This window comes from Heterocephalus glaber, unplaced genomic scaffold (genome assembly GCF_053883595.1).
Source record: "Heterocephalus glaber isolate CG9 unplaced genomic scaffold, H.glaber_assembly_v1.0 deba00001141, whole genome shotgun sequence".
Classification (NCBI taxonomy): Eukaryota; Metazoa; Chordata; class Mammalia; order Rodentia; family Bathyergidae; genus Heterocephalus; species Heterocephalus glaber.
The window spans coordinates 479,045-611,400 of record NW_028258201.1 but is presented as its reverse complement, the minus strand read 5'-3'; the positions used below and the strand labels follow the sequence as shown (position 1 = coordinate 611,400).

The 132,356-nt window shown below is 52.3% G+C and overlaps 6 protein-coding genes and 2 long non-coding RNA genes across 15 annotated transcripts; 6 read left to right on the top strand and 2 right to left on the bottom strand.

The window, feature by feature from the left end:
• Window positions 1-5,054: 5,054 nt before the first annotated feature.
• Window positions 5,055-6,391, top strand: LOC147828304 (uncharacterized). The gene is made up of 3 exons (XR_015450985.1): window positions 5,055-5,198; window positions 5,428-5,559; window positions 5,697-6,391. It is a non-coding gene; the product is annotated as an uncharacterized LOC147828304 (long non-coding RNA).
• Window positions 6,392-54,737: 48,346 nt separating this feature from the next.
• LOC101700530 (uncharacterized) lies at window positions 54,738-55,608 on the bottom strand. The gene is made up of 2 exons (XR_205336.3): window positions 54,976-55,608; window positions 54,738-54,893 (listed from the first exon to the last, which is right to left on the bottom strand). It is a non-coding gene; the product is annotated as an uncharacterized LOC101700530 (long non-coding RNA).
• Window positions 55,609-84,147: 28,539 nt separating this feature from the next.
• Window positions 84,148-85,183, top strand: Ier3 (immediate early response 3). The gene is made up of 2 exons (XM_004847061.4): window positions 84,148-84,389; window positions 84,476-85,183. The coding sequence occupies exons 1-2, from the start codon at window positions 84,180-84,182 to the stop codon at window positions 84,728-84,730; spliced, it is 465 nt and encodes a 154-aa protein (XP_004847118.1). The 5' UTR covers window positions 84,148-84,179; the 3' UTR covers window positions 84,731-85,183.
• A 219-nt stretch (window positions 85,184-85,402) lies between these two features.
• Window positions 85,403-95,854, top strand: Flot1 (flotillin 1). 2 transcript variants are annotated; one of them, XM_004847062.3, is made up of 12 exons: window positions 85,403-85,674; window positions 85,754-85,829; window positions 85,902-85,992; window positions 86,184-86,327; window positions 86,442-86,561; window positions 86,646-86,741; window positions 86,926-87,078; window positions 91,003-91,184; window positions 91,266-91,311; window positions 91,686-91,823; window positions 91,957-92,121; window positions 92,522-95,854. In XM_004847062.3, the coding sequence occupies exons 1-12, from the start codon at window positions 85,632-85,634 to the stop codon at window positions 92,549-92,551; spliced, it is 1,284 nt and encodes a 427-aa protein (XP_004847119.1). In that variant the 5' UTR covers window positions 85,403-85,631; the 3' UTR covers window positions 92,552-95,854. The 2 variants fall into 2 exon arrangements, with proteins under 2 accessions (XP_004847119.1, XP_004847120.1); XM_004847063.3 differs by lacking the exon at window positions 85,754-85,829 and having other exon boundaries at window positions 85,429-85,674.
• Tubb (tubulin beta class I) lies at window positions 94,664-97,932 on the bottom strand. The gene is made up of 4 exons (XM_004847066.3): window positions 97,703-97,932; window positions 96,458-96,566; window positions 96,076-96,186; window positions 94,664-95,853 (listed from the first exon to the last, which is right to left on the bottom strand). The coding sequence occupies exons 1-4, from the start codon at window positions 97,757-97,759 to the stop codon at window positions 94,796-94,798; spliced, it is 1,335 nt and encodes a 444-aa protein (XP_004847123.1). The 5' UTR covers window positions 97,760-97,932; the 3' UTR covers window positions 94,664-94,795.
• Window positions 97,933-100,348: 2,416 nt separating this feature from the next.
• On the top strand, window positions 100,349-114,191 carry Mdc1 (mediator of DNA damage checkpoint 1). 5 transcript variants are annotated; one of them, XR_015450980.1, is made up of 15 exons: window positions 100,349-100,500; window positions 103,767-103,905; window positions 104,534-104,914; window positions 104,990-105,062; window positions 105,656-106,953; window positions 107,093-107,155; window positions 107,274-107,366; window positions 108,352-109,089; window positions 109,194-109,237; window positions 109,625-110,917; window positions 110,994-111,113; window positions 111,235-111,404; window positions 111,603-111,728; window positions 111,825-111,935; window positions 112,962-114,191. XR_015450980.1 is itself a non-coding variant. In XM_004847068.3 (15 exons), the coding sequence occupies exons 2-15, from the start codon at window positions 103,770-103,772 to the stop codon at window positions 113,103-113,105; spliced, it is 4,803 nt and encodes a 1,600-aa protein (XP_004847125.1). In that variant the 5' UTR covers window positions 100,349-100,500; window positions 103,767-103,769; the 3' UTR covers window positions 113,106-114,191. The 5 variants fall into 5 exon arrangements, 2 of the variants coding, with proteins under 2 accessions (XP_004847125.1, XP_087066520.1); XR_015450982.1 differs by having other exon boundaries at window positions 110,978-111,113; XR_015450981.1 differs by having other exon boundaries at window positions 110,978-111,113; window positions 111,222-111,404.
• Window positions 114,192-115,211: 1,020 nt separating this feature from the next.
• On the top strand, window positions 115,212-119,916 carry Nrm (nurim). Of its 3 annotated transcripts, none has more exons than XM_004847075.4 (4): window positions 115,212-117,651; window positions 117,928-118,124; window positions 118,687-118,863; window positions 119,130-119,916. In XM_004847075.4, exons 1-4 carry the CDS (start codon window positions 117,519-117,521, stop codon window positions 119,409-119,411), a joined length of 789 nt encoding a protein of 262 aa, XP_004847132.1. In that variant the 5' UTR covers window positions 115,212-117,518; the 3' UTR covers window positions 119,412-119,916. The 3 variants fall into 3 exon arrangements, with proteins under 3 accessions (XP_004847132.1, XP_021115820.1, XP_087066524.1); XM_021260161.2 differs by having other exon boundaries at window positions 117,457-117,651; window positions 118,522-118,863; XM_087210398.1 differs by lacking the exon at window positions 118,687-118,863 and having other exon boundaries at window positions 117,458-117,651.
• Window positions 119,917-120,055: 139 nt separating this feature from the next.
• Window positions 120,056-127,077, top strand: Ppp1r18 (protein phosphatase 1 regulatory subunit 18). Its single transcript, XM_004847073.4, has 3 exons — window positions 120,056-121,986; window positions 125,781-125,997; window positions 126,588-127,077. The coding sequence occupies exons 1-3, from the start codon at window positions 120,445-120,447 to the stop codon at window positions 126,605-126,607; spliced, it is 1,779 nt and encodes a 592-aa protein (XP_004847130.2). The 5' UTR covers window positions 120,056-120,444; the 3' UTR covers window positions 126,608-127,077.
• Window positions 127,078-132,356: the final 5,279 nt, after the last annotated feature.

Sequence of the window (132,356 nt, the reverse complement as noted above, 5' to 3'; positions counted from 1 at the left end):
GGTTGTTGTTAGGGTGCTTTTTGAGACAGGGTCTGATTACGTAGCCCAGTCGCATTATGTACTCCCAACCCTCTTGCCTCAGCTTTCCCAGGGTCCTAGGACTGCAGGTGTGTGCTACCATGCCCAGCTGAGAGCAATCCATTTTTATTGTTCATTATCATCTTCCTAGAAAATCACAGAATATCAACTCAAAAACTTTTAAATTCAGAAGTGTATACTTACACACACACAATGAGCAACAGATTTTTCCCTTTATCAGCAACAGCTCACTGGAAAATATAAAAAATATAAAACATTTTCATTCACAATGTCTATGTATAAAATTCTTGGGAACATACTTCAGAGAAACATTCACATCCAAGGAAAGAAGGTTACAAATGTTTTTGAAGGACGATAAGCCTTACTCAGGTTTTTGAATATGAATCTTTAATATTATAAATAGATCAATTTTCTACAGCATACTTATGAATGCAAGGTAATTCCAATAATAAAAGAATTTTAGTGTAATCAATATTATTTTTTTGGTACCGGGGATCCAACTCAGGTCTTCGCACTTGCGCTGCAGGCGGCGAAACCACTGAGCTAAATCCCTGGACGCTGTAATCAGTTTTAAAGAGATTTTGAAAAATAATGAAGAGAGGGCCGGGGATTTAGCTCAGTGGTTCTGCTGCCTGCCTTGCAGGCACAAGGACCCGAGTTGGATCCCCAGTACCAAAAAAAAAAAGAGTGATGAAGAGATATGAGACCTACTAGATGTTCAAATTTATTATTAAAATCAAGGGCTGCTGGTACAAGAAGAGCAGTATCGCCAGGCATGGTGGTGCAGGCCTGTAATTCCAGCATTCGGGAAGCTGAGGCAGGAGAATTGGTGGGAGTTCGAGGCCAGCCTGAGCTACATGGTGAATTCAAGACCAGTCTGAACTACATGGTGACAGCCTATCTCAAAAAAACAAAACAAAAATTTAAAAAGAAGAGCAGTGTCAGTTCTTGGGGAATACAAAGCCACCAAGTATACATAAGAATTTGGCAGAAGATAAAAACTGAATTTCAAACCAGTGCGGAAAAGAATGCTTCATTACACAAGTGGGATTAGTTCCGTTAGCTAATTATTTGAAAAACAATGAGTACAATTATGTCTGGACTCAAAATCAACTCCATATGAATAGAAATGTGAAGGGATGTACATACAGGAAATGAAAACTATTTGCTTACTGCCTTGGTCTTTGGACTTGTTACATCCCTGAGAGAAAGCAAAGAGTAAAGAAGCTGTGAGAGTTCTATGTTTGCCTCTTGACATATCCATCAACCTCTCTCAGATACTGAAATGTCTATTCCTTTCCAGAATCCTGGGCCTTATTACCTCCATTTTTCAATGTCTGCAATAACTGGAAGTTTGGATCCTATAATTCCTTATTAAGAAGGGGCTGGTAGGGCTGGGGATTTAGCTCAGTGGTTTCACCACCTGCTGTGCAAGCACAAGGACCTGAGTTTGATCCCCGGTACCAAAAAAAAAAAAAAAAAAAACCCAAAAAAGAAGGGGCTGGTTTTGGCTAATTTCTTTCATAATGTATGTTAGTCAACTTTCCATTATTGTGATAAAATAGCCAACGTAATCATCTTAAAAGGAGGAAAGGGGGAAAAAAAAAAGGAGGAAAGGGTTATCTTGGCTCACTTCTTCAGAGGATTCAGTCCACAGTTTCTTGGCTCTGCTCTTTTGGGTCTGTGCTGATGATTTAGGAGAAACATAAGTCCCACCTGTTGATGTCAAATGTGCTGAGTTCGTGGTCTCACGACATCAAAGACTGAAGTCACAAACTAACGGAAGAAGTTCGGAGAGTTTTATTGGAAATAAAGAGAGAAGCATAGCCCCTGGATTTTCAGGATGGGTCTTGAGTGAGAGACACCGACACCCTTTGTCAGGGGTGATTAATACAGCAGAGTCACAAGGTGGCCACAGCACAGGTCAGCCTACGGGATCACAAGGGCAGGAGCATAGCTAATGTTGGTCCAACAGGGAAAGGAGTCATGTGGCAAGGCTACATGGGAAGAACACAGCATTCGGGGAAGGGTCGGGTCCGGACGCCTGGTCACCCTCCTGGGCGTCTGATGCCTGTCTGGACATCCTGGGCCAGGTGGTGCTGATCACAGTAGGCTCTCTGGCTGCTGCTTGTCCCCGAGGGAGGCCTAAAAGCCCGGCCACTGCACCTCCACCTTGCGCCTTCAGCCCCAATCTTGACATCTTCATTTTTTGCGCTGACTTCCTTGAGGACCCAGTCTCTCTCTGACTGTATATCAATTTGTATCAGCTCGGTGGTCTACAATACTGACCCAGCACCTCACCGCGGAGCAGGAGTGGCATTCGAGAGAGGGGGGTGCCAGGGTTCCTGTGTCCCCTCCAACAGCACACCCCCAGGGGCCTGCCTGGCTTCCACTAGGCCCGCCTCAAAGGTAACAGCACCATGGGGTGGGAACTGACCCTTTGACACGCAGAGCCAATCTGCAGCACATGTCCACTGCATACTGATGTGTGGATTCTTAAACCCTTGTGATAAGCGTCTCGAGATATGTCAACCTTTTCCATCTCTCTTCTATTGTATAACATTATATTTTCACATCCCCTTGTACAGTATAACAATTTAACTGCCCTTTGTCCCTGGTACCTAGGCTTCCTTGGAATTTCTTTTTTATTTTTGGTGGGGGACAGGGTCTCACTATGTACCCCAGGTTGGTCTCAGATCTGTGGTGATCCTCCTGCCTCAGCCCCTCAAGTGCTGGGATTGCATGCGTGCGGCCCTCCTCCACCTGGAAGTTCTTGAATAAGCGAGGTCTTTGCTATGCTCAGCAGCCACTTGGCTCAGACTCGGGTTTGTGTCAAGAGGAGGCTCGGTGGGTGTGGTCACCAACGAGGAGACCAACGTGTGAGGAAGGGCTGGCCTCTGAGCCAAGCCCATCCACTGAAGCAGGGACTAGGGGCTGGGTTCAGGGCCTTGGTGGGTGGGCCGGCCCAGCCACGTGCGTAGTGGAAGCTGGGTGCCAGCCTCCTGGTAGAGCTTCCCGGTTGGTGAACGTGGCACTGTGCCGGGAGGGCGACAGGAAAGAGCACAGGCTCGCTCGCATGTGGGGCCCTCCCGGAGCCCGTCCTGTGTCTGCATGTGGCTATCCCTGCGGACTGTGCCCTTTATAACGAAACTGCAGTCCTGGTGCAGCCTTGCCCTGAGTCCTCTAAGTCATCCAGCAAACCCCAAGGGCCGTGGGAAGCCCCAGACCTGCAGCCAGTGGGTCAGAGGCGTGAGGGCCCCAGGACCACCACGCGGGCACAGAGGCGAGGCCAGTCTGAGGAGGCAGTGCCCGCAGCCTGGGCGGGATGCTGAGTGCCCGGCAGAGTCCGGGCCTGGGCCATCGCATTCCTGTCACTTCCTGCTGGGGCGGGCCTTGCTCCCATGTTCCCATGTGGCTGATTTCGGAAAGGTGAGCGAAGGGGAGGGAAGATCTACCCTCACCGATCCCAACGCCTGTGAGTCCCGCTCTAGTTTTCAGAGCCTTACTTTACCCATTCTCTGCCGTGACTCTTGTCTGATTTTCCCAGATTACCCAGGTTTTAGCAAATCACTCCCAGTAGGCATCCAGATATCTCCCCTACTTCGAGGTTGCCTTTCCCCTGAACCCAGCAGTGAACGGATTCTGAGGGACAAATGAGTGGGGCCTACTGCACGAGTGACCGTGGCCACAAAAACCAACACACACTGCTTAGATCCTCTCACCCGGAGAGGACGCTTGACTTTCCTGTTTTTACTTGGCCCCAAGCAAAGCTGATCTTGGCCTAGGCCGCACAGGCTGAGCCTCAGGGGCCCTGCTCTACCCACCCCCCACAGTCTTTTCCTGGTGCTGAGATTCTTGCGTCACTGGGCTCTGTCCCTTCTACCCACTGTTGTTCTTCTCAGCGAGATCACAGCCCCGGGCATCTCAGCAGCCTTTTCCTCGCCTTCTGCAGCTGATTCTCTCGGTGGCTTTAGTTCCCGGCTGGCTTCTTGGAGTCTTAGTGAAGCTCTGACCGTGCCAGGCACCTTCATCAACCACAGTTCACTGCGCTCGCGTGGGAGGAAAGCAATCCTGACCGCCAGCGCTTGGGGTGGTTAACAGCTCACTGTTTTCGTGGGGACGCCCTTGAGCAAGAGCTGCACCTGGAGCTGGGCCTCCCGAGCTGGCTGCAGACCGCCCACGCCCCGCTCCCCAGCTGCATGACAGGGAAGGGGAGGGTCCCGTACCCCGGACACTCACGCCCAGGGGACCCTTCTGGCGGTCACCTGCTGGGCACCATCTGCTCCCGGGGGGCAGAGGGTGGGTGTGGCACTGTTGCTGTCCCACACTCTTCTGTCCACCCGTGTTCAGTGTCTCCACAGCCAACCTGTCCCCTCCCAGGCCCACAGCTCACTGCGGAGAGGTGGAGAAAACTAGACCTTCATGGAGATCCGGTTTTAATCTGGCATAAAGTTTCAAAAGTCTCCGAAGCCCTAAGTGACTCCCTAGCCAGACCCCTGGGTGCGATGTGTTATCAGGCACAACAAACCCTTCGTCACTGCGGGTTATTCTCCGTGCTGGTTGGCTTCATGTGTCACCTAGGCTGACCTAAGGGACGTCCATCCACGGGGCTGGCACGACGCTATTTCTGGATGCGTCTGTGAGGGTGTTTCTTGAAGAGACTGGCAATGGAAAGGTGAAGAAGAGCCGGGTGTGGTGGCGATGCCTGTCATCCCAGCTCTCGGGAGGCTGAGGCAGGAGGATCACTGTCTGCTCGAGGCCAGTCTGAACTGCATAGCAAGACTCTGTCTCAAAAAATAAGCAAACAAATGGGACAGGCGAAGGAGACCCCGGCCTCTGTGGTGAGGGGGGCATCCTGTGAGGGTCCAAGTGGGACAGAGGAGGAAGGGCGCGTCCCCTCTGCACTGGGCCGGCTGCTCCTCCCTCTGCTCTCTGGCCTTCGGGCTTCCTGGTTCCTGGCCTGCCATGCCAGCTGGTGCAGCTCCACTTCCTTCACCACACAGGAGCCACTTCGTAATACACACACACCTGTTGGCCTTGGACCCTGGCACAGCCCTGACTCAGGTCCACCTCCCCCGACAGCCATGCAAACTTCCTGGTACACCTGTGCCTCATGGTGCACACCTTCCCTCACGGTGGCTGGCCCTGCATCTTCCAGGGTTTGTTTCTTTGTTTGTTTTTATGAGACAGGATCTCACTATGTAGCTCAGGCTGACCTTGAACTCACAGTGATCCTCCTGCCTCAGGTTCCTGAGTGAGGCTACGGGCCTGGGCCACCTCACTCGGCTTCCAGGGCACACTTTTGTGTTGCTTTTTCCTTTTTCACTCGGCCCAAGCTTGTTGTGCAGAGCCAGTTTCTCCCTCACTCCTCACTTTTACTTTCTCTAGTAAATGTGGCCACGGCATTTTCAGTTCCTTGTTCGAGATGAGAAGAGCCTGGACTCTAACTACAGAGGGAGAGGCGAGCGGCCCAGAACCCGGCAGCATACAGCTGGCGAGCCACTTTTAGAAGCCTACCCGGTAACACTCCCCTGCAGGGTGTATTTTCCCACTTCTAATTGGGCCACACTCGCCCTGCAGAGCACGTTTCTTTTCCTACCTTTAATAAATGTAAAGCCTCACAGCCTTTTGCTTTTGTTCCGACCAATTCTTTGCAGGACAGAAAAGATCTAGAAGCCACCTCTAGAAGGAGTCTCCAGAATCCAAGAACCTGGTAACAAAACTGCTGTGGAGAATCAGGATTCCGCCTTGTGTTTTTAATTACCGTAGTTTAGTAGAGCCTACTTATTAATTTTTAGAGCCCTTTTAAAATATCATATGTAAAGCAACTTTTTAAAAGCAACTTTTCGATTTCTCAATGAGAAATTCAGTTAATGTCTTTTTCTTCGAGTACCCTGAACTGGAAGTGAGCAGCACCAGTGCTCCTAAGCAGCCTCACACAGAGTTGAACTGGATCACCAAGGTCATAGACGACTGGGCGACTGCCACCGGGTCTGTGGGTAAAATAGGTCACAGCCTCCGGGGGGATCACCGTTAACCGCGGCCCCCCACCAGGGCATGTACCTATAGTCCCAGCTACTCGGGAGGCCGAGCCAGGAGGACTGCAAGTTCGAGGCCAGCCTGGGCAACTTAGTGAGACACTCCCCCTATCTCAAAGACAAAAAAATGTAAGTGTGCAAATATGTTTTTACTTTCTGAAAATGTCAACAAATGTTTCTTAACCAAGATACATCACGTAAAGGTACAAGTTCCCAATGAGAAATGTATCGTATACCTAAAATGTACCAATAAAAGAATTTTTAAAAATAATAAAACAAAACAAAACAAAACAACAAATTTTCTTAGAACCAACATTCACGGTCTCGGGTTTCTGGCTGACAGTTTGAACAACAGCTGCAGAAGATTACGAATCTGCGGCGGTTATCGGAAGCATCTGCCTAGGAATGGGAAGGCTGTGCTCCGGGGTTTGGGGTGGGGTGAACTGACCCCACCGGGCAGTGCCCTGGGGAGCGGAGGGGGGCGGGGGGCAGCCTTCCCCTCGCAGGGTGAGGACGAAGTGGTGGCTCCGCCCGGCTGAGGCCTGGAACCGACGCCGAGACCCTAGGGGCCCTGGGCACGTCCTGCCCGGATCCCAGGTGCAGCGCAGGGGGCCATGGCCTCGCCCCGCCTTCCCCTGTGCCATCTCCGGAGAAGCCGCTACCGCAGCGCGAGGACCTCGGCAGCCTCCCCCGCCCCCGCCCGGCTCCGTCCGCAGAGTTGGAGCCTTGCGCTGGCCGCACAGCCCCGAGGACCCTGACTCGGCCGGTCCCCCACCCCTCCCCAGCACCTCGAATTCTCTGCATTCCAGGGAGGGAGCCAGCTCAACTCCAGCTGCCTCTGAGGAGGGAGCCACATTCCGAGCAAGCCTGGAGCAAGCCACGCCGGGGAGGGAGAAGGGGAAGGAAACGAGAGCAGGCAGGGAGGGAGGCCGAAAGTGACCGCTTGTGCCAGGGAGGAAGCAAACTGGCCTCCCCAGCTTGGCCCACAGGGCGCTGCAGCCTGCGCCCTCCTGCAGCAGGGCTTCCTCCCGCCCTCTCCTCTGCCCTCGGCTTTCCGCTTTTCCCCTCTCCAGCTGCCTCACTTCCATCTCTCCCATCTGGTCTCTTCCTTCGCTGGCTCGTGGGCCCACTTTTGGCTTTACTAGGTTTTGCTAAAAAAAATGTCCTCGGGCTGGACGTGGTGTTGAGGTAGGAGAGAAGAAATAAAGACAGGTGGAGAAAGGAGACGAGGAAAACCAGAATTTTAAAATTGTGCTTTTAAGAAAGACTGCAGCTTCGGGACACAAAAGTTACATAAGCCTTTCTCCCTTTCAGGGAAACTCACTCAAAAAAATTCCTAAGGGTCTTAAGGACACAATAAACCTGTGAATTGGGCGCTGGGGCTGTTCTTTTCACCTGTAAATTACACTTCCTCTCTTGGACCCCACTCTCCAGGAAGCTGCAGTATTAGCCACTGCCATCTCAGCTTCAGACACTTGTAAATCTTGTAAATGGCTTGCATTCTAACTTACCCCCTGCACGGGGAACTCGACAAACAGCAGAAGGACAATTCCTACAGCCCCCATTCTGAAGACACCCCATACCCATACCTGCACCCTGCTCCCCATCACAGGACTCCCTCCACCCCGCGACCCCACTCTGTTTTTCTTGAGCTCATACTTTAAATTTCTGCCTAATAATCCCCTTACGCCTCTTACTGATGCACCCCCAATTTTTTTTCTGTGACAAGAGTCAGTGAACCTGCAACTTAATACCGAATGGGGTAGGTTTAGTAAGCTCCTAGGACCCTGTTTGTGACAGTGGCACACACTTGGAATCCCAGCCACCCAGGAGGCTGAGGCATGAGGATCACTGATATAGGGGGAATAAAAATAACTTCCAACCTGCTAGATGTCAGATATGGCAAGTTCGTGTTCCTCAAAATCAAAGAATGAATTCTAAGGAACAATGGAGGTTAAGAGTAGAAAAAATCTACTGAGAAGGACAGATAACTCCTGAGAGACAGGAGACCAGAAAGTGGGTCCCAACAAGGCCACTTCTCAACGGAAGTTTTATAGAGCAAAATCACGAGGTGGATACAATGTGGCTCAAAACTATGGTCAACCAAAAAGATTGTAAGTACAGCCACTTAGGCAATATTGATCTGGGGGGAAGCAGGTCACACGTGGCAAGGGTACACGGAAAGAACAAATATCTTTTTGGGAAGGGGTGGGTCAGGAGGTCCTGGTCACCCACCAGGGTGACTGACGTCTGTCTGGACTTTATTGGACTGGGTGATACCACTTATGTTATCCCCTGGGGAGGCACGTAGGCCTGGTCATTCCAACCTTATCTTGAGCCCTGGCCCACAACAGACACAACAACACAACGGCCACAGTTGTAAGCTGTTCTCATTCTCTGCACGGACTCCCTCGAGGACCCAGCCCTGTCTGACTGCCTAGGATGTTTCTACCTAACTTAGCTGTCTATAATATTCTCCCCTCTGAAGAGATACCCTAACTACTGTGAGGGGCAAGGGACAATGACCATTCTGGCTACTTCTGAAGGGGGACGTGGTTGTGATCGATAGTCAGATACACAAAAAGGGTCTATCTGAAGGCCCTTGAAAAATGTCAGGCATTCTCATTTTGGGTAGGCGTGTAGCTTTAAGCCTGAAAGAGACAAGGCCAAAGAAACAGTTAAGCATGTATGGGCCAAATAATAAGATCAACAAGACTGCTATGAATATAGCCAACAAATGTTTCCACCAGGAGGAGCCACAAAGAAGATGAGGAGAAGGTCCAGGGAATTTCAGAATCTGACATGGCATTAACCTGTCATTTAATATCTTGAACAGTCATCAAGGTATTAGCAGAAGGAGCAGGAATGTACAGACAACATTCAGCTTTTATAATTACACAAGTACCCCCTTGTGCTGCTGTTAGAATGTCTGATGACATCTGATTTTGAAGGACAGCTTGTCTCATTGATAATTTTACTTCATTTAGGAGAGAGAGACCAGTCGAGGTGTCATTTAAGGCCCATTGAGTCTAGTCAGTCAAGGCCTCGATACATTGCATGACATTCTCTAATCTTAAGGAAGGGACAAAGAAGCCAAATGATCACACCAGTGGAACACACTGTTAGTCTACCAATGTGATAGATGAGGTAAGTTTGCAGGTTGGTCGGTATTTTTGACACTCCTGCCTTGTAACAGTGCAAGTCCCAGCATGCATCTCTGTCCATCCAGGGGGTGGCCAGGACCACACATTGGCTCCACAGGACCAATGGGTGCCACTGGGGGCTTCCCATCTAATTCTAGGGTGATTAAATCAGCTTGTTGCAAACCAGTCTTCGACTTGTGAAGTTATGGTATGTATACACTGTTGGGGGGGGGTCTATCGCAAGTACTTAGTAGAGTTAGGCCAATGAGAATAGGAGAGATTTCTTTGTTCCTAGCATAAGGGGGCCTTTCTACTAAGTTGTCCTATAGTTAGAGTTAATCACATATAATCATCCCATATCTGAAAGAAGCGTCTTGATATCTATGGTTGTTGGCTCTCTGATAAGACCCTTACTCTTACTTAATAGGGGTTCTACTAGAGTCTGTAGAGAGGCCTCAGTGACAGTCTTAGAAAAAATTCAATAATGTCCAGGATCCTTAAGGGTGGCGTTTATAGGCCACTCAGTTACCTTGTGACAGTGGGCTAAACTATGAACCACTGAACTCTTTCGTATCTCATCGGTGTAGTCTTGTAGCATGTCCCAGTCATCCCCTTGAAATAGAATGCCCACCAAGGCAGTCCTGATGTACTTGACAGGGGAGCAGGCCACATATCCAGCAGGATGTTTGTTGTTAACGGTGCTGCATATTCTTGTCCCTACACTAGAAAGGAATTGGACTCTCCTTTAAGTGGTAAAGTGATTAGTAAAAAGGGCAAGAATAACATCTTAGGTTACTTATCTGAAGGCTTGGCCTTTTTGTTGAAGGAGAACTTTAAATCTTCTATGGGTTCAAAGGAGTATTCAGTGGTTGTTTACATTCAGCAACAGCCTCTGGTTCCCAGGGCTTGGGTCGGGTGTGGTGTATCCAGGAGTTCAGGCCTGCTACCATGACAGCTGATGGAGTCCATAGGATCATGGTGTATGGTCGTTCCCTACGCCCAACTTGTGATGAGGTAAGAGACTTTAGCAGTATTAAATCTCCGGGTTGAGATATGGGACTTCCTTTTTGCTAGACTGAGCTTCCAGTAGCTATTGAAGAGTCTGTTGGAATTTAGTCAGTGAAGTGACATCTTTTAGTAAGGCATCTGTTTCTCTATTGAAGAGAAAGCCATTAGTGAGAAGAGGACATCCATTCCAAATGGCATGAGGCCTAGAAGTTCAGATGTATTTCTTATTTTGATAAGAGCTAAGGGTAATAAATAAGTCCCTTTCCTATGAATAACTTTGAGGCCACCTGGTGGGCCTTGACTCTCCCCAAGTGAACAGTTTGGTGTAAAGACCTAATAACTTTCCACTGACTAGTGCCTGGAAGGGATAATTTACCATCATCTGATCGTAACCATCCTGATGGGAGGAACTAAGACCCATGGGAGAAAGCCCACTGGATCTCTGACTGAGAATATTTGGGTCCAGTGTGATCAAGGGGCCCTTCCCAGATCAGGGGGGCTGAAGGGGGGACCCTCAAGCACCTTCTTTTGCAGCTGTATCAGCCAGGTGGTTAACTAGAGATACTTCATCAACTCCTTTGTGGTCCCTCTACAGTGAATTTCTGTCACTTTGGAGAGCATATGGACAGATCATAAAAGTTCATCTATCTCCTTATGATAACTTTATGGGAGATCTATTAGCTGTTAGATAATTCCTTTCTGTTCATCTGCCTGCATGAGCATGCAGCAGTAGGAAAGCATAGTTTGAATCAGTATAAACACTGACTTTCTATCCTTCACTGAGTTGTAAAGCCTTTGTCTGAGCTATGAGGGTTTTTTTTTTTGGTTTTTTTTTTGCAGGGGGGTTGGTACTAGGGATCAAACTCGGGACCTTGCACTTGCAAGGCAGGTGGCAGAATCACTGAGCTAAGTCTCCGGCCCAGAGCTATGAGTTCTGGTAGTTGGGCACTAGTCCCAGGGGCAAGTGAGGAACTCCCAAATGTCTGATGTGCAGTCACTACTGCATACCCTGCCTTTCTTGTCCCATTTTCCAGAAGGAACTGCAGCCACAGAAGCTGGTCAAATCAGGGTCAGTAAGGGGTGTTTCTTTTTATTTTATTTTATTTTTAGTAAGGGGTGTTTCTAACGAGTCTTCTCCGGCTTCACGAGTACAGAGAATCACCTGTTTGCAGTCACATCTTTCAGCCTCAGTTTCCTCCTTTTCTGATAGAAAGGTGGCAGGGATTAAGGAGGAATATGTCTTAATTTGAATGGCTGGTCCTTCTGGAAGTAGAGCTTGATATTTAAGAAGTCAGCTGTTTGATAACCATAGGCTTCCTGCAGAGCACCAATCAGACCCTCGGTTGCCTGCTCAGGGGGTACAGTGAGGGATAAAGAAAGACAGAGACAAATTTGCGGGTACAGGGGGACCAGGAAGTCAGTGCCTCAGAGTGGGCAAAAGACAAGACCTTTTCAGCATGGCCCACTTTTATGAGCTGGTGGAAGCATGAGGGCCGGGTAGTGTACTCTTCCTGGAACAGCGATTGCAGTTAAGACTGAGGTAGTAGAATGAGGAACAGGTTAAACATCTCAGAAGAAGCAAGTTAGGACCCTGCTCCATATCTGGGTACTTTCTTTCTTTGTGCTGTGCTCAGCAGATGTTATCTTGCCTCAGTGGGCGGGGGTGTGGGGGGCTGGTGTGTGTGTGTGTGTGTGTGCTGAATTATATCCCACCCAGCCAGGAAGCCTGCAGCCTTCTGCAAAAACTTCCCTACTCCTGAAGCAAGTCAATGTCTTCTTCATGACTGTGGGGCCTGTACTTTGGCCCCCACCAATCTATAATATCATGGCTGGTCCCCATCACTTCCTTTGGAAGAAAGAAGTCCTGCCACATTGTGAGGTGTATATACAGTGAGGTCTTTGCCTAAAGGGAGCTTGGATGCCTCTGGTACCTGGAGACCTAGGGCAGCCAGGCACATAGCTAGGGCAGCTCTCAGACACACAAGCCATCCTTTTGCACTCTAATCCATGACTCAGATGCCCCATGGACTGGTGAGCAGGTCCTCGATCCTGCGTCTGCACTCCCAAACCACACCTCACCTTGCATTGACATACAGATTGAAATGGTGTCCTACAGAGGGCTCAGTGCTGGGGCATCTAGAGGTGCTTGTTTAAGCTTCTAGAATGCAGTTTGGGAATCAGGTTCCCTGATTAAAGTATCTGCCTTGGGGCTTCTTTATAACCTGATGGATTGTGTAATCTCACCATATCTTGCTATCCAAAAGCTGATAATTCCTAGGAATTCCCTTAGCTATTTTAGGGTCTTGGGCTGTGGGAAGGAAAGTATTTGTTTAATTCTCTCTTCCCCCAGCCTACAGGTTCTCTTAGATATGATAAGGCCCAAGTATTTTACCTTAAGGCTGCAAAGTTGTGCCTTAGACCTAGAAACCTTACAACTTCTGTCTGCTAGAACGTTCAGCAGAGCTTGGTCCCTTGGCAAGAGAGCTCTTCTGAGGGCCACATGACAGTGTATCATCTACATATTACAGGACTGTGACTTGGGAAAATTCAAAACATGCCAGGTTGTGAGAAAGCACTTGCCCCAAAACGTGAGGCTGGGCCAGGGATTTAGCCCAGTGGTGCCACCGCCTGCTTCACAAACACAAGGTCCTGAGTTTGATCCCTGGTACCAAAAAGCAAAACAAAACCAAAAAGAAGAGGACACCTCTGAACCCTTGAGGAACCACAGTCCACATCAGCTGAGAGGCCTGGTTGTTATGATTTTCTTTTTCTTTTTTCTTTCTTTTTTTTTTTTTTTGGTACCAGGGATCGAACTCGGGTCCTTGTGCTTGCACAGCAGGCGGTGAAACCACTGAGCTACATCCCCGGCCCATTGTTATGATTTTCAATGGCAAAAAGAAACTGGGAATTTGTGTGAAAAGGAATACAAAAGGAGGCATCTTTTAAATCTAACACTGAGAACCAGCTGGCATCTTAAGGGTCTGAGAGAGGAGCGTGTACAGGTCAGGCACTACCGGGTGGGTTGGCACTGCTGCCTCATTCACCAGCCTAAGGTCCTGTACCAACCTCCACTCTCCACTGGGTTGTTTGTTGTTTTTTTTTTTTGGTACCAGGGATCGAACTCAGGTCCTTGCACTTGTGCAGCAGTCGGGGAAACCACTCAGCTAAATCCCTGGCCCCTCCACTGGGTTTTGAACTCCCAGGATTGGGGTGTCGCAGGGGCTGTTCCAGGGTATAAGTAAACCTTGTGCCCTTAAGTTGTCAATTAGAGGGAAAAGTCCTTTTTTAACCTCAGGCCTTAGAGGGTATTGTCTCCAGTGAGGAAAAATAATAGGATCTTTGAGCCAGGGATATATTTCATCGATGCCTCTTGTAAATGATCTAAGAAGGCACAGGGGTTCTCATCTTTCTCTTAATGAACAGTTGACAATTTAAAATAATCAAAGGTCTTAGTTTTCATCCTTCTTAGACCTTTAAGAATACACGTCTGAAGGGCCAGGTAGCTCAACGGTGCTGCGCCCACCTTGCAAGCACAAGGTCCTGAGTTCAATCCCTGGTACCACAAAAAAACCACAATACATTCTGTAGCTGTCTCCTATCCCAATCTCCCATCTAGTTGGTCAACCAGTAAGGATCCTGTGTAGGGATTCCTTGGGCTCCAGTAGGAACTGCCTTTTCCCCTGGCTGCCTGTATTCTGGCCTTCTAAGATCAACAATATGAGCCGGGGATTTAGCTCAGTGGTTTCGCTGCCTGCTGCGCAAGCACAAGGACCCGAGTTTGATCCCCGGTACCAAAATAAATAAGTAAATAAAAATAATAAATAAATTTTAAAAATCTAGCTATCTTTATAATAATGGAAATATATAAAAACAATATGATTTTCACCTCCAAATGTAACAGCAGCTGGTAAGGCTGCTTGTCTCTCATTAGAAGTCAGTGCTTGACTTAAGAGTAACATTACATCTTTCCAGTCTTGTTCATAGGTCTGAGAAAGTCCCAAAAGACCTCAATGTACTTATCAGAGTCATCTGAAAACATGCCCAGATCTTGTTTGATCTGTTTGAGGTCCCTGAGAGGAATGGACACATGGACACAGGTAGGACCAGATTCGCCACCCACACCCTGTAAGGGATCCTGTCTTTAAGGGACTTGAACAAAATCAGATAGGGATGGATATAGCTCAGTAGAGGCTTTAATTAAGGTTGGCTTTGAACCCTCACCCTTAGAGTCTGGAGGGCAAAGGAGGGGAACCTCAGGCTCAGTAATAGTAGATGCATCTGATTGTGCCTTAAAGGCCAGAGGTGTCTTTCTTGTGGCTTACATTTACATTTTGAACACAAGTAAGGATTATCTCTTAATGCAAAGAAAGTCTGAACATAAGGTAATTCTGACCATTTTCCCTCTCTCTTACAGTACAATGCTAGTTGTGAAATGGTATCATAATTAATACTTCCCTCTGCATTCTATTTTGCCTCCAGGGGGTAAGCAGGCCATGCACAGGTGCAGAAAAATATTTTTAAAATATTTTTTAAAACTCTTTCTGATAGCTAAATGGACGCATATTGAAGCCATACTCTTAAGTGAAATAAATAGGACACACGTGTAAATACCGAATAGTTTCTCTAGTGTGAGAAACTGAAAGTGTAAACAAGGATTATAAGGATTAATAACTAATAATTGATACTTTGAAATAGGAAAAGGTCCAAAGGGGTAGGGGTGGTGGGAGGAGATGGGGAAAGGAAAGAAGGGAAAGGAAAAATTACGAGAAAAGAAAAAAAAAAGGAAATGAAGTCTATGTAAATAGGGAAGGGTGGAGGGGTGAAGGGCCCACAGGTAATGGGGAAAAAATAAGAACCAAGATTCATCATGTACAGGTACAAGCACGCAATGATAAATGTAAATGTATTGTGTACCTAAAATGTACCAGTAAAAGAATTTAAGCAAAAAAACCCCTCTTTCTGAATATGTGAAAGTCAAACAATTTCCAGTTCTTAAGAATACATTTCAAAGGAGGAAAATTTGACACTGAATTTCCCATCTGTAAAACAAGGTGCAAATAGGTATCCCTTTTAATCCTTACTTGATTTCTATATTCTCTCAAGGCATCCCCCGAGGTGAACTGCACCAGAGCAGTTGGCTGCTATCTGGAGAGTGACCAGAAGATAGGTTAAGTTGGACTAGCCACCCTTACCCACACATGCCTCTACCTTCTCCGGAAACCCATACTCCTAACTTCAGTATGTGTTTCCAAAAGCACAAGCTACAGTTGATTCCAGCTATAACAGTCATGTTTAAACAAGGAAGCATTGGGCTGGGGATTTAGCTCAGTGGTTCCAGTGCCTGCCTTGCAAGCTCAAGGTCCTGAGTTTGATCCCCAGTACCAAAAAAAGAAGGAAGCATTGCTAGCAAAATTAAACCAATAATCAAGAGATTTGAATAGCTGTTTTCAAATCCTTTGAAAGAGAGTGAGGGAAAAAATCAAAGGGCAAATGGAAGTGGCTGGAGAACTTCCCAGCCTGCAAAAGAGATCACCTCCAGAGTTAGATAGATAGAGGCAAGTAATGACTCAGAAAAACCCTAGGGCAAAGGAGTCCCCAAGACATTCGTGCTATCTACCTAATCACCTAAGCAATCTTCCTTACCAGCCAGACAAGGCTAAGTTTTACTCAAATTTTCTATCCCTCTATATCTGCAACACACTCATGAAACTCTCAGGCTAAAACTTGTACTCATCTGTTCAGCAACCACAATTTACACATTAGCAAAAATACTTTTCTCCCCCACACACATAAATGATGAAAACCAGGCTTAGGAGAGGAGATTGGGGATTAGGCGGTTGGGGGTTCTCCCTTAAACTGAATGTGTCTTGGTCCCTTAAATATTGTGCTTTAGGAAATAGCTCCTTCTTGTCTCACCCAGAAGTCAGTTCTTTCCATGGGGTCTCAGGTTCAGTTTCCCGTACCCAGGAGACTATGCCTAGATCACTAAGTGGGAACATTGCTTTTATGTGTGTTCTCCTGGATAGGTGTTGGGGACCAGGCTATGTGAGGAAAATGTTGGGGACCAGGCTACGTGACTTAGGTCCCAGTCTTGAGGCTGATGTGACTTTCTTTAGGAATAGGGAAATTGTGGAAGGCTGCATGCTTCCTAGCTGTATGGGGAAAGCTCATAATCACAGTGCTCCTAAGGAAAGATTACATGGGCTGAGAACAAGGCAAAAAAAAAAAAATGCAGGAATCCAGGTATCAGGAAGGACTTAATCCCCATTATTCTCCTTGTGAGGATTACCTTGTTCCTCATTTTTTATTGCCCTATTCTTAGTACAGTCACTGTTCCAGGTAAAGTACACTACCCCTCCCCCTGCACTTCTTGTTGCTAATAAAAGTGTGTCAACGGCGGAGATTGCCGAGCTTGTCCACTAGAGGCAGGCTCCTCCCAGTCACTGTTATGCCTTGAATATTGTCTCTGTCTCTCTTCATTCCCTATCATCCCCCCTACAGGTCTCAGAGGGTCTGATCATCCCCCAGCAAACAGGCAAATTTCTGGTGTTTCATGTGACCCAGAGATGCAGTATGTGTTCCTCATCTAAGATGATTTCCCTGTCTTTAGCATTAACAAACACTCTTTTTTTTTTTTCTTTTTTGGTACCGGGGATGGAACTCGGGTCCTTGGGCTTGCGCAGCAGGTGGCAAAATCACTGAGCTAAATCCCCGGCCCCAAACACTCATTTTCTATGGGCTCAACTTGAAAGTTGTTAGTTGTTGGATCAGAGGGAAAAGTTGAGACAGTTCTGGGCTCCTCCTTCACTAATCTTTAGCAGAAACATGCCTCCAAAAAAGAAAAGTACAAAGAGACAGGAAAAGATCCGAAATGAGATCAGAAAAACAGTCTTTCTTCTCATGCTCATGGTGAGTTACTGAGACAGTTTGCCCAGAAGTCATCACCTTCAGCCTGGAAAGCCAAGAGTGGGGAATCTGAAGAGCTAAGATTGCCTCTTCACCAGCAGCAGATCCGACCTGAAAGGAAACTGAGGCAGAACAGGCTTGGCACTCCCCTCGATCAGGCCAGACTGTCCCAGTGAAAACTGTCCTCCAAGTCTTATGACTGGCTGCTGGCCTATAACCTTTTAACTGGCAGTTGAGGGTCCTGTGACTCCATAATAGACATGTATATTTCCTAAATGTAAACTAGATTTTATAAAAAGGCCCATTTTGCACTATTCCCTAAATTCGCATTTTGGTTAGTATTAAAGTCCAGTAGAAGGTGATCTAACATTACTTTTCCTTAGCTCTGCTGTCTGAAATAAGACCACAAACCACAACAGTCAAAACAAGTCAAACAGGTCAATCAAGGAACACTAGTAAATTCAACAACTAGTAAGTCCGAATGGAGCCTATACAAAACAGGAATACAAGACCTTGCCTGCAAAAGTAAAATGTCCCATCAAAGAAACATCATAATCTTCCATATTCTCATCTTAAATTCACCATCATTTTAACAAAAAACAATGCATAAAAAGATAGCCTGCACAGCATAGTGTGACCCTGTCTCAACAGTGCAGGGGCTGGCTGGGGTGTGGCTCAGGGGCCAGCGTGTCCCCAGTGTGTGCCCAGCATGTGCAAGGCCCTGGATCCACAACACAGCACAGCAGAAGGGGAGGGGAAGGAGAAAGAGGAGCACTGGTCCTTGGGGCCCTATGGTGGGCCTCTGGTTTAAAGTTGAGGCTTCTTCGCCTCCCTCTACCACCCACTCCACAGATGCCAATCTGCCCATAAAGCCCACTGAGTGAGGTATCTTAGCAGCCATGTGTGATACGGGATTCAAAGCCTGAAGCTAGTCCCTGCTTTGATCATATTTCAATATAATTTTCTTTTATTCCCAGTCATGCACCTTAAGGCCAGGGACATACTCTGAGAACTGTCCTTGGGGGGGCTGCACCATTTTGTGAACATCAGAGAGCATGCTTTGCAATCCTAATGAGGCAGGAGCAGGCCACAACCTGTCAGTCAGAGATCCAGGACACATGTGCCCAAGCCTGCGCCTGGGACCAATCACAAAATGCTATCTTCAGTTTTTCTGGCTCATGAGATCAAGCAGGATTTTAACAGGGCGACCTACCTCTGACGTCATCCTGAGGGGTGGCAAATACAAAAGACTGCGGCCCTTGATCTCCTGGCTGCTTTTTTTTTTTTTTTTTGGCACCGGGGCTCAAACTCGGGTCCTTGCACTTGCACAGCAGGCGGTGAAACCACTGAGCTAAATCCCTGGCCCTTCTTTTCCTATCTTTAATCAATGTAAAACCTCACTACCTTTTACATCTGCCTTGACCAATTCTTTGTTCAGGACAAGAACCTGGAAAGAACCTCTAGAGGGAGCTCACAGCACCTCAGAACTTTGCTAACACTAGCAGTATAGGCTAGTCACTTGATGTGGCTCCTTGATGGAGTCCAAAGATGAGTAAACCAAGATGTTTGAAGCTGCTGCTGGCCTAACCAGTATGTTTTTTAAAAAATTAATACGAGGATACTCTAAAATAACAATTAAAAGAATAGTGTAGTAAATGCATAAATCAGTAACAGTTGTTTATTAGCATACCAAGTATTATATGTTCCACATAATTGTATGTGCTACACTTTTATATGTCTGACAGAGCAGTCAGTTTGAAACAGTTAATTCTGTACAAATAGAGCTCATGGTTTTACAAAAAAAATGAAGAATGAAGTTGTGAAACAAAAGGAGGAAGTTAGGAGAGGTTTTTGTTTTGTTTTGTTTGGTACCGGGGATCAATCTCGGGACCTTGCGCTTGGGCAGCAGGCGCCAGGACCACTGAGCTAAATCCCCAGCAAGGAGAGTTTTATTGGAAATAAGGAGAAGAAAATACAGGCTCCTGGTTTCCCCAGGAGGGGGATTTGAAAAGTGGAAATTCCACAAGGGCCTTTGGTCCAGAATGTTTCATAAGGGGAGCAGGGGAATTGCTCAGTTGTTTAGTGGCCGCCTAAAGTCGTTTAGGTGGCTCTGTGGATTTAAAATGACCAATGGGGAAAAAAATAAATAAATAAAATAAAATGACCAATCAGAACCCAGATTTTCCAATCCAGTTAATCAGTGTGTAGAGTTTAAAAGAAACTGTGATTTTAAAGAAAAGCCAATTATTTTACATTTTAAGGTCCTGGGAACTCAGGCCTTTAATAGGGAGGGGCTGCATCCCATGTTGCAGGAAGTTCTTTCTGGTCCGAAGTCCTAGCTCACTATTCTTGCTTTGATTCTTATCAATATGGCTGATCACTCCACTCTTGCTCAAGCCCTTTCCTTCCTCTTTTTTTTTTTGGTACTGGGGATCAAACTTGGACCTTGCACTTGCCAGGCAGGCGGTGCCACTGAGCTAAGTCCCCAGCCCTCAGGCCCTTTCCTAGCTAGCTGCCTTATTCACAAGCTACCTGAGTTATGTTTTTACACCAGTATCATACAAACAGGTGAGTAATGAACTGTTCCGGGTGTGGGCCACAACTTCTTTGGTCACTAAGTGATAGGAATTTTTCAGCTCTATAGCACCTTCGGGGACCCTATTGTGTACGTGGCTATTGTTGACCTGAATGTCACTGAGCAGTGTATGACTGCACCCGAAATCGTTATGCTGAGGAATTCACAGGCTCACACACCTTGCCAAAGGGCTTTGTCTTCCCAGGGGCTCCTTCAGAAGCAGATCCCAAAATAAAGAGGAGGGTGAGGTTCTGGGAGGGCGGGGCATTTCTGCCGCCTTTCAGAGAAGTTGGAGCAGGGGCTGGGAAGGGCCCGAGGCTAAGGCAGGTGTGTGAATGAGCACCCTAGGCACCCAAAGGACTCGGCAGAGCTTCTGTAGAGAGCATGCATCAGAGTCATCCTGCTCCCAGGGAAGCTGGGGTATCTATGCCCAAAACCCAGGAACGCAGGGGCAGCCCCAGTGTCCCCAGCCTACCCTCCTACGGGTGGTGCTTCAGGGGCCAGAGAAAGCCTTCAGTCTCAGGGTTTTGCAAGAGAACCCGTCACCAGGTTCTGAAGCTCTGGGTGTTATAAGGGAGCTCCTTCTAAAAGTGGCTCATGGGGGCCGGGGATTTAGCTCAGTGGTTTTGCCGGCTGCTGCTCAAGTGCAAGGACCGGAGTTTGATCCCCGGTACCAAAAAAAAAAAAAGTGCCTCACGGAATCAACATTATGGGTTCTGGGTTGCTAACCTCTCCTTCTGGAGTTAGATTTCAGGTTCTTCTCATCTTGAACAAAGACTTGAACAAAATGAGCAAAAACCAGTAGCAAAGTTTATTTGAAAAAGTAAAAGAGTGAAAGCGAAACTAGCTCTGCAGAGCAAGCTTGAGATGAGGAAAAAGCAAGACAAAAGCACACACTGGAGAATACAGGGCAAGCTATCATGAAGGAAGCCATGATAGTGCGCTCTTCCTGGCATCTGTGTCATTTTATGCTGTCCAAATCTCAAGGAAACCTGCAAGAACATCTACATGCAGCCCTGAGAGGCAGTGCTGGGATCCCACTTCTCAGGCTGACATCGGATCCAGGCATCCTATTGAGAGCCTGGTTGAGTTCTCATGAGAAGTCCACATCCAAGGCTTTGGGAAATGTTCTGCACCTCTGTTCAGGATCTTGTAATTAACAGGTCTCCCTAGTTCCCCAGCCAATTTTGCCACACGCTAATCTCCTATCTCAGGAGGACTCCTTCTAGAGATTCCTTCTAGATTCTTCTTGTCCTGAACAAAGAATTAGACAAAACAAGCACAAAAGGCAGCAAGGTTTTATATTTATTAAAGGTGGGAAAGGAACCTGCCCTGCAGAGCAAGTGAGGGCCAATTAAAAGTAGGAAAAGAAGCCCACTCTGCAGGGTGAGAGCCGACCACTGGGAGGAGAGAACTCAGTGGCCATGGAGTTGATGGCCATCATCTTTTGTATCTCCCGCTCCTCAGGAGGTCAGGTATAGGCTGTCCTATCAAAAACCTGCTTGAGTTTTTTTTTTTTCTGGTACCAGGGATCAAACTCAGGACCCTGTGCTTGCCAGGCAGGGATCCCACCACTGAGCTAAATCCCCAGCCTATTGAGTTCTTATGAGAAGAACTGAAGATAGTGTTGTCTGATTGGTCCAGGTACAGGGTTTGGGTGCACGACTCCTGGATCTCCAAGATTGACAGGTCACACCCACTTGCCCAGCCAATTTGCCACACCCTAATCTCCTGCCTCAGAGCCATCTGAACAGCCAATGTCCAGAGGACACAGGGAATGTGCAGATGGCAGTGGCTACAACGCTCACAGTACTACTAGGTTAGGAATGCCTCAAAGCTGCCCTTTCTTAGGAATGTCCTAACTCAGCTTCTGTATTCCCACCCTCTCACCCTGCTTTCTGCCTTCCCCTCCGTGTCTCCAGTGGATCCCACTTCAACTCTAAAAAAACAAACAAAAAAACCCACTGTTCCCTGTTCCCTTTACCCCTCATTTTATTCACAAGAACAGGCTGAGCTTCCCGGATGGACTTCTGTCCTTGACCTCTGCCCACAGCCTTCCCGACACCTGGTTAGAGGTGATCCTGTCACCTTGAAAACCTGGAGAAGTAGAGAAAGTCCATTTTCTCTAAGGGCAGACTTGTGGGAAGTGGCTATGCTGAGGAAACTAATTGCAGAACTAATTTGTGTCTTGTTTTTCCTCACCTAGCCACCTCCGTCCTCCTCAGCACACCACTCCACCTCCAGGGCAGAGAAAGGACTTTGGACTCCCTCTGGCCCGGAAGCCCAAACTCAGAGGTGTTTGCCTGCTGGAGGCTGGAGCTCCTGGAGAGGACTGGTGTGTGAAGGCTAGGTTGGGGTGCTGGGGCATGTCTGGGAGCCCAGGGCCTCTGACGGCAGCTAGGGAGGAAGAGCCCCCTGCACTGGACAGCTGCTGAGGTGGGTGGGCCCCTTGCATGCCTGATCTCCTCCCCAGCTCCACAGCCCGTGGGCAACTTTCAGACTGGCAAAGCCACAAAGGACAGCAGCTACCCCCAGGAAGCTGGGCCCTGGCACCTGGACTCCAGAGGCTGCAACACCCCTGTGCCCAGCACATGGGCACACAGAGGAGCCCACGCCTTTGAGAGACTCTGGGGCCTCCATGAGCTCACAGACTCCAAGTGGGCTGGAGTGGAAAAGAGCTCCTGGGAGATCCCAGACCATACGGCCACCCTTGCCCTGAAGGTGGAAGGACACAGGAGCCTGGCTCTATGGACAAAGCAGAGAAATAAACACCGACTTTGTTTAAGCTGTTTTGTTCCGTTTTCTGTTTCATACAGCCTTCTCATGGATGTCCAGTTTGACATCATGATTGGTGGGCAGAATTTATAGATGGTTTTTTCCATTTGCTCCTTTTTTCCCTCAGTACTAGAGACTGAACCCAGGGCACTGAGCTACATCCCTAGTTCCCCTCCCCTTTTCTCCTTTTTTCCTTCTTTTCTCCTTTCCTTCCTTCCTTCCTTCTTTTCCTCCTTTCTTCTTAAATTTTGAGACAGGGCCCCACTAAGCCACTAAGTTGCCCAGCCTTGTGATTCTCCTGCCTCAGCCTCCCAGACTGTAGGATAATAGGCATGGACCACACCTGGCTTCTCTTCTTGTTCTTTTTGTTCTTACAAAGCCTCTAATCCCTTCATGGGAGCCGACCTTCAGGACTCCATCTAAATCCTAATTACTCCCCCAAAACCCCACCTCTAAGTGCCATTAACATAGGGTTTGAATGTGTCCCCCAAATGTTTGTTAGACACCTAACTCCCAAAATCATATATTAATATCCAGAGGTAGTGCTTTTCTGCTTAGCTTGCTTAAGCTCACTGCAAGATGCCCGGCTCCTGAAGGCTCTCAACCTTCCCAGCTTGCAGAACTGTAAGAAATAAATTCCTTCTTTTAAAATAAATTAGGGCTGGGGATTTAGCTCAGTGGTTCCGCCGCCTGCCTTGAAAGCACAAGGTCCTGAGTTTGATCCCCAGTACCAAAAAAATAAATAAAATAAATTAGCCAGTTTGTGATATTTAGTGATAGCAGCAGAAAATGGACTAAGACCCCTTTGCATATTCTGCTTTATTTTGTTTTTGTTTTGTTGAAACAGGGTCTTGCTATGAAGTCCAGGCTGGCCATGAACTCATTATGTACCCCAGGCTGGCCTTGAACTCACAGAAATCCTCCTGCCTCAGCCTCCCTAGTGCTAGGATTACAGGTGTGCGCCACCATGCCCAGCCCACTGTATATTCTACACAGCATGACAGACAGCTGCTGGGGGAGGAACTGCCCGAAGCAGGATTTGATGAAGAGCTTTGCTTCTTCTTTTACTCTTTGAACTTTTGTTCAGGAAGGCTCAGGCTTTCTGGGGACAAAGTACTTTTTAAGGTCTGGGGGTTTAGCTCAGTGGTTCTGCGGCATGCCTCACAAGCACAAGGTCCCAAGTTCGATCCCCGGTACCAAAAAAAAAAAACTTTTAAAATTAAATATTAAATAAATACAAAAGAATAATAGGGGCTGGGATTTAGCTCAGTGGCACTGTGCCTGCCTCATAAGTGCAAGGTCCTGAGTTTGATCCCTCATACCAAAAAAAAAAAAAAGAATATTAGTGACAGAAACAAAGAATAATGATACAAATAATGGCCACATGAGTTTTTTAAATCTGAGGCCAGTCCATCTAAATCAACTCAAGCTATCAAGGCAACTAATTTTTTTAGAAAAACCAATAATAGACCATGGTTACTGAACCTGCCAACCCCCACCCTGATCTTTATATCCACAATGATAATGAAGGAAGGGTAAAGATGCCCACACATGGTGCAAACTGGGAGCTCAGCAAGGCATTTGGCCTGCGAGAAATGGGAGAGTTAGTTAAGTGTGGGCAAGTTTAACGCATGCAAATCCGTCTCTGTGGGCAAGGACCGAAGTGTGACACCCTGCACACAGCCGAGGGACCTGACCATCCCCCGAGGCCCTGGAGGAGGCACCTCAGCTCAGCAGAGCAGATCCTGAGGTCCCACCCATCCTGGGGGGCTGGAGGTGGGCTGGGCCTCTGCTCCCCCAAGCCTCAGGCCCTGCGTGGGGCCCTCCTAATGCTGCCTGGGGCCTCCCCACAGCCTGACTGGCCAGAGCATTCCAGAAGCTTCCCTCACACTTCCACCACCTTCTGGGGACACCCAGACTCTGCTGCGGCTTGCAGAGTGCCACATCCACAGGGCTCTGAACCTCACAGGTCCACTGGGCTCCTGGCGGATGCCCAGGGGACAGGAGGTGGCGCCTGGGCTGGAAACAGGGTCAGCATCACCTCCACCCATGTGTCCTGACAGAGCAGCCCCAGTGGCAAAGAATCTGTGGCTACTTCTAATCTCCCGTGCGACTGCAATTGGTCCCCTTCCGCCGGGGGCTGCCAGGCGAGGCGAGGGCCACCCCTACAACAGCATCTAGGAAACAAGGTGGCCGTGGGGAACACGCAAGAAAACCCACACCCGATGGTCACGGCCCCCAGTTGGCACGAGCAGCCCAGGCCTTGCTGCTCACCTCCACTGCTGCTGCTCATGCTCCAGAGTCCAGCTGGACTTCCGAGGGGGCAGCAAATGGGGCTGTGTGCTAGCGAGCTTCCCATCACTACAGCAAATACCTGAGATAACTAAGTTATACGGAGAGAAGGTTGACGCTCCCGTCCACGACGGATTGGCCCTGTTGCTTTGGGGCTGCGGTGAGACAGCACAGCACAGTGGGAGCGTGAGGCGGAACAAACCCACTGTGCCACAGCCAAGGGGCGAAGACAAACAGAAGGGACCAGAGCTCCACCGCCCCCTTCCAGGGCAGGTGCCCAGTGGCCTAGAACTTCGCACCAGATCCCGCTCGCCAGGGTCCCATCACCTTGGGGAGACACTTCTCCAAACAACAGTACCACGTGCCAGCCAGGGTGCTCCAGAGAAACAACCCAGGGAGGGTGGAGAAGGGAGGAAGCAGAGGAGAAGAAGGGAAAAGGAGGAGGACGGAAGGGAAAGAAGAGAAAGAGGAAATGGGCTTTTACCATCAAGTCCCACAATGGGCCATGTGCAAGCCAGGGACACAGGAAGTCGGCGGTGCACTCTGCGAAGGGGGAGCAGGCGGTGACAATCTCAGTCCACCGGCAGGAAGAGGAGAAAGGGGAAGGCAGGTGATCCGGCCAGCAGGAAGTTAGGAGAAGAGGCAGCAGGTCGCTCCTTCTCTGCCCTTTCTTTCCCTTCAGGGCCCAACAGGTGAGGGGATGCAGACACACACTGGGAAGGGCGATCTGGTTCACTACACCCAGACTCACACGCTGATCTCACCCAGAAACGTCCTCAGACCCACACCCGGGAAGGTTTCTCAGGGCCAGGGATCGAAGCCTCATGTGTGCTGGGTGAGCACTTTACCTGAGACGAGCCCAGCAGAGAGGCGCCTACCCAGGCAGCTGCTGTGCCATCAGAGCGCCGCAGGAGCCAGCCTCACCATCCACTCCATCTCAGGCTTAGCAGCAGTGAAAACGGGTGCCAGGCGCCAGGGCCTCTTGCGCTGTCAGGTGCACAGGCCCAGCTCTCCCCATTCTCCTGGCGGTGGCTGCGAGGTTCCCGGGTGGGGCAGAGTGTCCTTGTGTCCCCAGGGTGCTCCACGCGGGGGCAGCTCCGATCCCAGGAGTCCCAGGGCCCTGTGGACACTGTCCAAGGTCAGCAGCAACCAGAACCACACAGGGCTTCCCACTTGGGGCTGCAGGGCCCCGGGCCAAGACAAAGTCCGGCCGAACCCACGACCTGTCTGCTGCGCTCGCCACCTGGCCAGGGCCCAGCCCTGCGCGCTCTCTACCCACAGATGTGTGTGCTGCTACCACATCTTTCCGCACTACGGCACTTTCTGTCCCGGCCGAGGAAGTTGCTGTTCACCCCACTTCTCCTGAACACTTGGCCTCCACCATGAATCCTGTCAGGGTCAGGGTTTGAAACAGGAGCCCCAAGAGGCCGCTTTGCTCTGCTGCCTGCAGAATGTGGTGGAGATCGGAAGAGGAGGGGGAGAACCTGGAGAGGAAAGTCAGAACACACAGTAAAAACGTGGTGCGCAAGGGTAGTCATTCCAGAAACATGCTCGTACTCCAAAGCACTTGCATATCAAGGCAAATTTCCCATAAATAATGGAAACTCACATGATTCATTCTGCAACCCAAAAATATTCATATAAAATGAGATTAATACTGTAATATAATGCAAAGTAATAAAGAAATACAAAATATAAAGAAAAATAAATTCACTTGCCCTTACCTTTGAAAACCTTCCCGGCTGTTGTGAGGGAGACCAGAAGAGGCGGGCTACTGTGCAGGACGACTTCCACCAGCACTAACGGAGTCACTGCTGTCTGCTGGCTCACTGGACGCTTTCTTTTCACGCAGCTGTAACAAGGAACCTGTCCAATGACACTGGCTTCTGCCCCCTTTTGAGGATTTTGAGGAATTGTGACATTGCATTGTTGTTGATCAGTCATCACATGCTACAGCCTTATTCAGGTGGTGTTGCTCTATAAATTTTGCACTTTCCCACATTTTACACATCTCCCTCATCTCCTGTGAAGCGAAGGATTCCTCTGCCTATCTGCCCTCCTCTGCAGACAAGATCTCCTCCACACCTCTTGCTGTCAGGAGACGATCACCCACAATCCCAGTGAGAGAGAGGAAAAAACCATTGGCTCAGCTGTGATCCTGTGACGTTTGGTACTACTCATATTGCAAGGCATTGCTCACTTATCAAGTTAAATTGATTACAAATGTTTGCTCATCTTGCAAACACTCACAGAATAAGTTATTCACAATCCACGGTTTTACTGTGTTTCAAACTACCATCCTTTCACACTTACACCCAAGAGGGTTTGGTGATTTTGCGGGGGGTGAGGGGTGCCGGGGATCTAACTCGGGTCCTTGGGCTTGCAAGGCAGGCGGCAGAACCACTGAGCTAAATCCCCGGCCCCCAAAAGGGTTTGAACCAAGCCATTTCTGCCCTTCCTCGAAGGCATTTGACACTGACTTATCGATACCCTTAACTAGTTCCTGCCGAGGGCTTTCATGCTCTAAAGCCCAGAGCTCAGGGAAGGGCGTCTGCTCTGCGGTGTCCCTGGCTCCTTCTGTACGATGCTCTCTCCAGTAGGGCCGATTCCTCGAAGCCCCTCGGCCCAGCCCCAAGGTCTCCCTTGGAGCTGGGACCCTCCATGGGGCAGCTTTTGTCCTCCTGGCTTTGCCATCCTTCCTCCCCCATTCCAGGAACACCCTCCCCCTCCCCCGCGCACCCTTCCCATCCCCGGCCCGGGCCAGACCGGTGGGGAACCCTCCCTCCCAAGCGCCTGGGCGCCCTGGGCAGAGAGGGCGGGGGGGGGGGGCCTTGGAGGAGTGGGAGGAGCCCGCTGCACACAGAGCCCCGCCCAGCCGCGGGAGGGTCAAGCGTCCCCAAAGGACAAGCCCGGGCCTGGGCCTCGGGCACCTGAGGGTGCCCCTTCCCCAGTCCGCCCCCAGCGCTCCCGCCTCGGAGGAGCCTGGACCACGTCGGCTGTCACTGAACGGCACGGGCCTTGGGGACCGCACAGATCCCACAGGGACGAGACCAGGGCGCCCCCAACAAAACAGTCACACTTCTGGCTGCGCCTCGGCCGCCAGTAGCACTTTCCTCTTCCGCAGTCCCGTACCCGCCTTGGGGCGCCGACTGCAGCCACTGCTGGGGCGACTCCCTGGGCCGAGGCGCCCGCCGCCCCTCGCTCCTCCCCGCACGTGCCCGGGGTGCTGTGACGTCAGTAGCTCTGACCACGGACAGCAGGAGCTCGGCGGCTCAGCACGCGTCGCCCGGGCCGGCTGGGCTCCTGGCTTCTCTGTCTGCAATGACAGCGGGTCCCGGAGGAACTGCCCTTGGGACAAACTCGCTAGGTGCGGGGGGTACCTCGGCCCGCGGGTGGCCGCCCAAGGAGCCAGGAGGAGCTGGGCGCTGGGCGCGGGCGCTGCACATCATCACCCTCAGCCACCACCAGAAATACTCAATGGAACACTCCAGAAACAAACAGCCCATAAGTTTTAAATAACGGTATTACAGTCCATTGTGGCGCACGCCTGCAATCCCAGTATTCTGAGAGGCTGAGGCAGGAGGATGTCAAGTTTGAGACCAGCCTGGGCAACCAAGGGGGACCCAGTCTCCGAGAAGGCAGGAAGGGAGGAGGGAGGAAAAGATCCCTGGTTTACCAAAGAAAGAAAAAAAGGTTAGGGGTACAAGAGTTAGGGGTAAATGTACATTTTTAAGTTTTATGCTTCCATATTTTCAAACTAAATTTATAAAGGGATTACGTACCTTACAGAACTGAATTTACGGAACAATCGCGTCCCGCCTTGGGCTCCCGTGAGTCTGCGCAGTAGCTAGGAGTCCCGCGAAAAACGGCGCCTTCGTCTGTCCGCAGAGTGCGCCGCGTGCGCATGCTCGGTGCCTTCCCGCCGGCCGCAGCGGGTCACGTGTGAGGAGCCTCTCCCGGAGCCCCGGCTCTGCGCAGAGAAGCCAGGGCCCCGTCGCGGCTCCTGGTGGGGAGCGGAGCCCCGCGCGGCTCCGAGGCTGCTGCTCTGCTCCGGCCTGCTCTCGTTCCTTCACCGGAACTTCCTTCTCCTGGGTCCAAGGAGGCCTGGCCGGCCTTGGGGCTCAGACCAGCCCGGCCCACATCCTCCCTTCGCCCTGGGCCGCGTCCTTCGCCCCCGAAATCCGCTCATTGCTCCCACTCGCCGGCCACTGCCTTCAGCCATCCGTCATCCTCGCTGAGAGGCTTGCCACACACACGCCACGCACACGCCGTCACACAGCTACCACGCACCATCACACGTGCAGCACGTGTCACACCCACAGGCTGCCCACGCCAGCAGCCCTGCACGCGCACGCACACAGCACACAACCTGAGCTCGCCCACCCGGCCGCGCAGCGCCTCCTCTGGGTCGCAGGCACGCTCAGCTCAGACCTCCTGCTCCACACGAGGCTGTGTTTACTCTGCCTTCAGCGCCATTTCCTTAGATCCTCAAGGTCCTGACCCACCAGTGAGCGACTGACAGTTTTGCCATGTGGCTCCCATTAGGGTCCCATTACTTTCTTTTCTCAGCAAACCCTGGGTGTTGGCCTTTCCATAAGAAGAGGGCCGGGGTGTTATCACAAAGGGCTGCAGCTCTGACTCATTCTTCACCATCAGCGGTTTTGACCGAATTCTGTCACTGAGCTGTGTCTTCATCCACAGCCGTGGGCAGAGGGTGCAATGATAAACGAAGACAAAGACAAGCTCACTCTTCTCTCAGTTCCGGGTGGGGCGCTTGTGTGTGCATGCGTGCGTGCGTGTGCGTGCGTGTGAAGGAAGGCACTGTGGATTGAAGCCAGGGTCTTCACACTGAGCTGCAGCCCCAGCTCTATTTTTAATTTCAAGACAGGGTCTCGCTGAGTCACCAAGCTGCCCAGGCTGGGCTCAAACTTGTGACCCTCCTGCCTCAGCCTCCCAGAGGGCTGGGATTTTATACACAGGCAGGAAGGGCCCATTGCTGGAATTTTAAGGTTCAGAAAAGGGTTAGTCTGCGCTTGGATGTCCAGAAAACCGCACTGAAATGTCAATTTAGAACAACATGTGGAATGTGCTGCCTCTGGGGGCATTTTCTGCATTTTTGACTAGATTTCTTTTGTTTTCTGTTTCCGCAGGGCCACCTTTTTGTAAACTCGTTACGCCATCTGGTGGCCAGATAAACCAGAAGCATGCAATTACAACGGTACCGGGCTCAGCCGGAGTTCGCGTGTTTAGCCACGGTGCCTGTGTTCTTCACAGGGCCCTTCCCATCCCCTCCGTCTGCTCCCCGCCTCTCATTCACACATTCGCTGCTGCGTGAGGAGCCGAGGCGATGAACTGATGGTGTCCGGATCGCCTTCCCTGGCTCACTCTCCTAATGTCCTGGAGCGAATGGAGAGCTGGGCATAGGTACGATGAGGAGAAACTGGAGCCAGACCTGACGGGCTCCCCGGCCAGTTTTCCTCCGTCCTCCTGTCCAACCCTTGCGTCCCGCCTTACACATCACCCGGCGCGGATGCCTGGCATATGTGCAGATGGCATGGTTTCAGGAAATAGCACTTATTGGAGACCAAAGTTAATGCACAAAATCCATCTCAACAGACCAAACAGATTCCCGCAGGTGGATGTGAGTCTCCTATCTCCTGTCTTCTTCCACTCACCCCGTCCCTTTGTTCCAGGCCAAATCCAGCGGGCACTGTTGGGTTCCAGCAGGACTGATCTCTGTCTGCCTCTGTCCTTCTCCGTCTCAACACCCTTGCTCTCCACAATGACTTCCCTGACCTCCTCCATCCTCTCCAGCAGCTTCCTGTCTCCTCTGCTGCATCTGGTGCTGGTATCCAGTTGGCTGTTGGACATGTCCATCCTGAGACCACCAGGACGGTGCCCTCTGGTTCCTCCCTCCCACGTGTCCCCGCCCTGCATGCAGATGTGAGGGCGAGGGCCCCGGAACCTCCTCGGGGAGTCCCTGTCCTGCCGCCAGCTGCCCGCACCTGTCATGCACCCCGCTCACCTCGCCAGGGCTCTGCACATGGGCACTGCCATCCCCGGTGTATAAATAGCAGCTGCGGGCGCCCAGGGGAAAAATGCAGTCACCATGCTCACACCCAGGACAGGTGTGAGCCTCTGACTCAGGGCCCCCGGGAAGAGTCACCGGAGCTTCCTCGTTACGGTGAGGGGGCAGTGGTGCTACTCTCCAGCTTGTTCTTTCCTGGAGAGCTCCCTGAGCAGGTGGGTTCCCACCACACCTTTCATTTCCAGGCCTGTGCCTGGGCAGCAAAGGCCTACGTAGAAGGCATTTTTTAAGGAAGTGTTTCATTTGAACGGTTTATGTCTGCCCTCCCTTCCTGAACTGGAATTTCCAGTTGAATTAAATTATTACTAGTAATTGTCAACCGAGCAGAATGTGCCAGGAGCAGAACTGAGCACAGGACAGGCCCCGCCTGAGGGAGACCAAAGGCAATGCCAGCTCGTGCTAGTTTGCTGATGCTCACAAAAGCCACAGCAGCCCAGTGCTGTGGGTTGCAGGGACGGAGATGTCTGTCAGGGTACTCTCATAAAGGCTTTCAAGACAACCTAAAGGATAGATCAGATTTCAAAAGTGAGCACAAGAGAGAAACAGAGTTGGCTTTTTTTGGTACCGGGGATCGAACTCGGGACCTTGTGCTTTCGAGGCAGGCACCGAACCACTGAGCTAAATCCCCAGCCACAAGAGAGAAATAAGCAAGAAATAACGATGACATACAAGAAACAGCATGAGAATCGGGTGTGGTGGCACACACCTGTAATCCCAGCAGTAGGGAGGCTGAGGCAGGAGAATTGCTGCAAGTTTGAGGCCAGCCTGGGCTACATAGTGAATTCACCGCCAGCCTGAACTACATAGTGAGAGACTGTTTCCAAAAAACCAAAAAAACAGAGCAAACAAAGTCAATAATAGGCTGTTGGAAGAACATCTTAAGAGAATTACAAAAAAAGAAAAAGAAAAATAGAAAATTTTTCTCAGAGCCAAGGCCAGATACTGAAGCTATGGAAATACCCTGGATGATTAGAGAGTGGCAAAGTCAAAGGAGAAAGATTATTAAAATAAAATCAAGGGCCGGGGATTAGCTCAGTGGTTCCAGTGCCTGCCTCGAAAACGCAAGGTCCCGAGTTCAATCTCTGGTACCAAAATAATAATAATAATAATAATAATACCATTGCCGGGCATAGTGCCTCACGCCTGTAATCCCAACACTCTGGGAGGCTGAGGCAGGAGGATTGAAGGTTCAAACTCAGCCTGGGAAACTTAGCAACTTAGTGAGACCATGTCTCAAAATAAAAAATAAAAATAAAATAAGGAGGGGATGGTTTAGTGTAAAGGCCCTGGGTTCAATGTCCAGCACTGCAAAAATGAAATAAAATAGTGTTAATAAAAGTAGGTAGGAGGGCCCGGGGATTTAGCTCACTGGTTCCACCGCCTGCCTCGAAAGCACAAGGTCCTCAGTTCGATCCCTGGTACCAAAAAAAAAAAAAAAAGTAGGTAGGAAAGGCTGAATTTCTCTTTTTTAACCCTTTGCAGGCCTGAGCTTGGACTGAATATCATTTGGGACTCCCTTCAGCCCTCGCAGCAGGAGCCATGTCCTCCTCTAGCCAGACCCCCAAGGAGAAAAGCCTCAGGAAGGGGTGACTGGGGCTTCATCTTAGTTAGGCAGATGAGTTCCTAACTCTGCCTGAGTGGGTTCTGCCCACCAATCCAGTTGTAACTGAGCCTGAACACTCTGGGCTTCGTTCTTCAATGAAGGAAGTAAAGATCCAGGAGGGCAGGCAGTTCTGGGCTGGCATCTTCCTGATGTGAGCTTGGCAGCAAAGCCTCCGGGTACTTTGGGACTCCTGAGACTCTGGAGAGGAATTAGGGTTGCCACTCACAGTTAGGCTTGCTAATGGGCTAAGGGCTTCAATCACATTATGCTGCTAAATAGTTAAAATTCCCCGTTTTATAGAAGAGGAAGTCAGAGCTCAGCTTTGCTGTGCCAAGTTCCATTATCCAGAGCAGCATGGGATGCATTTGGTTCCCCAGGGGCCCAAGGGAGGGGCGACGTGGACGTCTCTCACACCTGTCCACTGAGAAGCCACTCAGGGAAACGAACTGTTAGACAGGGACAGGGTGAGCCACACCACATGGTCCAGCCACATCACTCCAACCAACCGGCCCTGACTGGCCACGGGCAAGGCCAACGCCCCGGGACAGAAGCTAAATAAGCCCCAGAGTCAGCAGCCTCAGGGAGAAGTAACAGATGGGCCAGCAGCTCTAGCCCCAAGAAAAGCCCTGGCTGTTGTAAACTGCAACAACAGTGTGGAGTTTTAGTTCAAGAGTGACTCTTTCACGGCAGGCTAGAGTCGGAGAAGAAATTCAGTGCCTCTCCTGCCATGTTGCCGGAGTTGAATCAGGTGCCACCGTGGGAAAGGGCCAGTCGTTTAAGACGGAGCCACAGAACAGCTTCACTCCAGGGTCTCCAGTGTTACCTCGCCACACTGACTGAGTGAGATACAGCCACAGGAGACAGGTGCAGAGGTATAGGCTGGACACAAAACCCCGAGGAGTCAAGCTCAGGTGGGGAGGGACACAGGGCCTCGCTCTCCTTGCAAATGTGGCTTTCAGAAGTGACTGTATCCGAAAGTGCTGGCATTGAGTACAGCAGTTTGCTCAAATCCCTGCCCCCCTCCCTACATCTAGCAGAGACCAGTGGTCTGATTATTTTTCTCAATTACCAGCATAAGTAAGAACATGCCTCAGTGTGGACAGTTGCCACAGTCTGGGGCTTATGGACAGAGAGGCCCCGAAGGTGGAGAAAACCACGATTAGCTGGAGTCCAAGACTGCAGATCCTGGGAAGACACCACTTATTCAAAAATACAGAGCTTTTTTTTTGTTGTTTTTTTGGTATTTGAGTTTTTTTCTTTTTTGTTCTCTCTCTCTCTCTCTTTTGTTTCTTATTTTTTTCCTTTAAATGCATCAAACACCAGCCCACTCAACTTCATAAGACAAACACTGCCTGGCCGGGGATTTAGCTCAGTGGTTCTGGCGCCTGCCTTGCAAGCTCAAGGTCCCGAGTTCGATCCCCAGTGCCAAAAAAAAAAAAAAAAAAAAGACAAACACTGCCAGACATAAATGATCATATAAACATCAATATAATTATAATGGGGAACCACAATACCCCACTATCAAAAATGCACAGATAGGGCCAGGGATTTAGCTCAGTGGTTTTGCCACCTGCTGTGCAAGCACAAGGACCTGAGTTCAATCTCCAGTACCAAAAAAAAAAGGCCTTTTCATTGTAAAAATACACAGATCAACTACAGAACAAAAAAATCAAAGAAATATCAGAGTTGCACCAAACCTTTGAACAAATGAATTTAATGCTATTATAGAAAGCTAAGTTGATTAGATATCTTGTAGGCAGACAGGGCTGCCCCTCCAGGAGTCAATATGAGAGACAATCCAGATACACTGACTGAAGTTCAGCATTATAAAAAGAAAAAAGGGCTGGAGATTTAGCTCAGTGGTTCTGCTGCCTGCCTCGAAAGCACAAGGTCCCAAGTTTGATTCCTGGTACTAAAAAAATTCTTTTTAATAAATAAAAAAATAAAAAGAGAAAAAGTGCTACACTCACGTACCTCCCCTAGAGAAAAACAGCAGTGATTGATATTCTAAATAGGCATCAATCATCTTGGGCAGGGACCAAAACCTTCCTAGCCCATTCCTTCCGGGGAAGTCCTGGTTCCTTCCATATATGCTTGCTACATGACTGGTGGCTTCCCCATTTGATTGCCATTCAATCAATATTACCTAGGTGACTATACTTTTTGTAATCTTATTGTCCCGAGTTCAATCCCTGGTACCAAAAAGAAAAAAAAAAAACTCTGAACAAAATAGGTATAGAGGAACCTTACCTCAATCTTACAAAAGCTATTTTTGATAAAGCTACTGCCAATATTATATTAAATGGGGGAACTGAAAGCTTTCTCTTTAAAATCAGGATCAAGACAAAGATGTCCACTATCACCACTCACTGTTCAATACAGCACTCAAAATATTAGCCAGAGCAATCAGGCAAGAGAAAGAAATAAGAGGGATACATATAGGGAAAGAAGTCAAATAATAATTATTTCCTGATGACATGATCCTCTACATAGAAGACCTGAAAAATTCCACCAAAAGACTTCTAGAATTAATAACCAAATTCAGTAGTATAGCAGGATACCAAAATCAACCCACAAAAATCAATAGTGTTCCCATACACCAACCAGGAACTCACCAAGATGGAAATTAGGCAAACAGTATGACTCACAATAGCGTCAAGAAGAATTAAATACTTAGGAATTAACCTAACAAGGAAGCAAAAAACTTCTACAATGAAAACTGTAGTATCTGAAAAGGAGCTCGAAGGGACGTCGGAAAGTGGAAAGATCTTCCCTGTCCAGGAAAGGCAGAGCCAAGGCAGCCAAAGAGGCCACACCTCCAAACTAATGTGCAGACTTAATGCAATCCAATCAACATACAATTAGCACTGCTCACAGAACTAGAGAAAACAACCCTAAAACCTGCATGGAATCAGAAGTGACTTAGAATAGCAAATGCAATCCCAGGCAATAAGGGCAAAGTAAGAGGTGTCCCAAAGCCCAGATTTCAAATGACATCACAAAGCTACAGTGATTTTTGACCTTAATTTTTTTTCTTTCTTTTGGTACCAGAGATCGAACTCAGGACCTTGCACTACAAGGCAGGCACAGTGCCGCTGAGCTAAAACCCCCAGCAACAGTGATTTTTTAAAAAACAGAAGCATGGTACCGGCGCAAAAACAGACAGTGTGGACCCATGGAACAGAACAAAGGAAGCAAAAACAACCCCAGGGACACTCAGCTGCCTGATCTTTGACAAAGGGGCCAACACATCTGCTGGCAGGAGGATAGCCTCTTTAATAAAGGGTTCTAGGAAAACTGGCTATGCACATGCAGAAGATTGAGTCTAGACCCGTATCTCTTGCCATGCACTAAAATAAAACCAAAATGGACCAAAGATCTAAACGTTAAAACAGAAACAATGTGATGGAAGATAAAATAGGAGGTAAAACTCTTGAAGACATAGGCAGAGGCAAGGACTTTCTGAACAGAACACCAGTTATATAAGAAATAACACCAAGAATCAACAAATGGGATCATATCACATTTTAAAACTTCTACACAGCAAAGGAAACCACCTACAGAGTGAAGAGGCAGCCTGTAGAATGGGAAAACATTTTTGCCAGCTACTCCTCAGACAGAGGACTAATATCTAGAATTTATAACGAACTAAAAAAGATTAGACCCTCCAAAATAAAAGACTCCCTCAAAAAATGGGCATCTGAAATGAATAGATGCATCTCAGAAGAAGTATAGAAGGACAACAAATACATAAAAAAATGTTCAACATCTCTGGCCATTAGAGAAATGCAAATTACATCACCTAGATTCCATCTTACTCCAGAAAGAATGGTCATCATCAAGAAATTAACCAGTACCAAATGCTGGTGAGGCTGTGGGGGAAAGGAACCGTTCTCCGCTGTTGGTGGGAGTATAAATTGGTACTCCCACCATGGAATCAATATGGAGATTCCTCAAAAAATAAAAACAGAAATTCCATTCAACTCCATTCATTCCCCTTCTAGGTATCTTCCTAAAAGAGTTAAAAACATCATGCTACATGGGCCAGGGATTTAGCTCAATGGTTCCACTGCCTGCCTTGCAAGCGCAAGGACCCGAGTTCAATCCCTGGTACAAAAAAAAAATCAAAAAAACACATCATTCTACAGTGATACATGCACATGTATGTTTATAGCAGCACAGTTCATAATAGCTAAATCTTGGAAGTGGCCCTCTATGTTCATCAACAGATGAATAGATAAAGAAAATGTTTACACACAGTGGAGTACTACTCTGCCACAAAGAAGGATAAGTAAGTCATTTGTAGGAAAATGGATGCACCTTGAGACCATAATGTTAAGGAAACTAAATCAGACACACAAGTTTAAGTATTACATGGTTTCTCTTATACAAGAAACCCAAAATATAAGTAAAGAGCAAAATAAAAGATAGATAGTAGGAAATAAGGAGGTTCAAACAAACCACACAGAGAAACGCCAGCTAAGCTTGTATCTGCTTCGCATAATGAGCTCACACCTGTCCTGCTGCACCTGGACCACGGCTGCAGCTCCATCCCCAGGCCCCGGCCACGTCCTGCTTCCCTTTGGTCCAGCAGAGCTGCGCTGGCTGCCTGGGGGTTCTCTGGGCAGCTGGGCTGGCAGTGCCTCGCCCCCAGCGCTGTACTGAGGAGGCCCAGGGTGTGACTGGAACAGACGCCTCCCTCAGGCCTGGGAACAAAGCCTGAGAGGGTGACTCCTGTGGGCAGACGGCAGCCCCAGCCAGGTGCCTGCCAGGGAGCTGGGGCTCCAGCCCACAGGCCGCCCCTCTGGGGCGCACAGGGAAGACGCCCCACTCTCTGCGGCCAGGTTCCCTCCGTTGGGGCCAACCTCAGCCTTGGGAAGTCGAGGAGGGATGAGGCAGTGCCCCTCTTGCCCTTTTTGTTCGGTGTGGGCACAAGTCCATGCGCACACACCCACACACGCGCACACGCGCACACGCACACAGAGTTGGGAGCCTGGTGGGCAGAACTGCAGCCACTGAATGTCCCGGCGGGGACAGTGACATCTAGAAAGAGGACAGTTGGCTCAGGGCAGGTACTGCTCACTGTTCCTAGAATTATATGCAGTGACACCTTGGAAAGCCAACAAATAAACAGTAACTGTGGGGTGAAGTAATCAGAGCTTGGCAGAGCCCACGGAAGCTCATGCTGCTCCCAGGAGTACACAGGAGGACTGCAGGGGCAACTCGGAGGCCCAGCACCCCTTCTCCTACCCTTTCTAGCAGAATCTGATTCTGTCTGGGTTTGCAAAGTTTAGAAACAAGTTTTCCCTTGAAGCCCACGCGCTAGCAGAAGTCTCGTGACAGAGCCAGTCAGGCAGACGTTGCCCGAGTCTCCGAAATGGCACTTCCAGGACCCTCAGCTGGCCTGGCCTTGGTTTGCCTGTTGCCCACCCACTGCATCCTGCCTGAGGGAAGCACAGCCCCCCCCCCCCACGGCATCTGTCCATGTACTCCGCAGCTACATGCCAGGCCTGGCTGCAGGTCAGGAGACTTAACATGAAGAATCCATAAAAGTCCTTAGAAGCCAATACAGATAGGCCGGTGTGGGCCGAGAGTGGAGGAAGCGCTCCTGTCCTGACACCCAGGACAGTCCGCCCAGGCCGGCTCAGGGAGGCAGGGACCCGGGCCTTGCAGGCAGCCACTTTGATCAGCTGCAGGGAGACCTGGTCCGTCCAGGCAGGAAGTTCACACGCAGTTTTCTACCAGCAGGTGGGGACCCGGAGGAAGCCCAGGGGGCAGGGGAGTGGAGGGAAACAGAAACGTGAGCAAGAGGAGAGAGGGGCTGAGGCAGACTCAGCCGCGCAGAAGCAGGCTGAGCAACGATGGCGGCTCTGGGGTCACTTCTGCACCGGGCAGAATCTCAAACCCTGGTTGAAGACAGAGGGTCCAAGCACCCAACACTGCAGCGCTATTACACCACGAGGACCCCGGTTCCAACCTTCAGGCTTATCTTTAGACTTACTTTAAATGCAGAATTAAACCCCAATTTGTTTTTTGTTGTTTTCTCGTTCTTGTTTGCAATACTGGGGATTGAATCCAGGGCCCTTGCACTGAGCTACATCCCCAGCCCTTTTTATTATTTACTTTGAGACAGGGTCTTGCTAAACTGCCCTGACTGGACTGGAACTTGCGACTCTCCTGCTTCAGCCTCCCAGAATGCTAGAATTACAGTATGTGCCACTGAACCCAGCTGTTTCGTTTTGTTCTGATGTGGGATCTATGTCCCACAGTCTGGCCTTGCACTCCTGCCCTGGAGTGATCACCCTAGCTGGGTGTTATGGCTTGTGCTTAGGTGTCTTTTAAAAGTCTTTTTTTTTTTTTGGTACCGGGGATCGAACTTGGGTCCTTGCGCTTGTGCAGCAGGCGGCAAAACCACTGAGCTAAATCCCCGGCCCTTAAAATCTTAAGTAGTCATAAGTGAGGCTTTTTTTTGGTACCGGGGATGGAACTCGGTTCCTTGCGCTTGCAAGGTGGGCGGAGAAACCACTGAGCTAAGCACCCCCCCCCCCCGCAGGTGTTATATTTTTAAGTAGTTAAGATAAAGGGAGCAACAAGACCTCTGTTATGGTTTCCTGTTTTTGTTGTCTTTGTCTATAATAAACTGGTCTGTGTGTGTGTGTGTGTGAGATGCCCCTCTGTTACATGTCCCTCTGTCTTGCCCAGCCAACTATAGACTAAAATCTCTATAAAGTACAAGCCAAATAACCGTTTTTTTCCTTAACTTGTGGGTGCAGGGTATTTTGTCTCAGCAACCAGAGAAGTAATTAAGACAGGATTAGGTACCAGGGAAGTGGGGCCCTTGCTGTGACTACCTGACTCATGGTTCAGGGGCCTCTGGAGCTGGCTGGTGGGGAGGGGAAGGGCTGGGAAGGTTTGAAGATGCCGGCCTAAAAGGCAGAGCTGGGGCGCCTTAGGGGCTCTGTGTGGGAGTCTGCTCTGAACTCCAGAGCCCAGAAGGCTGATGGAAACCCAGCCGGTGAAGACCAGGCTTGGGAGGTTTCTGCTGGGAAGGAGGACCCCATCGGCTGCTGCACAACAGACAGTGCGTGTGACGGCTTTGCAGAACTTTGTCTGCATTCTGCTCGTGTCCAGATGATAGAGGGGAAGAGATGTAACTCCCAAACCTGCTAGCTATCGGAAACACCAGTTCGTGTTCTCTAAAGTCAAAGAATGAATTCTAGGAACAACGGAGGTTAAGAGTAGGAAAAATTTATTGAGGAAGAAAGCTGCTGTCTAAGAGAGACAGAAGGGGGACCGGAAAGTGGGTTGCCCACCCACCCTGCTTCTCAAAGGTGCTTTTGGGGACAAAGACACAAGGTGAGGCGGGTTCAAGGTGGGACAAAACTGTCCTCAATTGGTAAAACTGCAGGTACAGCCGCTTAGGTAATACTAATTAAATAGGGATCCAATGGGGAAGCAAGCCACGAAGCAAGCGTACAAGGAATGAGCAAGGATTTTCGGTGGTGCTAAGGAGTGGGCTAGGGATCCTTCTTGGAAGACCTTGGTCCCCCACACAGGTGGTTGATACCTATTTAGAATATCAATCACTGCTATTTATTCTACGTGGGTGTGGTGGTTTCTCTCCTTTTACAAGGCGGGCCTTCAGTGAGCATTTCTTGATTGTCCTCCATGTTGGTGCCTCCAGAGCCAGCTCTAACTGCCTACAAGATACCTAATTATTTATCTAATTAATTTCTAATTAACCTAGCTACAATACAGAGACTGCCAGAGATTGAGATTAAGTGTGATGAGCTAATTAATTTGGCAGAAGAAATTTCAAGGCAATCTAATGTTGAGGCTTTAACATGGCTGCTGTTGGGGGCTTTTAGCCAGATTTATGTTGAGAATCAAGAGCACAGAGCCCGGCAGAATGATTCAAAATGTTGTGAGTTTAGCCAAAAAAGAAGCTCCAGTAATGCTGTAGCCTTCAAAGGTAGGACAAGAGAAACTGGTTACTAAAAAGACAAGCAAAGACTAGCAAGGAGGGCCGGGGATTTATCTCCAACCTGAAATCGAGAGCAGCCGGGTCCTCCCAACCGGAAACAGAGAGAGAGAGAGGGGAGAGAGGGGGAGAGGGGGAGGGGGGGGAGGGGGGGAGAGGGGGAGAGGGGGAGAGGGGGAGAGGGGGAGGGGGGGGAGGGAGGGGAGGGGGAGGGGGAGAGGGGGAGGGAGAGAGAGGGGGAGGAGAGAGGGGGGGAGGGGGGAGGGGGGGAGGGGGGGGAGGGAGAGAGAGGGGGAGGGGAGGGAGAGAGAGGGGGAGAGAGAGAGAGAATCCACAGAAACCGAGCTGCGCCTTCTGCCGAAGACCCCCTCCGCCGGGGCAGAGCTCCTCCCCACCGCCAGGAAAACACTGCCGCGTCAGAGTCCCGGACGCAAAACAGCCAGTAAAGTGGACCCAAATGCCGGGCGCTAGGCAGGTGCTGACAGTGATCCGTGTCCAGTTTTGTCCAAGCCAGCAAAAGAACATGTCCAGGAAAAGCCAAGCTGAAGGGGAAGGGTGGGAGAGAGGAGCTTGCAATATCAAACTTGGGACTCTGTATGGAACAAAGCCGAGCATGGGGGTGCGCACCTGTAATCCCAGCACTCCAGAAGCTGAGCCAGGATCGCCACAAGTTCCGGGCCAGCCTGGGATATGCAATGAGCTGAAGGCCAGAAGAAAGGGAAGGAGAGGGAAGAGGAGAAGAAAATGTATAAGGGAAACTACTACCACACAGAAAGTGAAAGGGCAAATGGCTACCATACCACGGACAAATGATCAACATCCCTAATATACAAAGAGCTTTTCAAACTAAAGGGAGAAGAACCAACGGAATTTTATTTTTCTGTTTTGGCATGGGTCTTGCTATGTAGCCCAGGCTGGCCTAGAACTTGAGGCGGTCCTCCTGCCTCAGCCTCCCAAGTGCTGGGACTACAGGCCTGCGCCACCAAGCCCAGCACCAATTTCATTGACTTATCCGTCCGTCCGTTCGTTCATTCATTCATTTATTTATTTTGGTATGAGGATTGAACTCAGGACCTCACACTTGCCAGGCAGGCACAGTACGGCTGAGCTACATTCCTGGTCCTTGATTTTAAAAATTGGAGAAGAGGGCCAGGGATTTAGCTCAGTGGTTTCACCGCCTGCTGCACAAGCGCAAGGACCTGAGTTCGATCCCCGGTACCAAAATAAAAAAATAATGAAATGAAAATTGGAGAAGAGACATGAAAAAACAGTTCATAGAAAAAGAAATGTAAAAAATCTAAAGAAGTGTTCAGACTTGCTTCCCACAAAAAAAATGCCAAGCCATACTAAGGGAGCACGTTTTACCCATCAGATTGGCAAAAATCGGTATTTTTGTCAGTGCACTTGTTGGCAAACCTGGAGGAAGCAGAGGCCGGAGTGCTGTAGCCGAGGTGACCCCCTGGAGGGCAGCCAGGGGCAATGTTCAGCCAAGTTACTCACTCACTTCCTCTTTGGACTGGCAATACCACTTCCAGGATCTGTTCCCAAAAAGTCACTGGCAAAATGTGAAAAAGTATTTGCATACAATCTATTGTGTCCCTGTTTGTAACACCAAAGACTAGAAAGAACCCAACTACCTAACAAGGGGAAGCTGGTTCGATTACATCCAAAGTACTATGGAGTGTAAGAAAGGGAGAAAGAACTTCTGTATGCTTCCCTGGAGTGAACCCCTGCCTGTGTTGTTAAAGAAAGTAAGGTGGGCTGGAGCAGTGCCACAGGCCTGTGGTCTCAGCCACTCTGGAGGCTGAGGCAGGAGGATTGCTCGAGTCCAGTTTGAGGCTAGCCTGGGCTACACACCAAGACCCTATCTCTACATAAACTAACTAAATCTTTCTAAAGACCAGAAAAGTAGCCGCTGCGGTGGTGCATCCCTGTAAGTCCAACAGACTGAGGCTGAGGCAGGAGGGTCACAAGTTCGAGTCTCACCTGGGTAACTTGCCAGCCCCTAAAGTATGTATGATTATGAAGGGATAAAGCAAATGTTGATGTCTTGGGACCTGGGCTACCTGGCTGAGAGAACAGATGAGGTTATATGAAGCTATGTAAAATCACCGAGAGTGGGCAGGTGTGGTGGCACACGCCTGTTAGCCCAGCACTTGGGAGGCTGAAGCAGGAGGATCTCTGTGAGTTCAAGGCCATCCTGGACTGCAGAGTGAGACCCTGTCTCAAAAACAAAACAAAAACAAAAACAATGGGTAACACCCTCCCCTTCTACCTTCTTCCTGTTTGAGACACCTGGCAGTTATATGTAGTACCTACGGTTCTGCAGCATGTAGCAAAGATGCCGTCTTTAACAGTCTTTTTCTTTTCTTTTCTTTTTCGAAGGTTGAGAATGTTTATTTCCATTCCCAAAGGCAGCACAGCCCTGCACACAGCAGTCCCACAGGGCAAGGAGGGATGGCAGCGTCAGACGACGCCAGGCCCTGTGCCAGCAGGAGGCTCAGGCCAGGGGCGGAAGAGGCGTAGGTGAGGTTGGCAAAAGCTCCAGCGCCCTGGGCAGGAGGAACAGAGAGAGGTACAGGGGGCAGCCGCCACAGAGGGTGGGCTGTGACTGCCGCTGAGCAGTGGGCAGAGCGCGGTGGTGCCAGTCCCAGAGCCGTGTGGCGTGGGCTCTGCAGCCCCAGGACATACTTTTCCCTCGATTTCTTCAGATGCTCCTCATCCGGGTTCCGCATGAGCTCAGTGTCCGAGAGGTAGACAAGGATGCGGAAGGAACAGGCCGGCCTGTCCCAGGCCGCGGTGCCGTCCTCGGTATTCTCCGTCAGCCGCTGCTTGCTGGCATCGGGGACAGCGCTGGAGCGGCTGTGTTCCGTGCCGTGCTCTGCACTGGCTGAGGCCTGCTGAGGCCCCAGCCGAGCCGCTCCCCTCAGACGCGCATCTCATTCCGGGCTTCAATGTGCACGAGGCTCCCTGCGTTCTCGCCATCGATGCTTGGCACCCAATCGCCCACCCCTACGCCAGCCTGCAAGGCTCCCCTCCAGCAGTGAGCTGCTTTTCCCTGCCGGGCGATGCTCGGCAGCAGGCTCCAAGGAGCCACCCGTGCTCTGGCCTCTTTGTTTGGTACCGGGGTGGAACTCAGGACCTTGAGCTTGCCAGGCAGCCGCGGTGCCACTGAGCTGCATCACCAGCCCAGGACACTGCTGTCTTTGCAGAAGATGCCAAGCTTCTCCCATCCCAGTGGCTTTGGCAATGGCCCCGCCACCCGCAGGCCAGCGATGACCGGGATCTTTCTTTGGGGAACTACAGCCAGCCACACATGAGCGGGACGCACCCCTAAGCCAAGGCTTGTTCTGCTTCTTACAGTTGTAACGATCCGGGAGCGCGACTGAGATTTGGGGAGCTGATTTGCAAGAAGTCGGATGGAACTGGTGGGGACAGCAACTGCATTTGCTCCACTGTTTCCTAGCCAGGCTCAGGCCTTAAGACTCCAGAAACGGGAGAGGACAGTGCCAACAGACACACTCAAACAGCGGTTAACTGACATCGGAACTTCGCCTGGTACCGAGCAGGTCTACATTACCCGGGGTCAGTGAGGTCACAGCGGCCACATGGCTTCACTGCTGCCCTGGAAACACACGGCACCTTCAAACCTGAGGGCTCTGATTGCCCCGACTGTGCCCAAAGCCCCAGGCAGGGACAGCACCTTTGCCCGGCACAGGCATGAACAGGGCTGTCCACAGGGCATGGCGGGACTTCGACCCAGAGCACCCCACCCCCAGCAGCTGTGTCTCCCAGGGGACAATCCTATGGCCCAGAACCCATGGGAAACAACATAAAAAAGTTTCTTGGTGAAAACTGCCCCAGAGAAAGCCACTTCGGACCCTGGGTAAGGAGTACAGAGCACAAAGCCGTCTGGGAGAGCAACGGCCCTTCACGGGTGCAAACAGGGGCTTTGCCCAGTGTTTCGCTCTCGGTGGTGGCTCCGTCCTGTGAATCCCCTAGAACTGCAGGGATCTGGAAAGAGATTTGAGAAACCGTTTCAGGAAATGTTTCCTACCAACTCAAACTGTGCACACTGTAAGATAGGAAACTTAAGTGAAAGCAGGAACAGCGGTTAACTTGCGGTAAGAGAATGCAAACAGGAAGCAGCAGCTTCAACAAAAACAGACTTGAGAAAGGCTCAGGAAACCTGGAGAAAATCTGGAAAAGCCCAAAAAAGCTGGAGACTTATGTTTCACTGCCCTGAAATTTACCAAGATTTCGGGTGCTTTTGTACAGGGTAAGCAGGGGTCAGCTCTTCCTGCACACGTGGGCAGTGGACGAGCCCACATCAACCTCCCTTCCTGTCGGGATCCACTGTCCAAAGTGGTACAGACCCCAGGAGCTAGAGCCTCGGACCTTCCTGGAACTAGGTGCTTTGCCGGCCAGGTGCCGGGGCGAACACCTGCAGCCCTAGCAACTCGGGAGGCTGAGGCAGGAAGACCACAAGCTCGAGGCCAGACCCTATCTCAAGATAAACAAGGGCCCGGGAGGTGGCCTAGAGGCGGAGCACTTGCCTGGCACATGTGAGACCCTGAGTTCAAGCCCACACCATTAACAATATAAACAGTGCTGACGTGGGGCACGAGGCAGTGGGGCCCGGCACAGCATGCCAAGCGCAGAGCTCCTCCGAGTGCCAAGGCCGAGCAGGCTTCTTGGCCTGAGACTCTGCAGGTGCCATTTGGTGCCAAGTACATGAGTCTCCCCCTCTGACTGGACTTACTATGTTACTCTTGCTAAATGACAGTCACATGGCTGGGGATAATGTAGCTCGGTGCTGTGCCTACCTGGCAAGCGCAAGGTCCTGAGTTCAATTCCTGGTACGCAGGTTGGGGGGGAGTAAATGACATCCACATTTAGCTGGGCGTGGTGGCACACGCCTGTAATCCCAGCATTTGGGAGGCTGAGGCAGGAGGATCATGTGAGTTCAAGGCCCGCCTGGGCTGCATGGGGAGACTTGTCTCAAAAAAACAATAATAATAATAATAATAATAATAATAATAGGGCCGGGGATTTAGCTCAGTAGCACTGTGCCTGCCTTGCAAGCACAAGGTCCTGAGTTCAATCCCTGGTACCAAAAAAGACATTGTCTTCGATCTTCACAATGCAGGGAAATGGAATTCACAGAGAACAGAGAAGGGGCGATTCACTCGCACTGCCAGACTGGGCCTTTCAGGCCCAAGTGGACGGGATCTGTGACACTGGGAAGCTCCTCCGCTGGCCTCCTCGCCTGCTCTGCTCACCACACCGCCCCTGCGCACTCACCCACGCACGCGGTGCCCGGCCTGTTCAGCCCTTGTCCTTTCAGCTAACGCACAGTGCCTGCTCCGTGCCAGCCGCGGCCCCCGGGAGCCGGGCAGCCACTGCCCACGCTCCTGGTGCTGCTCTGGCTTGGGGCCCCTGCCACCCGCCTGGGGACGGAGCCCAGCGCAGGAGCGACGCCGGCCTTGGCTGCTGCTCAGTGGGCAACTGCTGTCAGCTCAGCGGCCCCACGCCTCCCTCTCCTCACCACCCTGGGTGCCACAGCCCGGCCTCTGCTCCTGCTCAGCCGGGTCTCCCGCAGCGTCCGGGAAACTTAGTGCCTGCTGGGAGAATACTGCTGTGAATGACAGGGGCAGGTGGCGGGGGCTGGGCACGGCCAGCGTCCAGCTGACGACCCCTTCCCGGCCGCCCGGCGAGCGCGCACCCCGCGCGCCCCAGCCTCCCGCTCAGCCCCTCCTTCTGCACAGGGCTGCGGCTCGGCTCGGCCCCCTGGGGCTGAGGCGGTGCCCGCAGGCGGAGGCCCCGGCTGTCCCCCTGGGCATCCCGAGGGTCACAGCAGCCTCTCGGCTTTGTCCTGGCTTTGTCCTGGGCGCAGCCATGCGTTCCGGGCTCCTCAGTCACAGAGCCCACAATACCGGGACGGACGACCACACCCGGTCCGGCCTCCGTGCTGGGGGAGTTACCCGGAGACCCGCGACGGGACAAGGTCACGCACCTAGGGAGGTGACAGAGGCACCAGCCAGGCGACGGAGGCAGGCGGAGGCAGAGGCCAGGAACTCAGCAGCCCCCGAGCTGGCGGGGCGGGGCTCCCGGGTCCCGCCCCCCTCCGTGCCAGGCCCCCAGGCCCCTGCGGGTCGTCTCCCCTCCCCTCGGCCTCCTCGGCCACAGCTCGGAGGGAATCCCGCTCCGCTCCGCGGCTCCGTCCCCGCTGCCTGGCGTCCCGGTCCGAGGGCACAGGGAACCCTCCGGGACAGCCAGGCCCGGCGCCCACACAGACAGCAAGCACAGCAGAGCCAAGCTCCAGCTCCGCACTGCACAGCCCTATCAGCCAGATGGCAGCGCGGTGCTGAGGAGAAGCCCCTCACATTCCTGTGCCCGACCCGCCCGAGTTCGGGCCGCGAGTCCAAGCAGCCCTTAAACAGGTGGGTCGGTAAACAAGGGACGTCCGTTCTCCAAGCAGGCACTTAGTAAATGTTCTTTTAGCTCCCCACTGTCCTTTTCCTGTGGCTCAGATCGTCTGCCAGAGGTCCAACAGGGAGAGTCCAAACTGAGCGTGGCCAAGTCAAACCGGCTCACCCCAGTCTCTGCTTGGCTGCGGCTCCCTCGTAAGAGCACAGCCCCTGTCTCCCTTCTAGGTCGCCCCTTGCCCTCATCCCAAGAGCTGGATTCACCACAAATTTCTACAGCTGAGCTGTGTGCCGTGGTGCACACCTGTCATTGCAGCACTGTTGGAGGCTGAAGCAGGAGGGTCTCAAGTTCCAGCCCAGAGCCTGGGCAACTCAGTGACTTAGCAAGACCCTTTCTCAAAATACAATAAGTAAACAAAGGGCTGGGGATTTAGCTCACTGGTTCCGCCACCTGCCTTGAAAGCGCAAGGTTCCAAGTTTGATCCCCAGTACCAAAAAAAAAGTAAATAAATAAAAAGGGCTGGGGACCCCTTCGTGCAAAGGCCCTGGGTTCAATCTCCAGTACCACAAAAGGGAATAGGCTAAAGCTGGGGCTTATGGGGTTTATGAAGCATGGCCCTGTGATGGCCAGCTATGTGCAGAGTCGGAGACCATGGTCCTCAGAGCCAGAACAAGGTGCAGGGCTTCCCAAGCCGCCTTGGGCAGCACACAGTCCATAAAGCTTTCTGAACCTCCCAAATGCCTCCCACATCAAAGCAGCCCTGCCCCAGGCCGCACCTTAAACGGTTACACAAGCGCTCATGAGGATTTATGGCAGGACTGCAGCAGGGGCGCCTGCCAGATCTTGAGAGGAACTTTACAGACCCACCATAGAAGGAAGTGGAATCTTTGTCTCCGGGCTTGGGGAGGAGGAGCTGCAGGCGGAGGGGACAGGAGGCTCCCTGGGTGTGAGAGGCTGTTTGTTCACGCTTGAGGGAGTCCGGCCACAGCTCAGGGAAAAGTTGGCAAGGGGAACAGAGAACTCTGGTTTCCTGTGGCAAAGAGCTTTTGGTAAAGTTTCAGGAACTTAGAAGTCTAAAAACTTTCCGTTAGCTGTGAAAAGATCTGGGTTGGAACCATGGCATTGTTTAGCTCTGGAAGGCCCTCCAAGGCTCGTGTGTCCAAGGCTGGGCCCCAGGGCAGCAGTGTCCAGAGTTGGGGCTGAGAAGGGGACTGAGCCAGGAGGGCTGTGACTCCAGCCGTGGCTAACCCATGATGGCTCCTCACTAGATGACGTTAGCAGGAGGTGACGGGGACAGGAAGGAAGGCCTAGTCGAAGGCAGTAGGTCATGGAGCTGTGAGCTTGGGGAATGAATCTTGTCTCCAGGGCCCCCCCGTCTCTCTCTGGCCCCCTTCATGGCTCTGTGCCCTTGTGCCATGACTGTTCTTGCCTCACCGTGGGCCTAAAAGCAATGGAGCTGGTGACCATGGACCAAACCCTCCGAAACCATGAGCCAAGGTAGACCTTTCCTCCTTTAAGTTGTTTTTCTTAGGTGTTTTGTCACAGTGATGGAACACTGACCAATACAAATCATATGTGGCCATTTTCCAGCTCGTTGATCCAGGCAAGTCTTTGAACCACTCTGAGTCTCAGTTCCTGAAATCTTCATTCGAGCAACCTACAGTTACTGGGCATCTTGTATGTGTTTATCATGGAGCTAAATGAACCCTCAGAGACAATGGTAAATAAACCCAGGCATGAGCCGGGGATTTAGCTCAGTGGTTCCAGCACCTGCCTTGCAAGTGCAAGGTCCCAAGTTTGAACCCTGGTACCAAAAAACCCCCCAAAACCCAGGCACAGGCCCTTTTACAGAATTTACAATTTACTCTGTGAAAAGGAACACCAATGCTGAGACAACTGGATACCCACATGCATAAGAAGAATGTTAGACCCCATCTCACACCAGAGACCTAAATGACTAAAAATGCATTAAAGGCCAGGTGGTTCACGGCCAGCCTGAACTCATAGTGAGACCCTATCTCAAAAAAATCAAAATGTAGCAAAGACCTAACTGAGCTAAAACTATTAAATTTTAGAAGACAGGGGCAGGGATTTAGCTCAGTAGTTCTGCTGCCTGCCTCGAAAACACAAAGATCTGAGTTTGATCCCTGGTACCAAAAAAAAAAAAAGAAGAAAAGGTAGGTATAAATCTTTGTGATCTTGAATTAGGCAATGGCTTCTCAGCTATGATATCAAATACATAATCAACAAAATAAAAAAATTTGTGGATCAGTTAGGAGTCTGTATTTAGAATTTATAAAGAATTCTTACAACTCAATAATATAAAGGTAGAAGCCGGGCATGGTGCACACACATGTAATCCCAGCACTTAGGAGCCTGAGGCAGGAGGATCACCATGAGTTCCAGGCCAGCCTAGGCTACACAGCAAGACCCTGTCTCAAAAAACCAAAACCAACCAAACAAACAAAAAACTCCAAAAAGTACAAAGGCAAATGAATCCATACTAAAATAGGCAAAGAATTTGAATAAACGTTTCTCCAAAGATATGCAAATGGACAATAACATGAAAAGATGCCGGACAGCACTAACCCTCAGGGAGCGCACACACACACACACATCCAGGCCTCAGGGAGCTGCCCTTCCTACCCACTCAGATGCCCAGAATGAGGAAGACTCCCAGGCAGATGTGTGCCAGGAATGCTGAGGCAGGAAGGTAGGAAGTTCAAACTCAGCCTGGGCAATTTAGTGACTAAGATTCTGTCTCAAAGAGTTAAAAAGGGCTGGGATGTGGTTCAGCACGATGCCCTGGGTTCACTTCTCAGTACCAAAATAAACAGATCATGGTGACAGTTGCACTACTATATAAGTAAAATAAAAAACCTTCCATTGCTGACTTTAAAAGAATGAATTGCAGCTGGGCACGAGGCACACACCTGTAATCCCAGCACTCTGGGAAGCTGAGGCAGGAAGTTCAAGCCCAGCCTGGGTAACCTAGTGACTTGGTGAGACCCCATCCCGAACACAGGTCAAAAGGCCTGGGGATACAGCTCAGCGTGAGGCCTGGGTTCAGTCCCGGGAACTGTGAGCGAGCACTGGCACTGTGGTGCACACCTGCAATCCTAGCTGCCCGGGGGGCCTGGGGGGAGCATCCAAGTCCAGGGCCAGTCTGGGCAACAGCAGGACCGCTCCCGAAAGCAAACACCAGAAACTGTAAAGAAGTGGCTTATGTCCCAACGAAGCTGTCCTTTTTTTTTTTTTTGTACCGGAGATCAAACTCAGGTCCTCCCGCTTGCATAGCAGGTGATGAAACCACTGAGCTAAATCCCCGGCCCTGCTGTCATTTAAAAAGCAGGAATAAAGTAGATGTTTGTACACCCACACTCATAGCAGCATTTTTAAAATTTTTATTTATTTATCTATTTTTTGAGGTAAGGACTTGGTATGTGGCCCCGGATGGCCACAAATTCACGACAGTCCTCCTGCCACAGCCTCTGGAGTGCTGGGATCGAGGACAGGTGACACCACGTCCGGCTTCAGCACCATTTCCACAGTTGCTAAAAGGTGGAAGTGGTCTGTGTCCATCAGTAGACGAATGGGTAAACAAAAGGGCACACACGCGCACGCGCACACACTGGACATCATTCAGCCTGAGGAGGGGGGATCCGGACACCCACTAGTGTAGATACGATGTGAAAGCAGTATTTTAAGTGAAATGAAATCTCTTCACACAAGGCATGGACTGATGTGATCCACCTGAGCGTCATGTCGTTAGATTCCTGAGGGACAGGGAGTGGAGCAGTGGCTGCAAGCTGAGACCCTGACAAGGAGGTGTCATTCCTACTGCCCAGAGTGAGCTGGGGAAGAAGAGGAAACTCACAGGGCGGACACAACAATATGGACAAACTTGATGCCACTTAATTTTTGGGGGGCGGGGGGGTACCAGGGATCGAACTTGGGACCTTGCGCCTGCAAGACAGGTGGCAGAACTGCTGAGCTAAATCCCCAGCCGATGCCACTTGATATTAAAAGGGCCGAGCATGGAGACACACTCAGGAGCACTTGGGAGGCTGAGGCAGGAGGATCGACGTCCTCCTGAGTTCAAAGCCAGCCTGAACTACAAAGTGAGACCCTGTCTCAAAAAAACAAAAACAACAACAAAAAGGTTAAAATGTAAATCTTACATATACTTTATCACAGTTTTTTTTAAAGATAGGTTCTTACTGCACAGGGTCCTTGTAACCACATTTATAAACCAGGCTGACAGGGATGGGGATAGGGCTGGAGAGTGAACCGAAAACTGTCTACTTCACTTCATTTAACTCCTGTTTAGGTTCCCCCCCCTTTTTAAATAGTGCTGGGGATTGAACCCAGGGCCTTCACACTGAGCTCCATCCCCAGCCTCTTTTTTTTTTTTTTTTGGTACCGGGGATTGAACTCAGGACCTTGCGCTTTTGAGGCAGGTGCCGGAACCGAGCCTCCCTTTTTATGACTTTATTTTGAGATGAGGTTCTGCTAAGTCTCTAAGTGGCCCAGGCTGAGCTGGAATTTGAGAGGCTGCTGTCTCAGCCTCCCAGAGTGCCAGGATTACAGGCATGCGCCCCCCACCACCCGGCTCTGGCTGGTGTACTTCTGTAATTCAGAAAACTGAAGGTGCGGAAGGAAGCTGGTTATGTTCCTGTGCACTGTTTTGTTTAGGATTCAGAATCCACAAGCCAGGGATTTAGCTCAGTGGTTCCAGTGCCTGCCTTGGAAGTGCAAGGTCCCAAGTTCAATCCCCAGCACCAGAAAGATTCAGCATCCACAGGAAAGTGTAGGAGGGTTAGGACTGCATCCTGTTCGTGGTCTGTGTGTAACCGTTGGTGTTTGCATCATCACGTGGATCTTTTTCCACTTTTCTAAGCTTTGCTAGCCTTTCCTCCCATCCACCCTCACTTATCTCAAGCCTTTGTCAGTCACCAAATCTGCAGCCTCCAGGTCTGATCATCAGATCCTCCCTTCTTGCCCGAGTCCCCAGCCCCAGCCAGAGGCTCTGGCTCACCCTACCCCAGGCCCCAGACTCCTCTTGTGCATTTTTACCTGATTCCCTACACTGAGATCTTCCCTGAAATCTGACTACTCAGTTCCTCTCCTCAAAGCTTTCCAGGAGGCCGGCTGGCTCAGAGCCCGGCCGGAAGTCAGCTTCCTGGGCGGCCTGGCCAGGACCCAGACAGCTGACGTCACTGGGCCGGGCCGGTGGAACCCATTGCCCAACAGTAGGAAATCGATGCCAACCACACATTCTCTTCCCTCTCACTGGGCTCAAAGACATTTCCCACACAGAGGCAGCTGACAGTGAGAAGCACCCTGGCCTCCAACCCGCGCAGCCTGTATGTGAGGCCATCAGCCTGCTGACCACACGGCCGAGCCCTAGGCTCCGAGTCAGAGACCTGAGTCTGAGCAGGAGCCCTGCTGCCGCCTGGGTTCTGACCTCTGACAAACCCCCGGGTTTCTTTGGGAAACTTTGAAAACTGAATAATAATACTGACCTCACAGACGCTGTTATTGTGTGTGCTGCACCCACAGACTCCGTTATTGAAAGACTGGGGTGAGGTCATCCATGTGAAAGGTTCCAGGAGCCTGAAGCAGACGTGATGCAAATTCCGCCCGGAGGAGCCCCGAGGAGAGAGCCCCATCCTGGGCAACAGAGCAGACAGTGGCTGCAGGCGGAGGTGGCTCTGCCCATGTCCAGCCCTACGGCTGGGAGGCCTGACATAGCCTCTGTGTGCCCAGCTGCCCCATGGTCAAGATGGGTGATGAAAATACTGGGGTCTTGCCTGGCGTGGTGGTGCACACCTGTAATCCCAGCACTCGGGAGGCTGAGGCAGGAGGATCACTGAGAGTTGAGGACAGCCTGGGCTACATAGTGAGACCCTGTCTCAAAAAAATCCAAAAGAGGGGAGGTGCTGGGAAGAGTAGAGTGCCAGCCTAAATGTTCAAGCCCCTGGGATCAATCTCTAACACCACAAAAAAACAAAAAAAAACAAACCCTGTGCTCAAAAGGATAACAGGCTTTTCAATAAATAGTGCTGGGAAAACTTGGTATCGACATGCAGAAGAATGAAACTAGACACTTCTTCCTCACCAGTTAAAAAACCCCACTGAAAATTAGACTAAAGATTTAAACATAAGCCATGAAACTAATAGAAGAAAACACATGGTAAACTTTCAAAAAAAAAGCCTTTCAGGATATTAGAATGGGGAAGGAGTTTTTGGACAAGATGCCAAAAGCAAAAATAGACAAATGGGGTGACAGCGAATTAAAAATCTTCTGCACAGCAAGGGAAACAATTCAGAGTGCCAAGACAACCTACAGAGAGGAAGAAAATATATGCAACCTACACACCTGACAAGGAGTTAATATCCAAAATATATAAGGAACTCGACTGCAAAATCAAAAATGAAACAAAACAGCCTGATTTAAAAATGGGCACCACCACTATGTAGACATTTCTCACATGGTGAACAGGTCCATGAAAATATGCTCAGCATCATTAATCGTCAGGAAAATGCTAATCCACACCACAGCGAAGCACCCCTCACCTCAGTAAGAATGTCTGTAATCGGAAGAGGACTCAAGCTAACAAGTTCTGGGGCAGATGTGCAGGGAGAAGGAAGCTTGAACACTGTTGGTGGGCACATAAGCTTGTACAGTCACTTTGGAATACGGTACGAAAGTTCCTCCAATAAATTAAAAATAGAAAGCCGGGCATGGTGCCACATGCCTGTAACCCCAGCACTTGGAAGGCTGAAGCATTAGGGGCAAGAGTTCAAGGCCAGCCTCGGCTCCATACTGAGACTCTGGAGAGAAAGAAAGGAAGAAAGAAAGATCCCCCAGCTGCCTCAAAAGCGCAAGGTCCCGAGTTCAATCCCCAGTACCAAAAGAGAGAGAGAGAGAGAGAGAGAGAAAGAAAGAAAGAAAGAAAGAAAGAAAGAAGAAAGAGAGAGAGAGAGAAAGGAAGGAAGGAAGGAAGAAAGGAAGGAAGGAAGGAAGAAAAAGAAAAGAAAGACTATAGGAGACATCTCTACCCAGTACTAGTGAGCATGAGTGGCATATGCTTCTTGTCTTCTATAATTCGGCTATATTGTTTTATATCAGGAGTCAGATCGAAGCCCTGCATGACTCAAACGGGCAGGTCAGCCAGCAGAGTTGGGCCAGTATTGCTGCTTTGCTAATGGCTGTCGCCGAGGCCTAACTCCTGGTCTATGAAGAAGCAGGGCCCTGCTGAATTACGTGCAGCTGAGGTCAGCGGGATCCCAGTTAAAATCCTTTCCCTGGAATTACCGCTTCTCACTGACCTTGTGGGTTGCTTGCTAACTGTGCCTGGTCCCAGTGCAGGTTTCTTCTATCCCAGCAAGATAAGCAGTGCTGACTCCCGGACAGCCCTGCCTGGCGCCATCGTGCCGGGTGTTTGGCAGTTACTCACTAGATGACTTCAAAGCTCCCTGGCTCCCTATTGCTTCTCACGATTGCATTCAATAAATACTGGACATGCTTGGGGCTTCTGTCTTTGTTGCCACCAGCAACATCGACCAGGACCCAAGACTCAGCTTCATGATGTCTTGTTCTGTTCTGTCTATTCTTTAACCTTTCACTGGTGCTGTGGTGGCTCACAGGAGGCTGGGACCTGCTGCAGGGCTCTCCAGTCACGTCCACTTCCCCGGATCCTTATAAAAGAGAAAAAGAGAGGATGAGACAGACAGAATGGGGGAGGGAAGGAGAGAGAGAGAAAGAGAGAAAGAAAAGAGAAAGTAAAATTACAGCCACTATATGATCCAGCAATCCTGCTACTGGGTGTATATTCAAAATAAATAAAATCAGTATATGGAAGAGAAATCTGTATTCCTGCGTTTATTTTGCACTACTAAGAGTAACCAAGAAATAGAAATAAATCAAGTGTCCACCGACTGAAGCATGGAGAAAGGAAACACGGTGCTCTGCCCCACGGAAACTCTTCAGGCATTAAAAAGGGTGGAATCCTGTCACGAGAGACACGAAACTGAGGTCACGATGTGAGGTCAGTCAGCCAGACACACACAGACAGGTACTGCATCAGCTCACCTGAGTGGAACCTGAAGCCATTGCTCTGACAGATGCGATGCCCACCAGCAGCTGGTGTCACGGGGCAGGGGGTGATTGCTGGCTACTAACATTCTGGTGCGTTTCTGCTCAGGGAGGTGACGACAGACAACAGTTACTGTGTATCGCAAAAAGCAAGAAGAAAGGACTTTTTTCATTGTACGGGGATGAACCCAGGGCCTTCACACTGAGCAGCTTCGTCCTCAGCCTTTTTTATTGTTTACCCTGAAATAAGGTCTTGCTAAATCGCTGAGCTGCCCAGGCTGGACTCATGATCCTCCTGTCTCAGCCTCCCAGAGGAATGGGATTACAGGCATGTGCCACCGTGCCCAGCAGGAGAGAACGCGTTTGAGTGTCTTAGGAAAAGACAAAGCCAGGAGGGGAGGCGTCTGGGCAGCTGCCTGTAACCTCAGCACTCTGGGAAGCTGAGACGCGAAGATCAAGGGTCGCAGCCTAGCAATTCGGGGAAACCCTATTTCAAAAAATAAAAAAGGCTGGGGATGTCGCTCAATCCCTGGTGCTGCAGGGCACGCGGGCGGAGACCCACACAATACCCATGGCACAGGCCTGAGGGGAGGGGAGAGAGTCGCCGCAAGTGGAGCGCATAAAACAATGTCACCCACCAAGTGTGGCAGGAACGTGCTCCCCGCGGCCACCTGGTCCGCTCTGCAGGCCGCGGGCGGCTGGGCGCTCAGCCCATTCGCGGGCCCCACGCCCAGGGACTCGGCCCCGCCCCGCCCACAGGCAGGCAGCGCAGCTCTGCGGAAACCGAACAAGGGATCGATCCCTGCTGAACAGCCCCGCCCCGTGCTGGCCACGGCCCACGGAGGGCCGAGTCTCCCCCCGCCTCGCCTCCCCCCGCCCGCCGACGCCCAGCGCGGACTCGGCCACCAGAGCCCTGGACCCCGCGGGGCCGGGCTCCCTTCTCCTCTCATAATTCCCTGCGGGCGCCCGGTCACTGCCCAGGGCAGACGGATGAAAGCCCGGAAGTGGGCGGCCGGAAGTGCTGATGGCCAAGCTTGTTCGTTCCCCTGGGACCAGGGATACTATCAGAGTGGGGTTTCGATTTGGCCCAGGTGGAGGTTTGCTTGTCGGTTTGTTTTTTGTTTTGAGGTAATGGGGTTCAAGTCCAGAGCTTTCACCCTGAGCTACATCCCCAGCCTTCTTTATTTTTATTTTGAGTCAGGGTCTCACTAAATTGCTAAGTTGCCCAGGCTGGGCTCAAGCCTGCGATTCTGCTGCCTCAGCCTCCTAGGGTGCCAAGATCACCCTGGCTGGCCGGTCGGTGAGACCTTAGGGTCTGCCTGTGCCCCACGTCCCGGGTCCTCCTCTCTCTTTATCCCCGTCTCTCTTCCTGGTCGGGTCACATCTCCATGCCCTCTGTTCTTTGTGTCCTTGTACCCTTCATCTTTCTTTGATGCTTGTGAATGTTCTCTTACATCTCAGCCAGAGTCCTGGGCTGGCAAGAGAATCCCTGAGCCCGTGGTGCCTCAGAAAGAAAGGAGGAGAGTTGTAAAGAAAGGAAATCAAGCCTTGTCATGTACCAAGAAGTCCCGTACACTTTCTTCCATTTAATCTTGGTAATAAATCTGTAATGTGGGCTCTCACCCAAACAGGACACGTTAGGCTTCAGCAACAAAAAGTCCCCAGACCTCCTGTGGCAAAAGTCTACTTACAGCTCTTGCACATACCCAGGCTGGTGGAGGCTCTCCCTGATGTCACTGTCCTGACTCCAGCACAGGGCTGGCAGTGTCTACTATCTAAAAATACCACCAGCTGCCATGGTAGGATGAAGAAAGAAGGTGGAAAGCACAGAGTACTCATAAGACTTCCATATAGAAGGACACGGTTGGTTGGTTAGTTGGTTGGTTTTTTGTTGTTGTTTTTTTTGGTACTGGGGATCAAACATGGGTCCTTGAGCTTGCACAGCAGGTGGCAAAACCGCTGAGGTAAATCCCTGGCCCTGGTTGGTTGTTTTTTTGAGACAGAGTCTTGAAATGTAGTTCAAGCTGCTCTTGAACTCACTGTGTAGTCCAGGCTGCCCTCAAACTCACAGTAATCCTCCTGCCTCAGCCTCCCAAGTACTGGGGACATGTTTTAATTGGCCATAAGTCACAGCCATACCTGGGTTAATTGGTAAGAGTTAAATGGAATGGCAAAGTATTATTTTCCCTGTACCTAAAAAGAGAGAGGTATTCAAATACTTGTGGATGGGCCTGAATAAAAAATAATAATAATAAATAATAATAATAATATCATCATCATCATTTTATGTTGTTTTGAGATGGTGACTCACAATGTGCCCCAGGCTGATCTTGAACTCATGGGCTCAAGAGATCCTCCTGCACCAGCCTCCCACGTAGCTGGGATGACAGTCACACTACTATGCCCAGCTCACAGTGAATATTATTGTTTTGTTTTGGGTTTTTTTAGTACTGGGGATCGAACTCAGGACCTTGTGCTTTTGAGACAGGCAGCTGAACCACTGAGCTAAATCCCCAGCCCAAATGTTACTGTTTTCACTTTACAGATGCTGTGACTGAGTCTCAAGATGTTTATATGGTTTTGTCACAAACACACAGTAAATACCAGGTAAAGGGCTGAGCACCTGTCTTCTGATTGGTAACTGTGCCCCCTGCCCACCTCACTGGGCTCTTAGGTTACAGGGCCTCTTCTGCCATTTCCTGACAACTTGCTGGAGCCTCTGTGGGGCGTGGTGTGCTGGCCACCAGGAAGCAAGTGGACCAGAAGTCCAGCTTTGCTCAGTGTCTGTATCTAGTAGGGGACATCAGAACCCCCTCCAACATCTGGGTGTGTGCTCTTCTCCAACATAGTCTTCAAAACATTAGCCAGAGCACTCAGGCAAGGGAAAGAAATGAAAGGGATATAGACAGGAAAGGAAAAAGTCAATTACCATTATTTGCAGATGGCATAATCTTCTACATGGAAGACCAAAAAATTCCACCAAAAGATTCTTAGAATTAATAATCAAATTCAGAGTACCAAAAATATAAAAAATTTAAAAATAATCAAATTCAGAATATATCAGAATTGGGCCAGGGATTTAGCTAAATGGTACTCCCACATGCCTCACAAGTACAAGGTCCTGAGTTCGATCCCCAGTACCAAAAAAAATTTTTTTAAATGCATCCAGAATACAAAATAAACACACAAAAATCAGTGGCATTTCTCTACACCAATAATGAACCCACCGAGAAAGAAATTAGGAGAACAATACCATTGTTACAGTAGCATCAAGAAAAATTTAATATTTAGGAAGTGATCTAAAGATGAAAGAACTCTACAATGAAAACTACAGTACTCTGAAAAAGGAAATTGAAGAGGATACCAGAAAATAGAAAACTGTCCTCTTTTCCTGAATAGGCAGAGCCCATATGGTCAAATGTCCACATTTCCAAAACTGATATACAGATTTAACACAATCCCAATAAAAATTCCAACAGCATATTTCACACAACTCCAGAAAACAATCCTTAAATTTATATGGACCAAAAGAGACCCAAAATAGGAAAAGCAACCCTAGGAAACAAGAGCAAAGCAGGAGGCATCACAATCCTAGATTTCAAGTTATATTATAAAGCTACAGTTATAAATAAATAAATCAAAAACAGCAGGATGCTATTGGCACAAAAACAGATGCGCGGATCTGTGGAACAGAATAGAGGATACAGAAACAACCCCAAGCACATTCAGCTCTCTGATCTTTAACAAAGGGGCCAAAAACACACACTGGAGGAAAGATAGCCTTTTACTAGATGGTGCTAGGAGAACTGGCTATGAAGTTTGAACTAGGCCAGGGAATTAGCTCAGTGGCACCTCCCCTGCCTTGCAAGCTCAAGGTCCTGAGTTTGATCGCTGGTACCAGGAAAAAAAAGATTGAACCTAGCTAGACCCATATCTATCACCATGCACTGAACTGAAATCAAAATGGATTAAACATCTAAATATTAAAATGGAAGCACTTAATTTGCTGGAAGATAGAATAAGTAAAATTCTTGAAGACATAGGCATGGGCAAGGATATTCTGAAAACCCTAACTACTCAAGAAATAACATCAAGTATCAACAAATGAGATCACACTAAATTAAAAAGCTTCTGTACAGGAAAGGAAATTAACAGAGTGAAGAGACAGACTACAGAATGGAAAAAGATTTCACCAGCTATACCTTGGACAGAGGACTAATACCTAGAATCCATAAAGAACTCAAAAAAATTAGAACCCCTTTAAATAAGACCTGATCAAAAACTTGGCAACTGAATGAATAGTCACTTCTCAGAAGAAGGACAAACAGCCAATAAATACATGAAAAACTGTTTACTATGGCTGGCCATTAGAGAAATGCAAATTAAAACAGCACTGAGATTCTGTCTTACTCTAGAAAGAGTGATTATTATTATCAAGAAATCAGATAACAAATGCTGGTGAGGCTGGGAAGGGAGGAACCCTCCTACACTGTTGGTGAGAGTGTAAACTAATAGAACCATTATGGAAATCAGTATTGAGAACCCTTAGAAAACTAAAACTAGAAATTCCATTCAACCATTCAACCCAGATATGTCCCTTCTAGGTATCTTCCCAAAAGAGTTAAAAGTCATCATATTGCAGAGATCCATGTATTCCCATGTTTATAGCAGCATAATTCATAATAGCTAAATCTTGGAAGCTGCCTATATGTCCATCAATAAATGAATGGATAAAGAAAATGTGATCTTTATATACAATGGAATATTACTCTGCCATAAAGAAGGATACACTTGAGTTACTTGTAGGAGAATGGATGCACCTTGAGACCATAGCATTAAGTGAAATAAACCAGACATGCAAGCTTAAATATCTCATGGTTTCTCTTATATGAGAAACCTAAAATATAAATAAGGAGGAAAATAAAAGATAGATAATGGGAAATAGGGAGATAGATCCTTTGCAAATGGAAAGGGGACCAGGGGATTGAGGGAGGAGGGAAGACAGGGATTTGAAAAAGAATTGAGATGTGTTACTCCTCACAAGGAATGTGGTCATCACATATTGGAAACATGCACCAATACAAAATAATAATGGAAGGAAAACAAACGGGTGTGGTGGTGCATGACTGTAATCCCAGTACTGGGGAGGCTGAGGCAGGAGGATCACCAGGAGTCCAAAGGCAGCCTGGGCTCCACAGTGAAACCCTGTTTAAAAAAAAAAAAAAAAATTTCCTCCCAGAGATGAGAATGCTTCCAACTCCAAAGATAAAGCAGACAGGCCCTAAAACTCGGAACACAATCATTGAGATCTCCTGGCAAAACCAGTCTGGTCACAGAAGTCAAAACAGCAGGGATGGGGTAGGAAAGGGCCCCCAGAGTGACCAGAAAGAGGAAGCCCTGTCCTGGGGATGGTGGTGACACGGACAACAACACAAAGGCTTACCCAGCCATACCTATATGCCTGGCTGTGCTTCACTTACATCTCAATAATGATAGTAATAGTAAAGAAAACTTCCTCCTCAAAATAAAAACATTGCCGTCCAGGAGATGCTGTTAGGCGAAGGAAGAGAAGTGGAGGAAGCACTTGCAAACCACATATGCAACACAGGATGTGCATCCAGATGCGGAAACCACTCTCAAGACCCAGCAGCAAGAAAGCACACAGCCTGATTTAAAATAGGCTTAAGCCAGGCATGGTGGTGTGTGCCTGTGGTCCCAGCTACTTGGGAGGCTGAGGCAGGAGGGCTGCTTGAGCCCAGGAATTGGAAACCACTCAAAAAAAGGCAAAAGAATAGACACTTTACCGAAGAGGATCTAAGAAAGACAAGTATGTACATAAAAAGATGCCGGACATTTTTAGCCATCAGGAAATGCATGTTAAAACCACGGTGAATTGCCACAACAGATGTAAGATGGGCACAACAAAAAAACACCCAGAACCAGCAGGCGCTCTGAAGATTAGAGCAACTGAAGCCCGAAGCTGCTGGTGGGGACAAAGCAGTACAGTTTCTGCCACCGTAGCTGGGTTTGCTTTGTTTTGTGGTACTGGGCATGGAACCCAAGGCCTTCACCCAGAGCTACACCCCAGCCCTTCTTTTACATTTTGAGACAGAGCCTCGCTGAACTGCTGAAGTTGTCTGGCTGGACTCACTCTTGGAATCCCCCTGCCTCAGCCACCCAGAGTGCTGGGATTACAGGTCTGTACGCCAGGCACCTCAGCATACGCTTCCTAGACTCAGTACCTGAGCCATCAAATTAAAGGAGGCGAGTTTATTTGGAGCCACCTCTTAGTCACAGTTGGCTGAGAAATTGCTGATGTCCCGATGACTGGAGCAGAAAGGGGGCGGGGAGCCCCAGGGCCATGGTCCCTCCAGGCCGCTCCTCTAGCCACTCACTTCCAAAGGCCTGGCCTGCCACAGCTCCGCATAAACCACAGCAAGGACCTAGCAACCCTATACAGTTACCCGAGAGAAATAAATGTGTTCGTGTGAAAACCTGAACCCTAAGTGTTCATAGCAGCTTGTGGCTAATTGCCAAAAAGTGGGTTACAGTGAAGAGTGGATAGCTTGGCCTGTCGATGCCATGAGGTGCGACCCATCTTAGAGAGAACCCCAGGTCACTGACCAGCGCAGCCAGGCTCAGGTCACACTGAGGACTCCATTCACGTGGGTGGGCTTGGCGGGACAAGGCCTCGAGCTCCCACTGCCCTGCTGCCTCGGCCTCCGGCATGCTGGGATCGCGGCTGTGCCACCCGGCCCGGCCTAAAACACATTCAAACAGAAACTCCAACCCTTCACGCAGCTCAGAGAACCAGAGGGGCCGGGCAGCCTGGTCACCCGCTGCCTCCGGGAAAGCAGCGTCCAGCTGTCCTCGGGTCCAAGGATTCAGCAATCAGCTGAGTTTACTGTTGCTGACATTTGAATTTTTAAAGTACATTTTATCCTACAAAAGACATCTGTTCAATGTTTAAGAACAAAAAAACTGAGTCAAAAAACCCCAGCAACGCAGGGCTGGCCCTGGTCCCCAGGACGCGACGCTCGGCCGCCCCGGGCCTGAGCTGGGCCTCGCAGCCCCAACTCCCGGTCAGCGGGCCGCGCCTCGGCCGTCCCGACCCCGCTGCCCACCACTTGGGCAGAGCCGGCTGCGGTCCTCTGGCCTCCGGGTGCCGAGGCCCCAGTCTCGGGCGCCTGCTGCCCCCAGGGCCCCTCGCCGGCTCCCGAAGCTAGAGCCGCCGCTCCAGGCCCGGCAACTGCGCGGAGGAGACCGACTCTCCGGGATTCTCAGCAGGCTGCCCGTGATTAGATCCCGTCCACGTGGCCAGGTGGTGGGTTCGCGCCCGCGGACCTCACCTGTCACCTGCGCCCAGGGGCCCCGCCTCGCTCCCGCAGGCCAAGTGAGGGGAGCACCGCCCCTGCGCGCCCGGCTTACCAGCTCCCTCTCTGCCCCTGTACTCCGGAGACTTCCGTGCCCGCACCCTGGAGACCCCGGGCCAAGGCTGGGGTGCAGCTCAGGGGCCGGCGGGAGCCAGGCCCGGAAGAGCCCCGCGCTGCAGAAACCAAAGCAAGACCGGGACGCAGTGCGGCTGCCGGTCCTCTGCCCCCACCCGGAGCCGCCTGCCCTGCGGCCGGGAGAAGTCCGGGTTCGGCCGCGGCCTCCTCCGCCGGTAAAAGAGCAGGTGGAGGGGAGGCTGCTTCCCGGGAGAGCCCGAGCCCCTTCGGGCGCAGAGAGGAGCCAGGGCCAAGGCCAGGCCTGTGGGGAGCACAGCACCAGGAAGCCCTTCTTGGCCGGGGGGGACGGGCCCTTTCCCGAGAGGCCTCAGGGTGGAGGGGACGTGAGGGAAGGAACGCAGGGTTCGTCTGAGAGAGTTCTGCCCAAACTGGACAGCAAAATACGTGTGCTGCCCCGGAGACCAAGGAGAGCAGAACACAGACCAGATGGAAACTACCCAGTGGCTACCGAGAAAAGCTAATAGTAGCTGGGCGTGGGGGCCAACGCCTGTGATCCCAGCACTTGGGAGGCTGAGGCAGGAGGATCGCCACGAGTTCAAGGCCAGCCTGGGCTGCACGGGGAGACCGAATACAAAAGCAAAGAAAACAAGAGGGAGGAGGAAGGGTCCCCTGGGAACAAGGTCAGCAACTCACATCGGCCGGGCCGTCGGCTCTGTCTCCCTCAGAAACTGACATGAAGCAGACTTGACAGTGTCAGCCGGGGGGCTGGGGCATAGCTCAGTGGTACAGCACTTGCCTGGCATTTGTGAGGCCTTGAGTTTTATCAGGAGGAGGAGGAGGAGGAAGAGAAGAGGAAAGAGGGGGAGGAAGGGCAGGGAGAGGAGAAAGAGGGAGGGAAGGAAGGAAGGAGGGATCCAAACACAAAGGTATCATAATGGAGGTGGAGGGTACTGGGACGGAGGAGGAAGCCAAGCTTATGCTTACCAGGCAAGGGAGAACCATGTCCGTTTGCTGTAGGAAATCTGGACTGGGAAAGACAAACCCGCTCAAAAGACATGGAGGAAAGCTTTATTGACTGGCCGGCCCAGTGGAGCTGGGTGCTCCGTAAAGACTTGGGCCCTGGAATAAAAGAATGGGGGAGTTTTATGCAGTAGTTTAAGTTGGGGTGGGCTTGGGATGGGCAATATCATACCTGTCTTGAGGTTGGGGCTTTATTTAGGATCAGGATTTTCACATAGCAGAACGCGACAGGATACACGTTGTGAACATTGAGGCTAACGGGATACATTTTCCAGGCTAACAGAGAGGACATAGCAAGATATACATTGTGGAAAAAAATATACATTGCGAACATCGAGGCTAACAGGATACATTTTCAAGGCTACTAGAGAGGATATAGCAGAATACATATTCTGAACACTAAAGCTAACAGGATATACATATATATTCGTGGTGGCTTACACTGTGATTATATAAAGTATCACTCACTGGGATGGGTTGTGGACCTGCCTGTTTCTGGGTAAAAAGGAACAAAACAAGGGCCTGTGAGAATTCTCAAGGCTTGAAGGCCTAAAAGTTTAAAACTTCATTACATTGAGAAATGACTTCAGGCAAGGTGTGGTTTGCTCCTGCCTGTCTTTGCAGCTACTCAGGAGGCTGAAGCAGGAGGATTGCTAGTTTGGGGCCAGCCTGGGCAGTTTAGCGAGGCCTTGTCTTGAAACAAGAAAGGGGTAAGGAGCTGGCTATATAGCTCAGTGGTGCCTAGCAAGGCCCTGGGCTCGACTTCCCAGTACTGGAATGAGCCCCCAAAGGAGCTCAGTGGGTCCACTCGCAAAGAAGGTGAAGGGGTTGGATACAGGTCAAAAAGGAGGAAGTTCTCCAATAACGCAGGAATCCGGTTCTGGTTCCTGGTGCACACGGGAGGCTCAGTCCCCTCAGGACTCAGTTCTCAAGGCGCAGGTGGCCATCAGCGAGGCCATGTGGCATCTGGGTCTGAGTCGAAGGTAGACAGAACCTTATCTGCTTGCTCCGTGGCTGCACAGCCTTTTCCTGACAGAAACAGTAGGCGCGCTGGCTGGGAGAGGCCTGGAGAGCGGTGTGCTGTGCACTGGACTGCGCCCTAAGCGCTTCCGCTGAAGCCCTTGCCCAGCGAGGCTGGGTGTGGAGAAGGGGTCCTGATGCGGGGCTGGGTCAGACTCTGGGAGCAAGAAGGGGACCTTCCTCCCGCTCACCCAGAGCCCTGTGAGCAGCCAGGAGACACGACCCGGGACAAATCCCACCTTCCAGCCTCCAGGAGCCAGAGAAGTATATTTCTGCTGTGAAGCCATCCATTCTGCGCTATCTGGTTATGTGTCCTGAGCAGACAAATACACCATTGTAAGAATTGTGTTTCGGACCAGGGATTTAGCTCAGTGGCACTGCGCCTGCCTCAAAAGCACAAGGTCCTAAGTTCTATCCCCAGTACCAAAAAAATAAAAGATTTGTGTTTTGTTTCTTTCTGCAGTACTGGGGACTAAACTCAGGGACTTGGCACTGAGCTACATCCCCGGCCCTTTGTTTTATGTTTTATTGTTTTGAGAGGGGGTCTTCCTCTGTCACTAGCTCACATTTGCAATCCTTCTGTCTCAGCCTCCCAGAGTGCTGGAATCACAGGCGTGCATCACCACCTCCAGCATGGATTATTGCAGAAGGCCTGAAGGGAACCCACTGCGGGTTAGGCCAGGGCAAGATGAGCTCGCGCATCAGCAGAGGCTCCCTCTGGCTGCAGTGGAGAAGGGATGGAAGCCGAGCAAGACCAGAAGCGGGGCGGTGAGGTGGAAAGGCTGGGCACCCAGCCTGGAGGTGGGCGGCTTGGAGCGTGGCGACGTAGAGGGGAGGAAACTGGGAGAGCATTAGAAGGCCAAGTCGAAGGGGTAGCAGCATTGGCAGAGGGGAGAGGAAGACTCCAGAGGCCCGGAGGTCGGAACAGAAGCTTGGGAGCCTGCGGATGAGGGTCCAAACGTCAGCGCCGCCATGAACTACCGTGGGCTTTGGCCAAGCCCTTTCACCACCTCTAACTGCTGCAGTGGCCTCCTCTTTACTGGAACGGATGGGCCCATGTTCATTAAACTGATGGCCTTAAGCCCCGGAGAGCCCAGGCCCGAGGTCGCCATAGGAAGGCATCTCGCCGCGTCTTGAGGTGGGCTTTCTGCCCCCAGCACCCTCGGTGGTGCTAGTGCCATAGCTGTCACCAGGCTGGGTCCCTGAGGGCCCAAGGCTGACAGAACCGAAACCACCCTTTTCAGACAAGTTTGCAGGTTCCCTGACTCTTGCTGTAGAAAAAGAACTTCCAGATGCATCTGTAAAAGAGACAGGAGAAGGTTTATCAGAGACAGACACAGGGCAGTCTTGAAGGGTAGAGCACAGGGGTGCGGAGAATGGGGTGCCCTTCAGGCAGGAGTAGGGAGCCTCCCACTGGGCCACCTGAGGATGTCTGGTCCCTCAGGGCCCAGGCTGGGCGGCCTCCAGAGGCAGGAAGAAAAGCGTGCCTTGAAACTGCAGTTTTTCTTAAAAGTACAACCTTAAGAACCTTGATCTTCATGTCTCCTTTCTACTTTTTATTTCTCTTGTGCTCTCTCAAGAACACACCAGAAGGGGCCGGGGACTTAGCTCAGCGGTTCTGCTGCCTGCCTCGCAAGTGCAAGGTCCCGAGTTTGGTCCCTGTACCAAAAAGAAAAAGAGCACACCAGAAGGCCCATCCCAGAGCCCATCCCAAGCCAAGTAGCTAAGACAGAGGTCGCACCAAGGACACAAACGGTGACTTACTTCTGGCGGTGGGATGCGCTGCAGGGAGAACTGGGGTTGTGGGCATCACAGGAGACCAGCGTGGGGCGGAGGGCAGGCATCTCTGAGGACCTTGAGCATGAAGACTGAGCTGGTTTCCTCACAGAGCCTTGGGGAGCAGCAGGAGAGGGCGCCTCGGAGGCCTGGCAGGGCCGCCTGTCCTCAAGGAAGTCTCCGGAAAGCCGGGCCGCGGAAGGACGGGTGCTCCTTCTTTCGTTTTTGTTTTTTTGTTTTTTTGGTACCGGGGATTGAACTTGGGACCTTGTGCTTTCGAGGCAGCCACCAGAACCACTGAGCTGAACCCCCAGCCCAGGACGGGTGCTCTTGTATCTCTTTGCATACAGTTTCCATTTTGCAAATTTTCCACAAGTATTTTTAACCATTGGAAAGGGGGAAAGCATTATTAGTTTAAACAAAATAATAAAGGATGTGGGCACAGAAGGTGTCCTGGGGAGAGGGCACATTCCAGAGGGGCGGTGAGTAATCCTGTGTGGTGGGGCAGGGACAAAGCAGCAGGGTGACTCATGCACGACACAGTTGAGGCCCAGCACCGAGGCCCATAAAGAATTCAGAGAAATGCACACTTTCAGAGAGGGAGGATAGGAGGAAGCCAGAGACCAAGGACCAGCTAAGGAGCTCCTGCTTCACCCAGGTGTGGTGGCACACACCTGTGGTCCCAGCATGAGGAAGGCTGAGGCAGGAGGATCACTGAGTTCGAGGCCAGCCTGGGACACATAGTGATGCCCTGTCCTTCCCCAAAAGTCCTTGTAGGACCTGGATGGTTACTTTCCAGACACCAAGTGGCTAAAAAGCCCGTGCTTCCTGCTCCCACAACTGAAGTGGAAACTGTGGTTTCCAGGCCCTTCCAAGACGGTAATCTCAAACTCAGCCTTTGGCGAGGGACAGTTCTAAAGAGATAAAGTCAAAGATGGGCTGCCGGGTTCCATGGCCAGGGCCCAGGGACAGGCAGTTTGGCAATTTGAGGCCTGATGCAAGGGTGAGATCTGGCCCCCTCCTTCTCCTCAAGGCGATTAGGAGCGCAGCCCACTCCTGGGGCTGTGAGGGCCCTCCCCAGCCCTGGGCACTGTGGGGGCCCAGAGGTGGGGGCAGCCACTGCCCCTCCGAGCTGGGCCTGCGAGAACTGCCGGCGACTTCCCTCTTTCGGTTTCTGCCTGTCTTGCGAACATCAGGCTCGGATTCTTCCCATTGGGCTCTCCTGGGCTGTGCCCTTCTCCTCCCACTCTCCACCCGGTGCTACCTGCTCAGGCCCAGGACAGCGAGACCAGCAACAGCAGCTTCCGGGCTTTCTACCCAGCCCAGAAGCTGAATTCATGACATCTTTACATAAACCACTTCATACCGATCATCAGTGCAGGACCTCTGTCCACAGCCCTTGGTTGGCCTTGTGCTGCTCATCCCTTGGAATGTGTCTACTGCCTGAGATGCAGGTCCTTGATAAAAGCAGCCTGGAGACCTAGGTTCATGCAGCAGCTGCAGCAGATACTTTTTTTTTCCAGTGCCAGGGATCAAACTCAGGACGTTGTGCTTGGCAGGCAGATGCAGCACCACTGAGCTACATCCTCGCCCCTAGCAGATACAATTTTTGCTAGTTAAGTTACCTGGGTCGACCATTTGTTCCCCTATTCCTCAGTTTCTTTTAACTGTGAGATGGTAATGATGGCTACTTTAGGATCAAATGATGCAGCATATGTGAACACATAGACCTAAAGTCAGTCTTTCCACAGTTATCTTTAGTAGTCTCCCATCCACAGTTTTGTTTTCTGTGATTTTAGTAGCTTTTGAAAATACTGAGTGGAAAATTCCAAAAATAACATCACCTAAGTTTTCAATCGTGCTCTGTTCTGAGGCGCATGATGAAATCTTGTGCTGTCCCACTCCCTCGAGACCAGAATGTGAATCATCCTTTTGTCCAGTGTATCCGTGGGGTATACCCTACCCATCCAACATCGCCGTCATGACCCAACCCCATGATCCAAGTTCCCCGGAAGCAGTCATCTTCCCTCTGACTTGTCACAAGGCAGTAGAAGCCTAATGCTATGTCACAATGCCTGTATCTTTCACTTCATTTCATCACATAGCCATTGTATCATCTCAGGTCCTCCAGAATGAGTACAATTCAGTGAGAAAGAGGCCACATTCACAGCTATTATTACAGTGTATCGTAATTATTCTACTTCAGTAGACTTACAGTTGTTAGCCTCTTATCGTGCCTAGTATACAAATTAAATATTAGCGTAGGAGAGAACAGCATAGATTGGGTTTGGTACCATCCAAGGTTTCATCCAGTGGGGCCCCTGGAATGCATACTTCTTGGATAAAGGGGGCCACTGTATTTTCCAAAGCTGGGTCCCCTGCAGGCTCTCCTTGTCACATGACTGGCACACCAGGGGAGGGGGCGTGTACCCTCCCTGGAACCTGGGTGGAGCCGTGACTGTTCTTGCCAACTGATGGAGGGGAGGTGACACAGACCATAAAAAGGCAAGGTCATAAAATACAAGGGGTCGGAGTGGCTCTGTAGCAGAGCACGTGTGAGGCCCTGGGTTTGTTTCCCAGCACCTCAGGGGAGAAAAAGGCACACAACTCCCACCCTTCACCAGCCCAGCTACCAGGCGAGAGAAACATGGGGAGGAGAACTGAGGCCTGAAAGCCAGGCGCCGCCCCCCCCCCCCCCAGACTGTAGTGAAGGGGCCTGCAGAGCACTCCAGGCACCTGGCTTTCAGCGCCTCCAGCTGCAGCCTGGACACAGGGAGCAGAAACAAGCTGTTCCCACTGGTCGCCATCCAAGTCCTCACCCGCAGGATCCATGAATATAACAAAGGCTTCTCGTGCTGCCTAGTCTTGGAGGATGAGTTGGGTAGCATTAGGCAACCAGAACACAGGTAACTGTAGGTCAAAGCAGAATGAGTAAACTGCGTCAGAATGTGCCCGCAGGAGTCAGGCTTAGTCAGAGCGGAGCGGCTTGAAGGATGGAAAGCATTGCTAGCCCTCCCTTCGGCTTCTCACGATGTTATGCTGTGGAACTTCCCTGAAAGGCCACCACCATCCCCTGAACTGCAAAGACAAAGAAACAAAATGTCGACTTTTCTTGATGCTCGCTGCCTTTCGACTTCTCTTGACTTCAGGTCCTAACACCAGCTCTGTTGCCAGTGGTGTGCTTGGCACTGGATCCCCATGTCCCACCCAGCTTCCCACTTCCTTTCCAGATCTTGTCCCCTCTGTCCCTCCACGGCCTCCGAGAGCCCATGCCTTCCCTTTCCTCCTGCGCACCGTCTCCTGCTCCAATATCCACTTATCCAATCACAGTCTTTCAGGCGAACTCCTATCTCGTCTCTCAGATTTCTCACCGGAAAGCTAATTCCTTACTTCTTTGGCACACTCCAAGTCCCTGAGGCTGTTTGACCAGGCCCCTTCCCCAGCTGGCATGGTCTGTAGGCCTGCGTGACACCGGGGCACTCACACTGGAGCTCAGCCTACACCCTTGCTTTGTCCTCCCCGTCCATCCTGCTCCTCCTGTCTGCCGAGAGCCTCCTCAGCAGCACTAGGGTTGAACCCAGGACCTCGTGCATGCTACACAAGGCCTTGACCACTGAACTGCATCCCCAGAACCCGAGAGCCTCCTTGAACAGACGTCCCTGCCCCGGCTCTGCTTTGAGGTAATCCAGTCTGACTCCACCCCACCAGGCTCACCCCATCACCCTACTCTGGGCACCTGTGTCTCCAGGGCCCGGCCTGCAGCACCCCTGAGGCCTGCCACTGACGCTAACACTTCCCAGCAAATGCCCTCACTGATTTGTCTGGCTCGTCCCACTGCCCTCGTGCCGTCTCCTCCCACCTGGATTGGGAGATCAATCTGCTTTCTGACCCTCTGCTACTTTCTGTTTTTCTCCCTGCTCCAATATGTGCAGCACACATCAGATTCACGTTTCTTTTTCTTTTTCAGATTCACATTTCTGAAATGCCTCTTACCCTGCAGTTCCTGCACTGAAATTTCAGTGCCTCTGGTGTCTCCTGGCATGAGATGAAGGTTCTTTGTCTGCTTTCCTGTACGCTCACTTGGCCCTGGGTCCTCCCGTGTTTATTCAACCTCATTTGCCAGTATTTCTCATTTTCTATTCCAGTCAGGTCTTTCGGAGGACAAACTATGCTCATTCCTGTCACACCAGCGCACATTCCCCTCTCCCCAGCTGCTGCCTCTGGCTGTCTGTGGGAGGGGCCTCCTGCGGTCTCCGATGTCTCCGACAGCTCCCGGGACCCTCCCTCCTCTCCTGTTCCCAGAAGGCCCCATGGCTGCCTGCAAAAACCAACATGTCTCCCTCACAGTTAGACCAAACAAGGATTTCATTCCAACTCCTTTCAAATGAGCAGAAGTGGTCGGGGATTTAGCTCAGTGGTTCCAGCGCCTGCCTCAAAAGTGCAAGGTCCCGAGTTCGATCCCCGGTACAAAAAAAAAGAAAAGAAAATCAAATGAGCAGAAGTGTTCCAGCAGTGGCCTTCAGAGGAAGAGGTGCATGTTTCTTTGTCATCTTCTTTCCTACTGGCTGGAATGTGGCACCAGCTGACTTCTTGGGTCATGAAGTAAAAGTCATGCATTGAGGGAAGCATGGGGAGGAAATCCAGGTGAAAAAGCAGCACTACCCAAGCCCTCAAGGGCCCGCCTCGACCTGGACTTGGTTTCTGTCAGAGAGAAACTAACCTACAAGTAGGAAGCCACTGTTCTGTTAGTTCTTTTGTCACTCACAGCTGAGCCTAATCCTAACTGGTACACAGCCCTTGGTGATTCTGCCCATGTCTTGTGAAGGAAGGAAAGGAGAAGACGAAGAGCAGCCAGTAATTACTTAACAACCGCTGGGATGGGTTCTGATTTGCCTCATTTCCAACTTCTGTGGTGTAAACATCCCCATTAAGGTCAATTTGAGGCTGCCAGTGCTGTGTCAGACCCACACTCGTGAGCGGGCACAGTCAGCCCCAGGGCGCCAGGTGGGTGGGAAGGACCTGGCCTGCAGTGGGCCTTCCAGCCTGCCAGGCACTGTGATAGGCACTTTGCATACATCCTCCTCCTTAGTCCCTGTGTCCCACACTGAAGGGGAAGTGAAGCCAAGCTTCATCAACCATTCATTCTTCAAGGAAAGATTTCCAGGGCAGGTGGGTTTACTTTTATATATCTTTTTTGCAACCTTGGAAGATAAATTAAATCATTCCTATCTTGGATATTTGGTAAGGTGAAAGATTTATATGAGCGGAAGAGAAATCAGAGTATATTATGTGGGGGTTTTTTTGGTACCGGGAATCAAACTTGGGTCCTTGCGCTAGCGCAGCAGGCGGCGAAACCTGGCGAAACCACTGAGCTCAATCCCCGGCCCAATCAGTATATTATGGATATTTGAAAGACAAAGGAAATGGAGGTTAGAAATGGAAATGTGAATGCCATACATGTTTTCTAGGGTTTAACTGCCCTGCATTCATTCCCTCCTCCTTAGATAAGCAGGTGTTGGGGTCTTTGGGAAAATAACCATGTGCAGCCTTAAAAAGCTGTCAGTTAAGGGATCCCTTCTTCCCTGCAACTACCCACACAAGGCTGAACAGACTCTCTGCTGGGGCTTGGAATGATGAATACAACTGGAAAGGATGGGAAAAGTGAATTGCCACCCATTCGTTTTGATACAGGACCTCCAAATGATATAAGGGAAATAATGTTATTGTAGATAGATAAGTTAATTAGGTATGTTATAGGCACTTGGACAAGGCCGGCCCTGGAAGAGCCAACACGGAGGACAACCAAGACACACCTGTGTGCTTCCCCTAGGGATGAAGGGCAGTGATGGATACTCTACATAGGTATCCATCACCTGGGTGGGGGACTGAGATTTTAACCCACTCCTTCCAGGAAAGGTCCCTGACCCACCCCTTGCTGAAAATCCTCGTTGGTTCCTTCTATGCTTGCTGGGTGACTTGCTTCTCCATTGGATCCCCATTTAACCAATATTACCTAAGCAACTATACTTGTAATCTTTTTTTTTTTTTAAGTACTGAGGATCGAACTCGGGTCCTTGCACTTGCAGGGCAGGCGGCACAGGCAGCGGAACCACTGAGCTAAATCCCCAGCCCTACTTGTTGCCGTCTTATTGGTTGATCACAGTCTTGTCCCACCTCATGATTTTTCATTAGACCGATATTACCTAAGCGACTGTACTGCAGTCTTACCAGTTGGCTATAGTTTTGTCCCACCTTGAACCCTACTCAACTTGTGGCTTTGTCCTACAAAACACCTCTGAGAAGCATGGTGGGCGGGCAGCCTGCTTTCTGGTCCCTCTTCTGTCTCTTAATCAAAAGCTGTCTCTCTCAATAAAATGTTCCTACTCAACCTCTGTTGTTCCTAGAATTCATTCTCTGATTTTAGAGAACACGAACGTGAGCTTCGGATACCTAGCAGTTTGGGGAGTTACGACATCTATTTCCCTATGACAATGTCATTCCCAACCTGCTGGATGCCAGATACGCCCAGCCCATGTTCCCCAAATCAGAGAATGAATTCTAAGGACCCACGGAGGTTAAGAGTAGGAAATATTTATTGGGAGAGATTTTAGCTTCTGAGAGACAGAAGCGGCCCAAATGGGCGGCCAAGACTCCGCTTCACAGGGGAAGTTTTATGGAGCAGAATCACGAGGTGGCTCCAACGCGGGGCAAAACTATGATCAACCGATAAGATTACAAGTGCAGCTGCTTAGGTGATAGTGATCCAGTGGGGAAGCAGGTCACGAGTCTCGGGCCACAGTCGTGTTGTGTTGTCATCCTCTGCACGGACTCCCTCCAGGGCCTTCCCTTGTCCGACTGCCTGTAATATTTCTAGCGAACTCAGCTGTCTGTAGTAATTTCCACAGGTAGCCAAGGCAGGATGGCGGATTCCTGCCACCCAACCCTAGGGACCTCCTGGGCTCCCGAGTTTCCGAGCCTGGTGCTCTAGCCTTCCTTTGATTCTGGACTATCCAGTATCCTCCTAACATTCTGTTTAAATTAGCCATCATTTGTTCCTGTGGCTTGAGGCCAAAGAAATCCAAGTGCTAAGGAAGAAAAGTAAAAGCTTTAGGAAAATTAGAAGAAGCACGGACAAAGTGCACAAGCTTGAGACGAGCGTCTCCAAGTCACTTCTGGCAAGGAGGCGGCTGCAGTTATGCAGGGGGGGCCCAGCAAGGCTGGTCAGGGACGAGGGCCCAGCCTCATGTGCTGCCATGGGTACGGATGACTTCGTATAGCCCCAAGCGTGAGGTGAGGCGTTCAATAGCCACTGGGTACCCACCCAGGTTATTAAAGAAGGATAGCTCAACCCTTTCTACATAGGGTGTCCAAGTTGCTCTGTTTCTAGAATCACTGTGAAATATGTGGGAGGAGAGCTGGAGAGAAAACACAGACCAGCCTTTTATCTTGATCAGCATTTTATCTTCTAGAAAGTAGAACGACCTTTCACTTATCTCATTGACGCCTACAAGCAGCAGAGACTGGCAGGTTTCCAGAAGGGAAGCTGAGCGGAATCCAGGTGTCAGGCCCGGATTCCGGCGATTCTGTGCCTCAGTGGAACTCCCCGAACCCTCCCGGGTGATCTCTCCCTGTCTGAATTCCCAGAATGCTCAGCGGCTGCTTCAGCATTCCACTCAGGGACACTCACCGCAGTCCTCTGTTGGGTCTTCGTAGGAGGAACAGTACTTATTGAGCAGCAATGGACCAAGGAAACGTTAGTTACTGTGTTACTAGAACACACACACAATGACAGATAAGTTACAGATACATGTATATATGCATTTGTCTATTTTCCCTCCCCTCGGGTCTAGACTTTTCAAGGTCCACATTTTATACATCTTTCTGCCTTCTGCTGCTCTCAGATGGACCACATTGGGCAGTCCACCTGCTGATGAGAGGTGGGGACCAGCTCCACCATTTAACAAGTCTGTGACCTGTGGCCAGTGAGCCTTGCCACTCTGCTGTGGCCAACAGGGCTGCTAGAGGACTGCTGAGGTCACGGGTACAAAGCACCCCGGGTCAGTTTGTCCCATTCGGCCAAAGACAGAGGGAGCTCGGTGCTCCAAGTTCCCTCTTCAACTCCCCAACTTCCTCTTCATGGAAGCGAAGGTCATGGATGTGATCAGAAACGTGTTTCCCCTTCTCAGTGAAAGGTTTCTTAGAAATGGTTTCTACACTCCTAATGGGCTTTATGAGACATAATCTAATGAGAAGGGACTGATCTTTTTTTAAAATTAATTTCATTGGTACATTTTAGGTACACAATATAATGACATTCATCATTGGAAATTTGCACCTTTACATAATCTCTCTCGGTCCTTATTTTTTTTCCCATTCCCCTGCCCTCCCTTCACCCCTCCATCCCTCTCTATTTACAAAGACTTTCTTTCCATTGAGAAGGACTGATCTTGACCCCATCAAGTGTCCAGAGTGAGTTGAAGCCATCGGCCATAAAGATTCCAGAACTAGGACACCAAGATTGAGATACCGATCGATCAGACCACCCCAGCCGATCCCTGGAACCTGACCTCCCACCCTGGGACACTCTGAGCCCTGCATCAGTTTACTCCCTGACAGCTTCCTAAGGTGGGGTCCTTTCCCATTTCCCTCTAACTTTCCATTAAAACTTTTTTTCTCTAAACATGTACTTTAGTTTTAATTTCCATTTCTACTAAAGCAAGGACCCTTGGTGACCAGTGACCTAAGTAGGTAATCTATGTGATAAAGTTGAGCTAAATAAGATGTTAATGGTTAATGTTCATGTAGATGGGTGGCTACAGAAAGCTTCTGAGTATAATTCTTTCATCTTATTTGTGTGTTGAAAATGTCCTAATAGGGCCGGGGATTTAGCTCAATGGTTCTGTCGCTTGCCTTGCAAGCACGAGGACCCGAGTTCGATCCCTGGTACCAAAAAAAAAAAAACAAACAAACAAATAAAAAAGAAAATGTCCTAATAAAACAAAATGAAATACAAATAAATACAAGCCATTAAAAAAAAAAAACAGCCCACACTGTTCTCCCGAGAGCCTTTTTCCTCCTCTTGCCATCTTGGATCCTTCAGAATCCACCATGCTCACTTAGAATAGGACCCGGTGTTGCCCAGCAGATGTGTCTGTCAGCATGGAGGGCTCTCTGCCCGTCCCATTCGGCAACCACAGCCACATATGGCCACTGTGCCCTTGAAATAGGGCTAATGCAACTGAGGAAGTGAATTTTAAATTTTATTATATTTTAATTAATTAAAATTAAAATAGCCATGTGCTACTGTAAATTAAGAAAATCCAGGCATCTTTTATGCATTTATTCATCATTTAACAAAAAGTGCTTGGTGTATAAAACACCAGACACAGTCCGATGCATTAACAGTGGATCCGATGCCGGCTCTCCTCAGAAGGAGCTCAGGATCTGCTGGAGAAAACAAAGGTGCTTCTGAGATGACCTCAGGACTTTCAAGCCACAACCCCCTCTGGAGAGCAGCAGTGAGGGCGTCGCCCGGCTTTGCCCCCCTAATCTCACTGCTAGGTTAGGAGCCTGTGCAAGCCAAGGGCACGGGCACCGTCCAAGGATGGGCTTGGGCTTCCGGGGAGGCCCATGAAGGCCGCTCCACCCCGGCTGCACACTCAGCCTTGCAGAGTTGGATGGGAGACAAGGCAAGGACACACTTAGAGCCAAGTGGGTCCCGTGACACAGCAGGGCAGGGAGCAGTGGCAGGACAGTGAGGGCTGCAGAGAGGCTGGAAGGTGCAGATGTCGGTTGTTCTGTGGAGCCAAAACTCCTGGCCAGCAACCCTGGGCCTGTTCCCCACTGCCCGCCCTGCACAGCCTCTACGCACTTCCAGGGCTGCTGAAGGTGCTTGGAGCTGCTGTGGCCTCCAGCAGAGTGCGGTTCACAGGGGACAGGCCGCTGGCTGCACTCTCCCCGCTGCTGTCCCCAGAGGCAACCTCAATGGGCCCCTGTTCCCTGGAAGTAACCATTCATTGGTAGGATCTGAGGGAAGACTACAAGAGGGACATTGTGATGTAGCCTCCTTAAAACAGTCCTATCTGAGTGTAAATTGGTAAACCACTTTGCAAAAGAGCATGGTGTGGGCCGGGATTTAGCTCAGGGGTTTCGCCGCCTGCTTCGCCAGTGCAAGGACCCGAGTTCTATCCCCGGTACCAAAAAAAAGACCATGGTGATTTCTTTCCAAGTTAAAAACACGCAGATTTAATTCTCCTATAGCTATTTATTCAAGAGAAATAAGACTACGTGTCCACAGAAAGGGCTGTGAGTGGCCACAACAGCCAGAACAAGAAAAAATCCACAAATGTCCACCTACAGTCTATTTACACAATGGAATGTTACTCAGAAATCAAAGAGAAAGAACTACTGAGTCCTGCAGTAATGTGGACAAATTACTGCACCAGAATATTGTACTGAAGGAAAGAATTCAGACACAAGAGCGTCAGCTGCAGTTCCCTCGATGTCTCTCGAGAGCAGCCAGTGTCACGGGGACAGCACTCAGAGCAATGGGGAAGAGGGGACGGGAGCTTTCTAGGTGAGGGAACACACTGCCGGGCTGTGGTGGCCCGTACACGGTCACACAAGGCTACAGGAACGCACACGCACGGAACCAGGGGCTGGGTGTGGGGGTCACGGGGCACACGCTTAGCAGCCATGACGTCCTGGGCTCTAGCTCCACACCAGAGCTCCCTGAGCTGCATTCCTACATGTAAATTATGCTTCAGGATGTCTGGCTTTTTAAAAAGTGTAGTGTCACCAACTACTATCAGACTTTATGTGAAAGGGCCAAGGTCAGGGATAAGAGGAGCTCAATGTGGTTTGTAAATTAACTACATTATTTTTTGGTACCGGAGATCGAACTCGGGTCCTTGAGCTTGTGCGGCAGGCGGCGAAACCACTGAGCTAAATCCCCGGCCCTAACTAAATTTTTTAAGTGCTACTTTTGTTTTGTTTTACTTTTTTGAGACAGTCTCGCTATGTAGTCCAGGCTGGCCTCAACTCAAACTCATGGCATTCCTCCTGCCTCAGCCTCCTGAGTGCTAGGATTACAGGCGTGTGCCACAGCTCCCAGCTCTAACTGCTGATTTTTCCATTTATTTTACAGTGCTGGGGATTGAATTCAGGGCCTTCCACATGCAAGGCAAGTGCTCTACCACTGAACCACCCCTAAAATGCTGACAATTTAATAAATCTTTTAGGCCTTGTCAAAAGGAATGCAGCATCAAAGTGGGTACATTACAATGTCACAGCCCCTCCAGCAATCAGAGAGATAAGCAGACAGATGATTATAATCTAGGATGTTCTTGAGCCAAGAGATTCCTGAACAAAGCAGCTGGACTGGTTTCACATGGGAACTGCAGGCTGGGTTTTCCAAGGAGGACAGATTAGGGAAAAGTTCGAGCTTGGCAGGTTCGAGGGGTACCGAGCTGGGAAGCAGCAGGGCGTGGAGAGAGGAATCTCAGGAGGCTGCCTGGCCCGGGTTAGGAGGCCAGGTGGCCCTGCTCGGGTTTGGAGCCAAGGGTGTTGGGAAGGCAGCCATGGCCAAGCTTCGCTGTCAACCAACACCTGGGGACTTGAAAGAGGGGAAGGAGGGACAGGAGTTGGGAAGGCTCCTTGTAGCCCATTCTTGTCATAATTTCTGCTAAAATAAAATGTGCCTGTGAGCTATTGACCACCAAAAGGGCTGGGTGAATTGGTCCCAAGTAGGATGCAGCAGACTTAGGGTAGCTCCGCTGCCCAGTAACTTCAGGCTCCTATTTCTTTCCTGACCTGCAGAATCCCAGGGATCAAGCAACCCCTCCCTCTGGCTCTGGGTTAGCAGCCCTCAGTCTGGTGCAGAGACGCAGCATGCACGAGGGCAACCCCAAAGGGTCCCGGGATTGGAGGGCCGACGTCATCCTCAGCCTCCCCTTGGGAACAGGCCCAGAGGTACCAGCAGGGACTTCCAGGCTGGAAACAAGTGACCAAGTATCTGGGAAGAGAAAGTGTCATGTAAGGGCCAGCGAGGCTCAGGAGCCAGCAGGACAGCAGCAGGCAGTCCTGACACTCAGGGAATCCATCGGGCAGGGCAGCGGGGAGAAACCCAAGGAAAGCAGTGCTACTGACTGCACCCGGCTTCCTCTTTCATGAGGTCATGGTCAGAGTCAGGCCTGGCACTAAGTGAGCTCATTTTTCCCTAACTTGGTTCTGAGTCATACAAGCCATCTACTTTTCCAGAAAACCACCACACGCTCACCCTTGGCAGCTGACCAACCTCACTCTAACAGTGAACCCTACTGGGCAGGGCCGGCCCCGCCTCCACCTGGGGCCACTCCGGGAGAGGCAGCCCCTGCACTCCCCACCTGGCCAGAGAAGCTCAGGGCAGCTGCTCCAAGAGGAGGAGCCGCCTCTAACTTGTGGACCCCAGGGCGAAGCTGCTGAATTCCGGGATTCAGAGCAGGGAAGGCATCAAGTCCCTTCTCTTAGGCCTTCACTTATTGATCAAGTCATCGGGAAATGTGGGGTTCAGAAAGGCAGGACAAGAGGGGCAATGCACCATCCCGCCCTTCCCTCCACATTATGTTGCCTAAGTCTCAGTGATTTCAACTCTCCAACAGCTGGGACCAGAGAACAGACTCCAGCCACAGGCCAGGTCCACACAATTGACTCTTGCTCACGACACAAACAGTGTCGGATGTCCTGGCCCCTGAGCAGCCTGGACAGATGGAGGGACACGGTCCTAGGCACTGAAAACAGCAGCGAACCAGGAGGCAGAAAGTGCGGGTCACAGGAAGGAAACAGGCCAGAGGGAGAAGCCAGGACCCCGGGACCCCAGAGCTGGTGCTGGAGGCTGGGCTAGCAGGAGAAGGGGTGCTGGCCCCGCCCCTCGGCCCTGGTGTGGCTGGGCAGTGGCCTCCACCCTCGTGGGACCCTGACACCCTGCCCTTGCTTTTGCGTCAAGGAAAACTAGAAGGCGCCAAACTGGGCCTCCTGAGGGCTAAACAAACACCTGTCAGGGGTCACTGATTAACTTAGGCTAAGTCACCATTCCCCCAGCCTCTGACCAGAACTGCTCCAGCTGGCGGGTGGGGCGGGTGCCTGAGCTCTGGGCACTGGCTGGACAAGAACCAAGAATGCAGAAGGCTTCTCTGGGTAACCAAGAGCCCAGACCGGCCCAGGCCAGAGAGGGGTGGGAGGATGGGAGACAAAGGGCAGCTCTCCCTCCTGGCCTCCTCCCTCCGGGTTAGGGGTCCCCGGGCGAGGGGCCCCACTCCCGCCTAGGAACAGGACGCTTACATTTGAGGCCTTCCAATGAGCTGGAGGCCAGCGTGCCCATGTGCCCATCGAGGAAGCAGGTTGTGGGGAGAGAAGTCACTCTCCGGACGTCAGTGATTGATAAGTGGCAGAGCTGGAATTGAAACTAGATTTCCAAATAAAATTTATTCTTAAAAAATAAATAAACTGGACTTCCTCAGCACCACTGGAGTCTGATACGCTCTCTCTGCTCCCGTTTCCTTTCCTCCCTCCTGACACACAGGGATTACTTCTTGGTGCCAGAAGTGGGCCGCTGTCAATCGTCCCTCACCCCAGCATTGGGGCTTGACCCGCAGGCTCCCACTTCCTGCGCCCCTGCCCTGCCCATCTGCCTCCTCCACTTCCTAGCTCTTGCGACCCCTTGTACCCATGGTCAGCAGCACAGCGGCCTCTGGGGGCAGCAGGCCTGACCCGCCCTCCGCCAGCCTCCTCTGTTTTCAAGGCAGGGTTGAGCTATATAACCCAGGCTGGCCTCAAATTCTCAGCAATCCCCCTGCCTCGGCCTCCCCGAGTGCTGGGATTACAGGAGTTCGCCACCACGCCCAGCCTCCAGGCTGCTCTTTGAAGAGGAAAGGGGAATTTGGATAAACAGACCACTCTGGAAATGAGGTTTAGCACCGTGGAGGAGGGAAGTTAAGACTATTTATTAATTCCCTCCTGGGTCCCAGGCCAAGCACTGAAAATATCACAGAGACCCGCTGAAGGACAGGGCAGATGCACCCTGGGCACCCAGGGAGGCTGCATCTAGCAGAGGAAGAAACAACAGAAAGGAAACAAACACAGGCTGGGGGTGTCACTCACTAACAGAGCAAGTGCTCGGCACAAGTGTGGGTTCAATCCCCAGCCAGGTGTGCGCGCGCGCGCACACACACACACACAGAGTAAAGAAATACAGAAATGATTCCCCAGTTGCTATGAAGACAACAAAGAAGGGGCTAAGAGGTTGGGGCTGAGGCCAAGACTTCAGGTCAGAGGAAGGGAGGAAACAGGACGGTCTTGAGGGAGGCGGAAGGGAGCCAAGGCTGAGGGCTGGGATCTGGATGGGGCAGCGGAGCGAACCCTGCAGGTCCGGCCTCAGCCCTGGCGCCCTGGCCTCTGCTCAGCCCGGCCTCGCCGCTCCCCCTCCCCCGGGTCCCTGTGATTCACCCACAACCTTCCCGAATCCTGGGTGGCAGGAGGAGCAGGGCAGAGCCGGGTGGGGCCAGGTTGCTGGGGGTGGCGGGCAGGAGGATGGGAAGGGTGGGAAGCCACGGGGCGCAGCACCAGCGCTCCGTCCGGTCTTCACCCCACCTGGGCTGGCTCGAAGAAGGGCTCTGTGTGCTGGGGCCAGATTCCAGGGGCGCAGCTCCCACATCCTTTTCATTTCCACTCCCCTGCCTAATGCCCTGCAGAAATTTTCCGCTGTAAACAAGCTGTGTTCCAGGTCCCTCCCCATCTCTCCCACCCAGCAGTTTCCTTCCATCAGCGCTACCCCCTCCTCAGGTCTGTGCACAGGGTCTGTCTGCGCGTGTAAACAGTGTGGCAGTCTCTCTGCAGTGCGACCTGACTCCAGGCTGCACCAAGTGCGCAGCCTCACTGTGCTTGGGTAGAAATCTAAGAATGAGGCCAGGGTGGTGCCGCATGCCTGTAATCCCAGCACTCAGGAGGCTTAGGCAGGAGGGTCACCATGAGTTTGAGGCCAGCTTGGGATACATAGTGAGTTCAAGGCGAGCCTGAACTGAATAGGGAGACCCTGTCTCGAAAAAAAAAAAAAGAAAAATTGGCCAGGGATTTAGCTCAGTGGTTCCCCCGCTTGCCTTGCAAGCAGAAGGACCTGAGTTCGATCCCCGGTACCAAAAAAAAAAAAAAAAAAGAAAAGAAAAGAAATACGTCTTTGTTTGTAGAAGAGGTGTGTAATGTAGAAGGGCTCTAGTAGGTGTAAATAAAGGCTACATGGGCCCAGGTAGCAACTGTATATACAGCAAGAATATATCAATTCTCAGCCCATTGTGGGGCTTATTTGCCTTCCCACACTTATGTGGCTGTAAGATGCTCTTTAATGTCTCTCGTTTGATGTCTGTGTATGAACTGTTGCAGCTTTCTCAAGACTGGAGAAGTGTGTCCACCTCTCAGAATCTGGGAGAACCAGCCATTGTGTATGCATTTATGGTTCTGCATTTTATCTTTCATTAACAAGATCACTGAGCAACTCCTACCAAGGCAGCAGGCGTGGCTCCACGGGGGACACAAAGGTGCAGTGACAGCCTCTAACAGAAGAGGCCGAATGTTACTCACCTTGCTCCCGGGGCTGAACGTGACTTTAACACTGGAGGATCCGAGACAGATGCTCCTCGGATCCCGGGAGTCAGTTCGGACTCTTAGCCTCTCTGGTCTGCAAAACGCAAGCCGCCCTTTCTCTGCCGATATCCAGCTCACTGCCCACTATGGTGATCTTTGGCAGCAGTGGCCCTAGCCACCTTCTTCGATTGAACCGAGGCCCCAGGCAGCCTCCCATCCCCTGCCTGGGTCTCAGCCCTCCTGGCAAGTGGCTCCAGCAGCTTATCCTTTGCCCTCTGAGCGCCATGGTCTGGAGCAAAGGTGGCGAACTTCTAGCACTCCTGCCACTGCGGGCACACAGAGCCCTGTCCATCGGCATACAACCCAAGGTTTGACAAATTATCAGCATGCATGCAACAGCAATGATCACATTAACTGTGCGAATGCAAATGAAAACTTCTACCCTTTTTTTTTGGTACCAGGGATCGAACTCAGGTCCTTGTGCTTACGCAGCAGGCGGCGAGACCACTGAGCTAAATCCCCAGCCCCAAACTTTTACCTTTCAATAAAAAGCTGTCTATCATTGAAAGCACTGTTACTGTGTTTTACTTTTAAGACAAAAGATATTATGATGTATGAGTTGTTTTTTCTAAACTAAAACCTCAGTATTCAGGTTTAATCGCAGTGTTGGCGCTCTGCCATCAACAAGTAGGTTTGGGGTTGCAGTTGGGGCACTGGGTCTCTAAAAGATTTACCACCACTGGTCTAGGATGTAACCCAGGCTCCTGACCCACCAGAGGAGCTCTCCCACTCTCCCAGACTTTTTCTGCCATGAGTCCTTCCTGCTCCTCCTGTATGGGAAACATACCCCGAAGTTGGTGTGTGTGTAAAGGTGTGTGTGTGCATGTAATGCATGTGGGGGTGTGTGCTTGTGTGACATTCCCTAAACACGTCCTGTACTTTTCCAGCCAAGGCCTTTGCTGATTCCATCCTCCCTTTCAGTCACCCTTTCACATCTGAATTTGTCATATCCCACTCACCATCTGTGGTCATTTCAAATGCCACACTTCCACGAGGTCTCACGGCTGACTTGTCAGATGTCAACACTGGCTCTTTGGGACCCTCGGCTCAGGAAGTTCTCCTGGTCATGGTCCCCTCCCCTCCAAGCCAAGGTGACAGCTCAACTGGCTTGCTGGATCAGCAGCACAGACACTGAAACCAACCTCAGAACTCTCAGCAGTGCTCTGCTGTCCTCCCTGCCGTGAAGCTGGGCCGCACTATGTTCCCCAGGCTGGTCCCAAACTCCCAGGTACCAGGAATCCTCCATCTCACCCTCCAAAGTACCAGAGACTACAGGCACGAAGACCACACTGAGCTTCAACATTACTTCTACGCCAGGCATGGCGGCACACACACATCTGTAATCCCATCACTCAGGGAGGCTGAGGGCGGAGGATCACCAACTCTAAGCCCAGTATGTGCAATTTAGCAACTTTAGGCAAACCCTGTCTCAAAATAAAAAATAAAAGGGCTGGTGATGTAGCTCAGTGCAAAAGCCCTGGGTTCAATCCTCAATACAGAAAAAAGAAATTACCTTTAACAGAGCACCTGCCACTGGTGAATACTCAAAAACAATGTTAAATTCCACATCCACAGCTGTCTCTAAGGTAGTTATGGAAATGAGTCAGTTCCGTGCTGAGTAATTACCATCACTACAATATTTGTACATGGCCTCGCAGTTTAGAGTTCTTCACATGCACTGTTACCCAAGCCTCACCAGAGGCCCTGTGGGTCCCGGCTCCTCCCCAGTCGCTGTGCGGCGCGATGTGCCCTGCATGTGCGTGGCACGTGCTCGCGTGTCCTCGTGTGCCAGCGCGCGGGGCTGGGTCCAGACTGCTGAGCTCCTTTCTCGGCCGCTTCGGGGTGACCTGGCTCGAGCCGTTTCTCCGCACCCACACACTGTGAGTGCGCTTTCCGAGGAGCCCCCGACTTGACGGCCAGGTGTCCAGGGCAGAGCGTTCCTCCCTCCATTCCGCCCGATCTCCCCAGGACGGGGATGAACCATCCCTATCCCGCGCGCGCCCCTCGCACGGGCCACAGGCCTGGACACGTGCCTGCCCCGGGAGGAGCCCTTCCGCGGCGCTCAAGGCTCGCACGCAAAGGCAGCGCGGGAAGCCGGGGGCGCAGGCCAGGCCCCGCCCAAACCCTTGCCCAACCTTCGGAATTTCCAGCTGGCTCCAACCGCCGCCCCCTGCGGCGGGGGCGGAGTCCCGAGGCCCCGCCCCGCCCCTGCAGTACTTCAGCAGCCGGCGGGGCTCGCGAGCCCAGTGCTAGCCTCTTCGCGCCATGTGTCACTCTCGCAGCTCGCTCCCGACCGTGACCGGCCTGCGAGCCCCGGCCCCCGTGCCCTCCACCAGCCCGGGAATCCGGCGGGGCTCCGGCCCGGAGATCTTCACCTTCGATCCCCTGCCGGAGCCGGCAGCCTCCCCCGCCGGGCGCCTTAGCGCCTCCCGCGGGCACAGGAAGCGCAGCCGCCGGGTCCTGTACCCGCGAGCGGTGGGTGTCGCTGGGGCGCCGTCCGGGCCGCGGGGTCGCTGGACGTCGGGGTGACGACCTGATCTCCGCTGCCTTGTCTCCCGCAGGTCCGGCGCCAGCGGCCCGCCGAGGAGCCCAGCGCGGCAAAGAGGCTGCTGTTCCTCCTGCTCGCCGTCGTCTTCTGCCAGATCCTGACGGCGGAGGAGGGCACGCCGATGCCCCCAGCCCCGGAGGACGCGCCCGGCGCCGAGCCCCCCGCGCCGGCCCCCGCGGGCCTCCAGCCCTTCAACCTGACCGCGGAGCCCTCGGACTACGCGCTGGACCTCAGCGCCTTCCTCCAGCAGCATCCGGCCGCCTTCTGAGCCCGGCGCGGGGAGAACAGACGCCAGGTCGCTGGCGCCCGAGCGTATCCCACACTGGGACCCGGATCAGAGCGTTAACTTATTTCTCACTGCTCCTAGTTAATATTTATATGTATTTATGTCTCTTCCGCGGACGGAGGGCTGTATGTAATATTTATTTTAACTTATGCGCGGGCGCGCGATGCGCTCCCCACGCTATTAAGTGTAGATTTTTTTTTTGTACTGGGGATCGAACTCGGGACCTTGTGCTTTCAAGGCAGGCAGTGGAACCACTGAGCTAAATCTCCGGTCCTCCACGCTGACAGATCTGCGGGTCGCGGGCTCAGGCCGGCGCGCAGCCCACTTCGTAGCCCCGCGGATCTCCGGGGAGGGGCGGCGGGCGGGCGGCGGGCGGCGGGCGGGCCCCCCCCCCCAGTATGTTCCGTGAACACAAATAAACCTGTTTGCGCTGGCTGTCCTGTGTGTGTCCTTGCGAGCGCCGATCCCCTCCACCTCCAGGGACCGGCTGGGCCGCGCCCGGCCCGGGGTCCCCTCCCCGCAGCCCGGGCCCCGGGTGCGGTCGCGCGGCCCAACCCGACCGCCCTCGCCCTCTCCGCGCGCGCCCCGGGGAGGGGGAGGAGTGTGGGGGCGGGGCCCGGGGCGGACCCCGAGCGGCGCCTGCCGGGAAGGGGCGGGCGTCTGCAGGCGCTGGGCGCGGCCGGCGGGGGGCGGTGGCTGACGCGGGCTCTGCGGAGACCAGGCCGCGGGGGGCCCGCTATCGGAGTGAGGCTGCGCCGTGACCGCGCTGCGTCCGGGGGCCGGGTCTCGAAGAGCGCGGCGGGAGCGGCCTGACGGGAAGCGGGGACGCGCGGCGCCCCTTCCTCCGCCGCAGAGCGACGCTCTGCCAGCGCCTGCCTGAGCCATGTTTTTCACTTGTGGCCCCAACGAGGCCATGGTGGTCTCGGGTAAGTCTCCCTCCTGGCCCGCGACCCCCGGCCCTGCGCGCCAGGCTCGCAGCAGCGCCCTCCCCGCATCCGCCCGCAGGTTTCTGCCGGAGCCCCCCCGTCATGGTGGCCGGAGGCCGCGTCTTCGTCCTGCCCTGCGTCCAGAAGATCCAGAGGTAGGGAGGCGAGGGCGGCCCCGGTGCGCTCTCCCCGCTGTTTCCCACCGGCCGTGCCTTCTGTTCCCCCAGGATCTCTCTCAACACCCTGACCCTCAACGTCAAGAGCGAGAAGGTGTACACCCGCCACGGGGTGCCCATCTCTGTCACGGGCATCGCCCAGGTGAGCCCCAGGCCCAGTCCACCCCGCGTCCCGAGCCTTGGGAACCCTGACCGGCCTTCTCCAGCGCCCACCCCAGGCTGGCGGCTCCTCCTCCTCACTCTCTGAGAGAAGAAGCTGCTCTTCGAGGCCCCCTTCGCTCCCGGGGCCCCTGACACTTCCACTGGCGTTCCGGGTCCCTACTCGGGCTGCAGGTGAAGATCCAGGGGCAGAACAAGGAGATGCTGGCGGCTGCTTGCCAGATGTTCCTGGGAAAGACAGAGGCCGAGATCGCCCACATAGCCCTGGAGACGCTGGAGGGCCACCAGAGGGCCATCATGGCACACATGACCGTGGAGGTGGGTCCCCGGAGGATCCCCACGGGAGTCTGCAGGGGTGGGGTTCAGGCCCAGGGGTCTGCGAGTCAGTGGAGCTGAGCGCTGAGAGCCCTCTCCCCTGCCCTGGTGTCTCAGGAGATCTACAAGGACAGGCAGAAGTTCTCTGAGCAGGTCTTCAAGGTGGCCTCCTCCGACCTGGTCAACATGGGCATCAGCGTGGTGAGCTACACACTGAAGGACATTCACGACGACCAGGTGAGACCAGGTCCCCGCCGGTGCCTGCTGCCCTCTCCCACCTCTTAGGCCCACAGGACTCTGGCTTCTGCTCCTCTCCCACAGGACTATTTGCACTCTTTGGGGAAAGCTCGAACAGCACAAGTCCAGAAAGATGCTCGGATTGGGGAAGCTGAGGCCAAGAGAGATGCGGGGATTCGGGTGAGATGGGTGATCACAGGTGCGCTGGCCACCTGTGGGGAGGGCAGGGAAGGGCACAGCTGGGCGGCTAAGTTGGCCCGGAAATGGAGGAGCCCTGACGGGGAGGCAGGAAGGCTAGGGGAGCAGGCTCAGCAGCCGCTGCGGCTTCCTCCACCTTGACTTCCTGCCCAAACCCCATGGACAGGAGGCGAAGGCCAAGCAGGAAAAGGTCTCTGCTCAGTACCTCAGTGAGATTGAGATGGCCAAGGCACAGAGGGACTACGAGCTGAAGAAGGCTGCATATGACATCGAGGTCAACACCCGCCGTGCTCAGGCTGACCTGGCCTATCAGCTTCAGGTAAGGCCGAACAGCGGGCAGGCGGCCATGCTGCCAAGTGCCCCATCCCCAGCCTCTTAGGCCACCTCTGTTTCTTTTTCTTTTTTTTTTTTTTCTTCATTTTTATTTATTTATTATTATTTTTTTTTTTGGTACCGGGGATCAAACTCGGGTCCTTGCGCTTGCAAGGCAAGCGACGGAACCACTGAGCTAAATCCCCAGCCCCACCTCTGTTTCTCCTGTTCGGTGAGCTTGTTCTGGTTCTCCATTTCTTTCTGTTGCTGTTCTCCATTTCTGACCTGCCTCTCCCATGTAAGGAGAGACATCAATAACAAAAAATGTAGCCAAGCATGACAGAGCATATCTATAATCCCAGCAGCCTGGAAGGCTGAGGCAGGAGGATCATGAGTTCAAGGTCAGCCTGACCTACACAGAGAGTTCCTATCTCGATACTCAAAAATCAAACAAAGAAACAAAACCCAGCCACCCCAGTGGCTCCCAAGCATGGTGCTCTGTGCTATCCAGAGGCCATCAGCACAAGAGGTAGTGATCTGCCTTATGGAGAAAGTATGTGCATCAGATGAGCTCTGTTTAGCCATGAATTGAAGGCTGTCAGCCAGAGGTCTGTTTTAGTGAACCAACCATATTACATAAGCTCTCTCTAAACAGAAACACACAATACAAGGTCATATACTGACTGGTTGATAAATATGTTATGACCAGAGCTTCACAGGAACCTGACCATGTATTTCCCTCTGGAACAAAATAAGTATTAGCCAGGTGTGCTAGTGAATTCCTATAATCCCAGAACTCTGGGAGGCTGAGGCAGGAGGATTGCAAGTCCAGCCTGAAAAAAAAAAAAGTGGGGATGTGTGAAGGCCCTGGGTTCAGTCCCCAGTACAGGGGAGGTGAGGGAGCCCTGAGGTTCCAGTTCAGACAGAACTGAATCAGGATGTGTAATTTAACAAGATCCTCAGGTCACTTGTATGTACACTAGAGCATTACTAGAATGAAAACCACTAGCTTTTGGGGAAACTGGATAAAGTTCTTGTGTAGTCAGCTTTCTGTCACTAGAACACAGTACTTGAGGTAATTAGAGATTGAAATAGAAAAGGCTTATTGTGGTTTTTGGTCGAGCCATGCTTCCAGTGCATTGCAGAGCAGCTGAGCTCGTGAGCAGGAAAGGAGAACAGCAAGGAAGGCCAAGTGCCTCAGTCCTCTTCAGGCCAGGCCCCACGACACAGGGCCCTCTTGTCTCTCTACAGTTCCATCACTCCCGGTAGCACAGCCTTGGGGACCAAGACATTACACTGTGGTCCTGTGGGGTTGACTAGTCCAAACCCGAGTGGTTTTAGCCTTCTCACCATAGCTTTCCTTCCCTGTAAGTCAAAGGATTGGACTGGGGGCGCTCTGTTCAGCTTTTTTTTTTTTTTTTGAGACAGAGACTTGCTCTGTAATTCAGGCTGGCCTTGAACTCACTATGTAGCCCAGGCAGGTCTCAAACTGTCCGAAGTCCTCATCCCTCAGCCTCCCAAAGTGCTAGGATCACAGGCGTGCTCCATCACACCTGGCTGTTTCTTCTCTTTTGCCACAGACATCTAGACTGATCGCCATAAAAGTGCAGACAGAAAAAAAAAGGGTCGGGGGCTTAGCTCAGTGGTTCCGCCACCTGCCTCGAAAGCACAAGGTCCCAAGTTCCATCCCTGGAACCAAAAAAAAAAAAAGTGCAGACAGGCTGGGGCACCTCTCCCTGAATGTTCTCTAATAGCTTTCCATTGTGCTTGGAAATCTGTGGCCTCGGCCTTGGGTCCTCTTTACTTCAGCTTCCCACATAGCTGGCAATACAGTCATGCACACAGCACCTGGCTTTATTGGTTGTTTCCTGTGTTACAGGGTAAGCTCCACCAGAGCAAGGATCTTTTGTGTATCAGTCATAATTAACCCTCACATCCAAAACAAGCTCTGGCACATAGTAGGCACAAAACAGATATTTGATAATGAATCCTTGTTTTGTGAGTACTGGAATGGTGCCTGGTACATAATACACTTTTAAAAGCTGAACAGAGCCAGGCATGGTGGTGCACCCCTGAAATCTCAGCACTCAGGAGGCTGAGGCAGGAGAATCCCCGGAAGTTCCAATCCAGCCTGGCCTCCATAGTGAGTTCAGGCCAGCCTGGGCTCCGTAGTGGGTTCAGGGCCAACCTGAGACCCTGTCTCAACTATACCATGTCCACTGTACCGTGCTGCTCTGCAGGAGAAAAAGCTTAAGCCTAGCATGGTGCCACACACCTGTAATCCCAGCTGCTTGAGAGGCTGAGGGAGGAAGATCTCTAGTTTAAGGCCAGCCTGGTCAATTTAGTGAGACCTTGTCTGAAGTTTTTAAAACACAGTGGACCCTTGACTGAGCGATTTCTGAGGGGTGGTTGTAATTCAAGTTGGTTGTAAGTCAATATAGCTGAGATCTGGATGTTTACCTGGGTACACACTATAGATAGCGAGAGGCAGATGAATCCTCCATTAACCTAATTAACCAAGTTGTTCATATGTCAGCTGGGTTGTAACTTGAGGGTCCACTGAATTTTTTTTTTTTTTTGGAAAGGGCTGGGGATGTAGCTTAGCAGTGAAGCACTTGCCCAGCATACACGAGACCCTGGGTTCAGTTCCTGGCACCAAAGGAAGAAAAAAAAGGGGGAAAGTCATTAAGAGTTTGCATTCAGAAAATCAAAACAGAACAAAAACAAAAGCACAAAGAAACTCACAAGAGGCAGAAATAGAAAACAAAACTCACATTGGAAAAGAAATTCTAAAAAATTTCCCAGAATATGTTTTAAAATGGAAAAATTAGGGCCGGGGATTTAGCTCAGTGGTGCTGCACCTGCCTCACAAGTGCAAGATCCTGAATTTAATCCCTAGTACTGAAAAAGAAGAAAAATTAGTAAAGATAAAAAATACTAGAGGGGCTAGGGATGCAGCTCAGAAGGTGGAGGCTTTGCCTCGCCTGTGCAAGGCTCTGGGTTTGATCCCCAGCACTGAGAAAAAAAATCAAATCCAAAAAATTCCAGGAAAGAACAGATCTCAAAACAAAAGGCTAGGCAGCCAGATTCTTCAGACTTCTGAGGAAGCCAGAAAACTGAGCAGCCACACCCGTAACACGTGCACTCATTCAGGGAGAAAGATTAATCCCAGAGATGCAGGATTGGAAAAAATGACTTTTCGGGCTCTGCGGGAGCCACTGAGGTAAATTTCACCACACCAGACAGGAAGCAGGGGAGGGAGGGAGGGAGGAGCGGATCCTGCGGCCGGCCAGCCGTCAGTGTGGGGCAGATTTGGAAGGTTGGAGACAGCACAGGTGGCCACACCTGGAGCAGACCGGCAAAGGCACAGCCCTTGGAGCTGACGTGCTGCTGAGTTTGAGCAGTGGGGCAGCGGAGCTGTGTTCCTTGCCTGTCACCTCTTCACTGTCCTGGCCGGAGCTTTCTGATCCCTGAACAACTCTGGGAAATAAGAACGAAATTTAGCGTGGCGGTGGCCTGCAATTCCAGCTCTCTGGGAGGCTGAGACAGGCTGAGCACAGCCTGAACAGTGTAGCAATTTAGCGAGACCCTGTCTCAAAGCAAAAAATAAAAATGGCTGGGGATGTGGCTCTGTGCAAAGACCCTGGGTTCCATTCCCAGCACCACAAATCAATAAATACTTGAAGTCTGGCTAAATAAGCAGAATCCAGTAGTGACGGCGCGCTGCTCCCAGGCATTGCTTCCAGCCCGGTGGGGGGACGAGGTGGACAAAGCCCTGCTTCTCACTGTACACTTTTTCCCTGTGAATTTGTACTGTGTGCAGAAGGTAAAAATTAAAAGCCATCTTTCCGGGCCCGTGCTCAGTGCTCAGGGCTGGGGTGAAGGCTACTAGCCCCAAGGCCCTGACGCCCGCGCCCGTGCCCGCCCCCAGGTGGCCAAGACCAAGCAGCAGATCGAGGAGCAGCGCGTGCAGGTGCAGGTGGTGGAGCGCGCCCAGCAGGTGGCGCTGCAGGAGCAGGAGATCGCGCGCCGCGAGAAGGAGCTGGAGGCCCGGGTGCGCAAACCCGCGGAGGCCGAGCGCTACCGGCTGGAGCGCCTCGCCGAAGCCGAGAAGTGAGCGCCCCGGCGCGCGGGCACGGGGCCTCTGATCCCGGGACAGGGCAGCCCTCACCCCTGCGCCTCTCTCTTGCCCAGGTCCCAGCTGATCATGCAGGCGGAGGCCGACGCCGAGTCCGTGCGGGTGAGGCGCTGGCTCTGCGCAGCGCGTGGAGGGAGGGCGTTTGCGGGTTGCTGATTGGACTGCTTTTCTTTCTTTTTCTTTTCTTGTTTTTGGCACAAGGGATTGAACTCCGGACCTTGCGCTTGCGAGGCAGGCGCGGCGCCACTGCGCTACATCCCCGGCCCCCAGATTGGGTTTCTTTTTGAGACAGGGTCTCCCTATGTAGTTCAGGTGGCTTTGAACTCACGATGTAACTCAGACTGGCCTCAAACTCACAGCGGTCTGCCTGCCTCAGCCTCCCAAGTGCTGGGATCACAGGCACACGCCACACGCCTGGCTTGAACTGGGGCTTCTTCATTCTTCCCATTCCCACAAGCACCCTCTCCCCTCCTCAGATGCGCGGGGAAGCCGAGGCCTTCGCCATCGGGGCCAGAGCCCGCGCCGAGGCCGAGCAGATGGCCAAGAAGGCAGAAGCCTTCCAGCTGTACCAGGAGGCTGCGCAGCTGGACATGCTGCTGGAGAAACTGCCTCAGGTCGGGCTGGTGCGGCCAGGGGAGAGGAGGCACTGGAACGGGGGGCTGAGCGGTGGGAACCCCCAGCCAGGCCCGGGTGAGGGAGGGTCAGCAGGCCGGCCAGGGGCGCTCAGCCGGACCTGCCCTCCACCAGGTGGCAGAAGAGATCAGCGGCCCCCTGACTTCGGCCAAGAAGATCACACTGGTGTCCAGCGGGGGCGGAGCCATGGGGGCAGCCAAGGTGACTGGGGAGGTGCTGGACATCCTGAGCTGCCTGCCCGAGAGCGTGGAGAGACTCACAGGCGTCAGCATCGCCCAGGTGAGGCCGGGGCGCGTGCTGAGCACCTGGATCACAGGATGCGTCGGCCCACCCCTCCCCACCCCCAGCAGTGCCGGGAGGCCTGGGCCACTGGGTTAATTGCCTTCTGTGCACCGAAGATGGCTTTTGTTTCAAATCTAATTAGCTTTAGAGCATGTAGTTTACAAAGTAAGGAAAGTACTAGCACGGCATGGTGGCACACACTTGTGATCCTAGCACTCGGGAGGCTGAGACAGGAGAATCACTGTGAGCCTGGGGGCAGCCTGGGCTACGTACTGTTTAGGGGAAAGGGGCTGAGTCGGGCACCAGAGGGAAGCCTCTAGAGTTGCATGGTCCTAGTGGGGGCTGACAGGGGGGGCCCCTACTACTCAGGGTGTCACCTTCTCTTGACTTCCGCCAGGTGAACAACAAGCCTTTGAGGATGGCCTGAGCCCTCAGCCCTCACCGGTGCCGCCTTGGGGACCTGTCACCTGCATGGCCCCGCTGTTGCATGCACCCCAGTGACCCCTGTAGCATGTTGTTTGAAAGGGGTCCCTCATTGCTCCTTGCCAAGTAGCCTGTGCCTTGCCTGGGGTGGGGCTGCTCCCTGCAGACCCACACTGCCTTGACCGCCACCCCAGGTGCTGTGCCAGGTGTGCCAGCCCCGTGCCACCCCATCCTGAATTTAAGTTCCTCACTAAATCAGTCTGTAGTCTCTTGTCTGATCCATTCCTGACCGAGATGGAAGACAGTCAAGGTTCCTGCAAATAAACTGCTGTTAGCAAGCTCTGATACTTATGAAAGGTAATAAAACCGAACCAATTCAAAGTGAACGCTCCAGTGTGGCCCCCTTACATCCAACAGCCTTTCTAGACTTCGAGAAAAACATTTTCTGTACACCATGCAGATCTGTAGAGTTCATTTTTCCCCAAAATCTGGCTGTAATCAGAAAAGTAGGCTATGGTAAAAATGCTGAGAACTGCATTCTTAGTTACTGAAATTATGGCCATGTGACAATGCCAAATACAGCCTCCCCTGATGTCCAGGAGAATAGCTCTAGGATCCCAATACCAGGATCCACAGGTTCTCAAATCCCTCGTACAAAACGGTGTAGTATTGGCACATAACCTGGATGCATCCCCTTAAATCACCTTGGCCAGGACTGGTAGCACAGCCTGGAATCCTAGCACTGTGAGAGGTTAAGGCAGGTTACCTGAGTTGAAGGCCAACCTGAACTACATAGTGAGGCCATTTCCTTTATCATGCTGCTGAGCATTCAACCCGGGCCTGTTTTTGCACACTAAGCAAGTGTTTTGCCCGAGTCCTCCACGCCCACCTTTGCCACCTGCTCAGCTTGCTTTGATGTGGCGGCCTAATGAAGACGCTAGAATACCTGACACTCTGCACCTTAAGCATGAAATTAAGGTTCCTTGGGTGGGATTTCCTGTTGGATCTTTCGGCCTCAGCAGAGCCCATAGGAGCTCAGAAACCCAAAGGGATCCTGGAGGGGCCACACCCCAGAACATAGCACAACAGTGATTCTCAGCCCTGACCCTTCAAGGTCAATCTAGAGCTCGTACACTGGAGGCAGGTATGGTGGTATAGGAACTAACTCCAACACTCAAAAGGCTGAGGGCAGAGGGTCCCCAAGTTCAAGGCCAGGCTGCACTGCCCAGCAAACTCCCAGATGCAGCTAATGCACTGTGACATTCTCTGGGGGCGTCTTCCACCCTGAGAACCTGCACCTGAGCAGGAGCCTATCCAGGTGACTAAGACTTGGCTGGTCCTGAAGGGCGGGGCGACTGGGGTGCAGGGTCTAAGACACTAAGAGGCTGTTCAGTTTTCAGCAGAGTGTTGTAACTGAACTTAGGCCCCAGCCCTGAACCTGCAATCTCCCCTCAATGAGCACACATTTTGCAACTGGTTTTTTGAATTCCCATTTATTTTTGGCTCTTGGGGCAATGTTGTCTTTTCAATATGAAAAAAAGCAAGTTCAACACAAAATAGAAATCTGAGTGGAGGACAGGACAAAAATCAAGAGTGGGGGAAATAGCAAGAGATGAGATATGTAAAGAGGGGGGCTTCCTTGGCCATCTGGGGAGTGACCCGGACAGGAAGGTGGCCATGTGCACCTTGCACGACTCGCATGCTCCATGGGGATGGGAAGGCTTCCCGGAGGCTTAGGGGCACCGGCAGGCTTCCCCTCCAAAGGGAAAGGGGAGCTCTGGACAGCCAAGAGGGAGGTAAGTGGAGAGAATACTGTTCACCCCTCTTGAAGCTGAGACAGGGACTAAATGGACGTGGAAGCGGGGACTCCCCCCTTCCCACACTGCCCCAGAATGGAAACGCCATCCTTCTCGTACTGACCTCTACTGTACCTTTCCCTTGGTCTCAGGATGGTGGACGTTATATGGGTTTTCAGCACCTGACTGGTTCTAAATGAGAATTATTCTGAAGTCAGATATATTAACTGGACAGTGAGAAGTGGGTGCCAGCAGAAAATACAAGCTCACCTACAATGACAGAAATCTAGCACTGCCAGAGCAGAGAGAAAGAGGAGACATCCAACAAACAAGTATTTATTGAGTGCCTACTCTGTGCCAGGCGCTGTTCTACACCCCCCAAAACAAAGAGGCAGCAAACAAATGGTGAAGGTAAGGGGCAGGTGAGGGGCCTGAGGTGAGGGGACTCCGGCCTAGGCCTCCTCTTCGGCCTCCTCCCCGAAATCCTCTTCCTCCTCGGCCGTGGCGTCCTGGTACTGCTGGTACTCGGACACCAGGTCGTTCATGTTGCTCTCGGCCTCGGTGAACTCCATCTCGTCCATGCCCTCGCCCGTGTACCAGTGCAGGAAGGCCTTGCGCCGGAACATGGCCGTGAACTGCTCCGAGATGCGCTTGAACAGCTCCTGGATGGCCGTGCTGTTGCCAATGAAGGTCACGGCCATCTTCAGGCCGCGGGGCGGGATGTCGCACACGGCCGTCTTCACGTTGTTGGGGATCCACTCCACGAAGTAGCTGCTGTTCTTGTTCTGCACATTCAGCATCTGCTCGTCCACCTCCTTCATGGACATGCGGCCCCGGAAGACGGCAGCCACGGTCAGGTAGCGGCCGTGGCGCGGGTCACAGGCGGCCATCATGTTCTTGGCATCGAAGACCTGCTGGGTGAGCTCAGGCACCGTGAGGGCGCGGTACTGCTGGCTTCCTCGGCTGGTGAGGGGCGCAAAGCCAGGCATGAAGAAGTGGAGACGCGGGAAGGGCACCATGTTGACAGCCAGCTTGCGGAGGTCGGCATTGAGCTGGCCGGGGAAGCGCAGGCAGGTGGTGACGCCGCTCATGGTGGCAGAGACGAGGTGGTTGAGGTCCCCATAGGTGGGTGTGGTCAGCTTGAGGGTGCGGAAGCAGATGTCGTACAGCGCCTCGTTGTCAATGCAGTAGGTCTCGTCGGTGTTCTCCACCAGCTGGTGCACGGAGAGGGTGGCGTTGTAGGGCTCGACCACGGTGTCGGACACTTTGGGCGAGGGCACCACACTGAAGGTGTTCATGATGCGGTCGGGGTACTCCTCGCGGATCTTGCTGATAAGCAGGGTGCCCATGCCGGAGCCTGTGCCGCCCCCCAGCGAGTGGGTCAGCTGGAAGCCCTGCAGGCAGTCGCAACTCTCTGCCTCCTTCCGCACCACGTCCAGGACTGAGTCCACCAGCTCAGCCCCCTCTGTGTAGTGGCCCTTCGCCCAGTTGTTGCCTGCCCCAGACTGACCTGGAACAGGATCAGGAGGAAAGCTCAGTGTGTGACGCGTGGAAGAGACACACTCCTTCTACCCTTCAAACTCTGCAACAAACCCGGACAGCCTCCATTCTCACCCCCATTCCAGAACACAGCCCGGAAAAGCTCTGGCCCAATAATCTCCTAATTTCTACTATCTCCTCACCCCCAAATAAGGTGAATCACATTCTCCATTATACCGTTTGTAGAACTCACCAAAAACAAAGTTGTCTGGTCTGAAGATCTGGCCAAAAGGACCAGAGCGAACAGAGTCCATGGTCCCAGGTTCCAGATCCACCAAAATAGCGCGAGGAACGTACTTGCCACCTACAGTAATCAAGCAGACGTGTGAAGGCCGGCTGCGGAAAAGGTTAAGTAAATCCGGGTGGGAGGGAGCTGCACACCCCACCGTGCGATCCCGTGCTCTGCCAGCGGGCGGCAGCAGACAGCCACTGACCTCCACCCACTCACCTCCCCCAAAAGCAAAGGACAGCGATTCGCTCAAACAGGAAAACGGACCCCAAGAATGCAAAAGGACCTCGCATAAAAGCGGGAGAGGAAGTGGGAACCGAGCCCCCCCCCCCGCTCTTGCCCTGACCTGTGGCTTCATTGTAGTACACGGAAATTCGGTCCAGCTGCAGGTCACTGTCCCCGTGGTAGGTCCCGGTGGGGTCGATGCCGTGCTCATCGCTGATCACCTCCCAGAACTGCGGCGAGCGGGGCCCAATGAGCCCTCAGCGGCCAACCGCACCGCCTGCCCACCTCCACCTGTGTCTCGGGGCCTGGCTCCGCGCTGTGCCCGCCACGCCCTTCCCCTGGCACACAGGCGAAAGCTGCAGCTTCCGCTGCACCGGACGCCATCGTATGTGCCGCAGGTAGAGCTGGCTCAGCAGGCCTCCCGACCACCAGCGACCAGCTCGGCGCACAAAGGGCGTGGGGCAGAGCGCCCGCCCGCCCCCACCACCACGTGACTGCGGCGCAGGCGCACGCGGCCCGGGCCGCCATTCCCGCGGGGGGGGCGGAGCCCGCGCGCCCCTGCCGGCCGCATTGTCCGCGCGCCGGGCTGCTGGCCCCGCCCCCGGGCCCGCCCGGCTGCCTCCACGTAGCGGCCGGCCGTACTTCCTCACCGCTACACTGTAACCGCGCGTAAAAAAAGAAAGTCCCCGGCCTCGGAATTTGCTCCCTTCCCCAGCTTTCCCCGCGGCTAGCTTTCTCCCACTTCGAGGGGGAAGGGACCCACCAAAGAGCTCACACACACACACACACACACACACACCGCCGCCGCCGGTCTTCTTCCCTATTCTCGCTCTAAATCGGCCCTCTTAAGGAGCAACCCACCTCTAACCCTTCGCGCCACAGCGCCACAAAGGGCTGCGGGAACGACCCTGGGACCTGAGGCCGCGCGGGGCTCCCCGATCCTTTGTGCGCGTGAGGCGCCCGCGCCCCGACCTCGCCCCTCCTCCTCCGCTGTGCGCCCCACACCCGGCCAGGCAGGTCAAGGGTGCACACGGGGCCCCGCTCGTTTGGTCTCGGGCAGCTCCTTCCCGGCCTGGGGCCGTTAGGAAGCCCGCCCTTTGGCCAAGATCTTACAGATCCTCGGTCTCCCCGTGCCCCGAACCGCACAAGTCCTTGTATAGTTCCCTAAAACGTGCTGCCGAGAATTTCCCATTGTTCAAGACCAAGTGCAAGCTACAAATGGTTATTATGTTCACATGTGAAAAACTTTGGGTGGGGTGGATGGAAAGCAAAGCTTAAGGATGGACTGCAAACGCCCCACAATTCCTACTTGAATCTGGGTTTCTCACTGCAACAGAAAATATAATGAAAGAGGCTTTTGTCTTACCTTGGCACCGATCTGGTTGCCACATTGACCGGCCTGGATGTGCACGATTTCCCTCATGGTTAAAATTAACTACTTTTGCTCGCCTCCAGGAATGTACAGAGCAAGAAAATATGTGGGCTTTTTTCCTTTGCTGGTCGCGAGCTGGAAGAATGGAACGTGCGCCGGAGGCTGGAGCAGCGAGATCCGAACACGACGGCAGGAAGATTCTGAGAGGCAGAGCTCAGGGGAGGGCCCAGGAGGGAAGGCGGGCAGGGCGGGGCGCGCATGCGCGGGGCTGGGAGGCGGGAGATAGGCGCCCGCGCCCAGGTCGGCAGACAAAGCCTCACCGAGCCCGGCTTTAATTGGTCAGCGCTGGTCATGTACCAGGCGCCCATTGGTTGCTGCGCAGCGGATGAACGCAGTCCTCTCTGGGAGTCGTAGTCCTCTATTGTTGTCCCCGCTGTAAAATGAATTTAGGAATGGGTGGGGTGGGTACTGGGTTTTTTCTTTTTTGTCGCTTTATTTTTTAATGAAAAATGACCATAGAGAAAATTTTCTCTATGTGGGAGTTCTTTTTTCTAATTTACAAAAACAAAATAGATTGGGGGGGATGCAGGAATTGGGCAGTCTGGGGTGCCGGGAGTTGGGAGGTGGGGTAGGCACGCCCTGAAAGCTCCCGGCTGCGGTAGCTCTCCGGAGAACAGTACAGCTTAGCTCGGCGAAAATGTGGTACCCTGCTCTGGTCACAACATCCGCTCCTTTGTTGACCCACGGCAAGAACTGCAGTAGAGTGGATCCCCTAGATACCTCAGAAAGAAGGAAGGGATTGTCCTCCAATTTCCTTGGTGGTTTTCAAGTTACACTGTCTCAAAAGAGAAAATTGCCGCAAGGAGTTTTCAGAATAGAGACTTCCGTAGGGTCTGTTCAAAAAATGAGTTGAATCTTTTAGAGAATCTGAGATCTAGATTTTGTGAAGCCAGACGACTCCGTGCATTTAGGGAATCTAGGCCTTAGGGCAGAATGTGAAGACTACTTGGTCAACTCCTCAAAAGGAAACGATGGAAGTGAGATGCCTGATAGAATATCAGTGTTTTTCCAGCATACCTCTTTCAGACACTTTGATGAAGTCAGTTTTTCAGTTAGCTGATTTTCACTGACCAGATGTGGCCAATGTACAATCTCAGGATGGAAAGAGAGGAGGGGCAAAATTGGATGGGCAACCCATTTTATTCCCAGGAGTTCACTCATTTCAAAGATACTAAGTAGGCACCAAAGCAGTAACCAGGAATACGTAATGATCAAAAACTAGCTTTCTGGGCCGGGGATTTAGCTCAGTGGTTCCGTCGCTTGCCTTGCAAGCGCAAGGACCTGAGTTTGATCCCTGCTACCAAAAAAAAAAAAAAAAAAAAAAAAAACTAGCTTTCTGGCTTCTAGGATACTGAAGTTTGTTGAGAAGAGGATAAATAATGGAGTGTGCTAAGTGCTGTAATACAGATGTGTCTTGTTTTACAGTACTGAGGACTGAACTCAGGACCTTGCACTCGCGAGGCAAGAGCAGTACCATTGAGCTAACCCCCCCCCGCTATAATACAGATGTGTTATCAAGGTCATTGTTCACATTAAATTAATACACAGATGAACACACATTTGCTTTTGTGTTTGGGGTTTTTTGTTTGTTTTTGGTACCGGGGATCGAACTCCGTTTCGCAAGCAGCGGAACCACTGAGCTAAATCCCCAGCCCTGAACACACATTTGTAAGCCACCTAAGTAAAGTACCGTCGACTTGTGTAAGACCCCTATACTCATTTAAAATAGAATCTTTTGTGTTGTGGGGGGGTGCTCACAATGAAAGCAGTCATGTACTAATAGAAAAAGTGTAGAAATCAAACGATTTGTTTCAATTTGTCCTTACATCAGCTGTAGAAATCTAGGCATTTAACTTCTCAGTTTCAAATATCTCGTTTGTAAGATCTATTTCAGCCTATTTCGTTGTTGTGGGAATAGCTGAGATAACTAATAGGAAAGAGCTTCCTATATGCACATCACATTATCATTCTTCTCATGTCTTATTAGAAAATAACGGTTTTATCATCCTTCCCTCGTCCCTTAAAAAGTGAGGACTTTTGGCAAATCAGTTTTCTGTTTGCCTGCAAACACTTTCTTTAGGATCGTCCATTTAAGGAAAATGACCTCAAAATGTCCGTCGGGGATATATTCTCAGGAAGAAATGACATGACTCCTACTAAACAAGCCAAATCAAAGCGACATGAAATTCCACTGCAGTGAGGAGTCCTTAAACGCCACGCCTACGGGCTATTTTCCAAACTGCCGCCTCCAGCCACGACTGCAACCCGCAAACGGTTTTCATTTCTCATGAGTCAGCGAACACCATGTCTGGGCGGATCGAGGAAGGGCGCTCTGGCCGCACCAGACGCACTGCACGACATCTATGGTACGGCCCTTCTATCCGCGGCCAGCCCCAGGCGCCAAACTCTCTGGTCGCGGTTTGGAAATCTGCGCGGGAAGTGGGCGTTGGGCGGTGAAAAGGTGGTGGGTTGTCCTTGGACTTCGCCAATCACAGTACGCTGCGGTTAACTGATCACGGTCTCTCCGAATCACCTGGACTTTGAGCTAAAGGGGCGTGGTAGGCGGGGCTTCCAATGTGCTTGCGCTCTTGGGGCTTCATCAATCAGCGCACAGCAAGCTGTGACAGACAGGGGCAGGAGCCAGTCAACGAGCTGGCTTCCTTCCGGGCTACGCACTCGCACCACCCAGTTTACGACCGTTACTGGTGGCGCGCGCGCGGAGACTCAAATAGGTGAGTTCTGGGGGCCTAGCCCACAGTTCCCCGGGTACCATCTTGACTCCTCCTGAGGGCGGGAGGGGCGTGCCTTGGGTACAACTGGGCGGAGGTAATTTGGAAATTTAGTTTGGAAATTAGCTTTTCAGATGGTAGTAGACGTCCTTGCCAGGCGCCCGGGCCCAGTTGAGGAAGGAGGACGCCGACGTGGGGCCTCGAGCGAACACTGGAACGCGGGAATCAAAGACGGTGGCCTTGGAATTGAGGCCCAAGGTGTGGCCCCGTGGGCGCCACAGAAGGCAGAGGTGGCATTTTCTGGGAATGGCCACTGGTCCTCAGTTTCCTTCCAGGGTGGCATCTTTAGGTAAATTCCACCCGTGCTGTTTGGAGTTTGTCCTCATTTGTCCTCTCGTCAGTAGGCTCGGTGATGTAATCTCCGTGAAGGCGGGATTCATCTTACACTTGGTTCAGGGTGCATCCCGAAAACCTCCAGCCCTGCCAGGTGCGCTGTAACCACTGGAATGAGCATGAAGGACCGCAGGGAGGACGCGGCCCACTGGTCCAGGCCTGGAGGCAGGGTGTCAAAGACAAGGCTGGGCCGCGACCTAACCCAGCGGTTCCACGCCTGCCTCGCAAGTGCAAGGTCCCGAGTTCGATCCCAGGTTCCAAACAAAAAGAGAGGTTCTTCCTGAGGAGTTTGGATTTTATTTTATGCTGTGGGCTTGAAAAGCCATAAGAGAGTGTTAGACAGGTAGACATTACCTGGGTGATCTCGAGGGAGTCAACCCATCTATGTCGGAGTTTATTTGGAAAAGTGGAGAGTAATAACACCTACTTTAAGGGGTTCTTGAGAAGGGTTAGTGAGTCAGTGCGGGCATGGTGGTGCACACCTGTAATCCCAGCATTCTGGGAGGCAGAGCCAGGAGGATTTCAAGTTCAAGCCCATCCTAGGCAATTTAACAAGACCTTAACTCAGAATTTTAAAAGGGCTGGGGACCTGTATCTCCATGCAAAATGCCGTGAGTTCAATCCCCAGAACGAGGGGGGGGGGGTGTCGGGTGTCAATATAAAGTAGAATAGTCCTCAACACATTAGAGCCTCTATATATAGTCATATATTATGGTTCTTTGTGCTTTAGTCTGATTATACTGATGTGATCTGGTAAAATGTAAGAATCATGGGCCTTTCAGATAGCAGCACATATATTACTGTTTATCTACTTACCAAACAGGTGCTGTGGCACTGAGCTATATTACCAGCCCTACTGTATATCTACTTACCTGGTGTATATCCTAGTGATTTTACCACTGGTTCCCTAATCATATGGCTACTATTCCTGACACAACACAGCGCTCAACACATGCTTGGTGTGTGTTAGCAGAATGGGGGGGGGGTGTTTGTTTTGTTGTAGTTGGAGTTTGTTTCTTTGTTTTTGAGACAGGATCTCCCTGTGTAGTTCAGGTGGCTTTGAACTCACTATGTAGCCCAGGCTGGCCTCAAACTCATGGTGCTCCCCCTGACTCAGTCTCCTAAGTACTGGGATTGCAGGTGTGTACCACCATGCCGGGCGTTTGTTTTGTTTTGTTTGAGACAGTGTCTTACTGTGTAATTCAGGCTGGCCTTGAACTCATAGTGATCCTCCAAACGGCTTCTCAAGTGTTGGAATTACAGGCGTACACCACCACCACCACCAGGCCCAACTGAAAATGGTGTTTTCATACAGATTTTTTTTTTTTTTTTTTTGGTTCCGGGGATCAAACTCGGGTCCTTGCGCTTGCGCAGCAGGCAGCAAAACCACTGAGCTAAATTCCGGGCCCTTGAAAATGGTGTTTTTGAAGAAGCTCTTTTTTTTTTTTGGTAATGGGGATGGAACTCAGGACCTTGCACCTTCAAGGCAGGCAGTGGAACCACTGAGCTAAATCCCTGGCCCTGAAAATGTTGTTTTCGCCACCTGCCTTGCACGCACAAGGACCTGAGTTCGATCCCTGGTACCAAAAAAAGAAAATGGTGTTTTTCAAACTGGGTTGTAACCCAGTAGTGGGTAGTGAAATTAATTTAGTAGACTGTAAATCAGCATGTAAAAACTATAGAGAGAATAGAAAATATTGTACATAGCTGTGTTTTTTTTAAAAGCCTTTTTTTTTTTTGGTACCAGGGATCAAACTGAGGTCCTTGCACTTGCATAGCAGGTGGCAAAACCACTGAGCTAAATCCCAGGCCCAACCTTTTTTTTTTTTTTTTTATCGTTGTAGCACAGGGGATTAAACCCAGGGCCTTGTGCATTCTTGGCCAATGTTCTGTCACTAGTTACAAAAGAATTTTTTTGAGACAATGTCTTGCTGTTTCCCAGGCTGTACTCAAACTCCTGGGCTTACATGATCCTCCTGCCTCAGCCTCCCAACTAAATGCAGCTACTGGCATGTGCCACCAACCCTGGCTTTCAAAATTCTATGCATTTTTAAATTTTTTATGTATTTATTTATTTATTTTTATTCTATTTATTTAATTTTGGTTTTCTTGAGACAGGGTCTCACTATGTAGTTTAGGCTGGTCTCAAATTCACAGTAATTCTGCATCAGCCTCCTGAGTACTGGGATTGCAGGCATGCACCATCACACCCAGCCATTTATTTATTTATTTATTTTTCTGAGACAGGATCTTAGTATGTAGTTTAGGCTGGCCTTCAACTCACTATGTAGACCAGGGTGGCCTTGAACTCACCACAGTCCTGCCTGAGCCTCCTGATTGCTAAGTTTACAGACATGTGTCACCACACCTGACTTTATTTTTTTTATTTGTTTATTTTTTTTGATACCAGGGATCGAACTGGAGAGCTGGCACTTTCAAGGCAGGCGCCAGAACCACTGAGCTAAATCCCCAGCCCTGACTTCTATTTTTGTTTTTTTTTGGTACCGGGGATCGAACTCGGGTCCTTGCACGTGCAAGGCAGGCGGTGGAACCACTGAGCTAAATCCCCGGCATGACTTATATTTTTTGAAACAAATATCTTACTACGTAGTTCAGGCTATCCTTGAACTTATTATATAATCCAGGCTGGCCTTAATTTGTGGGAATCCTTCTGCCTCAGCCTCCTGAATGCTAGGATTACAAGAGTGTGTATTTCAAAATTTCATGTAAATGCTTCAGAAGCATAACAGCAGAATGACTGATGGAAAGAGAAGCGTCAACTTCTGTCTCTCTTCAGGTTTACTCCCAGGTACCGTCTTCTGACACTGTGTGTGCAAACCAGTGATGCGGCTGATCATGATGTGTTTCTTTCCCAGGCCATGGAAGACACCCAGACTATTGACTGGGCTGTTGAGGAAGAGGAGGAGACAGAGCAATCCAGTGAATCCTTGGAGTGTAGCTTGGAGCCTGTAGGGAGACTGCGTGTCTTCGGTGGTGCCTATGGACCAGAAAAAGGTCAGGGGATATTAAGTGCTAAGGGTTAAGGTGGGTCTTTTTTCATGGAAGGTATTAAAAGAAACATGTTTCAGGCTGAGGATTTAGCTCAGTGGTTCTGCCACCTTCCTCGAAAGCACAAGATCCCGAGTTCAATTCCGGGTACCAAAAAAATAAAATAAAATGGAGCCAGATATGGTAGTGTGCACCCATAATCCTAGCACTCTCAGAGGCTGAGGCACGAGGATCACAAGTTCAGTTCTAGCACAAGCAACTTAGTGATTTAGCGAGATGCTGTTCCACAGTGAAAACTAAAAAGGGCCAGAGGTGTAGCTCAGTGTGAAGGAACTATGTTCAAGCCCCAGTATCACCAAAACAATTTTGTAAAGGCTGTATTGTATATATTTTATTACAATTAAAAATATCTGGTGCGGGGCCAGGGATTTAGCTCAGTGGCACCTCACCTGCCTTGCAGGTAAGTGCAAGGTCCTGAGTTTGGTCCCAGGTACAAAAAAAATCTGGTGTGGATGGATAGGGTGTTGCCGGTGAATTGCTTATACTCTTCAGTACCTGGATTCCGTAGGGCTTTTTATTGTTATAATGCTTAGGGGACTTAATGACCTTGGACCCTATCAACTCTCATTTTTAGATTTCCCACTGTACCTTGGGAAGAATGTGGTAGGCCGAATGCCTGATTGCTCAGTGGCCCTGCCCATTCCATCCATTTCCAAACAACATGCTGTGATTGAAATCTCGGCACGGAACAAGGCACCTGTCCTTCAGGATTGTGGGAGCCTCAATGGCACCCAAATCCTGAGGCCGCCTAAGATCCTGAGCCCGGGGGTGAGACATCCTCTGAGAGACCATGAACTGATCCTCTTCGCTGATTTGCCCTGCCAGTACCGCCATCTAGATGTGCCCCAGCCCGTGGGCTCCCGGGGCCCTCTAACTGTAGAGGAGACCCCCTGGGTCCCGGGAGCTGCTCAGGCTACCAGGCCTCCGTTGGCTGAGGACTCGGAGGAGGAGGCAGGTAGGTTTGTGTGTTGGGAGGGTGGGAAACGGATGAGTGTAAAATCCTCAATTTACTCCTTTCTGTTCTTGCCAGATTTTCTTTCTGAAAGGTGTATGGAGAAAGAATCAAGGGCCACATCTTCCCCTTTGACAATAGTTCCAGAAAGGTGAGCACCAAAAGGCCAGACACCTAAGTCTTGGCAGGCAGGAAGAACCAGGGCCTGGAAGGTCAGCCCTTAGAGTTGATTATCTTGAAAGGTGGGGCTGGGGAACCACACATATTCATTCACTGAGCTGGGGTTTTCCTCCCCAGTACTAAGGACTGAACTGGGCTATATCCCTAGCACTTTTTTTTTTTTAATTTTGAGACAGGGTCTTTATAAGTCCCTAAGTTGCCCTGGTAGGCTCAAAATTGTACTCCCCTTGCCTTACCCTCCCAGAGTGCTGCAGTTACAGGTGTGCCACCACGTCCAGTTTCTGTTGCTTTTTTTTGCCAGAGTCTCACTCTGTAATTCAGGCTGGCCTCAAACTCCTGGCAATCCTCCTGCCTCAGCCTCCCAAGTGCTGGGGTTAGCAGGTATACAGCACAACACCCAGCCCTCAGCTGCATTTTTATGAATCACCTCATGTACTAAGTAGAGAGCTAACTGGATGATGGAAAGACAAATGCTCCCAGTGCCTGCCCCTCAGGAAGCTCCAAGTTGACTGGGCTGTCCCTTCCCAGGGAGTAGATGCTGTAGACTTTCTGTTCCCTTCACAGTGATGATGAGGGGCCTTCTCCAGCCCCAGGTGGCTCTGGACCATCTTTGGCTTTCAACTTGGACAATGACACAGATGACAAAGCAGCGAAGTCTGCATCAGTGGTGAGGAATGGTGCCCCAACAAAGGCCAAGCAGCCTGGAGGTGATGGAGCCACACACGACACCTGGCTGGTAAAGGCTCCACCTGCAGTGGGAAGGGACAAAGACACGGCAGTCAGGAGGGATGCAGGCAAGAAGGTGGTTCTGGAGAGGAGCCACCCTCCAGGGGAGGTCAGTGACACAGATGCAGACAAAGACAGCAGGCCAGCCAGGCTCCACCTGGAAAGAGCACAGCCTTCCGGCTTCATGGACAGTGACACCGATGTGGAAGAGGAGGGCATCCCTGCGACCCCAGCTGCAGTTCCCATGAAGAAGAGGCCGATCTTCCATGTAGCTGGAGCCCTCAGCCTGGCGCATCTGCAGGAGAGCCCAGCTGGTAGAGATACAGATGTGGAAGAGCAGAAGCCCCTGCCAGCGGGAAGCCAGACTTCCATGGTGATCAACAGTGACACAGATGATGAAGAAGAAGTCTCTGCAGCGCTCACCTTGGCGCAGCTGAAAGAGAGTGGAGCTGTTCAGTGGAACAAAGACTTAGATGCAGAAAGGGCCAGAGCCCAGCCCATGGTCTCTTTAGAGCAGAACCAAACCACCTTGGGGAGAGACAGCGACACAGACGTGGAGGAGGAAAGGCTCCCAGTGGGAAAGAGGGAATCTGTCCCCAGTGCTTACACAGAAAAGGATGAGGCCCTTGTTACAGCACATTCTAGAGAAAGCCGACCTCCCCGTGGAGACAGTGGTGCAGGTAGGAGCTCCCATGGGACCCACCTGGAGAGAAGCCAAGCCTCCCCCACCACAGTGAACATCAAGACAGAAGCAGAGGAGGAAGTCCCCCCAGGGCCAGCTGTTCCACACCTGGAGAGCCGTCAGGTGTCTGTGGAGGAAACAAATCAAGCAGCAAAGCAGCTCGTGCCTGTTGGGGAAAGCAGACCTCCTGTCAAAGCCAATGTGGAGGGGGATGCAACCTCAGCAGTGGCAGCTGTGAGACAAAGCAAGTGTCTGGCAAAAGGGGATGCTCATGAGACGACTCCAGAAGTGGGGGCCCATGGCAGGGCACCTGTGACACAAAGGGAGCAGGTGGTGCACAAAGGCACCCCAGGAAACCCCACCCCGCCACAGAGAGGAGGAGCACCTACCCCTGCAGAAAGGAAGAGGAAATCATATTTGGCCAGGACCAGGGCCTCCAAAGAGAGCCCTGCTGGTAAGTGGCCCCCTTTCTTCCTCCCTTGGCCCTTGGAATAAACAGTGGGTGTAAGGACTGGGGAGAGGACAGTGGAGGTGAAGTAAGGGACTAAGGGTCAGGTATGCTTTTTTCTTGTCTACTCTGTCCTCCATCCCAGCAGATTGTGAAGATCTGGACCTTCAAGCTACCCAGTGCTTTGTGGAGAGTGAGAGCCTGGAAGGTGAAGAAGACACCTGGGTGGCTGGGGGTCCTGGTGCAGTGGGAGGGCGGAGGCGGAGGCGGAGGGCGGAGGCCTGCAGTTGTGTGAGGGTAGAGCTCAGCTGCCCTTTCTTATGCAGCCAGCCAGGGTTTGGAGGATGAACCCACCCAGGCCTTCCCCTGTGTGCTCGCGCCGGAGCCTGGCCCTTCCCACTGCAGCGCTCAAGCCCCAGGTGCGCAAAACTCTGTGCTCCAAACTTGCATCCTTTCTTGTGTTCTCCATCTCATTAGAAAAAAATTTCATATTAAGGCAGATCCATAGATCGACTAGATCACTTTTTTTTTCTTTTTTTCCCAGTACTGCACTAAGGCTTGAACCCAGGGTCTTCACACACAGCTACTTCCCCAATCGTTTTCGTGATCTTGAGACAGGGTCTTGCTAAATTGCGAAGTTGCCCAGGCTGAACTCAAAATTGGATCTTCCTGCTTCAGCCTCCCAGAACACTGGGATTACAAGTGTGTGCCACCACACGCAGCTAGGTTACTTTTTATTTTTATTTTATTTATTTGTTGGTACTGGGGATTGAACTCAGGACCTTGCGCTTGGGAGGCAGGTTTGGTGCCACTGAGCTATATCCCTGGCCCTGCTGGGTTACTTTTTAAAATGATAGGGCTGGGGATTTAGCTCAGTGGTTCCGGTGCCTGCCTCGCAAGTGCAAGGTCCCAAGTTTGATCCCCAGTACCAATAAATAAATAAATAAATAAACAAACAAACTAAACTAAACTATTGGGGGATATTTCATATGAGAATGTGCTCTCATGGGCTGGGGATTTAGCTCAGTGGTCAAGGTCCTGAGTTCAATCCCCGGTACCAAAACAAAAAAAAAACGTATCTCGAGAATGTGCTCTCATAACACTAAATGTTATAACTACCACCCTTATTTCCAGCTTTTGTTTTAATACCAGATATCTAACTCAGGGGCGCCACTGAGCTAAATCCCCGGCCCTCCAGCTTTCCTTATTAACCCATTTAGGTTTATTACTCATGAGTTTACCTTAATCTTTTCTCAACTTATCACCTTTTTTTTTTTAAACTGGGGATCGAATTCAGGTCCTTAGGCTTGCAGGGCTGGCGGCAGAACCACTGAGCTAAATCTCCAGCCCCCTAGCACCTTTTTAAAATCTCCCTTTCTCTTTCCCACCCTCTCTGACTCTCAGGGGCGCTGGATGAGCCTTGGGAAGTCTTGGCTACACAGCCCTTCTGTGTGGGAGAGCCTGAAGCCTCCGCACCCTGGCCCATGACCGCCCTCCTAGAGGCCTGCAGCTCTCATCTGTCTCCACGAGACCAGCATCCAGGGAGCCCGGCTCACATGGAATCACTGGGGACTGAAGGCAGAGCGACGCAGACTGTGGAGACAGATAGGGGTACAGCAAGTGAAACAGCAGAGAGGGTGACCCCTGAGAGAGGAACACAAGAGAGAGACATGAGGGAGCAGCTAGCAGGAGACAGTGCAGATGAGTTGGAGGAGAAAAAGTTAACTAGGAGGATAAAGGACAGAGAGCAGAAGCAGGTGTTAGCTGGAGCTGCTCAGGGCCCAGAGTCTGGCAGAAAGGTGGAAAGTGTGAGTCCTGAAAGGAGCAGGGAGAGCCCGAAAGAGGAAATGGAGACATCCAAGAAAGCAGGAGAGGAAGACATCCAGAGGGAGACCCTTGCAAGAGAAGCACTCAAGGGGCTTATAGAGAAATCGGTGCCGGAAGCAGGGTGTGGGCTAGCAGAGGCTGGGTTAGCAGTGGCCCTGGAGCAAGGAGAGATGGACCGAGGGCATGGGGACCCCGAAGGGCCGGGGGGCCTGGAAGAGCAGGCTGCCCCAGCAAGCCCAGAGCCTGGAGTGGGGGCGGGGCGCCAGGCAGGTGGAGCGAAGGGAGCCCCAGGGAGCCCCAGCGGGCAGCCCAGAGGTAAGTGAAGGGAGAGGGGAGTCCTGGGAGGTGTGCAGCCTCAGGATAACCCCTGAGCACCCAGCTTCGTGGAACTCAGCACCCTTGTGCTTCTTTTTGTCTAGGTCCTGTGAATGGCAAGAGGCCACCTGCTGAGCAGGCTTCGGGGGTGAGAGCAGTGATCTGGACTTTGCTACTCCAGCCCACACCCTGGCTGGGCTTCAGTTGCTCCTGTCCCCACATCCTCTGTTCTCTGCACCTGCGCCGCTCCTTAGCTGGCCTCCGTCCCTTTGCCCTTGGCACCGTTGTCTGTATTTGTGTCCCATGTGGTAGCTTCCTCTCCTTTTCTTGTGTTTCCTCCTCTCCCTTAGCAGCACCCATGTGTGGAGAGTGCTGTGCTGGGTTAGGGAGAGGTCTGGAGAGAAGACGCTCACTCCTCCGGTTCCCGGTGTGATAGGAGAGCCCGAAGAGAGCAGTGCCCTGAGCACCCAGCCCTCCCGTGGACCTACGAAGCGTCCAGTCCTGACCTCTTTCTCTCTGGCTTCTCTCTCCCCAGGGAGATCCGCAGTCTCCAGACGCGTGCCTGCCTGCTGTGGCACCCGGAGCCTCCATCCCACCCTCAGGCCCCTTTACCTCTCGGCCCCTTCGTTCTCCTCTTGCGTCTTCTGACCCCGCCATTCCCAGGGGCAGGCGCAGTGGGAGACGGGAGGCTCCAGAGCCTGCCCTGTCCTCAGAGCTGGACCCTTTCCCGACAAAGCCCAGTGTTGGGCGCCGGGCCTCCTCCAGGGTGGCCACCACTTCGCTTTCCACTGCTGCCCGTGTGCCCCGCCCTCCCACTCCCATGGAGCAGCCTGCTCCCCCTGGGCCCATGTCTCGGGCAAGTCAGGCCAGGACACTGAGGCCCTCTGCCAAGACTCCCGAGGCAGTGGGAGCAACAGCCCCCGAGCTCCAGGCGTCCACCTGCACCTCCACAGAGCAGCCTGTCGCCCCTGAGCCCACACCTCGGGCCACGAGGGCCCGCACAAGTAGGGCCTCTGCCAGGGCCCCCAAGGCAGCGGAAGCAACAGCCCCCGAGCTGCAGCCCTGTGCCCCCACACACCGCCCCCGCACACCTTGGGCCACCCGAGGGAGAGCACGTAGGGCCTCTGTCGGGAGCTCCGAACCAGTCTTCCCCATGAGCTCTGAGCTGCAGGCGTCCACCTCCACACAGCAGCCTGTCACCCCCGAGCCCGCACCTCGGGTCACTTGTGGGAGAAGAAACAGGTCCTCTGCCAAGACCCCTGAAGCAGTTGAACCAACAGCCCCTGAGCCCCAGCCCTCCGCCTGGACCTCCACAGAGCCTCCTGTCACCCCCAAGGTGACACCTTGTCACACCACAGCTCAGGGCAGAGCCCCCCAGGAATCCCAGCCTTCTGTCACCACAGGCCATGCCCGTGAGCCCATCCCTCAAGCCCGTCGCAGCAGGAGACAGAGGGCTGCTGGGAAGCCTGGCTCCTTCACACCTCCCAGTATCCATCAGCCTTGCTCTGAACCTCAAAACCGACCCGCAAGGCACCAAAGGGCAGGCAGGCTGAGGGCAGCTACGTCCCTTGGGACTGTTCCTGACCCTCCCTTTCCCCAGCTTCCTGAGGCGCCCACTCAGGCCGACCAAATCCCAAAGACAGAACCAGCAGATGGCCCCAGGTCTACCCTGGAGCCACAGCCTGGGGCCCCTCAAAGGCACAGGAGGCCCCCCGCCAGTGCAGATTCACCCCCTCTTCTAAAGCGGCCCCAAAGAGAAGGCTCCCCAAAGACAGTGGTCCCCAAGGGAGAGGAAGACGGTTCTGCAGAGAGGCCTGGCAAGGCAGAGGTGAGAAGAGGCCTGGGCCCAAGCTGGGAGCAGGGGCGTCAGGGCTCGGACTCCCGTCAGGGTTTCTCCTTCCCAGGATGTGGGGGCTCCAGGACCAGGCAAGAGGAAGAGGGACCAGACAGAGAAGGAGCCCCAGGAAGTTCCAAAGCGTGGCCTCCGTAGGACCAAACCTGCTCAGCAATCGACAGCCCCCAGAGTAGGACAGGGGGCCGGGGCTCTGTGGGAGGCCGGGAAGAGGCAGAGGGGCTGGCGAGACGGGTGCTGGGGCTGGGGCTGTGTGACAGTGCAGGCTGACCCCCGCCAGGTCCTCTTCACAGGAGTGCTGGACACCCGTGGGGAGCGGGCCCTGCTGGCCCTGGGGGGCAGTCTGGCCAGCTCGGTGGCAGAGGCCTCCCACCTGGTGACTGATCGCGTCTGCCGGACAGTCAAGTTCCTGTGTGCCCTGGGGAAGGGCATCCCCATCCTCTCCCTGGAGTGGCTGCATCAGGTGAGTGGCCGGGGGTGTGGCAGACCAGTTGAAAGAGTGGCCGGAGAAGACCGCTCACACAGGGTGGGAGGGGAGGGGATGCAATTAGTGAGGCCCGATCCGTTAAAAAGATGTGTGTGGGGGAGCTCTCTGAAAATGCTAGGCAGGAGTGCTGGGTGGGGTGGCCTGAGCCCTGCTTCGAACTGCTACCTTCCTCAGTCTCGAAAGGCCGGTCACTTCCTGCCCGCGGATCAGTATGTGGTGACCGATCCCGAGCAGGAGAAAAACTTCGGCTTTAGCCTTCAGGATGCCCTGACTCGGGCGAAGGAGCGAAGACTGCTGGAGGTAAGAGCCCATCGCCTGCCTACTCCGGCCCTGCCCCAATGGTCTCCAGGTGCCAGGCCCTCTCAGCCCAGACCTCTCCTGTCTCATCTCCATTAGGGCTATGAGATTCACGTGACCCCTGGGGTCCAGCCCCCACCCCTGCAGATGGCAGAGATTATCAGCTGCTGTGGAGGCACCGTCCTACCCAGCATGCCCCGCTCCTATAAGGTATGGCTGGCATACACAGTTCAGTGAGAGGCAGCTAAAGAGATGGCAGGAATGAGAGAAGAAGGATACTGCTAGTTGTGGTGGCTCAAGCCCATAACCCCAGCACCTGGAGGCTGAGGCAGGAGAATCCTGAGTTTTAGGCCAGCCTGAGCTACATAGACTCTGTCTCAAAAAGACAACCCATGGGAGGATTTAGCTCAGTGGTTCCGCTGCCTGCCTTGCAAGCACAAGGTCCCGAGTTTGATCCCCGGCACCAAAAAAGAAAAACAACCCAGGACTTCTTTAAGCCTGTGCATTGCTGCATTTGGAATGTCTCCTAAATTTTTTTTTTCTTTTGGTACTGGGGATCGAACTCAGGACCTTGCACTTGTGTAAGGCAGGCATAGCGCCACTAAGCTAAACCCCCAGCCCATCTCCTAATTCTTTTATTGTGGAGCAAAGTCCTACTGGCTCTTCCTTTTTCATGCCACTTAATTCCTGCAGAAACTAGGTCAGTTGGCCTTTAGAATTTTCCCCAATCTGGGTTTTTCTGTTTGCCCCCTTGTTGTATCATTTATTTTATTCTTCTGTTTTGTTTTGTTTTTTCTTTTCTACTGGGGATTGAACTCAGGACCTTGTGCTTACAAGGCAAGCAGCAGAACCACTGAGCTAAATCCCCACCTCTTCTGTCTTCTGTACTTCCTGTAAATTGTAGTTTGTTTTGTTTTGTTTTGCTTTCTGAAATAAGATCTCACTATATAATTCAGGGTGCTTTGAACTCTGTAGCCCAGGCTGGGCTCGAACTTGAAGCAGTCCTCCTGCCTCAGCCTCCAAAGTGCTGGGGTTACAGGTGTGCACCACCACGCCTGGCTGATTTTGAAAACCTGAGTACATTCTGGTTCAGCTTTTCTGGCAAGAATAATTCACAGGCAGTGTGCAGTGTGTTTGGTGCATGTTAGCATTGGGCTGTACTGAGACTCATCATTAGGCCCCGAGTCTGTTTCTGGGACCCTTCTCACCCCGGCTTCCTCTCTGCTGTCTCCCCAGCCTTGTAGAGTGGTGATCACCTGCCCCCAGGACGTGCCACACTGCTTCCCCGCATCCCGGGCCGGCCTGCCCCTGCTTTCTGCAGAGTTCCTGCTGACCGGGGTGCTGAAGCAGGAAGCCAGGCCCGAGGCCTTCCTCCTCTAGGCCCAGGCACTGTCGTCCACTTGAACACCACAGTGCACATCTCCCTGCCCTGTTGGCACAGCTGGAGTAGGGGAGCTGGGGCTTTAGAAGACCTTGCTGTTCAGATGTGACCTGTGCTGGAACAGGGCAGGGCCCGAGGCTTTCTGGGAGAAGAGCAAGGCAACCACAGACGTTCTATAGTGGCCATAACTGCCAGGTGTGGTGGTGCACACCTGTAACGCTGGCATTCTGGAGGCTGAGGCAGAAGGACTGCAAGTTCGAGCACAGCCCTAAGTGATTTAATGAGGCCCTGTCTCAAAATAAAAATTTGTTTTAATTTTGGTTTTTTCTTTGGTTTTTTTTTTTTTGGGGGGGGCCAGGGATTGAACTCGGGTCCTTGTGCTTGCAAGGCAGGCAGAAGAACCACTGAGCTCAATCCCTGGCCCCTTTTCTTTTCGTTTTTTGAGACAAAATCTTGCTAATGTAATTTAGGCTGGTCTTGAACTCACTATGTAGTCTAGGCTGGCCTCAAACTTGTAATGATCCTCCTGCCTCAGCCTCCCTAGTGCTGAGATTATAGGCATGCACCACCACGCAACATACAATTTTTTTAAAGACCCCAGTCCAGCAAAATGAAATGGCCATTATAAAATCTGCTAATCCTGGCTGGCAGTGTAGCTCAGAGGTACTTGCCTAGCACTTAGGGTACCTGGCTCCTAGCCCAGGCACCACCCCAGAAAAGAAAAAACAAGCAGTGGTGACTGATGTTGTGCTGTGTTACGCACTGCTCGCCTCTGGCTGGACTGCAGCAGGGTTACCACTCCCTGGCACACACAGGCCACCTCCGAATCGGACACCCTGTCTCCCTGGGCTTCATGCTCATCCTCAGAAGAGAGCACTTTGGCATCGGGAGTGAGGCCATGCATGGGATACGTAGCTAAGGGGTTGTGGGATGCTGCTTAAATGTTTTCTTCCACACACCTGGTTGGGAGCATCCTTCAGCTTTGACGTTGAGTAAATCACTCCTCTCTGACCTGCTTCTGCAGTATTTATAACGCCCAGCTTCAGCGTGTTCCTGTGATAAATAAATATTCACTCTGTGCCTTATGGTGTGGTGGGTGCAGTTTGTTTTTGTTTTAATTTCTCCTCTTGAAGCACCATCGTGATTTGGTTTTTTGTTTTTTTGGTACCAGGGCTTGAACTCAGGAACTTTTATGCTTGAGAGGCAGGTGGGGCACCACCGAACTAAATTCCCAGCCCCACCGACATATTTTTTTAACAGTTGTGAGCTGGAGGCAGTGGTGCTTGCCATGACCCCAGCTACTTGGAAGGCAGAGGCAGGTGGATTGCAAATTTGAGCCCAAACTAAGCAACTTAGTGACTTAGCAAGACACTATCTAAAAATATAAAAGTATAATAGCTAAAGCTTGGAAACAGCCCAAGTGCCCATCAACTGGAAGCTGGATAAAGAAGATTTTTTTTTTTAATAAAATGGAGTACTACTCAGCCATAAAGAATGAGAAACTCGGGGCTGGGGATTTAGCTCAGTGGTTTCGCTGCCTGCTGCTCAAGTGCAGGCACAAGGACCTGAGTTCGATCCCCGGTACCAAAAAAAAAAAAAAAGAACAAGAAACTAGAGACATTTATAGCTAAATGGATGCATATTGAGGTCATCTTCTTAAGTGAAATAAATAGGACACAGTGTAAATACCAAATAGTTTCTCTGGTGTGAGAAACTGAAGTGCAAGTAAGAATTAAATTGATTAAAAATATAAAAGTAGGGGCTGGGGATTTCGCTCAGTGGTTTCAGTGCCTGCCTCGCAAGCGCAAGGTCCTGAGTTCGCTCCCTGGTACCAAAAAAAAAGTAAAAAAGGAAAGGGGGTACAGCTCAGTATAAAGTACTAGATTCAATCCCCAGAATCACAAAAAAAAAAGTTGTATCCTTGGTTTTTTTTATTTATTTATTTATTTTGTACCGGGGATCGAACTCGGGTCTTTGTGCTTGCGTAGCGGGCAGTGAAACCACTGAGCTAAATCCCCGGCCCTAATATTATTATTATTTTTTTTTTTTTTTGGGTACCAGGGACCAAACTCGGGACCTTGCGCTTTCGGGGCAGGCGCCGGAACCACTGAGCTAAATCCCCGGCCCTAATAATAACTTTTCTAACTCTTTTTTTTTTTTTTGGTACCAGAGATCGAACTCGGTTCCTTGCCCTTGCACAGCAGGCATCAAAATCACTGAGCTAAATCCCCGGCACCCTTGTTTTTATTTTTAAAATTTTTGGGGGTACTGGGGATTGAACTCAGGACCTTGTGCTTTTGAGGCAGGCAGTAGAACCACTGAGCTAAATCCCCAGCCATGTATCCTTGTTTTTAATTCATTATTTTCTATTTAGGGTAAATATATATTTCTCAAATTTGAATATTTAAAAGTTGGCCATTTACAACAATATGGAGAAATTGGAATCCTTATATGTTGCTGGTAGGACTATAAAATGGTTTGGCATCTGTGGTAAACAGTTTGAAAATTCCTTAAAAAGTTAAATGTAGCCAGCCATGGTGGCACACACCTGTAATCCCAGCACTTGGGAGGCTGAGGCAGGAGGATCACTGTGAGTTCAAGCCCAGCCTGGGCAGCTTAGTGACTCATCAAGACCCTGCCTCAGAATACTTTTTTTAAAATGGGCTGGGGATGTAGCTCAGCGTAAAGGCTTTGGGTTTAATTCCCAGTACAAGAGAGGATTTTACACTTGCATAAGTGTCACAGCTTGTCGCCTTGCTTTGTGTAATAAAGACCTCTATGGGTTACTGTCCAAGCAGGAGGTGGACAGCACAGGATAATTCAGAAGAGCTTGATGAAGTGCTAAGTATGAAGAAGGCAGACAGTATGGAACTCACAAGGAGCAGTCTGAGCCTGCGGTGGTACACACGGGCCTGCCGGGGCCTCTGCTCTGGCTCTGCTCCAGGGGGTTGGTGGGACCAGGCTTGGCCTCGGCCCACTGAGGGGGAGTGGAGGAGGAGCAGGCCACCCAACCTCTCCTCATCCCTGGCCTGCAGGGGCAGCCTGTCTCAGGTTCTGGGGCCACTTTCTTTCCCTCCCTGAGCCTAGGCTTTTTCTATCTGCACGTTAGTGACTGTGAGGGTCACAAGCAGGGCTCAGGGGTTGTTAGGATGAACCTCTGGGTTTTGACTAATGAGTGGAGTCACTTTTAGGAGCTTGTAGTCATAGCTACCAGAGTTGGGATAAAATTAATAAATTTGCAACAATAATAAATGGTATTCTACCACAAATATTTTTTTTGTGTACCAGGGATCAAACTCGGGTCCTTGCGCTTGCACAACCACAAATATTTTAATATAGCTTAATATAGCTTTTCTATCCTCGTTGTAAATCAACAAATCTTCCACACTATTAGGGACTGGCAGCGTGGCTCAGTGGTAGAGCGCTTGCCTAGCGTGCCCAAGGCCCTGGATTTTTGGTACAATTAAAAACCTTTCAGGGGGCCGGGGATTTAGCTCAGTGGTTTTGCCGCCTGCTGCGCAAGCACAAGAACCCGAGTTTGAGCCCAGGTACCAAAAACAAAAAACAAAACCTTTCAGGGAAGCTCTTTGCCTGTCTTGGCAAGTGGAGCAGTAACAACTCAACTTTACAGTGAGTTAAAGAACAAGAATTTGGCCGGGGATTTAGCTCAGTAGTTCCAGCGCCTGCCTCACAAGCCAAGGTCCCGAGTTCGATCCCCAGTACCAAAAAAAAAAAAGAATTTATTTTGTGTTTTAAAAAGTCATTTAAAAATACCTAACAGACCAGGCAGGGATTTAGCTCAGTGGTTCCGCTGCCTGCCTCGAAAGCGCAAGGTCCTGAATTTAATCCCGGGTCCCCCCCAAAACAAAAACAACAAAACCTAACAACTGCCGGCCAGGGGTGGTCCCAGCACTCAGGAGGCTGAGACAAGAAGGGCATTGTGAGTTCAAGGCCAGCCTTGGCTACAAACCGAGATGCTGTCTCAAACACTTTATTTTTGGTTTTGGTACCGGGGATCGAACTCAGGACCTTGCGCGGCAGGAGGCAGAACCACTGAGCTAAGTCCCCGGACCCGCCCCCCCGCCCCCCGATTTTGTGCATGAGTCAAAGCTGGGTTTTCAGCGGTCCAAGTCCCTTCTCCGACGATTCGACGGTGCATTCTGCAGCCTCCACTTCGGTGGTTTCCCACACTAAAACTAAGTTCCGTTTCATGGCAAGAGAGCCGACAGCGGCCTCCGTGGGACCCCGGCCCGCAGCGACGGCACAGCCACAGCGCTGCCCCGAGCCCCAGCCGGTCCAGGCGTGCCCGGAAGCCCGGGTGTCGGAGCCACCCCGCCTCTCGGGCGGGGCGGGGCCTGCGGGGAGACCTGGGCGGGGCCTGCGGTGGTGGCGGGAACCGGGCCGCCCGCGCTATGGCCCCCGCGCTGCTGCTGGTCCCCGCCGGCCTCGCCTGCTTCGTGCTGGCCTTCGGCACCGGAGTGGAGTTCGTGCGCTTCGCCTCCCTGCGGCCGCTGCTCGGAGGGGCCCCGCCCGCCGGCGGCCCGGGTGAGCGCGGGGCGGGAGGACATCGGCTACCAGGGCAGCGGGTGAGGCCCGGGAGGAGCCGCCGGGCACACACGTCCCTGGGGCGCTGTGGAGGGCGCCCCGGGGCGCCTCGCCGGCTGCCCCCACTGTGGCTGTCCCACTCCGGTTCCTCTGTGTCCGGGGCCTGGGGACCAGACGGGAACGGAGGCGTGGGCGTCGCACGGTCCGGAGGGGAGGCGGGGGCTCCGGAAAGCTTGGGCCCCTCCTGACCTGGCCGCTTTGCCCCTGTACTGCCAGGTCCCCGCCAGGGGTGGCTCGCCGCCCTGCAGGACCGCACTGTCCTGGCCTCCCTGGCCTGGGATCTGGGCCTCCTCCTGCTGTTTGTTGGACAGCACAGCCTCATGGCGACCGAGGCCGTGAAGGCGTGGACGTCCCGGCACTTCGGGGTCCTCCAGAGGTCCGTGTATGTGGCGTGCACTGCCCTGGCCCTGCAGGTATGAGGCCCGGGTGCCGAGAGAGACCGAGGAAGACAGTCTTGGGAGGGACACGCCAGGTTGGAGGGGCACAATATGGGGAATGAGGGGAACTGAGGGCATGAATCTCAGCTTCCATTCCTCCACGTACACAGCCTACTTCTCATCGAGTAGGGCACACATGCATGTGCCTGTAATCCCAGCACTTAGAAGGCTGAGGCAGAGGGGTCGAGTCCGAGGCCGGCCTGGCCTGGGCCATGTAGCAAGTTCAAGGCCAGCCCGGAGACAGGGAGCCTCTGTCTCGGGAAGTACTTGTCATGCCCCAGCTACCTACTGTGCATCTGCACCTCCGCAGCTTTGTTTACGCTGTCCCCCTCCAGATACCCTTCCAACTGCCTTTCACTCTTGCCCTTCATAGACCACCTCCCTAGGTGTGGGGAGGGCCCCTCGGCGGCACCGTCCATCCTGCAGATCCCGGAGCAGCTCGCCCCCTGCCCGGGCCTCCCGCGGCCTCTGTGCTGTAGGATGCAGGGGTCCGGCCTCCAGGGTGGGCTGCCGGGACGCTGGCCCTTCTCTTCCCCAGCTGGTGATGCAGAACTGGGAGGCCGTGCCCAGCGCGCCTGCGCTATGGGAGGCTCGGACTGAACCCTGGGCCACGTGGGTGCCACTGCTTTGCTTTGTCCTCCACATCATTTCCTGGCTCCTCATCTTCAGCATCCTTCTCGTCTTTGACTATGCTGAACTCATGGGCCTCAAACAGGTGAGGCTCCAGACCCCTGCCCAAGCCTTGTGTCCGGAATTGTTCCACGGGGTTCCTCCTCTTCCCCCGCCTTCCTCCTCCAGGGCTTTCCGCTCCCTCGTGGCCTTTCTCACACGGGGATCTCCCTTCAGCTTCCCTCAGAGGCCAGCATCCGGGGTCTCCAGGGCCTGGCAAAGGTTCCTGGGTCTGACTGCAGAGAGCAGCACCCAGGGAGGAGAGGCCGCCGGGTGGGGGAGGCTCGGGCCCACGCTCCCTCCCCCTCCTAGGTGTACTACCACGTACTGGGGCTGGGGGAGCCGCTGGCCCTGAAGTCTCCTCGAGCTCTTCGGCTTTTCTCCCACCTGCGCCACCCGGTGTGCGTGGAGCTGCTCACTGTGCTGTGGGTGGTGCCCACCCTGGGCGCTGACCGGCTCCTCCTCGCGCTCTTCCTCACTCTGTACCTGGGCCTGGCCCATGGGCTGGACCAGCAGGACCTCCGCTACCTCCGGGCTCAGCTACAGAGAAAACTCCACCTCCTCTCCCGGCCCCAGGATGAGGCAGCAGAGTGAGGAGCGAAGCCTGATTCCAAGCCCTGTACTCTCCCTTCTCAAATTCCAAGCACCTTTTCGGGTTTGGTGGCGCACTGCACGTCTGTAATCCCAGCTCTCTGGAGGCTGAGACAGAAAGATTGCCGCTGGTTTGAGGCCAGCCTGGGCTGCATAGCAGGACCCTGGCTTTAAAAAAAATGTCCACTCCCTTAACATCCAGGCACGGGCTGCTTCAGGGCAGCTGCCCAAATCCAGGGGCCGCTTGAGATTTCATTGCCTGAGTCCGGCGCTAGCCTCAGCTCCACTTCTCACCAGCAGGAGGGGTGAACATCAGTCAACTCGTCGCAGTTGAGGGCGTGGACCCCTCCCCTCCTCTGAGCCTCAGGGACCCCTTTACTTTGTTTCCTGCCCGGCAGCTGGGCCAGAGCCCTGCCAGTCGGCCTGGCGCAGCGTACCCCAGCCGCTCAACGGAGGGGTCCCCGAGCGACTTCCGCTGCAGGGAAATAAAATTCAGCCTGGATTTCCACACGTGGCTCGCAGTGGTCGCTGTCTCGCTGCGGGCTGCCCAGCCGCGCCCGCCCCTCCCCCGGGCGGCCCGACCCGCTGCCCAGGTCCCGGGTCCTGCCGCTCTGCAGCCCGGCCCGCGGTGACACAGGCCGGGCCGGGACCACTCGGGAGGCCGGCGACTTGGGCCGGGCTGGCGGGCACCGTCCACGCGGAGGGAGCGAGGCCCCGCCCCTCCCGCCCCTCCCGCCCCATTGTCCTCCACAAAGCGGTCGCCTCCCCGCCCGGCCGCTCCTCCTCCTTCCTCCCTACCAGACCCTGCGTGAGTTGGTCCAGGACTGGGGTGCGGGAGGCTGTGGCCCCTCGGTGCCGGGGCCGGGCGGGGGCGCCCAGAGGCATCAGCCAGACCGCGCCCTCCGCCTGCTGCGCTCTGGGTGCCGCCTCCGCCCCAATCTCGACTCTTCCTCTCCGCCAGGCCCACCCCCGGGCTCCCCGAGTTCCCCTACGCTCTCGGTTCCCTTTCCCCGAGCCCCCCAGCTGCCCCGGCGCCATGGCCACCGTCCCGGACTGGAAGCTGCAGCTGCTCGCCCGGCGCCGGCTCGAGGAGGCGTCCGTACGAGGCCGGGGGCAGGCGGAGCAGGAGCGCCTGTCCCAGATGCCGGCCTGGAAGCGGGGCCTCCTGGAGCGGCGCCGCGCCAAGCTCGGCCAGGCCCCTGGAGACCCGAGCCCGGGGCCTGGGATCGCGGAGCCGGGGCCGGCGGACCCTGATGAGCCTGCCGTCCTGCTGGAGGCCATCGGCCCGGTGCACCAGAACCGATTCATCCGGCAGGAGCGGCAGAGGCAGCAGCAGCAGCGGAATGAAGAGCTCCTTGCCGAGAGGAAACCCGGGCCTCCAGAGGCCCGAGAACGGAGACCCAGCCCTGGGGAGCCCCGGGGTCAGAGCCCCAAGGGAAGGGAGGCTGGAGAAGAGAGACTGGAGCCAGGGCCGGCCCTAGAGAGCACGCCCAAGCCTCTGGAGGCCAGAGACTGGAGGCAGAGCCGCGGAGAGGGAGAGGGAGGGGACTGGAGCACCAGGCTGCCGGAGGCTCGGAGGTGGAAGCTGAGCCCCGAGGACACTCAGGAGCGGAGCCCCAGCCTAGCGGAACCTGGAGAGCAGAGTCGCAGGAGGAGAGAGGCGCTGGACAGCAGACTGAGCCCGGGGGGCCCTGCACGAGCAGAGGCCCACAAGTGGAGGCCTGAGCCCAGAGAGGCTCCGGAGCAGCGTACAGCGCCAGTGGAGGCAGCGGAGTGGAGGCTGAGCTCAGAAGAGAGAGAAGACTTCGAGGAGGAATGTGGGAGGGAAGCGGACAGCCCGGCCCCGTGGATGGCTCCGCAGACTGCGGGGGCCCCAGAAGCCCCGAGCAGGGACCCTCAGAACACCTCCAGAGGTGCGGAAAGAGTAGAGCAGAGGCCCGACCCCGTGGAGGACGGGGAGAGGGGCCTGGGGTCCACCGAAGGGTGGAAGTGGACGCTGAACTCTGGCAAGGCTCAAGAATGGACAGCCAGGGACATAGAGACTCCCAGTCCAAAACCGGAACCTCCGGGGTCCACTGAGAAGCGCCTGGACCCCCGTGCTGTGGAAGCTGGGGAAGGGGGGGCCGAGGCGGAGGCTGGGGCCCGGAGCAGGCCTCTGGGAGCCCCGGAGGAGCAGGGGCGAGGCTCTGTGCACCCCCCGCTGCCACCAGAGGACGCTGGGCCCGGAGCAGGCTCGGGGCCGCCACAGGAAGAGGAAGCAGCATCGCTGCAGCCCCCAGCCCCAGCCCCCGCCTCGCAGCCCTCCGGGGATCCCCTCATGAGCCGTCTGTTCTACGGGGTGAAGGCAGGGCCGGGGGTGGGCGCCCCCCGCCGCAGCGGACACACCTTCACGGTCAACCCCCGCCGCTCCGCGCCCCCCGCAAGCCCGGCCCCGGCCCCGGCCCCGGGTGACACTGCAGTACCCGGGTCTGGGAAGAAGCGGTACCCGACTGCCGAGGAGATCTTGGTTCTGGGGGGCTACCTCCGCCTAAGCCGCAGCTGCCTTGCCAAGGGGTCCCCCGAGAGACACCACAAACAGGTAGGGTGGCAACCAAGCCACGCTCTTGGAGCGGCGCCTGTCTGCTCTTTCTGCACTCGCCTTTCTTGCTTTTTACACCGCTGTGCTCTTCTGCTCTGCCACCCCCCTGCACGCACACCCTTACTTTGGGTGCCACCCGCGGCCGGTCTGGGTGTGCCTGAGCCGCTCTCCTTGCCCTGGACTCCCCGCCCAGCTCTCCGCTGACCTGGAGTCTAGAGAGATGCTCGGTGACAGCCCAGCCTCGGAGCAGGAGGGCGGCCGAGGGAGGGGCAGAGGCGGCTGGAGGCCTAGCGCCCGGAGGCGGGGCGGGAGCTCTGGATGGGGTCCTCCCAGCTCCGAGAGGGCCCGGCGGAGGAGGGCGCGGGACAGACGGGGACAGAAGGCTCGGAACCCCGAGTCCCCCGAGGGAGAGGCGCACGGAGCCAGGAGCCGCTTGACGCGGGTGACCTTGGGGCTGCACACCCCAGCTGGGCCACTGCTGCCTCACGCAGCGCTCCCTTGCCTTGGGGCAGGAAGAGCCTTCTCTCCCACATCCCCGCCCGCTCCCCTGTGCCTCTTCCCTGGGCTTCTCCTGCGGGCTCCGCCGTCGGTTTTCCCCTCTCTCCCCGCAGCCCTGGCCTCTCCCTTCTCCTGGGGTAGAAAATAGAAGGCGGGGAGCGGGGACGGGATGGCGTCGGGACTCCCCAGAGGGGCAGAGGTTAGACCTGAACAGCCAGGGCGGCCCCCCCACGCGCCGTCAGTCAGCCCGGGGCCCTGGAGCCCGCCCTTCTCCCCTCGTGTCCAAGCTCTCATTCGGTTTTTGTGTCCTCAGCATCAGGTGGAAACCACAGGGCCTGAAGATGTGGGTTGAGTCCTCAGTTCACCCTCACGGAAGCTTCAGCTCCTGCCCTGGGAGCCCAGGAGTCCACGCCAAGCCCCAGGGGCCGGGCCGGTGTGAAGGAGGGGTCGGGAGGGGCTCCCGGGGGAGGTGTGCGGAAGTCACCTCCAGTAGTGCTCTGGGGCAGAGCCTCGCCAGGGAGGCCCCCTGGCCCGGGCAGCTGAGGACCCTCGAGGGGGCCATACCTGGGTCGGGGCAGGGGCCGGAAGCAGATCGCCCAAACAGGAAGCATGGGGCCGGGGCCGGAAGGCTGGTGGGACTCGGGCCTGGGCCTGGCAGGACTGCTCAGGATGTGGTGAGCGCGTGAGGAAGTCGCCCTGGGCTGGGGGTGGGGCGGAGGCCAGGGCTCCCCAGGGCCGGCCCTCTGCCTCTGCCCCCTCGGGCCATCGCGCTCACCCGGGACTTGGGTACCCTGACCCGTCTCTGTCCTGATCCACCGGGCCTGAGAGGAGAACCCTGCTATCCATCCCTGCCAGTCTTCCTAAATAACTCGTTTATTCCCTCAGACTTCTCCCTGCCAGCAGGAGGGAAAGCCCAGCCCTGCCATGGAGCCCAGGGCCTGGGCCTCGCCGGCTCCCCCTCTCCACCCTGTGACCTTATATAGCTGATGGGAGAGGAGCCATGAGTCACCTCCGTCCCTGTCCCCACCCCCACGCAGGCTGTGCATTCCCGAGAAGCTCAGTCAGAAGATGGGTGGGGTGAGGAGAGGGGCCAGGGGGGCACAGACTCCAAAGGGGGCAGGAAGAGAAAACAGAAATGGGTTCCCAGGAGCGTGTGTCACAGAGCCAGAAAGGGCTCTGTTTGGCTGTAAGCAGTCCGGGTTCCGGCACTTGGTCCCCGGAGCATTTCCACACTCGGCCTGGGGCCCCTCCCAGCCTGGGTCCTCGGGGGACTTCACCCCCTGCATGCTCAAACCCTTACCTCCCGCACCGGAGCCACTTCTCAGGCCCTGTCAACAGCAGGCACGGGTAGAATAAGTACGGCCGCCCTGTATCTGAGGGCTCCGTATCTGTGGGGTCAACCAAGGGTGGACCAGAAATATTCCAGGAAGAAATTACACAACCTCAAAGCAGGAAAATTGCAAGTTTGAGGCCAGCTTGAGCTACTAGCAAGTTCCAGGCTAGCCTGCGCTATACAGTAAAACCCTATTTTTTCTCCAAAAAAGGTCATGGCTGTACCGAACATGTACAGACTTTTTGTCATTTTTCTCTAAATAATACAGTGTAACAACAGCTTACATAGCATTTACATTGTGTAAAGCATTGTAAGTAATTTAGAGTTGATTTAAAAGTATATGAGAGAGCTGGGGATTTAGCTCAGTGGTTCTGCCACCTGCCTCATAAGCACAAGGTCCCGAGTTCAATCCCCAGTACCAAAAAACCAAAAAGTATATGAGAATAGCCAGGCATGGTGGCACATGCCCGTAATCCCAGCATTCAGGAGGCTGAGGCAGAAGGATCACTAGAGTTTGAAGAGGCCAGCCTGGGCTACATAGTGAGACCCTGTCTCAAAACAAAACAAGGGTCCGGGGATTTAGCTCAGTGGCACCGGCACCGTGCCAGCCTCACAAACACAACACAAGGCCCTGAGTTTGATTCCTGGTACCCAAAACAAAGCAAAAAACTACACGAGAGGCCTGCATAGTTTTTATGCAACATCACACGTGTGTGTGTGTGTGTGTGTGTGTGTGTGTGTGTGTGTGGTACTGGGGATTGATCCTGGGGCCTTCATACTAAGCTACATCCTGAACCCTTTTTGAAACAGGCTCGCTAAACTGCCCAGGCTGGGCTCAAATTTGCAATCCTCCTGAGTCAGCCTCCCAGAGAGGGGTATATGATTATGGAAAAAATTCAGAGCAGGGGTTGGTGTAACTTGGAGGGTCAGAGGTGGTGGGCTGACCTAGTGCAGGTGCTCAGGAGGGCAGGGCCTGCGGAGGGTCTCTAGAGGAGGTGATCCAGGCAGGGGCAGAGGCACGCGGCAGGCTGGGTGGCATCGCTGGCGTGGTGCAGGAGGCCAGGGTCCAGTGCTCTGCAGGCCTTGGCGCCTGGCAGTGCTGGGCCTGTGCAGTCTCAGTCCCAGTCCAGCTCATGCCAGGCTCCAGCACCCAGGGCCCCATCTCCCAGGAGATGCCAGGAAGGCCTGGGCAGACTGTGGAGCATCCGCAGCGTCCTGTCTGTCCCTAATCCCCTGGCTCTGAGCTAATCCTGCTCTGGCCCTGCCTGAGCTCCCCAAGAGGGCAGAGGGGAGGACAGGACATGAGAGACACTGGGCTGCAGCTGGCAGGGGCAGGGCTTGGTGTCTGAAGGGTCCCTCTGTGCCTGCTCGTCCCTGTCCCCCACCGCCCAGCGCACCCTTAGGGACCTGGGCTCCTCTTCATCCCTGTGCAGTGGGGCAGGAAGTGTGGGCTCCAGGGGCCTGCGGGCCTCCTATCGATTCCTAGGCCTTGACCCCTCAGCTGCAGGGCTGACCCCACCACAGGAGGAAGGCAAAGGGGCAGGGACAGGCGGGTGTCCAAGGGGAGGCCAGGACTGCGCTCCCCAGACAGCTCCTTCCTCCTCCCCTCTGGGAAGCCCCAAGGTCCCCAAAAGTTGTTCATTTGCTTTGGCTTATTTTTTTGAGACAGGGTCTCGCTGTATCATTTGGGCTGGCCCTGAGCTCACTATGTAGCCCAGGCTGGCTTTGAGCTCCTGGCAATCCTCCTGCCTCGGCCTCTGGAGTGCTGGGATCACAGGCGTGCGCCACCACACGGCCTCTGAATGATTTTGAGAGAGAAAATCTAGGCCTGGAAAGCAAAGCCGGATCCCAGAACAGACGGGAGGGGAGGCCACAGGGTTGCCGGCCCCGACCAGCGTCCACCCGGGAGCGCCCTGCGGCTTCCTGCTGCTGAGCTCGCCTCCTCCCCTCTCCGCCCTGGCAGCTCAAGATCTCCTTCAGCGAGACGGCCCTGGAGACCACCTTCCAGTACCCTTCCGAGAGCTCGGTGCTGGAGGACCTGGGCCCGGAGCCCGAGGCCCCCAGTGCGCCCAGCGCCCCAGCAGCGCAGCCTGACGACGACGAGGACGAGGACGAGGAGGAGCTGCTGCTGCTGCAGCCAGGGCTGCGGGGCGGGCTGCGCACTAAGGCCCTGCTCGTGGGTGAGCGAGGGCGCCCCCTGGTGTCGCGCGGGCGGACCTGCAGCTGGGGAAACTGAGGCCCTGGGAGGGGAGCCCGTCGGGCTCTCGGCGTCCCGGGCTGGGCGGGGAGCGCGCGCCCAGCGCTGCCAGAGTCAGCACTGGCTGCAGGTGGAGAGTGCGGAAGGGCTGCTGCCGCCGGCTGGGCTCCGGCTGCTGGGACCACAATAGGCACCACCCGCCCGGCAGGATGGAATAACGTTTGGAGAGAACGTGGGACAGTAGCTAGCCATCACATTACTTAACTCTCCCGGGGCCGTTCTGAGATTAGTCAAGGTATTCGAAGGTGTCAACCAGGTGAAGTGGTGCACACCTGTAATCCCGGCACTCGGGAGGCTGAGGCAGGAGAGTCACTGGGTTTGAGGGCAGCCCGGGCTCCACAGAGACCCTGTCTCAGTCAGTCGGTCACAGAAAAATGCCCAGGGCGGAGCGCAAGGCAGCGATGGTTGCCCTTAGTGATGCGATAGGGCCGCTGGACGCACCCATCTTCCAGGAGGGGCGGCCGGGAAGGGGTTGCGGGGCCTCGCTCACTGCCCAATTCCCCGCTCCTGCAGACGAGTCCTGCCGGCGGTGACCGCTCCCAGCGCGCATGGGGACTTCCTCCTCCGCAAGGCTGAAGACAGAGCCGGCCTGGAGAGGAGCTCGCACGAGGCTGGGCGAGGCGACGTCAGGCGGGCGGCAGAGCCGAGGCCCGCGTGCGTTTACAGGTCGCTCCCCCCCGGCCCAGCTGCCCGTCCAGGTTTACATGCCGTGCCCTGTGCACGAGGAAGCCGCCCCGGCCCCTTCAGTTTGCCTCACTGAGGGTGACCCGAAACGGTGGCTGCCGCCAGCTTTGCTCAGTATTACTGTGCCTCGGTTTCCCCAAAGGGAAGGCTGGGCCTCCACTCTGCCCCGTGAGTTAATTGTGCTCCTCCTAGTGGTCCACACCTGAACTGCAGCGGCGCGGGCCCGAGGAGGCAGCTGCTTCCTCTCCCTCCGCTCTGGCATCCACTGCCCATTTTGTTTCTTTGTTAACTTTCCGTAATAAAATGGAGTGTACTCCCATTTTCCTGCTGCTTCTTCTTTGGGAAGAAAATGAATGTGAGGCGTTGCTGGTGGCTGTGCGAGGGAAAATGATGGGGGAGAAGCCAGGAACCTGACACCGATTTATAAAAAGGAGTCTGGGGCCTGGCGTGGCAGTTGTGGTGGCCGACATCTGTAAGCCCAGCGCTCAGGAGGCCGAGGCAGGAGGGTAGGGTGGCTGCGAGTTCCAGGCCAGCTTGGACTATATAGTGAGACCCTGTCTCAAAAAGCAAAGAACTTGGACCGGGGATCTAGCTCAGTGGTTCCGCTCCCTGCCTCGCAACCGCAAGGTCCCGAGTGCGATCCCTGGTACCAAAAAAAAAAAAAAAGCTTTCGCACAGCAAGAGAAACTACCAACAGTGAAGAGACAGCCAACAGTTTGGGATTTTTTTTTTTTTCACCAGCTATTCATCAGAGAAAGGACTAATATCTAGAATATATAAACAGCTCAAAAATCAGACCCCCCCCCCAAATTTAAAGACCCAATAAAAAAACAAGTATCTCGGGGCCGGGGATTTAGTTCAGTGGTTTGCCGCCTGCTGCGCAAGCTCAAGGACCGGAGTTCGATCCCCGGTACCACAAAAAAAAAACCCAAGTATGTGAAATGAAAAGATACCTCTCAGATGAAGTAGAAACAGCAAATAAATATATGAAAAAATGTTCAACATCACCGGTCATTTGTGAAGTCCAAATTAAAACAACCCAGAGATTCGACTTCACTCCAGAAAGAATGGCTGCTATGAAGAAATCAACCAATAGGGACATAGATTTAGCTCAGTGGCAACGTGCCTGCCTGCCTGGCAAGCACAAGGTCCTGAGTTCGATCAAAAGAGAGAGAGAGAGAGAGAAAGAGACCAATAACAAATGCTGAAGGGGCCTCTGGGGAAAAAAGAACTCCTCTCCACTGTTGGGGGGAGTGCAGACTGGTACAACCACCGTGGAAATCAGTGTGGAGATTCCTCAAAAAACTAACCCTAGAGGTTTCATTTGACCCAACTATACCTCTTGTCGTTATCTTCCCCAAAGAATTAAAAGCATCATACCACAGCGATCTATGTGCACCCATGTTCATAGCAGCTCAGTTTGTATTAACTAAATCTTGGAAATAGCCCAAGAGCCCATCACAAATGGATAAAGATGGGGGGGGGGGGGTTGCTACCATGGATGGAACTCAGGTCCTTTGCTCTTGCGAGACAGGCAGCAGAACCACTGAGCTAAATCCCCGGCCCTAAATGGATGGACTTTGAAACAATACTCTTAAGCAAAATAAATCAGACACATGTTTGAGTGCCGCGTACTCCGGTGTGAGAAACCAAAAGTGGAAATAAGGACTAAAATTGTGGACATTGGGTCAATAATGTCCAAAAATTATGGGTTTCTTCCTATTCTGGGAAGGGAGAGGTCATCTGTATCCAGGATTGAATGAATGTCTGCGACTTTGTCTAATGGGAAAGACATCTTTGGAATGGCATTTCCTTGTCGGAAGCAATGCTACATAATTTTAGGGTAAAATCATTTGGTTAGCCTAGTTCTCTTGTCTACAGCCCAGCTACAGAATAACTCCAGTTTGACCTCCGGTCATAACTGAGACTTCAGTGATCCAGTGATGCTGTGATTCTCCAGGACAAGAAACATCCTGGGAGCTGAAAACATCCTGGGAGAACAAACATCTGCTCAGTTCCTCATTGTTCTTAGATTTCCACTGCCCGCCCCAGCCTTTTGTTACACCTTGTTTATCCCAATGTGAACTACTGAACTCTGTATTTCATTTGTTACATTTGTTTCTCCCGATGTACAGTAAACTGGGGGATTTTGTCTTTGCCGCCCAGAGCAGCACTGATCAGACCCAAAGCTCAGCTTCTTCTCAGTCTCATTTGTCTACCTTTCCTGTCATTCGCCTTGTGCTGCCTTGGCTCACAGGAGACCAGGACTCACTCCAGAGGTTCTGGTAACGCCCCCTTCCCCTGTTCCCTACATTTCCTAATGGGTGTTTCCTAATAATCTCCACATAGATGACCAGATGGGGGCTGTGTTTAAGAATCGTGCCTTTGGGGCAGCCCACTTTCTGGTCCCCTTCTGTCTCTCTTAGAGACAGAAGCTTTCTTTCTCTCAATAAATTTTTTTCTACTCAAAAAAAAAAAAAAAAAATAGAAAAAAAGAATGGTGCCTTTTTCAAATACTGGTGGTCCCAGAGTCTGGTTATCTACCCAAAGGCCTGCATTTTAGCTTTTTTTTTTTTTTTTTTTTTGGTACCTGGGATAGAACTCAGGACCTTGTGCTTGCAAGGCAGGCAGCGGTGCCACTGAGCTAAATCCCTGGCCCCATTTTGGCTTTTTTTGACATCCACTTAATCTGGCAGTCTGAACCCCTTTCCCCAACTGAATTCTGACTTTTGTGCTCTGAGAACTTTTCCCCCAGAACTGGGCCCACCTTAACAGTCTATCTTCTGTCTAATCTATGTAAATTCTGTGGTGGCTATCTATGTAAAATACAGTCAAAATTTATTGTACATAGTTTCTATTGAATGTTAAAGAAAACAAAAAAAGAAGACAGTAAAATAGGAAGTAGGGGGTGGGGGATTTAGCTCACTGGTGCCGCCACCTGCCTTGCAAGCACAAGGTCCTGAGTTCAATCCCCAGTACCAAAAAGAAAAAAAAAAAAAAGGTAGTAGGGAGAAGTTCTAATAATTTGCCAAATTATATATTCTGTGGTTTGAAAAATATTTCAATATATATTCTAATTTGTGTCATTTATACTGCTAGATCCTCTTAGTTCATTAAAAAGAAAGTTTTTTACAATTATCTATTTGCTTCTTTTTGTAAGAGTCTTTTTTGTCTAAGTACGTACTTTAACATTTTGGCCATTCTTTTAAGATTATAGGGACCAGGGATTTAGCTCAGCGGTTCCAGCGGCTGCCTTGCAAGCCCAAGGTCCTGAGTTCGACCCCAGTTACCAAAAAAAAAAAAAAAAAGATTATGGTACACAGTGTATTAACTAATGTTATTCTTTAATTTGTGATGATTTTTTTTGATGGTACTAGGGATCGAACTCAGGACTTTGCACTTGTGAGGCAGGCGCGGTGCCACTGAGCCAAATCCCCAGCCCCTGCTTTATTTTTTCATAGAAGTGTTTTTTAAAAGTATTTTCTTTATTAATATCTATTTGTCTTACATTGAAATAAAAATAAAAGAACAAGGCGTCTCGGAGCTGTATGGCTGTCATGAATGATGAGTGGAAGACGTGCTGTGGAAGGGCAGCAGGTGCTGCTGGACCGGAAGTGTGAGGATAGACTGTCCATTGAGTTTGCTGCAGTACCGCACCCTGGCACCTGGCTGACACAAAACTATTTCTAGAGTGAAAGAGTCAACCAATGAATGGGTGAAAAAAAGCTAAAAGATTGGAAGCAGAGGGCACTCTGAGGTGCAGTTGGCTGCAATGGGGACATTTTTACTTGCAGAACTGGGGCGCCAGGAGTCAGCTCAGTGGTCCTGCGCCTGCCTGGCAAGTGCAAGGTCCTGAGTTCCATCCCCCATAACAAAAAAAACCAAAAAACAAAAAACTGGGACCACAAACAATAAATCTTAAATTGGTACAAACTGCAATATAGAAATGCAGTTTCCTGCAAAATGGATTTTGTATTTCTAAAGAACTACAAAAAAAAGAACCACAAAGAATCCATAGCTTTGCACCCCAAGTATAGTATAGGGAATTTTCCTGTTTCAAAGAATCTAAGTTTTTAGGACCCAGGATTTAGCTCAGTGGCACCATGCCTGCCTCACAAGGGTAAGGTCCCGAGTTTGATCTCCGGTACCCAAAAACAAAAAAAAGAATCTCAATCTTCAAACGTAGAACACTGATATTTTATTCATCAGGCTTTTAAATTAGTTTTTGTTCTTTGAGGTGAGTTCTCACAATGATGCTGGCCTTGAACTCCTGGGCTCAAGCAATCTTCCCGCCTCAGTTCCCACGGTGCCGGCTGTTTTAGTATTTGCTCTGTTTTGTTTTTAACTCTCCAGACTTGTCAGGCAGATGAGTAGATAGAGACCTCCTGCCATTACAGGTTGCTTCCCATTGGCCTAGTAAGGAGCCCTGTCTTTACTGAAAAACAAAGAACACTAGACAAATTAATCTTAAGAAGTGTCACAGGTTTTCAGTTTCCTGGCAAGGGAACCAGCAAGGTGTCAAAAGAGTAAGTGATGGCCGGGGATTTAGCTCAGTGGTTTTGCTGCCTGCTGCGCAAGCGCAAGGACCTGAGTTCGATCCCCGGCACCAAAAAAAAAAAAAAAAGTAAGTGATGATGCTGGGGGTGTGGAGGGAAACCAGTGGCCCAACAGTACCTAATTACTAAAGATACTAATGGGTCCTGACCCGGAAAGCCAGGTCAGGAAGTGGGAGACACCAGGGGTTCTGCCGTGGACTTGAGAAACAGAAAACTGCATGGGAAAGCTGGTGACGGATCCACCTGTGCTGTTAACCAGAATAACACTTTCATTTCCTGGTATGCGCAATTAATCATAAAGGCATAGAGCAAGACCACAGGCATCAGCAAAGCTAGTGAAGATTCTACATTTATTTAGTCACTTTTTTGAGACAGGGTCTCGCTATGTAGCTCAAGCTGGTCTTGAACTCACTATGTAGCTCAAGCTGGCCTCGAACTGGAAGCAATCCTCCTGGCTTGGGCTCCCACGTGCTGAGATCACAGGTGTGCACCACCACACCCCGCCTATTTACTCATTTTTGAGACTGGGCTTCAAACTCCTCTGCTCAAGCAACCAAGCTGTTACTGGACAGAGTCTGAGCCAGAGAACCTGAACCCACCCTACCCGCAGAATTAAGTTGTAAACTCACTGACACTTGTAGCACAAAAAGAATTATGAGGACCTGCCAGTAAGAAGCATAAAGGGATTCGGCCTAGAGATTTAGCTCAGTGGTGCCACCACCTGCCTCGCAAATGCAAGGTCCGAGTTTGATCACCAGTACCAAAAAAAAAAAAAAAAAAAAAAAAAGAAGCATGAAGGGATTAGGCAGAAATTTAAAAGTACACATTCAAAGAAATAGTGTATTCTCCAGAGAGAGGAACATCATGATCTGGAGCTGGGTACAAAGGTGAGCACCACCATGTCCGGCTCCGAGCTCTTTTTTATTTTTATTTTGAGACAGGTTCTCGCTAAGTTGGTAAATCGCCCAGCCTGGGACTAAACTTTCTTTTTTTTTTTCATTTAGTTTATTGGTACATTTTAGGCATACAATACTGTTACATT

Bases quoted from the DNA above. Each gene is read 5' to 3' on its own strand.
- Nrm (XM_021260161.2), top strand. From the start codon at position 117,519: ATGGCCCCCGCGCTGCTGCTGGTCCCCGCCGGCCTCGCCTGCTTCGTG. The intron at 117,652-117,927 runs GTGAGCGCGGGG...CTGTACTGCCAG, and splicing joins CCCGCCCGCCGGCGGCCCGG to GTCCCCGCCAGGGGTGGCTC. The intron at 118,864-119,129 runs GTGAGGCTCCAG...TCCCCCTCCTAG, and splicing joins AACTCATGGGCCTCAAACAG to GTGTACTACCACGTACTGGG.
- Flot1 (XM_004847062.3), top strand. From the start codon at position 85,632: ATGTTTTTCACTTGTGGCCCCAACGAGGCCATGGTGGTCTCGG. The intron at 85,993-86,183 runs GTGAGCCCCAGG...CTCGGGCTGCAG, and splicing joins CTGTCACGGGCATCGCCCAG to GTGAAGATCCAGGGGCAGAA. The intron at 91,824-91,956 runs GTCGGGCTGGTG...GCCCTCCACCAG, and splicing joins TGCTGGAGAAACTGCCTCAG to GTGGCAGAAGAGATCAGCGG.
- Ppp1r18 (XM_004847073.4), top strand. From the start codon at position 120,445: ATGGCCACCGTCCCGGACTGGAAGCTGCAGCTGCTCGCCCGGCGCCGG. The intron at 121,987-125,780 runs GTAGGGTGGCAA...CCGCCCTGGCAG, and splicing joins CCGAGAGACACCACAAACAG to CTCAAGATCTCCTTCAGCGA. The intron at 125,998-126,587 runs GTGAGCGAGGGC...CCGCTCCTGCAG, and splicing joins CACTAAGGCCCTGCTCGTGG to ACGAGTCCTGCCGGCGGTGA.
- Ier3 (XM_004847061.4), top strand. From the start codon at position 84,180: ATGTGTCACTCTCGCAGCTCGCTCCCGACCGTGACCGGCCTGCGAGCC. The intron at 84,390-84,475 runs GTGGGTGTCGCT...TGTCTCCCGCAG, and splicing joins GGGTCCTGTACCCGCGAGCG to GTCCGGCGCCAGCGGCCCGC.
- Tubb (XM_004847066.3), bottom strand. From the start codon at position 97,759: ATGAGGGAAATCGTGCACATCCAGGCCGGTCAATGTGGCAACCAGATC. The intron at 96,567-97,702 runs GTAAGACAAAAG...CGCTCGCCGCAG, and splicing joins GCAACCAGATCGGTGCCAAG to TTCTGGGAGGTGATCAGCGA. The intron at 95,854-96,075 runs GTGAGTTCTACA...ATCCTGTTCCAG, and splicing joins ACCAGACAACTTTGTTTTTG to GTCAGTCTGGGGCAGGCAAC.
- Mdc1 (XM_004847068.3), top strand. From the start codon at position 103,770: ATGGAAGACACCCAGACTATTGACTGGGCTGTTGAGGAAGAGGAGGAG. The intron at 103,906-104,533 runs GTCAGGGGATAT...TCTCATTTTTAG, and splicing joins TGCCTATGGACCAGAAAAAG to ATTTCCCACTGTACCTTGGG. The intron at 111,114-111,221 runs GTAGGACAGGGG...GACCCCCGCCAG, and splicing joins AGCAATCGACAGCCCCCAGA to GTCCTCTTCACAGGAGTGCT.